This window comes from Anas acuta, chromosome 1, assembly GCF_963932015.1.
Source record: "Anas acuta chromosome 1, bAnaAcu1.1, whole genome shotgun sequence".
In the NCBI taxonomy this organism is placed as follows: Eukaryota; Metazoa; Chordata; class Aves; order Anseriformes; family Anatidae; genus Anas; species Anas acuta.
The window spans coordinates 64,094,265-64,225,687 of record NC_088979.1 but is presented as its reverse complement, the minus strand read 5'-3'; the positions used below and the strand labels follow the sequence as shown (position 1 = coordinate 64,225,687).

Genomic DNA, 131,423 nt, shown 5'->3' with positions numbered 1-131,423 from the left:
ATTCAATAAGCTGGGAGAATGCAGGAAGGGCTCATTGATGGTTTGCCCAGTGAAGGGGCTCGTATTTAGCGATCGGGGCAGCAGGTCTTGCGGGGCCTGGGGCTTTGGTCCTGGAGAGGAGTGACTGGGGGATCCTGACATAGAAAAGGGGATATAAATCCTGATGCTTCACCAACACGTAGCGTTTGATAAGGCACGATTGCAGATGTGGAGGGAACCATTAGAAAGCTCAGCACAGTCTTGGTAAAAGGAAGTAGATTGTTTACAGAGCCACTGCACGTTGGATAAAATCCACTTTTGTGCAGGGGACTAGCGCAGATAACATCTCGGCTTTGAATGAGATTTTCATCTTAGGCTGCCTCTCAGTGCAGGGGTGGAGTTTATCCTTTGAGCCTGTGTGTGTAATGGTGCTACAGCAGGATTTCAACTCTGTATTTGCTGTTTTCCTGGCAAACATTTAGGTAAATGTTGCATTAAGTAGACGTTTATTTTTAATAACATCGACATTTATCTTGCTTCTCTCCTGACATTTTTAGCATCTTCCCAGATATCTGCATAGCTATTTCTGTTCTAAAATTTGCACTAATTAATTGCTTTTCTGTGTATCTAAGGGAACAGCTATCAGCAAAGAGAAAGGAAAGCACTACAGTTACGCATTTTGATTAAAGATAAATTGAAATACTTAAAGACGTGGTATTTAACCTAGATGCTTCAGGGCTGAAAACCTACATCCTGGTACCTGTTAAGAAATACCTCGCTCCCTAAATGATCTCTATTCCAGGCATTTCTGACATGACTAAGGACAGTCGTGGAATGTGGCCCGCGGTAATTACTGTTTTGAGACAAGGGGGATGCTTTCTGCTCACCCAGAAATAAATCATTTTGATCACTCTTCTCCTGTTGCAGAGCTCTGTTTGTATAATTTAAGATGCACAGCACAGTAGGGAAGCCTTTTAGGGTTGGACCATGCCAACAGCCAGCAGCAAGACAGCTAATGCGAGCGATGGGCGATCAGAGCAGCAGCGATGGCTTCTGGAGCCGACTAGCCTTGGGGATGCTGCACGGTGCCGCACGCCCTGCATTGTTCAGGAACCAGCACTGATCCTTCTGGAGGTGAGAGCCACCTTGCCCCCATGTGAGTGGGTTCCTGAAGCATCTCAGGATCGTGGCCCCTGGAGTGGTCTGGGAGCATTGAGAGGAACCACGGTCACGTCGAGAGAAACCGCCTGTTGTGTCAAGTGCCAATAACGGGAATTAAGTCATTCTGCGAGCACAGTTTTGAAGTATGAACATGTGTAATCGGTTCGGTGTCTCTTAACAGGCCTGTATGCCATGACTGAGTGCTGCTGGAGAGGCTTTTGGAGAGGAAGGAGAGAATGCCCCCTTTGAGAGCACATTTGCTGAAAGCTGTGGATGGATCCGCTCCATACACCCATGGGGTAGGCTCACGAGCAGAGAGCTTCTTGCTGAGGTATTAACCACCCCCTTGGGAAGGGTTTCTAAAAACAGCTTTTTTTTTTTTTATTACACAGAGAGCATTTGAAACAAACCGTTTAAGGCAAAAATTGCTGATGTGCTTGTATCGATTCCCTTTCTGGGGCTGTTTCTTCTTTCATTAGTCTTGAAACTGAAATGCTCTGGGAAATCTGAGGGCTTTTTCCTTCCTGCCTCGATACAAAGGAGTCAAGTGGGCACCCAGCATCTGCCACAGGCAGGATTACTTCATCCTCTTCTCTGTGTCCATTTGAAAAAGCAAACGTGTTTTGTAGGTAGTTTGCATGTCTAATGCAACTAAAGCAGGCAGAAAGAAAAGATCAAAAAAGGTGTCTTTCATTTCTGTTTCATTTCTGGAGCTAGTCTGCTATTGTGTAAAATTGTGTGATTGAGGCATTCTTATTGTAATTTTGCAGATACGTGTCTGTAATGTGAGGCATTCTACACCTTTTTTTTTTTTCTTCCTCTTATAAAATTTTTTGCTTTCAGTTCTGAAGTAAATTAAAGGTTTCAGATTGACAGTTCCCGATTTAGATGCTGTCTGTTTGTAACACAGGCGCTGTACAGTAGCAGAATTGAGCTGCCAGTTTAATTTCACTTGAGCATCTCTCCCCTGATCCAAAGAAACCTTCATGTCAGCAGAGGATGTTAGCAATTGTGCTTTCAGCGTGAGCATGAACTTTTATGAAGCAGAAGTTGTGCAGCTGACTGAAGCGAACTAACTGGTAGCATTGCTCTCCTTCCATCACTTGCTGGTCATAAAAACCTGCTTCTTACCCCTCTTCATAGCAGTTTTCCAAATTTCTCGATCTGGCTTCAGTAACACATGAAAGTCTGAAAATTTTGTGTTGTCTAATTCTTAAGGCTCATGCGTTTTATGCATTTTTTGGTTTTGGCATTAAAAAAGAGGACAGGGAAAAAGAAGAAGAGAAGAAGAAGGAAGAAGGAGGAGAAGGAGAAGGAAAATCATCATCATCATCATCTTGGATCCTAACAGAAAGGTTTAAGCTGTGAGTGTAACTTGGGGGCTAAACCAAACCTTTTGCTTTTGAACCATTCCATGGGTGGTGCTGCTTCCGTTCAAGCACATTCTGCTTTAAGTACACTTATAATGCAAAATTATTTCTAGCAAGAAGAGTGCAAATAGGGCCAATAATCAGTGCTCGTTTCTAGGCTCTTTCTGTCTTCCCATGGGGGAAAAGTAAATCTTTCCAAAGTCCATTGGAAGCTGAGCATGATGGAAAAATCAGGCAGACCTTTTGTCTTCTTTCTGTCCTGACGCTGGCCATCTTCTGTGCTGGAGCATGGGGACAGTGGCACGTGTCCAGCATGCGGACCAAGGTTTCTACATGCAGGGCCTCAAGTCCTGCCATCCCTGGGTACCAGCTGGCACCGGGTCACATGCAGAAATCTTGATCTAGACCAGAGGAGAGAAAAAAAAATGCCTCCTTTAAGGAAACCTGGAGCTAGAAGAGACCAGCATGGTCTCTCTGCTCCCCATCCTGAGGCTGGCTAGCCACCAGGCAGGCTTGCTGCATGGGGTCCCCCTGACTCCTTGCCGGGTCACTGGCAGCACCCCTGTGCCACCCACTGGAAATGTACTGGGTCACGAGCAGAAATAACAACTTTTGAGTTTAAAAAAAAAAAAAAAAAGCATGTGTTCGATTAGGCAGGAACCATGCGCTGTCTTCAGAGTCATTTAAAACCGAATTAATGGAGTGCACTTGTAAGCTGAGGCTCAGGGAGGCAAGAAAATCCTTTTTCCCCAGTCTCAGAGGAGCTGCTGTTTCCCTGAAGCATGTAGTGCCTCGTGCGTGCCTAAAATGTCCTGGATCAGTCACAGAGCTGCTGTTCAGATGGCACCATGGTAAGCGTACGGGTTTCATCCCTCTTTACCTAGTGATGTGTGCTCCCTGTCATTGTCACATCCATTTTGGTTTAATAGGGACTAGGTTACGCCAGCAGCATGATAATTTGTTTCACAGAGGTTTCCACTTATCTGATGAAGACATTTAGAAAAAAACTGGGGTTGGATTGACAGAGGAGAAACTACTAGAGGAGGGTCTGGCCTAGCCCATCTAGCCATCAACACTAGTGCTGCTGCTGCTTTTTAGGATCAATATCTGGCAGATGCTGCAGGCTGGAATGGAAAGAGAGCGAATGGAAATGAGGTATAGGGGGTTCCAAGGGAAGGCAAAAATAAAAGCAATTTCATTGTGAAGTGAACGTTTGTGTTGCAGAAGTAACTAACATGTTTCAAGCAACTGTGCTTTTAGGATATAAACTGGAAGAATGAACTGTTTTATGGAATGAAAAGATTTTTGATAGATTCTGAGTGTGAGACTTTATGCTAGAATAAATTTGTACCATCTGTTTTGTTCAGAAAATGAGATTTTTGTGAAGGAACCAATAGCAGGACATTGTCTCTTAGAGACCGTGATGAAGGAGGGACTTTCTCTCACCCTGGGTTTACATCCAGATATTATTTTTTTTTCCCCAGCAAGTATCTTGACTGAAAACCAAAACATTTTTAAGCCATGCTCTGCACACTGCTCTGCAGTATGCTGCACGGAGTAGGGGTAGCTGACTGAAGTAGACCGATGGGGAAAGCATAAAAGTTATTGTACAAAGAGAGACTGTTTAGATATCTTTATTTAGCAAGTGGAGGACGTTGCCAATAGGAAGGAGAAAAGTGGAGACTCAGCTGTGTTTACAAAGGCGAAAGAAATTTTCCTGAAGCGAGGCCAACTCTGATATGAGCTATTAAGTTTTCTTGATTCTGTGGGGCTAATTCAGAATAGGATCCCGACGTTGTGTTTTTGAGCAAGGGCATAACCGACAGACCTGCGGCTCGTGTTGGCTTTGCACCCGGGCTTCTAAGAAACTCCTCTTGGTTTGGTACCTGCGGGGCGGCCCCGATGACTGCAGTACAACCCAAGACAGGTCGCTCCCTGCATGGGATGCACCCATTCTGCGTGCTTTGGGGAAAAGCTGAGGTTGTGTGGCTGCAAAACATGCTCGGTGCTAACCCTGCAAGTGCCAAATGCCTCGCTTTGATCACCTGCTTTTCCTCCTTCTCCTCTCCCATCCCAACGAATGCTTTCCTTGTGGCCTCGATCCAACAAACCGTTTAAGTGCACGCAGGTGCAAGTACAAGATGGGATTACTAGCACATCTTACTGTGTAATAAACTGTATTTCCAACGAAGAACAACCTACAAAACAATCCCTGTGCCCACCTGCCCCTGCCATCCCCATCCTTTTTTAGTGCTGAGCTGTGAACACCTTCCCAAAGCACCACGCTCAAAGAGGCAAACGAGGAAATACTAATTTAAGGTACAAGTCCCTACAGTGCTACCTCTGACATCTGAAGGTGGTTATGGCTGTTGGGAATCACCTGCAGCACTTTGGCTTTCTCCATGAGGACAGCTTTACCAGGTGCTAGAGGAGGCAGACCTGTTCCTGGGCCTCATCGTGCCATGAGCACGGCTTTCCAAGCACAGTTGGGCTGGTCATGCAAGGCCACCTGCAATGCTTGCACCATCGGTGATCTGCATTGTGGAGGTTGTCAACAGCAGGCACAGGTGGTGGGGACTTGGAGATTGCCATCCATGAAAAGCTAGATGAGGGTGAGTAATTTTTTTCACAGGGTTTCCTATTAATCACATTTCTTTTTCCTGTTACCTAGGATCATGTAGGCTGTTGCTGACCTTATGTAGGTGTGTGCGTGAGATACTGCAGCGGTATGGTGGAGATAAAGGATGCCACGTGTTTCTGAGTGAATTTTAACACTGGTTGTGCTCAGCCTTCTAAATGTTTTGAGTATGCAGCGTCTGATAAAGAATTCATCTGCCATGTTATCTGCCATGAAAACCTGGCAAGCTGTTACCCAATGGCTTAGATATCTTCAAACCCATAGGAGAGACCAAATCTATTTTTGCCTCCAGCCTGCCTCAGGTAAGTGCCAGACATGAGCATCCTAATCTTGTCACTCACACTTTTGACCCATTTGCTATTAGCTTGGGAGCCTCGTTCTTTGGCCTCTTTCCTACTGCAGATGCAGGTGAGGAGCAGCAGTGGTTCTGAGGGGTCTCCTCTGTCTCACACCCTCTCTAATCATAGCACCATAGAAAGGTTTGGGTTGAAAGGCACCTTAGGGATAGCTAATTACTATCCCTTTCCTTAAACATGAGCCCTTGGCCTTCTTGTTTCTCATACTGATTCCTTTCCTAATAATTTCACCCTCCGTATTATTCCCTCATTTCTCCTTATTCCAAAATTTTCTGCCAGGGAAAATTTATTTAGCTTCAAGAGCTTTTTGGATCTCTTGCAGTACTCAAATTACAGCTCCTTGAAGTAAGCCCTGCCCCTCCTCACCACCTTTGCAGTAGTGCCAGACTGTAAGAGCACGCTATTAATTTTTTTACTTCCTTCCACTCCCTGCTTGAACACGCAGCAAATATTGTTTAGGTTTCAGGGCTATTGAACCCTTCCAATGAAAGAAAAAAGCGGAAGGCTTCTCATGATGTGCTCGAGTACATGTACTGTGGCCTGTTTGGTTGAATGTCTTCCACGTATGACTGCCCTGGAGTGCTGTGAGCTATAACCCAGATCAAGAAGATATCAGGGGGAAATATTTTTGCAGCCTCCCTCTTCAGCCCTGACCCAACTGGACTTCCAGGATTTGTCCCTCTCCTAACCCTAAATGCTGGCCTAGCCTTGAATGTCATCGAGGAAGACAAGCCACAGCAGAGATGACAGAGTTGCCAGTGGCAAAATCCTAATGAAGCCAGTCCCTCCCCCTGAGGGAGTGCCTTGGCACCCCACATCACATGTAGCTTTAGGCTTTCGCCTGGTCCCGAAATTAACCCCAAATCTGAGCATTTGCCTAGGAGAATAAGCCATTGCCAGGATAAAGAAGTCATCAGGAGAGAAAGCTCTTTGCAGCCTCCCCCTTCCTTCTGAAGTGCATTGACAATCCCATGCCAGCTGGAGCTGTAGATCTTGTAGGTGTCCCAACTCCAACCTTAAGCTGAGGTTTGGGCTGCCCTGTAGACGTGAATACTCAGACATAACAGACAAAAATTTACCAAGCGAGTAAGTTCCTCACTGTTTAGTCCAGTCTTTTTCCAAACTGTTTGCAGACCCATGCCAGCTGGAGCTCTAGACTTCATCCCTCCTCCATCCCTAGCCCCATTCTAGCCCTAAAGCCTGAGCAAGGCTGATCCATAGCCAGGCACCCTGAGGCAAAGTTCCAGATGAAAAAGCAATCAGAGGATGTCTTTTTGCTCTTGCTTTCAAAAGCCTTTTAGCCTTTCTGAGCTAAATGGAGCTTTAAACTTTGCCCCTTTCCCTACCTTTATCCCAACTCTAATGCTGTGGGGATGAGCCCTTTACCAAGGACCCAAACCAAGAAGCTGTCAAAGGAATGGAAAAACCTTTTGGAAGAACATCACTTCTTCAGCAGCCTGTGAGAAACCCAACATCAACTGAAGTTTTAGGGTTTCCCTCTCCTAAAGCAAAAGCCCGACTGTGATTTAACTGTAGCTAGGACAACCAGCCACGGTCATGATGAAGGTGTCAGATGCACAGTCTTTTAGAAGTCTAACTCATACCTTAACCCTAACACCAGACATGGAATGAGCCCTGGGCCAAGACCCTCAGCCATCATTTAAAGGAACAAAAATTCAGGACAGAAATATTTTTGTTGCCTGCTCTTTACTTTAGAAGACCCATGGCAGCCCCGTGCCTACTGGAGCTCCTCTCCCAAACCTACTCCTACCTCATGGTCTTACCGGAGCTTATCTACAGCCAAAGGTCTGCATCTGTGGCCCATATGAAAAAGTTGTCGGCAGATACATTTTTTTTTCAGCCTACACATTGCTTTGACAGTCCAATGCCAACTGGATCTGTAGGCTTTGTCCCTCTCCAAATTGTTAGTGTTACAGTAACCCAAATTTTGACTTTAACCCTATTCTAGTGCTGAGATATTGACAATTTCTAGCCTTCATACTAGTTATGAGGTGACACCCTTTTACGTTTTAAGGCCCGTCTTCCTTTTGACTCTGTTTTAGTACCTTAGCTATGCTATAAAAGTTATAGGTTATTAACAGAGCTGGGTGTTGGCAGTGTTTTTGTGACTGCTGTTTATGGTTCATTCTCTCTAATTAAAAAAAAAAAAAAAAAAAAGAAAGCCATCTGCCAGGTAGCACTGTTGTGTCTGTGATTAATTGTAGGGAGGATGAGAGACCGGGTAGCAAGGATCATCCTGCCTTTTCGGGTGTGGGGCGAGCATCACTCACCCCCTCTTGAAGACCCTCTCCTGGCATTCAACTGGGCAGAACAGAAGGATCTAACCAGCTTCGTGTCGTTTTTTATCAATCTCTCGTTTTTCCTACTGTTAGAGCCAAGAGGAACAGCCTGTTTATTTACACGTGGTGTCTCCCACCCATCAGCTGGAGCAAGCCACGGATCCCTGCCATCTGAATCCTGAGAGCAATTTCCCTTTCTCCCTCTTGGACTCTGTGTGCCCGTGTTGGAAAGTAACTTAAAAATAATAATAATAAAAGAGAAGGCTTCCCATATTTGGAGAGAATAATTATTCTCTGCAGCTCCTGGTACAACATGTTCCAACAGACCGAAGGCACAGGAGTTCAACAGGGGGCCTCTAGATTGAGCTCACTATTTCCTCTGCTGTGTTTTAGTGCTGGGAAAGCCAGGGCATCCATCCCAGTGTGAGGTACTGAAGCCTCAGCACCCGTCTGCCCTGGGTGGTAGCCACACAGGAGGGCTAGCAGGAGGTGACACCAGTGAGTCATCCATGAACGAACACCCAAATCTCCCCCCTGCCCATCAGGAACAGGGCTGTGGAGAAGTTTGGGCCTTTTTGAGGTCTACTTATGACCTGTGATCCCTATCACCAGATGAGACGGCTGCTTTCCTCCACAACCACAGAGGTCTTCTCTCCTGTGCAAGCAAATCACCAAATCCTATGTACTTCTGCAAGCAAAGTCATTCATTCCCAGGATGAAACTTGTAGGGCCATGAGTTACCTGTTATTCTGAAAAAAGGGAACCCAGGAGATGGTGTTGGGCAGCCAGAAGGTAAAAGTAAGCATTAAGAGAAGTAGTTTCCAGCAGGAAAATGAATGCATCACATGTAGAAAGTGGAACAGCAAATGTTAACAAACCCTTGCCCTGTTGGTGTGCCCGGTGGAGATTATTGTTTCATGTTTCTCCAAGTAAGGGTTATCTCCTGTGGCTTCTCAGATCCTTATCAAAACAAGGAAACCTGGTTCTCCAGATCCACCCAGCTGTATTTAAAGCTCTGAGTCCCTAAATCTGAGCCATGACGCAAGGCTTGAGGACTGAACCTAGACCAACACAATGGAAATCAGCATAAGCCTGCAGCAAATGCAACTGCTTTTTCAGAAAGCTTGAGGGTGTGAGGCTAGGAAGGGAAAATGAATCTGGAAGCTGGAGGAAAAATGGAAAAATTCATTGTCATGAAAGAAAAGTGCTTCATCAAGGGTTCCTGTAGGCAAATGCCAAGTCAAGTAGTGATGAACGGTAACTGCCCACACCTCACTCACGGGCTGTGGTGGGATGGAAATTAATAGACTACACGGAGCGCCCTCATTCAGCAGGGAGAGCCCTGCTGCACTTCCACTAGGCACACAAGGGCTTGCCTGAGTGGTTTCGGTGGTGCCTTACATACATCTGTGATAAGTGAAGCAGGATAGCCCTCTGGCACGGGTGCAGTCACACTGGCAGCACCCAATTCCCATATGCCTAGCAGAGAAAGCTACACGGACACAAACAGCTCCCAGCTGATTCAGCTACAACCCGCACGAAGGCTCGTACCGCGGCGGTGACACCGGCAGTAAATCACTGCTCCCTACCCAAAGGTAGTAAAACTGTTCAAACAACAAAGCAAACACAAACAACCCATGTATCACGGTTTGAAAAAAAAAAAGGGAAAAAAAGCAATCCTTGTTTTGTTGCATTTTTTTATCTTTTCAGCTCCTCGGAGCCAAGAGCCAGACTGATGCATGGATCCACACATGCCGTGGGAGAAGCGTAGGGTGCGAGGCAGGGTTGGAAGAGGCTGGAGGTGCCGCAGGGCTGGCTGTAAGAGTCAGCGATGGGAAAGGCAGGGAGGGGAGTGATGTGTGATGGAGCGGGCATGCAGGTAGAGCAGCCGGCAGGGTATTGGAAAGCAGTAAATCTTCAGCCCCGGCACGTGTCTGACTGTTTCATTTGCTTGCTAGGTCGATGGCGAAAGGCTTATTCATCAGGCGGTTGCATCCTGAAATGTGCTGCGTTTTAATAGAAATAAGACTTTGGAGCAAGATACATTATTTACTCCCAGTCCTTTCACCACAGCCAGAACAATTTTTTGTATGATGGAAGTGAATTAACAAGCAGGCTGTGATCTGGTGAAGCGGTGATTGCATCCAGGGACGAGGTTCTCCTGTCCCAGGGCAGCTTGACACCACCTCTGTTGTGCTGACCCCACTGCTGGGGATGGGGCTGTGCTTTGAGGGTCAGAGAGGGAAGGGAAGGGAAGGGAAGGGAAGGGAAGGGAAGGGAAGGGAAGGGAAGGGAAGGGAAGGGAAGGGAAGGGAAGGGAAGGGAAGGGAAGGGAAGGGAAGGGAAGGGAAGGGAAGGGAAGGGAAGGGAAGGGAAGGGAAGGGAAGGGAAGGGAAGGGAAGGGAAGGGAAGGGAAGGGAAGTTTCTTTTATGGGTGTTGAGATGGTGTGAATGGGCAGGCTGGGGTGGGAGCTTTAGCTGGTATTGCCAGGAAGCCCATGACATTGTCAAAACTGAGTAAGCAATCACACGGAGGAGAGAGAAATAGATGAGGCCACAGCAGGAATAACATTTTGCTAATAGCTGGCACGACAGATTTCAGTTGTCAGCACTTGCAAATGCTCACAAAAGATCACAGCCTACTCATCAGACCAAATCAGCTGAGGAACATTTTGTCTAGAAGAGCAGAAAGGCTGAGGGGAGTGGCTGATAAACCCACAGCAAGCAACACGCCTGTTGTCAGTGCAGAGGTCAGGTGTATGTCCGGAGGTCCTGCTGTATTACTTTTAATTGTTAAAAAGTTTATGAATTGCACGAAGGACTGATGACCACCACTGATAGTACAAGTTGAAAATGTGGTAACCATCGGCTTTCCACAGCCTGTTGAAATGGGCCTTGCACTTCATGCTGCGGCAGCACCACAGTGCATGCCCTGCTCCCCAGCGGGGTATTCAGGGTCCCCCCTGCAACACAGAGAGCAAGGAGCCCCCAGAATGAGATTTGCTGGAGGATGGGGCACAGTTTACATCCTGCTGCCTCCACCCAGGCTACAAGAAAGTGTCATGCTCTGCCTCACAGCCCTGGCTCTGGATCGAAAGCATTTGCCCAGCCGCCCTGCTGGGAAGGTGGGCTCCCTTCCTCCTCCCTCCCTGTCAAAGCTGCTCCACTTTTGGCTTCACAGCAGCAGCATTGCAACCACCGACAGCTGCAGGGGTCACGCTGTCATCCGACTGCTTTTCTGATGTTTTTTCTTTTCTCTGAGGGAGAAGGAGATTTGACAGTCCAACAGCGATGGGTCCCCCAACTCCCTTCTTCCTTTCCATCAGAAATAGAAATGAATGGGGAGAGCCTGTCCAGCCCTGCCTGGGAGAGACCAAAGCCGATGCTCACAGAATCACAGCATCAGCGAGGCTGGAAAAGACCTCTGGGATCACCCAGCCCAACCATCACCCTGACCAAGTTAGTGCCAACTCTAAGCCATGTCCATTAGTGCTATGTCCACATGTCTCTTAAATACCTCCAGGGATGGGGACTCCGACAAAAATTTCAAATGCAGTGAAATAAGCAGAAGGGAATAATATGGAAAGGTGCTGGAAATGATCAGCGTTTTCAGGCACAGAAGTTTCCTGGAAGGTAAATGGTTGGGCTAAGAAGGACGCTGAGCTGACACAGCACTGGGAGTGAATGTTTTTCCAGCTTCGCACGCCACCACCCTGGATTTGAGGAGGGAGCAGATGGGGAACATTGGCAGCAGTGGCTCTTACAGCCAAAAGCAAAACCAAAAGAAACCTCTTACAGAAGCCGAATCCTGGTCCTGCTCTCCCCCTGCCCTCGCTGCGAGATCGCTAACCATCGGTCTCGGCCGCTCGATGTTCAAAGGGGAAAACGCTGAACTCAGGCGACTCTTGTCCCTGGAGATTTATTAAAATAACATCTCTATCATTCAAAATATTTGAACAAGTGGCAGGGTGGTTACCTCCCTCTCTCGGAGGCCTGCTGGTGCCAGCCATAACACACGAGAACAAAGCAGAGGCTTTCACCCAGCACAACATTTCTTCCCTCTGGTGTTTCCTCCTGTGAGAAACGACCTCCGATCAAGGGCAGGTGAAGGCCGGAGCTTCAAAATAGATTATTTTGTTCGCCGCTGGAATTGAAAGCAAACACTCCTGATTCCCCTTTGATGCCAGCTGACCTGAATCAAAGCCCGGAGACCTCTAGCTGATAATGTTTACCAGATGCCGCAGCGAAGGAGGATTTCCAATTTGGCTTCTGGCTCGCTGGACACCCCTGCTGAAAAGCCAAGCGCCCAAGGACACGGGTGGGAGTTCGGCGTTTGGCTGCTGCCACGCGAAATTCGCACGGGAGAGAGAGCAAGTGCAAAACGAAGCGCTGATCCTTCTGCACAGCCCAGCACCTCTGGGTACCTGGTTAATCCCTGCAATAGTGGGGGAGAGTGCAAAAGTCCTTGTGATGGATTTTGTAGCAATCGAGTTTACACTAAAATGTAGTTTGCCATTTTGGGGAGGGGGGAGCTCTGTGCAGCAAACAGGAATCGGCAAGAAAGGCAGAGCTGAGTGAGGGAAAGGAACAGCAAGAGCAGCACGAATGTTTCTGCTGATGGCAGCACAAGGAAATGGGAAGCAGCACCTGCGGGATGCTCAGGCACGGGCAGGGCAGGCCCTGGAGGAGCTGGGGTATCGACATCTCCATCTTCTGCTGCAGGGAGCAGGTGGTGACAGCCCCACGACTGCCACCGCCTGCTGAACAAAGCCACCCGGGGCAGAGGTGGCTTCACAGCCAGCAGCTGCCTTCCCTGCTGCTGGGAGGAACAGCAAGACGGAGATTTTGGGGTAGCAGGAGAAAGCTGAGCGCTGCACAAGGGGATGCGGCTGCTGCCAGGAGGGCTTCTTGTGGAAAAAGGTTTCACACAAGCAAAACACCCACGCCCCTCTCCTCCCGTGTGTCCATGTCCCCTGAGGCTGTGCCTGTGCCCCAGGACATGAGGACTTGGCATCCCCCCAGCCACCTCTGTCCCCAGGTTCTTGGGGCAGAGGTGCTTGGCCCCAAAACTGCCCTCCCCCAAAAAGCAGCCATGTGAGGGCTGCTTGTCATCCTGTGCTGCTGGATGTCACACAGATGGGGACAGGGAGTGTGGCTCAGGGCTGATGCCCTCCCATCCTCCTCCTCCCTGGGGCTTTTTTCCTTTTTTTTTTTTTTTTTTTTTCAGTGCGTGTGCACCAATTACAGATTAATTGTCATTCCCCAGAGAGCGTGTCAGGCTAGTTTGACCCAGGATACGACCTCTCATCTATCTTAGCTTTTTAAAGATTCGTCGCCTAACCAGCTCATGCAGCCGGAGGGCTTTACGCTGCCCTCCTTTCCCCTGCGCTTTGCTGTTTGGAAAATCATTAACTCGCTACAGCTGCTGGGGCACCCCATATCCCCTCTTGCACCACTGATATGCAGGAGCTCGTATCAGTGTCCTCGTCCCCCGCGCTGCTCCCAGGTGGGTCCTGGTGCCACCTCCCCACAGAGGTGCTTTTCCCTCATGCCATCCCTTTGCCTGAGCAGGATCCTGATGTTTTGGGATTGAAGCAAAAATGGCACATCAGTTAGAAACCACACACCACCTTGTCCATCGCAGGCTGTAAATCCAGTCCTTACAAGTGCCAGGTGGCCAGACCCACTTCTCCTCTCCCAGGAGCGCACTCCTCTCACCCTCTGCAGTGAGTGTACTTCGTGATCCCTAGCATGCCGGTGGAAGGCAGAGGCTCTCCCCGATCCTGGAGACCTAAACCAAATCACAGATGAAAGGAAGAGCCAGGTGTCCTCGCCACCAGTGAGCAGTAGCACATCTGCTTTGACAGGGACTCTTAAAGGCCCCCAGTGAGCACACCCTTGCTCAAATTCCGATCAAAGGGAAATTTGGTGTCAGGAGGATTTTTTTTTTTCCCAAGAATTTTTCCAGCCATATGTTTCAAGTCTCAAAAATTCAGGTCTGAATCATTTATTTTTAATAGGCAAATATCTTCCTTCTGCCTCTCCTTCACTCACGCTTCCTCAGAGGGAGCAGAACAAAATGATAATACAATTTTCTTTCTGGAGCAGGAAAGACAGTGAGCCTCCCTCCCTGCCCCCTGCGGATGTGTGGATGGTTTCCACGAACATCTCCCCAGAGGGGGAAGGCGGCCGTGCTCTTCCCATCCCCGGGTGCTGCTGGAGGAAGCTGCTCCTGGCCGCCCTGGTGTGGAGGAAATCAGAAGTGGTGAGGGGTCGGGGGAGTGCAGGAGAAGCGATCTGGGGCTGCCAACCATGGTGCCCCACTCCTTCGAGATAAGCAAGGAGAACAGCAGGCCCACATGTTGTTTTTCCCCTCTTTCCTCAGCTCACTTTTGTCCTACATCATTCCTGAGTGTGGGGTAAGTCCCTCAAAAATTACATTTAAGTAATAACATACTTATGCCACAATATATATCATTGCACTGTGTCCAGCTCGTGCAAAGTTTGGTGTGATTTCTGCTGGCTGTGTTGCAGCACCTTTGGCAAACATGGTGTATCCCTTTGGGAAGCGTGCTTCATCACTCCAGCGAGCCTATCTGTTCTCAAAGTTGTCTGCAATCATCCCTTGCTAGCTGGATGTGAAACTGTGCTTTCTATCTCTCCATTTATCTCATGGAAGCCAATAATGCAGACGTGTATGTGCTGGATGGGTGTGGTGGTGTAAAATGCATTGCTTCTGAAGCAGCTGAGCAAGGCAACCAGCACCGTGGCTGTCCTGCCCCTGCCCTTCTAACCAGGCTCTGACATTTGGCCCTAAAACACCCTCCTGTTGGGGGATTGATGGGAAAGAGCTGTTCATTCAGCTTCGCGCATTTCATCCAAGGCTGACAAGCTCCGTGGAGTTTCGTACAGTGCCCACTTGTGAGAACAAATCACCTAAACTGCATGTGTATCCGAATAACGTGCTGGAATTGGGTCGTCCTCTGCAGCAATTAGGTGTGCAGCAGCATGTGTAAGCAAGCGGATGCGTCCAACCTCGGAAAAGATTTTTAATAGGCAGTTGAGGCAAAGTTCTCTGGCTTTCTCTCGACATCAGGATTTTCTGCTTTACTGGTTTATTTTTAGAAATGCACACTGCAGAAAAGGGAATTTTGCTAATAGTGGCTTGCGGTCTCATTTGTGAAAGTAACTTTTCAGAAGTATGAGAGAAGATTGTGCAGTTATATTTAAATCCATACATGTTTTGCTGACTTGGAAGTTGGTACCATTTTTTTCAAAGACTTGCTCACTAAGCCTGATTTGTGCCCTTTATCTTTTGATGTTTAAGAAGCTTTTCTTCCCAAAGTCTCCTTTTCTTTCAAGGCACTTCAATGAAAGTCTTCTTTTGCCCACCTTCAGAACTCCACACAGGATCTTTCTATCCTCCCTGATTTATCTTATGTATTCTCTTGACTAGAGGCAAATCATAAATTTGTCCTCATTTCATAGCTTGTGTTCTTCTTTTTCTTTTTTTTTTTTTTTTCCCTAGTTCTTCCATTTTCTGAGACATATGTTTCACACTAATGAAATACTTGGCTGTAATCATTGCTCTGAAAGCAAACTACGGTGGTCTTTCTGCTACAGTAAGGACATTAAATCATTAAATGCATCAACATGAATCAGAATCAATGGATTCCTTGCTTTTTTTTTTTTTTTCTCTTTTCTTTAAACTATTACAACTTACATGTTCAAATGAAAAAAAGGGTGTTTAAAAATAAAGTGAAGGGTCAGACTGTGACCTTGTCTTCTGTGGGAACTGTACTGATGTGGTGTTTCAGTCCATGGGCTGCTCAGAATTCCACAGTAGAGAGCGGAATATTAATTGTTTTGGTGTGTTTTTGTTGTTGCTGGTGGTGTTTTGTTTTTGTTGTTGTTGCTGTTATTTTTTTTGGAAGAGGTTGAGGCAGTGATAGCTGCAGGGTAAAAGACCCACTTATGTCTTCTTTGGAGGCTTTAAAACAAACCAAGTGTTCAGTGACAGTTCTGGGACTTGTATATTGTTTCATTTCTCTATTTCTCTTCTAGCTTTTTGTTAGCAGAGGTATTTTCAGGAAAGGAGATTTTATCATTATTATTATGAATTATTAATTATTATTTTAAAGAGAGAATCTGATCCTGATTCATCTTTGTCTTTCTCCTGAAATCATTATTTTCTCTTTGTGACATCAAAATCATTGCTTTGGAAGTGCTTATCATCTCAAAAATAGAAGAATATGACATCATTCACGAAAATAACAACAGGAACTGAGAAACTTTTAAAGGTGCCCTGATTTTAAAATCTGATGTAAACTGTTCTCCTCTCAATCAATTAATTTGGTGGGCAATAGGCCTCCTACCTACTCTGTCTCTTGCTAATGTGTATGACCTCTTAAAGCTTCCATGGTTAAAACTTTAGATGATCATTAATGACTTAAGACTTAAACTTCCAAATCAGGGTTAATTACAAAAATGCAACTAGATCCTCAGCAACAAATTCCCTGGTAAAAAAAAAAAAAAAAAAATGTTCCTTTGATTATGACTCCTGCCAAGTTGGAATAAAGATGAATTTACTTCCTGCTCCTTATGGTCCTTTGTGGGACCCAGGGCACATCGTGGCTTCCCTTGACACTCGATTTATCTGGGGGGAATAAGAAAGGTTTGGACAAAAGGCCATATTCAATGTTTCTCCTCATTCTGGAGGTCAGAGACTGGCTACAGCAGGAGGGGATGAGGGGGGTGGAAGGCAAACTTCACCATGCAGGACCAAGCAGTCTCTTGAGTGGCTGGGTCACCTCTCTGGTCCTCAGACTCAGATCTGAGATGATCACAAGGTAAGAAACGGAAATCAAATGGAAAAACAGTGGGGCTTTTGCTTACAAAGGTAATATAAAATACAGTCCGCCTTGGACCATCATCTGGTTTTGTTTTGTTTTGTTTTCCCCCTGACAGACTTCATCTGGGATGGTCCTAGAACATTAAGACTCTTTTTTTCTCTCCTCCTCCCTCTTGGTGGTAGTTCAAATTGGCTGTCATATGTTTTATTTTTGCACCAAATATCCTAAGTTTTTCATGGATTCATGAAATGTTTTGCGGCAAAGCACAAAAGGGGTGTGGATCCTTTCATTATATGGTTGCCTGTGACTGGCAAAGACTGGATTTAGTGTCTTCTTCCAGTTGCGTTGCTGATACTGGTTGTTCAGGGCAACCCTGTAAAATAATCTGGAATATTGCTCTGACAATGTTTTACTTGCATTTAGGTCTGGGTTCAGTAGGGCTCTTGTAATGAGCTCTGAAAGTTGAGAGTTGGCCCAGGTAAAGTAGCTGAGGAGAGCATTCTACTTTCTGAAGTCAGCAGCCTTAATTTATTTGAAGACTCTTGACTTTAAATCTGGTGTTCTTCTTCTGAATTTGCTTTTTTAGAGAAAAGCTTTATCATTCTCCATGCATCAATGGAGTCAGTCCTTTTGCATATCACAGTCCTAAAATTGCCTGAGGCCTTTGGATGCTTTAACGATCAAGCAATAGTTCAAGATCCAACAGGAAAGGCTCTTGGCAGCCACCACAACCCTGCAGACCAGGTCCTCTCCTCATTTGGTGTACCTGCTTGCTTCAGAGTTTGGCTGAAATTGTTGTAGGACAACTCTGTCATGCCTGTTTTCCTTCTGGGGTTTTGGAGGCCTGCACAGAGTTCGTGTCTCAACTCCACCTCGAGCTTGGCTCATCTGTTCCACCAGGTGGGATCTTGTGGTCTCTAAGGCAATGGACGTGCAGGAGCTGTGTGAGAAGCAAGATGCTTACGTCCTCACCCAACAGGCTTTTAATGAACCTGCATGGCTGCATCACTCTCGTGACTAAGCTATCAGAAAATTCATACCTGGTCACCTGGGCTCCGTGGCCTTTCTAACACCAAAAGCACAGGGGATCATGGTGCAGACTTCTCACAGCAGAGAGTTTCCATAGATGGCCTAAGGGAGACAGAAAAACCCACTCTGGTCCCGCAGCAAACAGCCTTACTTGGCTTCTTGAATGATTTATAAGCAAGGAAGCCAGCCCTGCCTACCAAACAAGAGAAGAAAATACAAGGTAAAATGTTGTCACAGCAGTTTTAGGGGGCTGCCTTACAGAAATCTTGATAGAAAAAGCAGTAAATAAATACACACAGGATAAGGGGAAATAGAAGATTTAGAAAATAACCACTGTTATGAAGAGATAAGGAGATGCCAGCAGACATGATTTAACAATAGGAACTTTATCCTCATCTTTTTATTTAATAGAAAGCTGATTACCTTTTCTTACGTATGAGAAATAAAACAAACAACTGAATAGGAGCGAGCAGTAAATTGTTAGCTGCCTATTTAAAATCACGAGAGCTGCAAAGAGGTTTTCCAAACACATTTTCTTTGTGTGGCTCACTAACCCAACTCAAGAGGAATAGCTAATGAATTTGAGGCATTCTGAAATGTGCAAGCACGCTTCACAGCATCTCTTATAATTGACCGCTCTATAGGGATATGATTAATTTATCAAAATTAGAAGTTCTTGATAGGGCTGTTTCACATTTCCTCTACCTGTAGAGAGAAAAATAAAACAATGAATTTAACAAAAAAGAGAGTTTTTTTGTTTTTGTTTTTGTTTTTGGTTTGTTTTTTTTTTTTTTAAGAAGACTCCCCAGCCAAGTAAGATTGAACCCATCATAATAATGAATTTATCTTGGCATTGGTAAGGAAGCTGGTGAGCTCAGAAGTAAAGCACCATACGTAAACACCAGTGTCTAGAAAGTCTTAGGCTACACTGGTATTACACTGCTGATGCTAGGTCTCAGCATTTCACCTCAAGCCATCCAGCAGCACTTTGAAGCACCTGCTCACTTCTAAACGTATCAACTCCCTGATTAACCACTGAGGTGGATCTGCACAGAACTTGTGGCCACAGGTACTGGAAATGTGACCATCCGACCACTTTGCAGGTTGGCATTCCCCCCAGGATGTCCTGGTGGTCCCAGTCCCTGCAGCAACCCCTGTGGCTTTCCTCCTTGCCCCAGTGGAGTGGGAGCCACCAGGTCCAAGGCCACTCACATGTGGCTGGAGCATCACACCCAACATTTTGGAGACTCCTGCAACCAGTAGGTGATTGTTTGCTGACAAAACCTGATGTCTTCGTGCATGCTTGTACTGAGTTAAGCATGGTGGGATCCTGATCTGGAGGCTTCTGAGTGTTACTACAGCTCAAACTCAGAATAATAATTCCTAAAAGTAAGAATAGGAAAATGAGCTAAACAAAAGCTTGGTTCAAACTGTTGACATCAGTAGGGCCTTTCTGTTGAACCCAGTAGGACTTCAGTCTGTCTCTTTAGAAAAATTATACTTTCGCATGAAAGAAAAACTGTAAGTATATTTTTTGTGGTCAGACTATGGGACTACCCCATGTTTTCTCTGCATAATGAAGAATTACAGACTTATTCCTTATGAGTTAACAGCAAAGAGTAAAGCAGAGATTCTACTCACTAGATATTATCAGAGAGATAATGAAACCCAGGTGACATTTCAGGAAGAACTTTGAAATCCCATTTCCTTAGATAAACTATCTGCTCTGTAAGCAAAACTGTTGTGATTGTTTTTTCCCCTTTGGTTTTCATCAACAGAGCCATTTGCATAAAAACCAAGACTCTTATTTCTGAAAAGTTCATATTCTCTTGCTGTTGTTCCCCCCTCCCCAAAGTTTTCATTCTCTGTTAACAACCTGATAAATCACTCCCACTAAACTCAATTACGGTATCACCAACGAGACTTTATCAGTTTGGGTGATAAAGAATAAGCAGCAAGCACAGCCACAAAACCTGCAAGAATACAGATTATGTTTCCATGTCATTTGTTCCATTAACAGCTTGTATGGCATGTTTAAAAAACAGGAACAAAAAAGAAGACATGATAGAAAGAGATTATATTCTTTACATATCTCAGATGCTTGCAGCCGAGGTAATGCATAGATTATGAGCCTCAAGTTAGGCCTTCTGAGACCAGTGGAAGGCCTTTCATCAGCTTCAGTGAGTTTCAAATACGGCTCTGCATTTAGAGTGAGGCAGAGTGCCACTGTGTAATCAACACTGACAAAAATTGAAAAGGAAAAAAAAAAAAGGCAAGCAAGAATAGAAAAGAAAAAAAGGCTGCAGGCACTTTTGCTGACTTGGATATGAAAGTTCACAGTGGAATCCATTGAAGCCTAAATAGATCTATATCTAAATGGAAATAAGGAAACCACTACTTCTGAATGAGATTTTGCTGATCCTGTCTAATTAACCTGGTAAATGTTCAGGTACTTCGGTAATTAAACTTTAACTTTAGAAGCTAAATTGCTTCTAAATAAGCTACTAGGATTTACCTTTGGCAGGGAGATCAACAGTCTTCTCGTCTTCCACACTACAAGAGCCTGGAGCATCATTATGACAGCCAGCATTATAAACCGAGCCACCACCAAAAACAGATTTTAAGGAGACAAGGCTCATATTAACTACAGTCAAGAAGGCCTGTGAAATAAAAATCAAGAAGTTTAATCAGCAAAATTTCATCTAAGATTCAAATCATAGAGTGTTACAATCAACCATGCTGCAAAATGAAACGTGCTGTGGGAAAGTTAGTGGACGAAACTGTGATGATAATGACAGGTTAGGGAGAAAGAATGATGTCTGGTTAAATAATCACCATCCAAAACATGTTTAAATATTTCTAAAACAGAGGCAAAATGCAGACTGATAAAATATAAGGAATACAAGTAAGAGAGGAGAAAGGCTGCCAGCATCGTTATGAATAACCTTCTTGACACGACTTCCTGAGGTGAGGCTGTGGAAAGCCCCCGCTGCATGGAAGGGGTGCATCACACAGCCACAGCCACATCACCCTGCCTCTGTACAGCACTGGCAAAACCCTTCAGGAGTCAGACACTCAGTCTGGGGGCCCACACTGCATAGCGGATGAGGAAACACCAGGCAGGGTCTGCAGGAGGGCGGCCAGAGTGAGACACCAGGCCTTTACAGGTGTGACTTCAGGTACACGGACTGGCTTTTCTATTGAGGAGGCAGCTGAGAGGTGACTTATGTTCCTAATATACATATAACATATATCTGTACATATTCTTTCATACACTCTATATAAAGTATGAGTCTAAACTTGCAGACAAGGGCATAAGAGGAGCTGGTGAGTAGAAGCTGAAGTCAGAATAATTCAACCTTGACAAAAGATGTAATTTCCTACTGCTAAAGTTGATGGGATGTCAAAGGACCTGAGGAGGGGAGGGGGGAGTTTAGTAAGTTTAGGATAACACGTGCCCCCTCCAAAACACTGCTCTTCTGAAATCAGCACCAGTTAATCTGCACAAAGTCATTGAGGGGCAAAAGAGGCAAGAGGGAGCAAGCTGCAAGGAATCAGGTGCAGAGAAGGAATTGGGGCAGAGGAGGTCCTGGCACTGACATGTGCATACGATTTGCACTGCTGTGGATGGCTGCAGCCACAAAACCGTGACATTTCCCCTCTTTTCTCTCTCCCTCTTGCTCCACAGAGGGGCTGGGATGAGCTCCCATGCTCTCAAGCCATCAGCACCAGGAACTCCCCTGCCTCCTGGCTTCACACAGTTGCCTGAGGGGCTCTGGAGGGGTATTATTTTTCCTGACAACATGTGACTACGAGATATAGAGTTCACGTGAAGGCAGAAAGAAGAAATATAACTGTAAGTGGGCGCAGGGAAGGACGACAGCACACCAAAGCCAGGAGGTGGTATGGAGAACAGCTTTTGCACCGGCGGCAGTTCATCTGAATTAAACCAGGAGAAACCTTTGGGCAGCTTCTGCACCCCACCTGCCTCCTGCTGCCCACCCCAGGGGGCCTGGGCTTTGTTCACGGCTCAAAACAGGGGATGGAAGAGGCTATTCAGTGCCCTGAAGGGTCGCACCAGGCCTGATACCTTCAGCTGCCTGAAAGCTGAACCGAAATGAAAAGCTGCTGGTTAAGGACAGAGCTCCTCGGGCTTCCTGCTGAGCCTGGTTGCAGCCCTTTAATTAGAGTAGGCTAATTACGCTTGACGGAGGAAAAGAGGCTGTCAAGTAGCATGGGAGGAATGCTTTCTGATTTGGCAGAAAACATTTTAACCGGAGGTGTCCTGCAGGCCGATGGGAAGCCGCCGGGTCTGGGATGCGTTGTCTCCTCAAGAACATTTCCTCCCCGCTGGGGACACGTTGGGCAGTGGCCGAAGGACAGATGAAAGTCTGGTCAGGCCGAGGGCTCAGACCAACCTCTTCCCAGCTCCTCAGTTCCTCGGGCATCCTTGGCAATCCCGAACCTCCTCACCCCTCCTGCAGCTGGGGAACGGGGGCTGGCTCTGGCTACCTGCTCGTGAATTATTTCCTAGCACGGTTAAATAGTTGTGGCGCCGCAGAAACCCCCTCAAAGCCCAACGATGCGGGATCTGAAGGGCTGGCGATCATAAATGGTTAACTAACGAGTGTTTACAGTTCCTGATGATAGTTGCTGGCACTAGGACAAGGGCAGTAAAAAGTGGATTAGATGAAGATAAATGTGAGACACAGGCAGAAACAAGTACTCCAGCAGATGTGTGTGGAAATTAATGGGGTGGTGATAATAACAAATTCTGATTCGCCACACAGTAAATGTGTCTCCTGATGATCAGTTTCCAGTACAATACCAAGTGGGTATGCATGGAACAGGAATCCGAGCGGGATGACATCTCAGCATTGCAAATGCATGGGGTAGACGCTGAGGAGCTTAACGAAGACAGCTGGGAAAGTGGTGCTTATTTCGTCCCCTGCAGTCTTTTCCCCCCTCAGCATTTTATCTTTGATGAGAGTAGATCCATGATCCGGCCTCCTCACAAACAGATCGGCTGGGCCGTAAGGAAAGACACCTCCCCACTCCAGCAGAAGGCTGGTGGTCAGGAGATCTTGGTCATGCTCCAAGTGCTGCCAAAGAGAGCCCATCTCAAGTCCTTACTGTCCCCACGTGCTTGCTCATCCACCAAACTGGGACGGGAAAGCTCCCTCACGGCACAACGCTTTGCCAGATGTGTTGTTGAACTTAATATGTTTATGTTTGCAAAGAGAAAATAGGATGAAAGGCATGACAGAAATGCAAGGGATGATTTGTTATGATTTAAAAGCCATTTCTTTTTAGCAGTGCTACTTTAAAATATTTGCACCCTGGAGGCATTTCCAGATAAGGACGGGAACCCATCTTCTCCTTTCCAGTCCCATTTTTTAAAGAAACAGAGAGGTTTGCAACCCTTGGAAAGTGGCTCTTTGCCTGCTGCAGCCCATGGGACAGTGCAGCACAGGCTGTGGCCCCAAGCCATGATGTGCACTCCAACGAGGTCAATGCCAGAGGACATTTCCCATCGGTCAGGGAAAATGACCCAGGACTGAAAAGATTGCTGGCCTTTCTGCTTGTTTTTAATCCAGACCCTTTTACTTGTCCCACACTAAGAGCATAAGCTGCACGCCTGCAGTGCAGTGTGAGGATGTAGGTCTGTGATGCAGTTTTCTTGGCAAGGAAACCATTCAAAACAGACCCATTGGTCCATCTTTCATGTCTTGCTCACTGTTATCGTGCCCTGAATCACAGCTGCTACTGCCTGCACTGTGGGGATGAAAAGTGGGCCTGTGCACCAAGACCTTGAGAAGCTCTATCATTGCAATAGAAAATGGAGGGTTTTTTTGCTTGCTTTGTTTGAGGAAGACTTATTTTCCTTCTTTTGTTTGTTTGTTTGTTTTCTTTTTTTTTTCTTTTTTTCTTTTTTTATGTTATTGTTGGAGTCATGTGGGTGAAGCTGTTCACAGAACTCTAAACACCTTTCCCAGTGGTGCAGCGGAGGCTGGGGAGATGAAATTCAGCTTCCAAAGGCCACCAGGGCTGCCCATATGCTCATTTTGCCAATTTGTCTGGAGCTCAGGCTGTATTTGGACAGGGACAGGAGGACAGGAAGATTTGAGACCAGTGTTACCACTGAGGTAGCCATGAGAAGGACCAACCTCATCACCTGTGTTTGGTATTTCTGCCCTGGTCCCCAGAGTGAGATTGGGTGGGTTGAGAATAACCCCCACAGGCATCACTGAGCGCCTGCTAGAAGCCAGTGATTTGGAAAAGCAGGGGGCTCTAGAGACATTTATGAATTAAGAATTAATTAATTTTAGAATTTATGGACTTCTGTCTTCTGTCCTGAAAGAAACATGATGCTTTCAGACCCCAGAGGTGTCCAGCAGATGCCCCACTCTTCCCTGCTAGCCCTCAGGCCAGGTGGGACGGTGCTGCTCAGATGCTCTGTGCCCTGGCCCCTCTCCATCTCTCCACCCTCAACTCTCCAGCCCAGCTCCCTTGCCTCTCCCCATTCCAGAGGCAGTTAGACCCCAGGATCAGGCATCGAGGATGATTTTTCCTCCAGGACATGGCTCTAGAAGAGGGCAGAGGGTATCTCCCGCGGAGCCCCCGAAAGCAGCAAGCAGGGACCTGCCAGGGCCGGGTGAGGGACGACTGAGCCCAGCTGAACGTGTCTAATTTCTCAGTCCCCGCTTCATGTGCACATGACCTGTTAAAAGGATTAAATTAAAGGAATTCCCAGAGCTAATCTAGTGATGATATTATGAGAGACAGGAGCTCAAGTGCGTCCCGGGGATGGCTGATCGGGTTGCCTGGGATGTATTATTTATGGGGCCATCTGTTTTAGACAAAGATTGAAGTCTGAAGGGGAGGAAGGTTTTGATGGAATTCAGGCATTTAATTGAGGCAGGGGGGTAGCAGCTCCCCCCAAATAAATAAATAAATAAATAAATAAAATAGATCTGATGTAGTTACTTAGGGAATAAAGCTGGCAGCAGTGTACCTGTGTGCTGATCTCTTCCCAAAAAAATACTTCTTGGCTCTGAGAGCCCTCAAGTGTCTCCACAGAAGGGGCATTCACAGTATGGTGTGTCAGTGCAGGGGAGAGAGGTGTGTAAAGGGGCTCCAGCCTGAGTTCCTGGTACACAGGCTGTGAAAGGCAGAGGTAGAAACAGATCTGCAACTGGAATGTGAGGAGGCAGCAGGGGGGCAGCCAAAAGAGGCAGTGGCTGCAGGCAAACAGGAAGAATTTCCCCAAAATAGCCAGTTCAGTTACTGGATAGCTCTGTAAACGTAGGATCTGTGCCCAGCTATTAGGGGCAACACAAAGCCAAATCACAACTGTGAGAAATAAAACGTCTCTCTTTCTGATTTAGGGTGACATGTTATTTAAATAATATGGGTCAGGAAATATGAAATAAAATATCTCAATGAACAGGTTTCGTGTCCTTTCCCTTCTTGCCCATCTCCCATGGTGCCAGAAGCAGACACGTTCATCTGAGTTTTCCCCATTGCAGTTGCCTTGTCAGATTTCTAAATATCAGCATTTCCTCGGGCTAATGTCTAAGCCCATCCTAGCGATCAGGAATGAAACTCATCTCAAAACTTTGTTTGGAAAGGATCTGCTAAACCTTTCCGTGGAAATTTGCTGGAAGCTACCTGTCAGTTTTCTGCCTGTTTTCCAGTAATTCAGACTAATGACTCGTCAGCCTCTTTTTTTGCTTCCTTCTGAATCTGTCTAGAAGGAGGTTTCTGCTCCAGTTACTGGTTTAATAACACAATGCTATACACCGAGGCAAAATTCTCACCCAGTCTTACTCGATTTGTCTCATGGCTGTGTTCATAATCCTTATTTTATTAGTTATTACAAAAATAAATAAATAAATCTATCTGAGGAACTGGTTTTAGAGCTCAAAAATGTGTGCCTCTGAGCTGGAACAATGCTTAAGACTTGTTGTTCTGCACAGGAAACTTTGCTTATGAAAACACAGAAGCTGGTCACAGACTGTAAGAAAGACTGACGAGTACAAAATCATAAATCCTTTCATACACAGTTTCATTTAGCTGAAATTTCAGTTTCTGTATTACAGAAGATACTGTCTGTGTTTTATCGTTCAGGGGAGGGATTAGGTTTCTGTCTGAGGTGTGACTTGTCCCATGACCCACATGCCAAAAGTTCAGGCATCAGGCAGGGAGACCCATCCCACAGGAGGAGACCAACTGGGAGGATGTGCCAGGACTGCTTGCACTCACCAGCTGCACAGTGCAGTGCAGCAAGCTGTGTGCAGTGCAGACCAGATGCAAACCTGCACGAAGATTAGTGCCTGGGGACACAAAGGGGCACGCACCATCTTCTTATCTGAGTTAGCATGGTGATAAAAAGCAACCGAGCCACCAGAGTGCCTTTTTGTCCACTTTGCTGAAAGGCTGACAGCAGCAGCAGGTTTGCCTCTCCTCCTGTCAGCCCCAGAGCCTCCTGAGGACTGGATCAACTCTCCTGGGACAGCTCTGGTTGACAGCTCTTGTCTTGCTGCAGGGAAATGACTGGCTTGCCAGGAACAAGACCTTTGGGCAAGAAAAAGGCCAGAGATTTCCAAGTCCTTGCAGGACAAAATGCTGAAGAGGATGAAATCAAGTGGCTTTTGAGTAGGTGTCTCTGCAGAGGCTTCTTCATTTTTCCTGCTAGCAAAGCAGAAGAGTCATGAGAGCCTCTTACCTACAAGCCAGAAGAGTCGCGTCTCCTTATGTGTTGTACAGCCCTTATCACAAAGCGTCTGGCTGCTGCCACCCTACAATTACATGTAGCTCAAGGATGGGAGCAGCCTGCTGACTACGCTGTCATTAGCTGCTGCTGCTGTGGCTACATGGCTACATGGGGTGGCAACACTTCTCAAGTTGCCTCTCCTGCTCAGGACAATGTCCTACCAGGCAGTTGACACAATCTAGAATAGCCCCATTGCTCAAGTTCAGCTCCTCTTTTCCATGTCCTCCCTTGTTCCGTGTCTTTTGCATGTTGGGTGCACCACTGAGTTCACCTCACAAAGCTAGTGCATAGTGACAGCAGCTCCCAGAAGGGCAGAGGGAGGTGTCTGTGGTGGTGGTGAACCATCAAGGTCTCATCTAACCGCATCCCCATTCCTGCTCGGTGCCCTCTGGTCCCCTCTGCTGGTGGAGTGGATCAGGAGGTGGATCCAGGTGAAGTGCTGGTGGGGTTGTTTGCCTTTTATCCCTTGGGGCACTTTGAGCTAAAGCCCCTTTCTGGGTACAGGTCGCTGTGTGGCTCCACGGAGAGCTGTGTGGGCAGACACAACATGAGGGGAAAAAGCTGGGCAGGGACTGCTTAGCTCATCACGCTGTTAAAAGGTATTCACTCAATCAGAGCCTCACTTGAATCCCAATTTTAGTTATATGAGAGAGTAGATCTCTTAAAATATGTGCTGACGTTTATTGTGGAGTCAGCAAAGAACCACCACCACCACCACCACATCCTTTGGAGGCTTCCAGGTCCCGTTCCTTTAGTTTTAGAAGCCTGCCCTCGGTGGACTGGGCTTTGCACAGTACACGAGCTGCAGCAGTGGCATTGCTGAGGTCTGCACGATTGTGTTACTTGCTGGTGGCTGCAGTAAGTACAGCCTCGCATCTCAGCACTCCTGCATGAACGTGGATGCCACGGGCTGCCTTCAGGTGAGCCACGTGCAGGGTACCCAGGCTCTTATGGACTGCAAACAGACACCGTATGTACAGACACGGGCCATGGCTGCAAACATACAGCCTCATGTGGCCAGGCATCCTGAGGTGTGATCCAAGGGGCTACATCCATCAAACCCCAGGGCACATGTCTTGTCCTAGCTGTTCTGCATCACCAACCTCCAAAGCACAGCTGTAGCTGCATCAAGAGCTTCTTTAAACTGACTGTGATTTCCTTGGGCTGTTTGCAGTGCCACTGGGATGTCCCATTATAAGCCAGATTTTTTGAACACGTAGATATTATGAGCCATGCTCATTGCCTGTCCCTGATTTTTTATGGATTCAGAGAAATTATATTGAAGCTATTATTTCAATCCTGTTTATTCCTCTTGGATTTCCATAACAAGAAGTAAGAAACTGTGCATAAGATAAAACACAGTTCTGCTGCTGCAGCCTTTGTGATGTTTGGAGTCCATCTGGTATAAACCAAGAGCATGAGCTACAGAGCCACAGAATGAGTGAGGCTGGAAAAAACCTTCAAGATCACCAAGTCCAACCACCAACCTGACCAACAGCGTCCCACCACTAAGCCACATCCCTTAGTGCCACGTCCTCACGTCTTTATAAGACAGAGCCCTCCATAACCAAGCCTGCCTAGCCCTGCAAGCCTTTTCTTCTCCCTCTGCCCTCCTGCTCGCCCTCACCATGCAGCTCCTCCACGCAGACCCTGGATGGCGAGGCTCAGCTCTGCAGCCCTGTGATACACCAGCCTCCAACACCTGCAAGGAATTAAGGGAGGCCGAAATACTCCTGGGAGCCCATGGCGCATCGCGCAGCCTCCACAAAAGACCGAATTCCTTTTGCATGAGAACACGGGTACATCTGCTTGCGATCATCCTTCTCCAGCCAGCCGGCCTGCTGAAGCAGAAATGTGATTCTCCACACTTCGGTTGATGTTTGCAGCCGAGAGCTTGGGATTTGGGAGGAGCAGAATAAGCCTGCCTTTCACCCGCGGCTTCCCCAGCAGCCTGCCCGCCCTGCCGCTCACCGTCCTGGGCGCCTCTTGCCCTACTTTCAGGAGTTGAGAAATGATTAAATAAAGAGAAACTTGTTCTGTGGCAGAAAAAAATAAAAGGTCTGTTTTTCTGGCCAGGCACTTGGGATGGAGACAGGAAGAATATTATTTTCAAGGTAAAATGATAAAATATTTGTTTGCTGAAGGAATGGCACGAATGTCAAAAACATATCTTTAGATATTACCATACAAAAAGTTATTCGAGGACTGTACAATTCTGCCCTGACAACAGCTGTGGGGTGTCATGAAGAAATGTTTTAGCCTTCAGTTGTCTGCAGACTCATACAGGGTGTTTTCCTTGCCGTAAGAAGGCTCTTTGTCAGTGTGCGCATGCACGTGTGTGTGTGCATGGGTGTGTGAATGCACGCTCTGTAGCCAAGGAAATGGCTAAAAATAATGCAAGTAAAGGGCAGTGAGTAGACACAGAGGAATACCATCAGAGTCTCTGGTGATGCTACTGTTTATTTCTTAATATTTTCTCCATTTCAGCTGACCAACGAGGAAGCAACTCAAATTCCCTACTGTAATGAAAGCTCCATATTCCATCCCACTCCAGGCTGTAGCACAGATGCACCATGGTTTAGGTACTTCTATAGATCTGTCAGATTAGATTTAAAAGTTTGCCTTGCATGCTGCTACACAAAAGGACCAAAAAAAAAAAAGTAATTTATAAGTGCAATTAAGAATGTCATGCCTAGGGAATAAAGGAAAGGTATTTTTAACAAAAGAAAGCTCAACTGTTGAGTAGCTCAGCTTTAGAATGATAGAATCATAGAACCATTTAGGTTGGAAAAGACCTTTAAGATCAGCTGGTCCAACCTTTTATCTAACATTGCCTGGTCCTCCATTAAACCATGTCACTAGGCACTACATCTGCACATTCCTTGAAGTCCTCCAGGGATGGTGACTCAACCACTTCCCTGGCAGCCTGTTCCAATGCACCACAAACCTATCAGTGAAGAAATATTTCCTAATACCCAACCCAGAACTCCCCTGGTGCTTCTTAAGGCCATTTCCCCTCATCACTTGGGAGAAGAGGCCGATCCCCACCTCCCTACAACCTCCTTTCAGGTGGTTGTAGAGGGCAATAAGTTCTCCCCTGAGCCTCCTTTTTTTTCCAGTCTAAACAACTCCAGCTCCCCCAGCTGCCCCTCATAAGACTTGTTCTCTAGACCTTTCATCAGCTTTGCATCCCTTCTCTGGACATGCTCCAGCACCTCAATGTCCCTTTTGTATTGAGGGGCCCAAAACTGGGCACAGTATTTAAGATGTAGTCTCACCAGATCTGAGTACAGAGGGACAATCACTTCCCTAGTCCTGCTGGCCACACTATTCCTGACACAGCTGTATGGGAGAATGCTGTGGTGGGCATGGTCTTGGCTCTCCACGACTTCTTCATGCCCAATGCTCATCAGGCTCTTAGCCCTGTGCTTGCTAAGGGACAGAGCCTGCTCTTCCACCCTGCCCTTACACGACTTTCAGAGCTCTATCTCTCCGAGAGAAATACTGCTGTGAAACCCATCAGAAAGCGATTCTGATAAAGAGGAAGATCCTGGTCTCCTTTCACAGCTCTGCTAGCTGTAGTCACTGAAACACAGATAGATAATCAGGTATTTAAAATTTCAACACATTTGAAAAAATTGGAAATCTTTTTGTAGCATTTTCTGGTGGGGGAATACCCACATACACACAGCTCTATGGCAGGCCTCTAACATCTCGTACTTTAGTCATGACTTAGCTGAAGGGAAGATGAGGTGCAAGAATATAAGTGAGAGCACGTCCCTGCAGTCTGGCAGGAAAGCTTTGCATATGGGGCAGGTGTTATTCCTAATTCCCTCTTCAGGAGCCTGTCACTGCAAATATCTGTTTTGTGCGGCACTTGTTCAGCTCTCCAACTTGACTTCCTTATAAGAACCATCCCCAGTCAGTGGGGATGGTGGTGGACAGGCACCATTTAAAAAAATGTGCAATGCACGTACTTATTCACTGGTATGCATATTTAAACATTGCCATTTATCCACATGCACTCACAAACACACAGGCAGAACTTTTACCCACCAGCAGAACAATCTATGTTAGTGCATGAAGATCCAAAGGGAAACATCTGTCGTTAAAAAAACATTAGGAAGAAACATTTATTTAGCACAGGCTGAAATGCAGAAATGTTTTCATGCTGTGTTTGGCTTCACTTACTGCAGGCAAGATGTAATGATGTACAGAAGGGTTGTCTGAAAGAAACTGTGGGATCTAATGTTTTCTGGGGCTTCTCCCTATTGTCTGTTCCTAAACGTTCATTCAGATGTTGCAGACCACTGGCACTCTGTAATAAATCCATTCTGGTCCTATTTAGAGATCTCATACTTTTATTTTAATACAGCTTCATGCCTTGTGAATGCTAATGCCAGCCTTCTTGACCGACCTCTTCCTAATGATGATAGATAGAGATGAGGACCTCTCCTGTGACAGACACAGATGGGATTCCTTTAGCTGTGTCAATAGCCTCTGAAAGCATTGATCACACACTGTGGAACTGCCTGTGGAAGTGATCAGTTAACAGAGCGTGGATTTTCAGTTACGGGAAGGAACAGCCCTCATGTCAGTGCATCTCCATGTCAGACAGCCAGAGTGATGCTTGAATCTCAGTGTAACAAAGGGAAAACTCACCTCCATTTTTCTCTTCTTATTAAAGGCTGTTCTTGTAGAGGCTCTTCTAACCACTTGCCATGCAGTGTTCATCCTCAGCAGGCGGCACAAGCACAAGTGTTTTACTTCTGGGAATAAATGTGCTTTGTCAAGACCTTATGCAATTGTGTCTTACTCCCGCCTCTCGGTCTTCATGATCTGCTATGCCCGTTTCCTTGCTCTGCTGCTTACCTACAGGCCCTCAGTTCCGTGTAGCCCTGTAATCAGCCATTTGTCCTTTTCCAGATAATGCCTGAAGCCACTGCTGTGCAATCGATGGGAAAATGGTAACAGCTAGGTGGAAGAAAAGTTGGTTTCAGCTGACATTTCTGTGTAAATTTGGAACAAAGAGTTTCTATAGGTGATTTGTAAATGTACAGAGTCTTGGCTACCACCTGGCTTTTCCTTCCTTTCACATCAGAGAGAGGTGCATTGATTTTAAGGCTGGAAGACATAAATCTGGTCTGACCACCTGCATAATTCAGATCCTCTGACATCCCTGTATAAACACATCTTTCAGGATCATGAAGAGTACTTCTGACAGAGATTGTCTTTTAGAAAGAAAAATAATCTCCCATTGATTAAGAAAGACCTACCTACTCCAACACTATCCCTCTTAATTTCTTCCTGTGTTGTCCAAGAAAAACACCTTATACTTTCCACGTGCTTGTTAATCCTCATCTGATATTTTTTAAGCTGAAGTTAGACTCCAAAGCTATTAAACAGCCACTTAAATTGTATCTTCTTCTCCGTCTGCACATACCTCACCAGTGCACAGAATTCTAATATCAGTGAAAAAAAAAATATCTGACACATTTCATAACTGTCATTGTTCTTGTCACAAACTAATCCTTAGATAATTTTAGATAATTTATTCCTAAAGCTGTTCACATATTCTGGGAAGGGAAAAGACAGATATATTTTCCCATATAATGCTATGAAGAGAATATGCTAGACCTTTGAATAATATTTCTATTTTGTATTTATATATATATATATATATATATATGAGAGTTTAGTCCTCTGTATGTGACAGCCTACTTTTAAATGAAAATACATGACATTTCAATGGAAACCAGAGATAAATATGGGAAAAAAAAACTCTGATGAAACATGAGGAGATTAAATTTGTCCATAACGAATCCAAAACGTAAGTGTTCTGTTGGCCTTTACTTTTTTCTCTTTTTGCCTAGTCTAGAGCTGTCTGTGCTCTTACAGGTAAATTAATCTGTGCCTTGGGCAGCAAGGACTTTCCATGGCTAGAGGAGGCTGATTGATTGTCTCAGATATTGAGACTGTGGGTTTGATGGGAACTGCACAGCAAAGCTGACAGTAGTGGAGATTTGTGGATTTTGTCTTCTTTACTAAAATGTATACCTTACAACAAACACTTTTTTTTTTTTTTTTTTTCAGGTAAAAAGAAAAGACATCTCCCTGTTATGTATTTCTCTCCTTCCTCTACAAAAGTTTCAGTATGATTTGTCTTAAGCACAAATAATAAGGCAAGAAAGATTACTGCTATGGAAAATTTTTCCATATTTTTTTTATTTAGTGGCTTTGTAATGATTCAGTGATTTGTTTATATTGTGTTGTGGTTTTCTTTTTTATTTTCTAAAGTGTAGAAGAATTTCTCATGAAAGGTCTAACCCAAACCACACAATAAAATTTTCATGTAAAATTGTCAAGGATAAAATGTTGACCTTATTAAAACCAAGGGCATTTAAATCAGAAGGACCTGGATTCTTTTCCAGGTGCCTAGAATTTTCTCAGCAGAGTGTCAGGCAGGGAAAACCGTGCTCCCACATTGGGTGCTTCTCACCTCAAAGGATGAACCGCCTGTGTACCCCTGTTTTTCTTGTCACTGAGAAAAGACATTGAGCATCCTATCTTCCTGTCTCCTATAAACATGTGATTACCAGCAACAAGTTGCATTGCATCTAACTTGCTGTCACTGCTTCTGCATTAATCAGTAGCAAAAATAAAATTTTAACTGACCACCTTTGAGAAGATGTTCCCATCCCAGTTACAACTTGAACGAAAATAATCTGGGATTAGATGACCTTCAATGTTCCCTCCAACCCAAGTCTTTCTATGATGCCATGAATCTCATCCTACTGCACAGCCTTTCCGGCACCAGTGTACAAATATCCTGCTCAAGTCCTCCCTAGCTTCCAGGAAATTCCAATGTGTGTTAGAGCTTTCAAAGCCTCCAAAGTAGTAATTACCAGGTGCAAGGACCTTTCTGTTGCCACCATTAGATGGTAACATTATCTAATAGAAAGACAGTATTTGTATTCAGAGGAAGGTATGGGGCATTAGAGGCTGGGTATTGCTGAAAAATGAAGCCACTCTCATTTGTCTAGGAAGGGTATTACAGATATGCAGTGCAGGATGTGCAACAAAAAGATATATTTAAGGAGGAAGATGTTTTCTAAGAAACTATTATTGCGGTTTCATGGAAAAGGCAGTTTTTATTGAGGGGGAATAAGGAAGTGAAAGGGAACACAAAGGTTTATAGTAGCAGATCTGAAGAAAGGAGGAAGCAAAATATTTTGGTCTTGGTTTTGGTAACTGTAAGCTATTGAATTACTCACCCCAGAATTCCCATTTCTGAAGCAGATTAGCTTTCTGGTTAAACTGTATTTGATCTGGCCCAAAGTTGAATGATCAAGACCCAAATTGGTTTGTTTCCCAAGGGGGCATTTTTGGTCAAGAAGGAACATGTTGATGATAGATGGTAGCTCTTCAGTGCAGCAGCCATCCCCGAGGGCAATAGCTCCAGCACATAAGAGCAATTATGTCCGTGCTTAGAGGAGCTAGCAGGGACTTTAGAGGCTTGTCTAGACGAACAAATATGGGCAGGTTCTTCTGCCTGGGTGAATGAGAGCCAGCTTTAGTCCAGAAGGTGTGCGGCCCTATTAGCACACATTCATTCACCCAGTGCAACCTCAGGAGAACAAAGAGCCGGGGATGAAATGCGTGCCTTCACATGGCAACTACATTTCTGTACAACAGCATTTCACAAGACGCAGGCATAGCAGCAGCAGACTGGAATTTAATCGCTCTGAGATGAATGGGATGCCACATTGCTCTTATGATTCAAATTGAATATCTGCGTGGCTATTTGCAGGACAAGCACTTAAATGATCACAACAGGCAAAAATGCCCCCTCAAACGCTCATAGTCGGTGGCGGCGCAGCATTGCGCTGCCAGCTTGGTTAAGATTGCCTTTGAAGCCGCTGGCATCCAAGCGTGGCTTGCTGCAGCAGGATTTCATGCTGGAAGATTAAAGATGCCATGATCTCTTACTCAGCAGCAGCACGCAAGGAGTACAAAAGGTGCACTCTCCTGGAAACAAACCGAACTGTAAATCAGAAATGTAATCCAGCTTCAAACGGGCAGAGGCACAGCCTCCATCACAGGGAGGGCTTGGGCAGGGCGCTGGTGGAACTGGAAAGCACAGACACAAAGCAGAGCTGGTGAAAGTGGCTGCACAGCAAATCAAGGGGGGCATTAGGTCACACCTGATAATATCAGAAAGACAAGAGCAGCTTCCACTCTGATAACCTCGGAGTTGTACTCAGAGCTGAGATGCTCCAGCTGCTGTTAAGGCTCCCAAAGCCTCGTGCTCAAAGCCAGGGGACAGAAACCACCTGTTCTCAGTGTCGGGTGACTTTGCCTTATTTCTACTCTTTGGGCAGAAATTTTCCATGCCAGGCTCCTGCCTCAGACAGGCCTCTCCACACTGTCTGGCTGCTGGCTGCCTATGGAGGAGGCCTGACCCTCGACTGTTCCTTGGGGTGGGGTGGACTTCATATGCTTCCCCAGCAAGATGGAGAAGTTCGGTTTGACCAGTTTCACCCCATTCTCTCTTCTGGACATACCGAGGAGAGTATACTGAGGACAGGCCGTGCAAAAGTAAACCTGAGCACAGCCCTGCAGGTTTAGCAAACACCAAATTGGATCCAACAAGTAACAGAGACAGTGCTAGTAAGAGAGAGGAGAGCCAAATAACATGGCAGGAGAAAGGGGGAAAAATATCTTGGTGGTAGCAAGCCACCACATGGACTTCAGCTCTTAAGGATAGGGCAGCTGCCTGGAGAAGCACAACCCAGCCTCCATCCATCCTCCAGTTTGTGCCAGATTCATCATAACATGCTTAACTGTGTGCTGGAAAGGCTGACTCCTCGTATTCTGTTTTTTGGAGGGGGAAGGACACATGTGCTGCTCTGCAAAGAGTTGTAGGGGGGCCAGTAGCAAGTGGAGGAAGGCTCCTTCATCATGAGGAACCTGCCCCAGGGGCCTAAAGGTGCCTGGAGCACATTCTGCTGCTTCCCCTGATCTAGATGTTGCTGATGTGATGGTGTTGTGCCCCCAGACCAGCTTTCTGGTGAAGCATGAAGGAGGAAATAATGATCTCATGATGAGAATTTGGTTGGGGGCCTGGGAGGACAGGAAGACCATGGCAGGTGGGACAGAGCAGCTGTGTGGGGAATGGTTTGGTCACCATGAACAGTGAACTGGCAACAAATCACAGCACAACATCAAATAGCTGTTTTATTATATATATATATTATTATTATATGAGTACCACCCACCCCATGAGTAGGTCCAGAGTTTTGGGGAAAGAGCAGAAGGGTGTACAAACCATTAAGACAGCAATATAGTGTGGGAAGGGGATGCTAAAGGCAAACTGCTAAAATTAAGACTTCTAATACTTCGCATTTACTAATCTTTGAGGATTTGCAGTGTCTCTTCTTTTAACAGTATACGTGCATTCTGGATGGGTATAATAAAAGAAGGGAATGAATATAAGTCAAAAATAGCTCAGAAATATGAGTTCAGAAAAAAAAAGAAAAAAGTTCTAAAGCATTAAGAGAAGAGCCCTTGGAGACAGCAGTAAAAGAAAGAATGATTTGAAAGAGATCAGTCTGTGGTAAAAAGGCACATTTAAGTGTACTACAGTCTCTCTCCTTTCCTGTTAGACCCAACTTGCAGACTTGCTATATGCTTGCAAAAATGTACTGGAGGCAGTGGAAGAGAAAAAGGAGAATGATTTCTTAGGGAGAACATTTTTTGTATCTCTCTATTGTGTGTCACCTAACGAAAGGAGGCAGTTGTGGCCAGATAACATTGCTGAACTAACCTGTTTCTCACTGTGCTCATCATGAGAGCAATAAGGTTAATTCTATAGTGAGGGCAGCAAATTACTGTCAGTAAAGGGGGAAAGACAAACAGACTGACAGACACAACCTCATATCTGACAGAGTCAGCCAGAAGGTGCAGAAAATACCAGCAGTAGCCAAGGTCGGGGAGGATGGGGGGGAGGAATGAAATACTTTATTTTAATCTATTTTCTATAGAAAATATAAAGGTTAATGTTTATTAATAACATTGATCAAAGTACTGCTGCTACCAAGCAAGTTGCAATAGATCAAATGCTCTTGTTCCTATCAGTCACAGACCACGCATCAAGGCCAACAAAACTCGTAGCCAGTGAAAAATAAAATTTCCCTAAAGCAAAAGGGTTTGTCCTGGGACTTGGGGCTGGCTCTGTCACTGTTGGGAAGACCCTGGAGCAGGAAACGATTTAGTGTGAACCTCAAAATATTTTGGGAGTAACTGGATGATGACTTAAATGTTCTTCCTTCTGTTTGGCAGAAAAACACGACTCCTGTGGTTTTCTTGGAACAGGCTCCAGAAACAATTTGGAGTGCCAAGTGCCTTCATCCTAAGGCTAGCTACCGGGGCAAGATGGTTGGGATGTTTTGTAAAAAACTCATTAACAGGAAACAACAATTTTCTCAGTGTTGGAAAACTTTGGCTCTGCCATGTTCTCAATCCAACAGGTCTTGTCAGTGGACCATCAAAATTTTCGTGGTGCTTCTCTGCATGAGAAGTGTTGCCTCTTGCAGTCCTTGGCCAGTGTCCACCCTGTCTATTTACCTACTTAGTTATGCTGAAGCCAGGTCTCACCATTTTATCATGTCTCATTATATTTGTTGTTTTTCCTCCTTGAAAATCCAGGACTCAGGAGTCCTTTGATTATAAAAGAATACACTATATTTAAAAATGTAACTGTGTTGAAAATCTGGAAAACTTGAAGCCTAATAAAGGAAAAAGGAAGGAAACCAAGATCAACCTTTTCACATTTTTTTTTTGTGCATTGTATTTCTGGATATCCTTGAATGGCGATACTGATGATCTCTCGTACATTTTAATGAACATAACGAGTTCTATCAACAGCTGCTGTGATGAGATACAAAAGCAGGGGTGTCTCTCTGTTATTCATGAATCTGTCTATACTTAATTTTAGTACAAATGTACAATAATAATAAAGGAATGTAGATGCTTTAAAACCCAATGATGCTTCATGACAGAGATATGTCCATGTCACGTTAGGTAGAAGCCACTGGGTATAAAAACATTAAGCATAAATGTAGAGGTCACACAGATGAAACAAGGTCACTCAGACTGGTAGCAGACTTGTAGTGAGCTGCAGAACCATTATAAAAATAAACAGAAAAAAATCAGATGGGATCTTATTTGCTTACCTCCTGAAAAGGTACACGGTGTGCCACAGGCTCTGAAGAGAAGGCAAGCTGGCAGGAGGCAATTGGCAGGAGTTCCTCAGACTCCAAACCATAAGCTGGGCTGAAGAAAAGGGTAATTTAAAGAGAGCAGTGCTGTTGTTAATGAAGAGAACCCTGAAGAACATTGCACTGTCAAGGCAGCATGCAGGGTGATTGTGTTTTTAAATGGCAAATACCAGAAAGGGGCACCACAGGTGCATCAATAAACATGAGTACTCATCTGAAGGTACACAATTCCGGTAATGTTGCAGTAGTCACAAGCTCAGCAGAAAAGTGTGTCTTACTGCAACGCCAAGACAACAATGTGTTAGTCCTTAAAACAACCTGGGAAAGAAATAAGGATTGCTACTGGAAAAAATAGTGGTCACCTTTCAGCACTGGCTTTGAAAAGAAACTGTGTTATATTTTTAACAACTTTTTTTTTTTTTTTTTTTTTTTTTTTTTTAATGTTGAAAACTTCTATCCCCCGAACTGAGAAAGTGACTTTTTCTGGAAAGAGGCAGCATTCAGTTTAACCTTGAGCATTATATTCTCCTGTCAATCATTTCTTCCACCAATGGAGCAATGATTTTCTACAATAACCTTGTACTCAAGTCAATGCATTCTCTGAGTTTCACAAGATAGCATTTCATCTGGGCAGTTTCTTGAGCCATGGTGATATATCCAGTGCACTGATGAGATTCACTGCGTTGTATTCCCTTGCTCTGGATGCACCAAGTACCTGAAATTCTGCAGAGAATCAGCTCACACGCAAGACTTGTTGTGAACTGACCAGCTGGACAAAATAGTGGTTTGCCATTATCAAATATAGCAGTGGGATGTAAATGATGGTGAGTTATTGCCCAGTTTTTATAAATTATCTACTTCATGTGTATTTCATGCAGCCCTGCATATGTACTCTGCTTGTTGTGCTCCTAGCTATTTTCTGCAGCCAGCTTTCCAAGAAAAGCCAAACGGTTTTAGTAAAGAGACCATCAAAGTTAAGCTACTGAAAGAGCACATTGATGCTGAAGAACAGGCGCTTGCTGCAACACGGCCTTACGCGCTGAGAGCACTGAGGCTCAAAACATGGAGCAATAGGGAAGAAACACTCAAAGGCAGTGATAAAATGGACAATAATTTTGGTTCTCAGCTACACAGGAGGTGGCCCAGGGGACCTGGCTCCTGTGTCAGCACCTCGGTCACTGGGATCACTGCTCGGAGGAAAAGCTTTAGCCCTGCTCTTCTTGCCCGCCCTCTCCTTTAAAACCTCCTGTATTCCTCCCTGTACCCTGGCCCGGCTTCAGCAGGCAGTGAGAAGACCGTGACCATCTCCTGAGAGCTGTGGGTCTCTGCTGCAAGTCGAGAGGTTTCTGTCCGGGGCAGACAAGGATTTCACCGCGGTTAATCTGGCGTGTTTTGGACGTTTGTAGAGGAAGATGCTGAGAGAAGCTGAATTCACTGAGGGGAACTTAAGTCTGAAATGGGAAAATGCACAGTAAGCTTAGGAGCCATTACAGATCTGGTCCTGCTGAGCAGGGACTTCTGGTTAGTGAGTTTGGATTTTGGACCCCCAGTTCTTATTACACGCTAAACCTGTCTATCTGAAGAAAAATAAACCTGAATGGTTTTTAAAGCAGTTCAGTTTAAATGAACTGCAGTCTTCCATGGGCCTGGGAGGAGGAAGGAAAGGAGGACAGGAGAGGACAGAAAGCAGAAAAAAAACTTAACCTTTGGTTAATTCTGATTTATTTTCCCACCAAGCTCTCAGTTTCATCCAGTATTACAGGCAAAGGACAAACTGACTTAACACGTAGAGAAATATTAAATGACATGTTACGGCCATTTTTTTTTCATTTCCGCTGTAACAAAAAACCTGTATGAATAGCTGAGAAGTCTTTGTCTGCTAATACTGGATTACATGTAACCACAAAAATAAATGCGGCTGGAAACTGGCAAGCTGTGCAAAGCTAAACAGAAGAGTGCATGCCTTGTGCTACTGAAACACAGTTAACTACACGTTCAAGCACAAAAGACACAAAATCACGTAAGCCCTCAATTACGGCTAGCAGCTGCTCGCACAGGCTGGAACAGAGCCTGCTGCACACAGAGCAGGCAGCTCGGTATGGGTGAGGGGGGACTTGGAGTATGGCGAGGAGAGGATGTCCTAAGTGTTGCAGTGAGAGTAGCTTTGGTTAACAACTCATTGTTTTTAAATTAACCTTCCCTTCCCTTCCCTTCCCTTCCCTTCCCTTCCCTTCCCTTCCCTTCCCTTCCCTTCCCTTCCCTTCCCTTCCCTTCCCTTCCCTTCCCTTCCCTTCCCTTCCCTTCCCTTCCCTTCCCTTCCCTTCCCTTCCCTTCCCTTCCCTTCCCTTCCCTTCCCTTCCCTTCCCTTCCCTTCCCTTCCCTTCCCTTCCCTTCCCTTCCCTTCCCTTCCCTTCCCTTCCCTTCCCTTCCCTTCCCTTCCCTTCCCTTCCCCTCTTTCTTCCCTCTCTTTCTCTCTTTCTCTTGCTCTTTCTCTTTATTTCTCTCTCTCCTTCTCTCTCTTTCTCTCTTTTCCTCTTTCCTTTTTTCTTTTTAATTTTTTCTTCTCTTCTCTTCTCTTCTCTTCTCTTCTCTTCTCTTCTCTTCTCTTCTCTTCTCTTCTCTTCTCTTCTCTTCTCTTCTCTTCTCTTCTCTTCTCTTCTCTTCTCTTCTCTTCTCTTCTCTTCCTTTTTTTCTTTTTCTTTTTTTTTCTTTTTTTCTTTTTTTTAATTTTTTTTTCTTTTTTTCTTTCTTTTAAATTTTTTTTTTCTTTTTTTTCTTTCTATTTCTTTTTCTTTTTTTTTCTTTTCTCTCTTTTTTTTTTTTCTTTCTTTTTCTTTTTCTTTTTCTTTTTCTTTTTCTTTTTCTTTTTCTTTTTCTTTTTCTTTTTCTTTTTCTTTTTCTTTTTCTTCTTTTCTTTATTATTTTTTTCTTTCTTTCCATTTATTATTTTTTCCCCCGATTCCTTTTCCTCCTCAGCCGGCGGCGGGGCCCCGTGCTGGGGCGTGGGCGTGGGCGCGGCGTGTGCCGGGCGCTGCCTCCCCTCGCTGCCTCCCCCCCTCTCCCCGCTCTCCCCTCGCTCGGCTCCGTCTCGTCCCGGCCCGGCGGGGACTCCTCTCTCCGCTATGCCTCCGCCGTGTCCCCGCGGGGCCCTGCCCGGGGCCTTCCTCCTCTTCCTCCTCCTCCTCCTCCTCCCGCTGCTCTGCGCGGCCCCCGGTGAGTGAGCGCAGCCCCCCCAGCTTCGTGCGGGACGAGCATCTCCCACCAGCGCCTCGCTTTTGGGGCTCATTGAGGGTTTTGGGGCTGGCCATGGGGACACGCTCTGTGACAATTCCCCAGGCTGGTCGTCCCAGCCCAGGTGTTGTCACTGCTGGAGACCTTCTGCTGGAAAAGCCAAACTTTGTGGCAGGCGGACGAGGTATTGGGGCTCCCTCCCCAAAACTGCTGGGGAAAGGGTGTCGGAGGGTTGGAGGCTCCCCTGTAGCTCGCGTTGCACCAAGGCACGTAAACGGGGGCACTGGTGGAAACTTTCTCCAGCCTTTCCCTTGGTGGAGGGGAGTTACGGCATCTCTCTGTGTGCTCGCTGAGATCCGACTGTTTTGTTGTTGTTATTTCATTGCTAAATAGAGTGGGTAGCTGAAACGTGTTTTATTTTTGCTTCTCCAGACGTTTCGAGAGGAAATAAGCTTAAACTGATGCTTCAAAAACGAGAAGGTAAAGAGACAGCAAATTGCTTTCCCTCTTGTATTTATTATTTTTTTCCCCCTCTGATTCAGCTGTCATCAATCACAGCTCTAAAAGTCTCCTCTGACTGCTCTAAGAGAGCAGGCAGAGGAGCTCTGTATGAGCACCTAGCCCAAAGCTGGCTGTGCACAAGTGTGTGTGATGTGACCCTGCGAGCACAGCGCCAGCTCTGTGGTGCCTGTGCCCACAGGTCCCTGTGGGTCCTGCTGCTGTCCCCTTGGGACACCTTCCCTAGGTGTAGGTCCTTGTGTGTTATCTGTGAATAAGTGACCGCTTGCAGCAGCAGCCATTCCTGCACTCCGGCATCGTTTGGCTTTTCTTCTGTCTGCCAGTGAGAGGGACAGCCCAGGGGGAAGCTCCTTGCAGGCGAGATGTTCCTCCTACCCCTATGCAGGCTCCGGGTTTCTCGGGAAGCCCACCCAGCCATCACATGGCACCGTGCCACTTTGATGAGAGCATCATCACTGTGCTTAGCAGGGGAGGGGCTGTCCAGCCCTCACCAATGCGCGTTTTGGATATACTTGCGCTCCTCCAGCAGCAGCAAACCCCTTATTTGTGAGCCTGGCATGCTGAGAGCATTCCCCCACGTCCCCTGAGCTATGCATTTCTCCAGCTGCTCCTGGCTCTGTAACTTCACCTCCTGTCTTCCTTCCCTCTCCTGTGGCTGCAGCACACAGAGGCCAGTCTCCTGTTCTCTGTTTGGGTTATGGAGTTAAATTCCACCCTTAACATGTCTTCGGGCTCAGAATAGCTGTTACAAAGTCCAAGAGAATAGGAATAGCTGTGAAACTGTACTGTATCGCCAGTCCCTGTTTTTATTACCGCTACATACTCCGCACTGCCAAGGACGGAGGTAATGAGCACAACGAAATGTTTACAGTGGGGTACATTTCAGGCTGATTACAAATTTTCCTGGCGTGTCTTTTGGGGGGGAATTAATTCCAGCCCCCGCTGCCGCGAAGCCTGAGGTGTCGGTGAAAGAGAAGGCGGCCAAGGAGTTCCTGAGCAGCCTGAGACGCCACAAGCGGCAGCTGTGGGACCGCAGCCAGCCCGACGTGCAGCAGTGGTACCAGCAGTTCCTCTACCTGGGCTTCGACGAGGCGGTGAGTGAGGCACCCCAGAAACGTCAGGCACCCCAGAAATGTCAGGGCTCGGGGTGAGCTGTTCCAGGGGCTGCCCTGCTCCTGGTCACGAGTTGGATGCTGAGATTTTGTTCATCTGGTTTAAATAGCAAACACTGCACAGAAATACAAGCTCGGTATTTGTTAGAGACTTCCACGTAGTTTTATTAACAGACAAAACAGTGTTAAAATCCTGGCAGGAATTCTTGCCTTCTACCGAACTTAAGCTTAACAGGTTACAGACAAAGTTTGCCTCGAGAAATAGACGGCCAGACGGGGTAATCAATTGTGTCTCAGGAAATGAGTTTGGCAGGCTCGACTCAATCAATTTGCTTCTAAACACGCTGAGAAAGCCACACCAGGCTGGTCCTGGGTGGCATTCTTCAATGAAATTGCACCACCATCACCTACCTCGCATGGCTCCCGGCCCCTGCCAGCACTGGCAGCTGTGCCTTGACTCTAAATGCGAAAGGAAACCTGCCTGGCAATGTGCTCCCTTCAAATGATAAGGATAGATTTCCCTACAACAGTTAATTTGTATAAACACTGGAGTGGAAGCAAGAGTTCCCAGCTGATATGCGCGCTGCACAAAGCCCCGCTCAACAGACACTGCAAGAGAGTGGAAAACGTGCATTTACTTGCAGTCCCATGTGTGGAGTAATTTGTACATAAATAAGAGGTAAAAATAGATATAGACTTTGAATTCCTGGCTTCTGTCAGCTGCATGAATGTGTTTAATGAGACTGCAGGGGCACAGGCAAGCTGAAGTACATTTTAGACCTTTGTGTTACGTGGATCGCTTAGAAGATGAATGCACTCATTTTCAAAGCTGGAACAATTAAAAACAATCCTTTGCTTGGACTGCAGTAATGAAGGCTACGTTTCTTTGTTGCTCCTGGACAATATGCAGATACAAGTTACTTTTTAACAGCATGGCCATACCCCTGACACAATAGGAAAAATAACAAGCACAGCATTGTGGATCCCCAACTGGAGACTGGGTGCAAATCCCAAGAGGTTAAGTAGCAAGGACAAGCCACGCAGATAAGATGTATTCCTCGCTGCACGTTGCTGTGTGCATTGATGAAAATGAAACGAGGCCTGTTGTGGGACACAATGAATCCACTTAGGAGCTTTTCTGGAGTATTAAGACACAGTTTTAACAATGAAATAACTGTTTGTTCCAGCCATGCTTTAGCAAGGACTTAGGCCATACTTACCCATTGTGTATTTTGCAAAACTTTTTTTTTTCAAATCTTGGCCAAAAATATTTCCAAAGAGTCATTCATATGGAAAGGCTTTGGCTTGGCAAGAATTTGATATCCTTGCATACTGTTTTTCCACTGCTGTCGTGTACAGAATTGAACTGCCTACTGCCTATAGCTGTATGTTTGATTAAAAATGGAACGTGAAAAATAAAATAAGTGAGACGACAGAGCCAAAAAGTGAAGGGTTCTCTCACTCATTTTGTAACTGGAGGCCTTGTAACTAAAGACATAGGGGAGCAGAAAAATACATTTTCACATTTTTAAGTGCAAAACATTGAAAAGTTTCCATAGTCTGCTGTTGAAAAGGTAGCAGAAATATTAATGGTGCTCAGCGTGTGTTCCACTGGAAGATGCTCTCAGTTTAAGCACTGCATAGAGGGCAGGGCTGTGGGGTGGTGGGTCCCAGGCGGGGCTGGTCAGGACATTAGGACCACATCAGGGCCTGAATATGTCCCATAGACAAAGTTGGTGCAGTCATAAAACCTCTTGGACACAGGGATTTAGTTTTGTCAGATATGTGATGGATCTGAATTTCTGGAGGAACAAAAGAAAAAAGGAATCTGTCATCTTTTTGTTTCCTTTTATTCTCTTCCTTGTTAAGTTTTATTCTTGGACAACAAGTATTTATATTTATTTCTTTTTTTTATTTTTTCTGGCAGAAATTTGAAGATGACATGTCCTACTGGACGAGCTTAGGGCGCGGTGGCAATGAGTACTACGGTGGGTACTACCAGCACCACTACGATGAGGATTCACCAATTGGCCCGCGGAACCCCCACACCTTCAGGCATGGGGCAGGCGTCAACTACGATGATTACTGATGCCATTTCTCCTCCCTCAGCTGGTATCTATAGGGCTGTGATGGGCAAGCTGGGTCTAAGTGGCCCTGCTTCCCCTGCTGTTTGTGTAGAACAGCAAGAGTAAAGGAGCCGCCAGATTTTGAAAAGAGAAATACGACTTTTTAAAACTATTGTTACTTAGTAGTACACTATATATATAAAGTGTTATAGAAATAAAGCTTTTTTTTTTTTTGATAAAATAAACAAATTTCCATTATTTAGTAGAGCTGAGTAGAGTGAGTTTCATTGACCCGTATTACTAGAGATTAATTTTTAAAAGGCTTTTTCATTTGCTTTCCTACACCCAAATGTAAAATTACATTATGTCATCTAGCTTGGCATATAGAGCATATAATATATGCCAATACGTATCAGATGTGCTTGCTGATTCACATTTGTGTGAACAAATACATCAAATTATTCCTGGGGGAAAAGAAAAAAGAAAGCCTCTCAAATGAAAGCTGCCATGTTGCCTCCTCTGATATTTCCATACCTACTGCACACAGCCTTACAAACTTGTGTGGTACGGCACCCTTACAGCTCCTGTTGGGGCAAGGAGAAAGACGTTCACAAAAGCTAAATAGAGCATAGAGAAGCTTGCTTGCCTCCAAAGCTTGTGCAAGGAAAGGATTCTCCAGGACAAAGGCTCCAAGGAGGAACCCGGCTTCAGCCCTAGCCTAACGTGCTCCAGAAACTCCACATTCCCCTAGATCTTGGAAGACTTAGCAGACTCCTGGCCAGTTTAATCGGTTTGAACTGGTTTGTTTCCTAGGGTAGAAGACCCTTTACTCCCAATAGGGAACAATCCTGTTCTGAGCCAGGCACTCCTTCGCCCAGTTGGAAAACACCTATTCCTGGAAGAACGCTTCCACTTTGTGTCCTATCAAAAAAGTGCAAAGGAGCTGGCAAAGTTTGAACCCTGCTGATGATTTCCATCATTTCCCAGAATTTAAAACAACTGGGAATTCAGACCTGCCGAGTAAGAAGAATTAAAGAAAGTGCTGTAAATAAATACCATCCCTCCCTAGGCCTTTGCAAGCCGTGTCAATTCCTGCAGGCTGACTCAGTCCAGCAGCTTTCCGTGTCTTGAATGCTCCCAGTAGAGTCAGCAAGATCTGCATTCTCTAGACAAAAAATAAAATAATCTTTTCCATTACATTGTGCCCGTACTGGGCAGGCTGGAGCGGGCTGAACCATGTCCCTAAGCGCATCTTCCAGAGTAGCTGGGCTTCAGTTGACTTCTTAGAAATGGTGCACAGTTTTTGCTTAAGATTTTTTATTTTTTTTTCCCCGAGCAACAGCTCTGAGGGGAGGACACTCTCCTTCTTGCAGAGAGGTCCACCTGATGTAAAGTCCCAGTGATGCAAAAGCGCATACAATAAAATAAACAGCAAAGCAGGCGTGAGCCATCACAAGTTTAGGCAAAAGGAGGAAAAATATTAATAACAGTTTGTCAACAATGCATGGAGTGCTTCACAGTTAAGTACATTAGTAAAGTTAATTGTTTCCTTTGAATATTTCTGTCCCCAAACCCAGACAAAAGTCTCCACCCTGTCCCAGATTTCCTATTCCACTGCACAGACAGCGCAGGGTGCGCATCACTTCACTGGGACAGAAGAGAAAAAAAAAAAAAGTGGGAAAAAAAATATGAAATTTGCTATTATGGGTAGGTAAGTAAGAGAAGGCAAGGGGCTGTGAAGAGGAGCAGGGAACCAGAGTTTGATTTTTGCAAGAAATATGAATTGTTATTTCAGAAAAACCTCTGTGTTGATGCAGCACCACATTCAGGAGCCCCCTGCCATACAGAAAAAGCTCTGCTTAGGTCCAGAGCTTTTGCTGCCGTTCGTTGTAGCTCTAGGGAGTCAGAGCTGCCAATAAGAACTTTGACATGTGAGATTTTTTCATGAACATGGCATAAAAACAGGGTCTCGAGGCCACTAAAGGGATTCAGGTGGAGACAGGGAAATCTTGGTCACCCTGGCGCACGTGAATAGTGTCTGCATGCCAAGCCCTATCACAGTCCCGATCTTTTCCATGCCATACTCTTCTCCCACCACTTGTGATCCCAGTACTGGGAAATATTTAGAACAAAGCCACTATGGATTTGTGCTGGCTGCATTTCCACTGATTTCAGGGGCAGGATGTATGGATGTTAGGAACCAGCAGTGCTGAGTACACGCTTCCCTTACTGGTAACAAAGCATCCTTTTTCTGTGGACAAGTCTTCTCTGATCAGCCTCTAACAACCTACAGGGACTTCTTGGCCTCGAGTAGCATTAAACTCAATACTAATGAAGGCCTGGGGAGCAGCTCAATCCATCAGACTAATCAAAGCCCTGTTTTGCCCTCTTTAGCCTGTTCTCTAAGGGTAAAAAAATGTATGCAATTGCATTTGTGTCTTCCCTCCTCCCCTGCTTAAACTCTGAAAGACAATCCCAAACGTATTCAACAAAAGTGAACTTTAAAAAATATATGTTTCTAAAAATTTATGGGGAAAAAAAGGGTAACAAAGACATACGTAGATGACCAGAGGTGAGTTCAATGGTTGCTAAACCAGAATCTTAGAGGAGCTGCAAACACCTCAGACACAAAAAAGGAGTTAGATGACTCTCCCCAGAGCAGAAAATCCAACCTAAAGACGCGAAGCTTCTCTAGACTGTATGTTCACAGAACTACTTACTTAAAACAACCATCTGCAAGGCTCTCTGTAGCTGTTTGTGGACCAATAATGTGGTTTACAGAACTTCTGAGCAGCCCTGTGTGTACAAATAGGTGTAGTCCATGAGGGAAAAAAAGTCCTACTGTGGACCTCACACTGTGATAACTTCCAGGCAGCAAGGGTGGTCCTCCCGGTGAGATTCAAGGAGCCCATGACCCTGGATGCCTTCTCCTTCTCCTTCTGTAAAACTGACCTCACTTGCCAGCACCGAGCTATCCAGTTCACCACACACCTCTGCTAGCGCTGCATGTTCCCTACTGAGCCAGGAGGACTCGCACCTAATGCCAGTGAACTGTCCTCTTGTGCAGCTCACTGTGACTAAATAGGAACCACGTAACACAGGTCATGTTAGTTTAACGTTGCCTGCTTGCCTGGGTGCCAGCAGGAAATCCCAACTCCCAAATTTCCTATTAAAAAAAAAAAAAAAAAAGCAACACATTGTGCTTGGGCATTGAGATGAGAACATGGCTTGGCTTACTGCTGTACTCCACCGTTCTCTGTCAAAAGTGGCTCTGCTCAAGTGGCAGCAGCTGTTTCGTACCTGTGGTTCCCTGCACACCCGATGCCTTCCTCCTCCTCGGATGTGTAGCACCAGGTGGGGACAGAGAGCACCAACACGCAAACCTACGTGGCTTTCTTGAAGTCTCAGACCAAACAAAACTTGAAATTATCTTAGATTTTCAGTGTTCAGCACCAGCGGACTCTGTTTTAACACCCACGATTCATGCTTTTCAAACTGTCTAGAAAGCCAGCTTCAAACACAAAGGGCAACACCACCTCGGCTGCTGTTTCTAGAAGACAGCATACAGAAAGAATATGGGAACTGAACCAGGAACCACTGCAACAAAAGCTAGAAATGGCACAAGAAAAGTGACAGATCAATACAGCCTGTCACTCAGTCCCAGCGGGAGGCATACCACATACTGACAAATGGGTTGTATCAGCACCAGGCATTTGCCCTCTGACCAATTTGCCCCTTCTGTGAGGGAGGTCAGGCTGTGAAGTAAAGAGCTTTTAAATTCAGATCTGTAGCATCCAAACATTCAGACTTCCTGAGGGATTTTTTGAAAATGCACATTTTATGCCAGTCTCCAGATGCATGTTTGTTCCAGTGCAGTGTATGTATTTCACACTAAAGCCATTGAATAAAATGAAAAGCAGTCCTGGAAATAGCAGCTGGTACCCAACAGTTCCTGTTTCTTGCTCAGTGGCTGCTCTAAATGCTGGATGCAGGGTTGCAACTTTTGTGCACCACCTCTTCATAGATGCTTTGGCATCCAACAGAGCAATTTGAATGAGAAGTAAATATGAGGAGAAAGAATACCTTTGCCCCAAATTGTTTGTGGAGTCCTGGGGAGCTTTGTCAGACAGCCTGGGTGACCCTCCAAGCCTTGCAAGTACCAGGAGGTTCAGACAGCTTTGGTGGATGGCATGCTCAGACGGGGGGACCTAACTACCACACTGCCCCCCCAGAGCCCTCCCTGGGTCCGGGCACCAGGTCAGCCCAGCAGGTAGCTCCCACCTTGACCATCAGTCGGCAGACCTCAAAAACGTAAAGGAGCTGTTCCTCAAAAGCTAACAAAACATCAAGCTTTAACGAGATAAAGTCAAGTCACTTTGCTTGATGAGATTTAGGATTTTCGATTTTGAGTGGCGCTAAGCCAAAATACCTTTTAAAAGCCCTCTGCCAGTTCTTCATTCTAGGTATTCAGTCTTTGGTGTGTTGCGCTGCGGAACTGGACAATTTAATTATAGTTTATTTCTTTAGGATGACAGGCATAGTTATTGAAGTTGTAAGCATTTACTGGCAATTCAATAAATGCTTAAAATAGAAACATTTCCTCAATTAGGGAGGGTGAAGTTAGCAGCCATGGCTTAAAGAAAATCTTATACTACTGCATCACTATCAACTGCCTGAATTGAAATAAATCAGGATGTTTTTTCCTATCCATTTCAACATCCCACATCCCCTCCTGTGTAGCTATTAAGAGATGAGCAATGCAAGACAAAATGCTATTAACCTTGAGCCAATTATTTGCAATTATTTATGTTACTTCCTAATTAATTACACATCTGTGCATATATTGTGTATGCCAGAGATGTGGCCACAGTGAAACACAAACTAGTAAATAGAAGTTTCAATATTTTATTAAAATAGCATATTCAACCACTGTAACCAATAATACATTAACTTTATTCCCAGAGTACGCACAACACAGTAGTGATTCAAAATATCCTTATCCATGGTAATCAATGAAAATATCTCAAATTCAAGTGTACAACTAAAACTAAACCTTTGAAAAAATCTCTCATTTAAAGAATACATAAAGCTCTCATACAGAATTCTCTTAAACTCCTCTATACTAGGCGTCAGTGTCTCTCATCTGACAATACCACTAGCTTTTTTCTTATGCATAGTAACATCTCATATTTTATAGTACCCATTTTATAAATAAATTGGTATTTTCCATCCCGTTTGTGTTTATCTTCAGCTTCACAAAGAAACCAGTAAATAAAACTGTCAAGGACAGTCACAACAAAATGATCTCACAGCAAGATATAAAACTTGAAGATACTAAAAGATGTTTCTACTCTATTTTACATAAAAAGACAGATTTAAAAAGTGCAAGGCAAGATTTGCAGGGGAAGGGGAATATTTGTTTGTTATTTTTAGGCACATCCACTTCTTTAAAGCAAGCTTCAGAATGAAATTCCAGTTTGTTCTTCATGATACCTGTTTCAAAGTCTCTTTCAAAAAAAAAAAAAAGAAAAGAAAATTACATCCGTCAAATGTCAAGCAGGGCATTTCCTGTTCAACCAACAGTCTTCAATTATGTCTTGTTCTTCCTTTTTTCATCCTTGCAGGTTTTGGTTTGGGAATATACTGATTGTTCGCCTGATATTCAAGTTCTTTACGGAAGTAATGAATTGCTTTATTCAAACCTTCTTCCAATGGGACCTGTTCCCAAAAAATGAGAGAATCATTATTACTCTGAGTTCACAACAGCACCTTCTTTAATACAGCTATTCAAGACCACTAGAGAGTCCTTTAAATCTTTGCCAATATAAGTATTAACAGCACCACATACTGGTTACATCTCTGCACTGCTAATGCATCTGTTAGCTTTCAAACATTAGATGTATTTTCTAATGTTGTAAGGCAAAAAAAATAACAAACTTAAATCATATCAGACAGTTATGTATTGACAGATTTACAAAATTTGAGCATTATACATTAAAAAAGAGAAGTACACAGAAACCTAAGTCCTTTCTGTTTTTAATAATTAAGGACCACCTTTTGCAGAATCTCACAGAATGGTATATACCCTAGAAAGGCATAAAGGTGGTAGGATTTGTTGTTTGCATCCATATAAAGAAAGAAGGGATACAAATTAGCATCCAGTGTCATTTGATATCCTTAAATCCCATTAAAATAATTATATTTTTTGTATTCTATGCCTGTATTTAAACACTGTGCTCTGTAGACCAGAACAACAGAAATATTATCCACTTTTCTCAGGAGTCATATGCTCTGACATGCTTGCTGATACCATCTTCGATACAGGAGGATAGAAAAGCAGCACAAAAACTATGTGCCTGAAACTCAATGTACCAATACTGTGCTGCTACTTCAGAGTCAATGTTGGTACTCACGGCACCGAAAACAGCTCAGAGGTATAAAAGTCAACTGCTTTAAGCCTTTTATAACACCTTCCACCCTCCTTGTGCTTTGAGGCACGGTCTGTTAATATCTGGTGTCTCTGAATAATTTCAGAAGGGTCCAGAGCTTTTTCTATTAATAGCCTTGTATTTACTAAATGGGTTCACAGGTTTCCTGTAAAGATTTTTGTCTGAAAAAAAATCCAAAAAAGCTTACAAATCATTATGCTAGCTAGAATGGGGAGCTGGCTAAGAAAGTCATGCTCTTTCTATGGATTAGAAAGAGCCTTACCTCACCACCAAAACAGCTCTTATCATCAACTCTGCTTTGCTATAGATTTGGACAATTAACTTCACCAGAAAGGTTGAGAAGGAAAGTAACAGTGATCATGGGAATTTTGCAATTCTCACATATCAGCTGTGCAGAATAATCACTATCTTAGCCACCTCAGATAACTAATAATCAAGTTTCAGAAGTGGACAGACAAACTTTATTGTGGATGGTAAGACAAGTTCAACTAGCCTCGAGCGTGTTCCAAGCTTATCTACACTGAGAACAAGCCTTGAACATCTCTACATATGATACCTGTAGCCCAAAATGAGAGCTGTTTATTCTGGTTTAAGTTCTGTCCACCAGAACTTAAAACAATAAGGAAGAAAAGAAAAAAAGAGCATCAGCTCTCTCTGATTAGGTTCATATTTTGCTTTGCCCGAGTTTCACATAGTTCCCTTTAAATGAACTCAAAACTAAACAGAACATCCAATTCTCGTATTTCTCCCCACTAATCCAAACAAATGTTTTGGTTGCAATGTTGTTACCAATCATCTTAAAAAGAGTCTTACACTGTAGATTTTCTAAAAATATTCTAATGAAGTTAAAAGCAATCTTTTCCTTCCATAATGCATGTTACTCCAGGAAAACAGGAATGAGGGCAGCAACAGCAAACTCGTTAGGCTCTCATAACTATGTACAATATATTTCAAAGAATATGTCAGGCTTACAGGAGGCAACCACTTTAGAATATACATATTAAACAGTTAAAATGCCTATATTTTGTTCCTACTGAAATTTGTTAAAAATGCCAGTACTAATATGCTCTTCTGCATGGCAAAGAGCATGCAATCTTACCCAGCAGTTCATCAGTCATGAGCAAGGTCAACTTATGACAGACTGTAGGCACCGTACAGCCTTTAAAGAACTGTCCTGGAGATTGCATTAAGCAAATATTCTGCAAACTGAAAGATATCCTTATCACATGGTACGCCTCCTTGTGTTTTCGCACACAAAGACAGTAACGCAGCTGTACATACCACAGGTTCCCAGCCAAGCAATAACTTTGCTTTTCTGATGTCAGGTTTTCGTTTCTGAGGATCATCCTGTGCTTCTGAGAGAAACTGGATTTCACTCTCACTGCCTATCAAACAAGAGACTGCGTATTATCATCTGCAATTCACGATGCTTTGCATTTATCTTTTCTACCTACTGAAGCATTAGGTCTTTCTGTTGTTTTCTGCTTCGTAATTGTACCACTGAAACGCCTTCCACAGACACAGCTGCATTGTATGCAACAGCTGGGTAAGCCAGCTGCCCTACAACAGCACGGATTCACAAAAACATTTCACAAAGATTTCAGCATGGATTCACAAAAGGGAAGTCATGCTCCATCACTTGAATAACCTTCTTTGATGAAATAACTGCCTCTGTAGTTAAGGGGAGAGCATCCACTTTGACCTCAGTGAGGCTTTTGCTGTTGTATCCTGTAAGATCCTTCTAGACAGGCTGTTGATGTACAGCTAAGTGGCCAGATCCAAAGGGTGCTGGTGAGTGACACAAAGTCTAGCTGGAGGCCCGTAACTACTGCTGTACCCCAGGGGTCAACACCGAGTGGCTGGTACACCAATACCGGGACTGTGCTGTTGTCCAGCATTCTTGACACACTAAAAACAGGCTGACAGAAACCTCACAAAGCTCATCAAAGGGATGTGTAGAGTCCTGTATGGGGGAGGATCTGATCAATGTGGTTAAGTATCTGAATGGAGGGTGTCAAGAGGATGGAGCCAGATCCTTCTCAGCTGTGCTGAGAGATAGGACAAGAGGCAGCAGGCACAAACTGAAAACACGGGTGGTTCCTTCTGAGAATAAGGAAAAACTTTTACTGTGAGGGTAACTGATGAATGGAACAGCTTTCCCCAAGAGGCTGTGGAGTCTCACTCCTTGGAAGACTTCAAAACCACCTGGACACACCAAAACCACCTGAGCCTGCTCTAGGTGGCTCTGCTTGAGGAGGGGGGTTGGACCAGGTGGTCTCCAGAGGTCCCCTCCCACACCTCAACTGTTCTGTGATGCTGTGAGTGCTTTTGCCTTGCGAAAAGACTTCACTTGTTCTTTGCCCATACTTCTCAGTCTGATTGTTAAATACCCACAGCACTTGTCTTACCTCATGACACCACGCATATAGGACAATTTATACAATGAAATCTAGCAAACAGTTTACATGCCACTTTACTGTGAGGTTTTATGGATGTAGAATTAAATTGCCTCTCCAGGCAGATTGAAACAAGTCAAGCTGTTTGTGAACAGACAAGGTAAAGATTATTTCATCTGCCAGGTGGGTTTGGTGCTGTGATTTTCAATTTCCCTCCCTGATCTGTAGACTCAAGCATTTTCCAGTGGGGATAGTCCTCTATTAGAAACATCACATGCATCAGCTTCTGTACTGCATGTTTGAACCAGTCTTTTTCAGGCATCTCTAATAGATCCCTCAGAAGCACTGGTAGAGTCTACAGATAAAAACCCCTTGGCTAATGGCACCAGCATGCTTCATCTCACGAGGAAGCCACATTAGAGGACTGCGCACAGCCATTTGCTTCCATTCTTGAGAGCTCTGATTTGCTACAGATATCAGAGCAAGTCTGAAGGGAAAGCCACAGTATTTTCTTCCAAGCCACAAACAAGGGAGGAGCTGGCAGTGCTTGCACAAGTCACTGGTAGATCAAAGAAAAGTAGAGAAAGACTGTCACCACAGCATGAAGCTTTTTAATGGTAATTGAAGGAGAACAGCCTGCATGATTGTGAAGAACCACCTTGCTGAAGTATCCATATTTCAGCTAGGATGTAAGATGTTTTCACAGCATGCAGTGAGGAAGACTTCACTTTTGGGTAATTATCTAGTAACTTGCATAAACATTATGTAAAATTACTGGTATAGATCATACAGATACACAAAGAATGTGTTCATTCAACTATTCATGCAGTCTTTTACATTCAGTTGAGAGGATCTGGATTACCTAGTTAGTATTTAATTATATGGTCAGGATACGATTGACTTTGATAAAGTTATTAAGAAATCCAAAGCCCAATTAAATTATCCATATATTACATATACTAATCAAGAAATAATAATGTTAACAATGAGTACTTCATGAGCTTCATTGAAGAATTACTCATACTCACCAACAAGTTTTTTAATTAACTGGGCAAACTCTAGGATAGTGTGCTCTTCTGGGTTTCCCTAGAAAGGGAAGGAATATTCATTACAACAGCAAGTGAACACCTTAAGACACGTTAGCTTTCTGATATTACACATTTCTAAAACAGGTTGTGTTAAAATGGAAAAGCTCAACATTATAACTCATTTCTATTCTAACCTTGACCAGCTGAATATTCATTAGAAAAGCTGCCCTCCATCACATTTGCCTTGGTAATTCAACGTGTGAATGGAGGTACCCAAAAATCAATACGTAATGAAAGGGCAAATGCACCTCTTAATCAGAGTAAAGCCATGTGCCCCAATTCTGGAGCCCACAGAACCACATCATTGTTTCAAAGTATGGACTCAAGAACTTTGCAGAGTTGAGGACAGACAATATAATGAAGACTTCATTTAAAGAAGAATACCAAGTTCTCAGTTCACCCAAATTGGAAAAACAACCGATTTCACTGAAAACAATTGTTTCTTAATTCACTGCATCTTGCATAAAAATAATTATATGATCTACCTGCTTTCCTATACAACGCTGCCCTTCTTAACTCTCACATTTTTTTCAACAAACCTGCACATAAGAAACATCTCAACATTTCAGAATAAAACGCTGAAAGCTTCCTACAGGCATTAGCTCATCTTCATCAGACTCAACTCCTTCCATTTCTAGCATTCCTTGCTTTACCACTCCTTTATTACATATTGTTTGATTGACAGCTGAACATTTAGCTACACAGATCTAAATGTTGAGATTTCTGGAGACAAAACTTATGATGGGGCGAAAGAATATAAAAATTTGGATAGAAACACAGAAATGAACCTAAAGCCACAATTAAAAATAAAAAGAAAAAAAAAGAGAAAAAAAATCAAGTGAAAAACTGTCCTGTAGAGTTGAGTACTTGATTTGGCAAAAATTGATAAATGTAGAAGTGATCTGGCATATGCATCCTTTTTCTACTGTTATATCCACTGCTGAGGATAAGGTGATAACAATGGCACAAAGCAAACATCCTATTTAAAAAAAATTAATTACTAAGTGACCTTAACAATATTAGAAAATTACACAATCAAATACTATCCCATTTTCCTCCAATCAAGGCTAGTATGAAGCGATTTCCATTTGTTCAGAGATAAGAGCTTCAATGCTTTAGAGTTCAATTATTTTCTTGGTTGTATTTGGCATCCTGCTCTATTTTTTTCTTTCATATTCTAATTATGTGAATTTTCTTGCTAAACCAAAAGACAATATAGCAAATTTCTCATCTTCTTGAAACTATCACACCTCAACACCTAGGTGCTCATTCTTTGTATTTATAAAGCAAACACAGGGTTTATTCATAACGGAAAGAGATTTTTTGCTTTGTTTATTTGTTCTAGAAATCAGCAGCAGTAACAAGGAGGAAAACAGAGGATGTTGGCTCCTGTACAGTAAACACAGAAGAGTGGAGATCTCATACTCACCAAGTTGACAGGACTGCTGACATTGCTGTTCATCAAGGCCACCAACCCATTCACAAGATCACTATAAAAAGGGAAGAACAGATTGAGGCAATTTCCACTTCCCTATAAATAATATTCTTGTCTAAAAAGAGAGCTGCCTCCACAGAGCTCCAGTAAAGCAGATCAGTCAGCTGAGAAATGCTGAAATCAGATTTACAGCATGTATTTCAAGGGGTGCATGTTTCCTTAGTTATTTATTCCACAGCCCCTGTTGTAAGATACACTGAATTACAGGTTATTTTCAAAAGGTGATTATGTCTCGGATATAATGGCTACAATTCCTCTGAGCACACGAAAGAAAATCAAGAAAAACTACGTTACTCAGAAACAATTAATACCTTCTCTTTGCTCCAGTACCCAAACTTATTAGAAGCCCATTTCAAACAGAGCGAGTTGTTAGACAGCGGCACATGACAGCACCGCTACCTGCTTTGCAGTTTGTTTTTTGAATTGTCTTTTCACTTCCATAAAATTTTAAGACAATTTTATTAAAAAGAGTATTTTGATGTTACCTTCCCCCAGAAAAATAACCCAATGTAATTTTGGATTATCAGCTATTTATCAGCTTGTTCCTTACAGCTTATAATCATGAAAGGAGTGGACGCTTTGAACTGATACGGGTTTCCATAGCTTCTATCAACACTGTTACTACTTTCAGCAGAGGTAAAGAACAACATTTCCACTGAGTGCAGCATGATGAAAGCAACCCAGAAGCCTGACCCTGAAATTTAGCTAGCAAGACAAAGATTCTAAGGCCTAGATTCACTTTTCATTAGTTCAAGTACATTCTGGCCTTGCTTATGCTACAAACGTTATCTACAGCAATATCTCCTCAGCCTGTTCCTTCCCACAGAAGGGAATAAATAATAAAGCATATGTAACACACATATAGCACGCAGAAAAACACAAGGTGGCAGTATTGCATTAAAACCCAAGGATTTGCAAACTGCTCAGACTTAAAGTAGCATCAAAAACCTACCTACCAAGTACTTGCTCTCCCTCTATGGGAAGAACACATTAATATTTTAACTCAAAGCTCTGAACCAACTGATGTGTTATTTCCTGATAGTTTAAAAAACTTTAGTGTCTCCCTTCTAAAAAGTAAAGCTTGCCTAAAACTGAAAATAATTTCTTTTGTCGATTTAAAAGAAGTACAAACTATGCAGCCAAGCTGAAAGAATCATCAAGTGAAGCAAATAAATACCAGACAGCATAAACAAGGCTTACCTGACGTACTGGAAAGCCCTTGTCTGAGTTCCAGGTCCATAGACCTAAAGCCAGATGAAAATTAGAGAAGTTACAGAAGTATAAAAGTCCCTCTAGCACAATTATTTTTTCCTGACTATCCTAGTAAGAAGTCCAAAGGAAAAGCACCTGAGACACAAGCTTTGTGTTTCAGAAATGGAAAAAGATGTGTTTGCAGAGTTTTGGCAAAGCATCAATTCTTTGAAGGTCTTTTTGTTCTTGGAAGCGTCTCCAATAAATATAACCTTCTGCATCTCATTAATGCAGACTTCTGCATGTAGGAAACATTCTTAGCAGTTGAGGACAGAGTGATGCTTTGTCCTCTGCTGGAACGCTGAAAGAGGCTGTAGCATGCACTCAACCAGAAAAGAGCACCAAATATTTAAAGCAAACCTCAGAATACTAAGATGTGGTTATGACAAGAAATTTATTTGCTCTTTAACAACGGCCAACTTCAAAGAGACCACTAAAACATTTGTGGTCTTAAAAAAAAAATAGTAAAGAAAAAAATAGCAGTAAGTGTTTCAAGGAATCAGGACACCACCAAAAAAAATATCATGCAACTCTCTAAATATTACTATCTGGGGGAATGAGAGGTGGAATAATTTCTAGTGAATATGACTCCCCAAATCATCTGTACCAATTTTTTTTCCCCCAAAATCATGGTGGGTGTGTGTGTGTTCTCTGGTTATGTGTTAACACTTTGGAGCAAGAAGGTTGTTTAAGTTTGAAATAGACATTAAAGCATACTTAAAATGCGTATAATAGTATCAGACTTTTTTTTTTTGTTTACAGCTTAATTGTGTGCTGTACTAAACATAAATAACAAACATACTTAAATTCTGAAAGCTATGTGCAGGCATACATAAATGGCGAAAACACTTAATTTTAAGTGAGGACACATACATCTCACCACCAAACTGCTACAACAGAAAAGCTTTTTGGAAGGACAGAATTGAAAGCATGTTTGTTTTCTTAGGGGACAGGAAAGGCAGTTCAATTGGTATACAAGCCATCATTTGTTGCTTGTTAAGCCCACTGTCTGAGGCAGATTCAAAGTCCAAAGAATTCACATTTCGGTAGGCACTGGGTAAGATCCTGAGGACTTGGGGGTTTAAGCATTTACTTAATAATCCATTGAGAGAAATATAGCAAGAGAACACACCAACAGCTTGGTAGCCTCTCAAAGCAAACAGGAATTACATTTTGTGTACATATAAAGCTTCCTGTTTGCCTTGTTTTGGCTCATGGGGTAAGTTTTATACAACTAAGTCATTTGTGCATGATTTGTGCAAAGTCACCCAATGTGGCTACCTCTCCTACATGCAGGAAATGGCTGGAAAATACGATGCAGTTTTCCCCTGTTAGTTTCTCATAATAAATCCTTCCTTCACAACAAGAAAATGCAATGATGGGCATGTCTGCATAGGCTGTAATTTCTTAAAGGCAGGTAGTTAAAAAGACGAAGTTAAAAAGACTCACTTTGTGAGATCAATTTACTCCACTTGAACAACTGCTTTGAACCAAGAGATTGAGTACATGTGGTTTCTGAAAAGGTCAATACTAGATACTCCTGTCAGCCAAATTCTGTGATAATACAAGGGTATACATATTTTTTGGTCTCAACTACTGCTCCTTGATAATAATTCATTTTACTTGACCTGGTTAGCTAAACAACTCTCCTCTTCTCATGTACAGTCATTTTTAATGGCAGATAGTTACTCCCTATTGAACAGTGATCCTAGGCAAAGTCCTCTATTTTATCCTCTGTTACCTTCTTGATAAAGTCTAGACAGTTTTGCAGTTACAACAGAAAAAAAAAAAAGCCTCCCAAAGAACAGCACCGACTCTGTCTGGACTTCATATTTAGTAATGGAGTAAATTTCTAAAAAAACAAAAAACAAAAAACAAAAACCCTTCCAGGTAGTGTTTTCACTCAGTTCTAGTTACAGTAGCTCAAACTTTATGCCCCAGGGTGTTATCCTGGCGGCATACAGTACTGGCAAATAAGTATATGGTTACACACACATATTTTGATACAACCAAGTCAGGAGTTGGACTCGATGATCCTTATGGGTCCCTTCCAATTCGGGATATTTTATGAGTCTATGATTCTAAGTCCTTCAACGATCAAAAGTCTCAAAGCACAAAAGCTCCATCTTCTTGTCTGCTTCCATTTCCTTGCTGTCTTGCAACAAAGAGAACCACCCTCAACCTGCAGCTTTTTGGAGATGCCTGAGTGGGTAAGAAAATTAAACTCTCTACAGGAATTTTTTGGATGTTTTGAGAGGGAAAATAATCCCATGTGGATATTTGTACTGTGCACTTGCTTTGGTTTAAGTTACTGTGATAGATGTGGGCAGTTTGATATGAAGTCTGATGGACTGCCTGCTGCACTGTAACGTCAGAAGGATCACATCAAGAAAGGAATGGTTCATGGACTTGCTTTTTACATACATTTCTCCTATCCCACAAATCAGTCCCAAATCTAGGGCACCATCAAACAGATGGAAAGAACAAAACAGTTTTCAGGCAACTAATTACCCTGGTGGTATGGTAGCTGGCACAACATTCATGTTTGAAAAATGTATTTCTGTCAAAGCCTTGCATTTTTCATCAATAACTAGTTGTTCCTGAGACACAAGGAATGAAATTTTGAATGCTGCAAGCAAAAACAAAAAGGAAGCATCCCTTTAATTTCTTCCAGACAGACAGCCTTGCTAACGGATCCTCCAATCCCAAAGCTTACTAATTAATACATACCCTCAGTCTAGGCAAATTTACTGCCTGGAAAAACATTTATTCCCAAATAAATTACAGCAGCTGTGCTAATGTACAGACAGGAAATAGAGTCTCACTATATCATAATTCACTTCATTCTTGCCATGATCTGAGGTGTGTGCGGGGGATCAGAATTTATTGTTGCTGTACAACACCCACATATTTCAGATCATATTTTAGTGCAGTTTTGCCACAAAAAGAGCCCATGGGGTTGCTCTCTTGACATGAGCTTTCAGTAGTATAACATGTAAAATTCCAGCCAAACAAAATAATAAATAAGAGTTGACTACTTATTTTTGATGATTATTAGCAAATAACATCTCCTTCTTGATTGCTTAAGATCACTGTCCCAGCACATAAACAGCAGAAATTATGTTGGCAAATGCTTATTTCCAAATAGGTAGGGCATAAATTTATGTGGCAGACTCATTTCCCCAGCACCCATACTAAACGTGGTTGTGCAATTAGCCTATTCAGTGCTGAAAAGACTCCTGTCAGTACAAGCTAGGCATGCTGGCTCACAGGTTTGTCACCTACCCCAGACTGAGCCCTGGCATCCGCAGTCTCAGTCCTGGCTTATATGATGGTTTCAGGTTTTGCTCTACAAGAACCAAAGTAGCAGGAGTTGCCACAGAATTTTCATCCTTTCCCTCCTTGATTGTCTTCAACTTCCTAGAGGAAGTCCTGGTTGAACTGTGGATTTTATAGACTCCAACAGAAGGAATGCTATCTCAATCTCAAGACAGTTGTCTGGTGTGTGTGTATGTGTATAACTTTTTAGTTATTTATCAGACATTTATCAGTTAGCAGGTATTTTCAGTGATTAATCAGAACAAGAGTTCAGAAGCCTTTGACTGGTGTCCTGGCACTTCACTCTTCTAATCTAGGCAGCATTAAGAAATGAGTATGAAATTCTGTTGTATGTCTCACACACTGCAAATGTTTCCCTGAGTTCACAGCCTATCTCAGATTCCAAATTACTTCTCCCTATTTCAGGATGCCTCCTCACATTTATTTTACACATATTCAATACTTTATAATAACAAACTAAACAGGATTAAGACAAAGAATCATTTAGGTGGGAAAAATGTTCTAAAATCATCAAGTCCAACTGTTAACTTAGCACTGTTAAGTCTACCACTGAACCATGTCCTGACAGAGGTCAGGCACTGTCCGTATTGCTAAAGTACCAGCAGCATCTTTGGCAGAGTTCTGGCCCATGCCAGCTCTTACTCTCCCAAACAACGCTGTGACATAGTTTCAATATTATCAAGAGCCAAGAACCATTCATTGTAAACAGTCTGAATGTGGCAACTTGTTTTAAAGGCATGAAAATTCAGCTCTATATATGCAGGCCATCTATACCACACCAGTTGTCAATAGTAACAAAACCCAGTTCTGGCCTGCTTTCGTGATGATGTTGCTTGAAGGCCTTCAATATTATGTTACTCATAGAAAATTTAGGCTGATATCCGAGCTTCCAGAAAGACATTTTGATGCCTAACTTCCAGAAATGGTTCGGATACAGTTCTTCAAAAGGAAAAAAAAATATAAAACCATGACTCTTTAAACCTGACCACATGGAAGAGTTGTGACAGACAAGAGATTCAAGTTCAGGATGACTAAAATACTTTCTCAGATTGCATATGGTAGCCTTGTTTCTTCCTGGGAAAGCAATATCAATACAGAGCACACCCTTGCACGTCCAATTCTATATGCTTGAGCTTGATATATTGAAAATTTGTATATTTGGGGGTGGGGTAACCTCCATGTTTTCTAAAATCCAGACTCCCTCACAGCATACCAGCTTACGATACACAGATACAGGACTCTTCACATCACTGACAGGTCATTACTTACTGTTAGTGCTTCTCCCTGGAGGGCCTGTAGGATAAAATTACTGACGACTCTACCATCATTCATATGCATTCGAGGGCCAAAGGTATTGAATATTCTGGCAACCCTGACTTCAACTCCTTCCTGTGGGCAAAGAAAAAAGAAAATTTAACTACCTTCGTAAGAGTCTCTTTCTTCCTAAAAGTGCAAATTTACTCTCCCCTATCCAAAAGATTTCCTAGAACCTTCCTACAGTTTTAAAACCCATTGTTTTCTCATAATGAAAGACTTCTAACATCTCATCAAGGCTACTGGAAACTGCAGTGCATACAACAAGACAATTTATGCTAGTTCTCGGTATTTGTAATGCAAATTTTAAATCAGTGTTAGAACAGCTGATGATTTCAGCACAGGCATTTTCTTCTAACAAGAACTTTATGATTTTCATTAGTACCCGTCCAACAAATTGTTCCACCTGGGGCTTATGTAGTTTTTTTTTTCCCTCAGGTAAGTGAAATCTCACAATCATCAGATTATAATACCAGGGTAGCATTTCCAAAGATTAGAAAAATTGTGTGCTTCAGGTTAAGTATCCTTACCAATACTATACAGTGGCTTTGTAACCACAACCATAATGTTGCTTAACTCCCTGCTACTTATTAAGCTGTGTAAATACATGCATTATAATCCAGGTCTCTTCGATACCTTAGTTGTGTTTTTTTTTTTTTCCTCCTCCAAAACACATTTCTATCATTCCCAGAACACCTTTCTGGAGGATATTGGAGGATATTTCGCAAAGCTTCAAAGCAAAATGCAATAAACATGAAATTGGAAACCGTCTGGACAATGTGTTTTAACAACAGGAGACTGCAGGTGAGAAGTAATCTCTCTCCAAGTATTTTCTGTTTATTGACACTTACTCACTTGGACAAGACACGGTTCATGATAAAGCCTACAGGAAGGATGCTTGGCCTTTGTGAGCTAAAGCAAACTTTCTGCTGCTGATTCAACCAAACCAGTTGCACTCAAAAGCACAAACTTCTGAGTTACAAACACTCAGTTTTTCCCTCGGATGATACACACATTTTGTATTATCTTTCGGAGTTTCAAGTGATTCATAACCAAATTAATACTCAAAACAATTCTGTGAAAGCAGCAGCATTAACATTTTACAAATAGGAGAGTCAGAGGGGCAAAGAAACGTTCAATGCTTTAGATATTAGTTGGTGTTGACAAATGGGAAACACCAAGTAGTAAAGGTAAAGCCCAGCATCCCTGGTATGGAGAACGCCAAGCACCATCAAGCTCTGCTTACCTGCAAGTAAGGTTTCATGAGCAAATGTTATTTATATTTGCAGGCATATTGTAATCTAACACTAACCAAGCAGGTAACTTGTGCCATATGAAAGGCTGCAGTCTTGGGTCTTGTTACGTGTCAAGCTTGCATCCACAACAGAGCCAAAAAAAATAGCCTCACGACACGCACTTCACCCTGCTGAGATACCCTGGGAAGAGCAGAGTCCCTTTCCACACAAAATGCATCTGCTGGGAACGTGCTCTTCATTTACAATAAAAAAAAAAAAAAAAAAAAAAAAAAAGTCAAAAATATACCTTCAGCAGCATGTTACAAAGCCATTGCCTTCACTGTATCTGAAAATATACTCTGATGGAGTGAGTTTCTTGTTCTTCTGCTTTCCCCAGCACTCAGTATTAAAAGGAGACCGACTCCTCCAGGGAGGGATTGTATTTCACGTAGGTTTTCCAGATATTGCCATTACTACCGAGTACTGAAAATGAGACACTTGGAAGCTAGTACTCAAGATAAAAATAACTCATTAAACAATGCTGCCCAAAAAGCCTCTCTTGTACAGCACAAGCTACAGAAGCAGCCTTGTTTTCCAGTATTGGCTGGTAGCTAGTGAGGGATCTAGAAAATGAAAACAACACATGCCGTATAGGCACTTACTCATAGTCAAAGCAAATCCAGTACTTCCTCTCCCTTCTATTTATTTTTTTCTCCACAAAAAACTGTAATGTCTTTTAAAGTGAGTAACTTTTTATTTATAGTGTCATCTCATAAAGCTTTTCTCAGCAGCATACGGCTCTGAAAATCTCTTTTCTATGCGGCAGAACATTCATTTGTGCCTGTAAAACTGATCCATCTTCTCAAAAGAAACTCTTCCACAAATAGATTTTGGAGTCAATACCTTAATAATTGTCCTAATTTTTCTTTTCTCCTTTGACATGATCCTTTATTCATGTCGAGTACTTTTTAACCCCTTTTTGTACTAATTGCCTACAAATACTCGTGGTACTCTTACCTATGTGCTGTTACTTCAAATAGAAACAACATAGTAATTTCAACTGACTACCTCCCACAGTATTCCCACCACCGAAGTCAATCACTTCCCTGGAGTTCTGGCAGTAAGTCAGGTATAATTTTTTATTACAGCCTAGAGAAAGGAGAAAACTTCTTTGTCCCGTGTTTATACTGCTCAACAAAAGAGAGCTTGAGACTAATCCCTGACACCGAAATCAAATGTGGTCAATTGGCTTCTGTCCTCAGTGCTTAAGACCATGTCTTCTGCCAGGAGATTATTCAGAGAGCAAGTTCCCTGAGCAATCTGAAAAGAGCCTGGGAGCAAACTTATCAAATGTAGCATTGGGGACTATCAAGACACTTCAGTTCACTGTATTATTTACCATCACAGATGCAATCACAGAGACCACACCTCTAACAAAGGCAAGAGAAGACAGAAAAAATGCAGTAAAGACTGTTTTGGCTGACAGAAATTTCTCCATTGAATTGATGTAAAAGCAGTGGAATACAGAAAACCATGTGGGTACAAGCTAATCATACTGAAGGACCCACCCCGAACCAAACCTCAGACTGTTTTACAGCTGTCAGTCAAAAAGCAGCATTAGTTATGCAGTTCCCCCCAGACACGAACAAGCTTTTTCACAGTCTTCAGCATGAGTCTTTGCCAGTTAGTTCTGGAGAACATTGCCTCAGAAAGTTTCAAGGTATCAAGGATGCTATGGTAACAATTTAAAGAGGCCTATTTTAGTTTTACAAGCCTTTTAAGAAAAGTTATCTCCCTGCGTTGACTGTCTCAGAAAACAGATCAATACAGAATGTAACTGAAATGCCAAGAGGTTCTGTTAACTGAAACAAATGCTGTGCCCAAGTTCATAACAGGAAAACTTCTCCCACTAAAAATGTCTAACACTTTCTTCTTTGTGAAGTCTTTGAATGTATCTGAACAGCAAGCATTAATTAGAACTCCCTGCATATTAAACCAGGGGAAGGAAAGCTGAAATTGTCTTCTCTCCATCAGACAATGAGATTCACTGACAAAAAACTCTCTCAGGGAAGCCTGGACGGTTGCACAAACACTACTGTGACCTGACAGAAGTCTTTACCAATATTTCAGTTAAAATTACTAAAATTGCTGCCTGCATCCCTTGTTTTATTAGTCGCTTTCTTAGCGATTCTTTTTCTCTCTCGTATGTTTCAGAGATCATTAAACAACTCTGACTTTTTTTTCCCCAAGACCTGAACTGTAATCACAGCACAGTAACTAAGAGAGTTCACCACAGTTCATCCAGGATGTGTTTTTTTAACTTCTAAGCTACCTTACATATACATATCTACACGTATTGCCTACCACATAAAAAAAATGAGAATTGTTCCTGGGTAACAGCAAGATTTTTGAACTGTTTTGCAAACGTATCCTGATGCTGATACCTGAATTTAATAAATGGTAAGCTCCTAGATGAGCTACGAAGGGCAATCACAATCATCTGACTTGAACACAACCAGGGCACACCTTCGGTATGGTTGAATATTATCATGTTTATAGATCACTTCCCATACTAGAGAAGCTACTGCATCACTTCAAGGTCTCTTCATACCGTTATTTTTTTTTTATTTCCCTGATACATTTTAGCATTAACCTCAGCTTGCATACCTTTTGTATGTAGTGTACATGGCCAGTGTAGACACAGGTCTGTTCTAACAACATTTGGATGGGAGATATTGCCACTGAGAAGAGATGTGTACCCACCGAAGTGCATTTATTTATTTAGCATATTTCCTTCAGACAAGGGTTTTAACTTTAATATTCTGCTGAACAGCGTGGCTTTGGAATGTAAGGAAACAGTTAACATAAACAGTGAAGTAAAATCCAGTGAATGTGAGCTTGAACACAGCTGCCAATAAGGGTCAGAAATACCTGCAAACAAGTAACACTACACATTCCAAACAACTTAATTTTAGTTTTCTGCTTGATGGAGAGTTTTGCAGAGCTATGTTCATGAATGAGTACAACAAGGACAGTTAACAGGTAAAAGGCTTGTCCGTGGCTTCAGAACAATGGTGACTGAAAGAGAAAGATGCATCTTATTGGAAAAAAAAAAGAAAAAAAAGATGTGTACCAAATTGATAAAAAAACACATCAGAAACAACACAGTTTGCATCAAAAGATGAATGCTGCCACGGATTTATTCTTATTCAAACGTTCACTAAACCTATCGATGTGAATAGATCTATAAAAATAAATAATAAGAAAAAGCTTAAGGTTTTCCTGACTTCAAAGTTCAGTTTGCACAACAGTGCAACAATAGCAGGAACAAAGGACTAAGTTCTCCAATTACCTGAAGGAAATCAGAAAATGGGACTTCTTACAGCACAGCAGGGAAGGGAAAGGAAAGAAAAAAGAAAACAAACACAAACTTTGAGCACAGAGACCACAAAAAGCGTTCAGACTTTTCTTAGGAAACTGCTTTGTATTTGTTTAGTCCATGGCTTTGACCTTGTCTATGGCACAAAGTTATTTTGTAAGTTTTACCAGCAAAGAGCACATACAAACAATAAGGATACCACAGCACTACTGAAGCCATTTTATGTGAACAGGAGCAAGAAGACCAGACAGTTTTTTCCTGCTTTATTTTCATGTAATCTGGAAAAATGGTGTTGTTGCACTGACAGAAAAAAACTCCTATTGTATACATGCTGCCTGTATAACAAAGTTCTGACAACTCAGATGGACTAATACAATTTAGAAACATATTCTATGAAACTCTGCACTTACAGAAGAGTTCCCTACTACTAATGATCCCATGAGAGGCCAGGCTGCATCTTTATGAGACTGCTTGAGCCATGATATGGTTCTCCTCTTTTCACCTCACTTCCCCTCAACGGATGGCCAGAAGGAATGTAAGACGGTGACATTAACAAACAACAAAATCTTAGCATTATTTAATCTCTAAAGTATTACTTTCCAGTACTTGTCTTTATTGGAGCATAAGAAAGTTATGATTATTTGTGGTTTCTCTTTTGCAAAGTAGAAAAGCCTATTTGTGAATCACTCAGTTACAATGGTTGAAAGCAGCACTGTTTCCTCTTTCACAATGTAGTCAGCTAATAAAGAAGATAGAAGCAACCAACTAACAATACTTGAAAAAAAGGAACTGCTGCGCTTATTGAGAATATTAATACAACCGTGAGTGTGTGACCTCTCAAACTTTGCAAAGGAAAGGAATTGGGGATTTTTTCCTTTTTGAATTTCACTGACTTGGTATAGAATATCAGGACGGTAGCTGTAGTGATGACACTTGCACTTTGGGGGGTCTATCAGCAGTGAGAATAGCTGTAGCATTTCACCTCTTCTTTCCTATATTTCCTTCTTTCCTAGAGGCAGTGCCTGAGGTGGCTGATTGCCTGTATCACCTTATAGACTGCTGTGCCAACCTTTGCCTCACTAGTGTTCCTGCATGCGAAACCCTTCTGCACGGCTTCTAAAAACGTAAAGAGATCCATGATATTATTTATCAATTCAGTTCAGTATTGGCCTAGCGTACAACCACCAGTAACCATCATCAGTGGTATTAAAGGACTATTCTCTGGGCTTTTAACTGTTGACCTGATGATATGCAATGATTTCTCTTTCTGTGGCCGAGGGGAAGCCTTTCTCTTAGGCAAGCCGTAAGTCCTGAGGAAGACAGCCCTAGAAAAGAGGCCCTCAGACCCCCCAACCCTCCTGCTTTTACCACATCAGGGCAACAGATGACAATGTGGAACCCATGGATGGAAATCAACAGGAAAGTGGCATGGGACCTGGAAGGGGAACTGGACGACCCACTGGCTTGGCACCTTGGCCGGAAAACATCCCAGATGGAAGGCATCCCGTGTGGGCAGTCCTGGGCAAGGACTGGCTTGTCCTTCTGCCAGACACCGTGGAGCACATGGAGATGGATCCACCAGCAGATGTGGACGAACCAATGAAAGTGGATTCACCACGGCCAGAGCAGACCTGGAGCTACCCTGGCACGTCTTTGCTCCCTGACATCTGAGGGCACCAGCAGTGTCGAGGCAGAGCCTGGGCAGCTCCCTACTTGTTGCGCAGGCTCCATCACAAGCACTAGCGTGGAGCCGCCAAACACCATGGACATCCCGCAGGCTCACCTGCAGGATGTCCTGGCAATAAACAACTCTTGACAATTCTCAGGGGTTATGAGTGTGCTTCTTTCCCAGCCCCCAGCCCTTGGGTGACACGTGGCATTCCTCCTCTGTTCAAGGCAAGGTTGGATGTGGTGCTTATGGACATGGTTTAGTGGGGTGATGGTTCAACCAGAGAATCTTGAAGGTCTTTTCCAACCTTAATGATTCTATATCCCTATGGTTCTCTTTTGCCCTCAAGCTGGCAGAACCACAATTTCCTGTAAATCCAACTCCATCCTTCCACAGAAAGCATTTTTTTTTTAAGCAAACTGCTAGCAAACTTCATATGGCAACATAAAAAAAAGAATACTGAATGCTTTAAAAAAACTATAATGAGTATCAAGGAAAGAAAACAGCCAGCAATAATTAGAAAATGTAGGATAAACTCCCAGAATACATTTAGAAGAGAACTTCTTTATTCTAACATAGCTACGTGTTTTCTATCTAATTACTCAATAACTACATGGTTATTCACTATTGATTGCCTTTTCAGTTGCAATTCAATCAACAGTTTTCATTACCCCTACATTTCACATCAAGGCTTTTTATGATTACTAAAACCAACTCATTTTGTGAATTAAAGATTAGAGAAAAAAGTGCAACTCAATATACAACAGGAAATCACCCTAGAGTTGCAATTGCAATGCACTTCTATAATTGATTTCAACATCCATTTGTGTGCATTATCCTCTCACATTACTAAAACAAACTTTACCTCTAGTTTGCCTTTTTCTTCTTGAATCTTCACAGTCCTGACTAGAGTATTATATCAAGTAGACCACAGCCCTCAACCACTTAAAGAAGGTAATACTTAATATTTGGTTACCATAACTCAGTTCACTCTATACTCTGAGGAGGGCGTTTGACGGAATTCTTAATTGGAATTCTAAGTTATTCTAAGGCAATTTGGAAACTATCATCATATCTTGTAAGCTAAGTCCACTTGCTACCACTGAAGCTTGTAAAGTTGCAGTCAATATGCAAAAAAAAATTAAAAAAAATGGAATGAAACAAGTGGAAGATGATTAAAATTTTCCTGCATCACTCCACAGTGAGCTGAAGTAAAGCTTCAGATCTGGAGAATTTCCTACCATATGAGTAGTATAAGAAGAGGTATTAAATTTAGTTCACAAAACACCCTTAATATGTTAAGCATTTAAAATGGTACGTGTTTGTATTTACATGTTTAAGTAAATGTACCAGATTCCTGCCATGCAAATAGTGTCTGATTCTGACTAGTATTTAAGTCACAGAGTTGGAGCTTTCACAAATTTAGGAATTCTAGGCAGATCCGTAATTCTAACCGTATTTTTATAAAAAAGTTAAATGCACACTGAATGACAACTCCTGAACAAAGCACAAAATTTACACTGCAATATTATGTGCTTAAACTACCCCCTGGCCTCTTCTCCATCCATATTTCATCCTGAAATCCTGTAAATACGATTATTTTGTGCTAGGACACTCCTACCTGACACCCTTCCCCACAAAAAGCAGAATGCTCATTTTCATAGTAGAAGTCAGACCTTTCCACTAGCGAAGGATAGTATTTCCAAAACTAGTAACAGTGTATTATCTAAAAAAAAAAATAATCAAAAATACTTCAGAATATTCAGCAGGTGTGACATGCTTGGGCAGAGTGCTAATCTATAATAGAGTACAAGCTATATCTCACAGAGCTAGCCACAGGGTAGAGAACCTAGGTCATGAGTTTTCAATTCGTGTCTGTGCGCACTGCAGTTCCACTTTACAAACCTTCATAACTCTTTATAAATCCTGCAAAGATTTTTTGGGATAGTATTATTACTTATCCTGTGGCTTTAAGATGCAAGACCCATGGTTTTATAAATGACCGACAGTCTTGCCCTTTGAAAAAGAATACTGCAGTGTGTACCACAAACTCACAGAAAATTCAGTACCTTACAGAACAAGAATTTCTCGTTAAAAACTGTAATATTCATCATTTCCAAGCCCACGAGGAACATTTTTTACAGTGAAATATAGATTCTGAACACAAGCAGTACAACCACACTGTACTTTGATTTAATATTTTAAAATGTTTAATGATTTAAAAGAGAGCAAAGTAGACGTGAACCTTAAGAATTTCCTTTTGTCTGGATTAAGAGTTAAGTGAAAATTGCTATATCCTCTGTATCACCTTTAAATTCTTAGCTTTTAAGTTTAATCCTGTTTTCAAGGTGTGTGTGTGTTTTTTGGTTTTTGTTTTTTTTTTAAACAGCACTTAGAATTTTCTTAATTAAAGGTTTAGGACTCTAAAGAATATACTCTGATTGATTTTTACCTTTGTATTTTAAAGCTGCAAACACCATGAAACTGGGGTACGGTTTTCTTTAATGTGCCACATTTTCTAATTGAATAATCTCCCAGAGAGCAGTAGAATAGCAATTAAATAAGATTCAGATGCATGTAAAGAGCCAATGCTGGGTTGGTTAGGAGTTTCTACTCATTGAGTATGAAACCTAGGGAAATTGCCACGTGTCATTTCAAAAATATATTTTAAACTCCATTTTAATCCTCACGTTACTGTATTTGGCTGAAATAAGGTCTTACATAACTGAGTATTCATATATTTCATTAAGGGCTATATTAATACCTACCTATTTTTAAGGCATTTCTAAAGCAATTTAGAATATACTGCTCTTCTATGTGTACCCATTAAAGAACTTCCTAATGTTTACCCATATATTCTGATCTCAATTATGCTCACTAAACGTCCCACGTTTATCAGTAATTGCCCCATTCAGCAAAACATTTCAGCACAAGATCAACTTAGAGCCACTCTTATCTGGCTCCCAAATTAGTAAGGTCATCTTAGTTTAATCTGTCTAAAAACTATTATACTGAGAGACATAATAAGTCTATCAAAAAGACTAAAGCACATTTTCTTGAAGAACACTGCTCATCTGAAATAATAGAATATGGAAACAATAAAGCTTCTGTGTTAAAGAAAAAACAGATTTTGTAGCCACACGATGAACATTCCTGCTCAAGACATTTTCTTTTGCGCTCCTACACCTAAATACACATACTGGAGTTTTGCCATACATTTGGTCTTCATTATTATAGAAAGTCCACCAAATCTGATACAAATTTAATACCTGCTTCATGTACGCATAGCACATGGTCTCTGCAACACGCTTTCCTTCATCGTAGCAGGCTCTTGGACCTATTGGATTCACATGGCCCCAGTAATCCTCATTTTGAGGGTGAACTTCAGGATCTATGGAGGAAGAAACACCTTAAGTTATCTTCTACCAAAAAGGTGATTATACGTAACAAAACTTCTGGTGGATCACTGATGTTAGAGAGTTTAACAGATTCTCTCTGAACTATGCATTAAAAAATATTAAGCTTCAACTAAAATACACTCATTAAAAGTATATTCACTAGAACCATGAAAGATGACAATTACAGAACATGCAAGACTCTAGTAAGATAACCAAGCATAAGCAAACAACAGCCCTGTGCTTTTCGATAGAAGAATGAGAACAGAGGGTTAAATTTAACTTTTCTGTGCAAAGATTACCCACCTCAAAGGCACAAATAAGACTGTAGAGAATTCCATGAAAACCTTATAGGTTATACAGAGAGAATTTTTTACTGAATTTTCAAATAAATAAAGCAAAGCAACTTCAAGTTTTATAAAATTAGAGAAAACACAAGAAACAAAAAATTGGCAAGATGGAGAAATATTACATTTTCTAAAGAAAGAGTAGAGTAATATATCACAGGGTACATGCTACGTTTCTTCTAATTTATCCTAAGCACTTTTTTTTTTTTTTTTACTAGCCAATGGTCACAATCAGGCTAGACAATCCTCTGGTTAGATCCAGTGTAGGAGTCAATTACAAAAAAAAACAAAAAACAAACAACCAGAGTGCCCTGGGAGGCTCCCAGTGTGTGTCTGCCTGTAGGCTCTATATATTTGAAACAATCCAATCACTTTGTTCCACTTCCCCACTTTGCTATCTATTACTGACTTACCCTTTTGACTGGGTTTGAAGTTTGCATGCATTACTACTGAACTTTCAAGTGTCATAAGCCATTTTGCCAAAAAGAAAACTCAAACAATGATGGTCAGTTCTGATTCTCTTCAGTTCTGATCTCTTGCTTAGGTATATGCTTTGATTCTTCTTGACTGAAGTTATTCCACCCAAAGCGTACACCTTGAGGTATGTTCTTTGTCCTGCTGGTTTTCCCCCCAAAATCTGCACTTCATCATTGCATCTTGTTACAGAGATGAGTACTTTTTGTTTGCTTGGCTATTTTTTAAAGTCATAACTGCTAATGTTCAGCAGGTGCCTGTGCTTGGTATGTCCATTACCCTTGCAACACTGCTATTAGCCATTAAGCAGGAGTTCACAACAGCAGGAAGTTTCTCTGTTAGGCATACAGTCTGTTGTACAGTGCAAGAAATTAAAGATTTTTGTTGCATCCAACTAGCAGTTCTATCAGTAATTCTCTTACTACTTTACTTCTTAGTGACAGCAAAAGGAAGAAGAGAGATGATACCATTGCTGAATATTTTAGGAAACACTGCAAGAGCATGTGTGCACAATCATTGTTTTCTCAAATTGGAGTTTATACCCTTGTCTTTTGTACTAGGGCAATTGCTGAATCCTAAGAATATAATTTGTACGTACACTGGGAAAAGAAATGCAGGTTTGCTACTGAAATGATCTTTCTTCACAAGTTTTCACTATGGCATCTGGATCTTAATTAGGGTTCAACATTCAAAATTCTCCTACAAGCCCCTTTGAAAAAGAGCCATAAACAAAAACATAGGAAAATTGCAAACAGCAGTCCAAGCCTTCCTCCACTGCTCTTACTAGAGATATTTAAAGCAAGTACTAATACATTTTAAACTGGTAAGTACATCTGATGAAGAATTCAAGCTAAGACAGTGATAAATATCTATAATTCATCAAAAGATCTGTAAATACTCTTCAGTATTTGCATCTCAAGAGCTCTGATTTTTTTTTTTCTTTCTTACCTCCATACACCTCTGATGTAGAGGCCAGTAGCAGCCGTGCTCCAACACGTTTGGCTAATCCTAGATTTTGGGAAACAGAGAAAGAAGAATGTAATTTGAGCAAGCACGGGAATCTTTCAGTCATGTTAACTGCTTTATTGTGATCCCAATTTGCATTGTTTTTAAATAGAATTCAATTTCTCTCACTAGGTAAGTCTAGCTGTAAAACACATTTACAGCTCCTGATCTCAAGCTAGGAGACTTGAGAAACAGCAAAACATCCGCATGTGATGGGTTCAATTCTGGTTAACTAAAGGTTACACCAAGCTAAGATTCAAGAACTTAGTATATCACACCTAAATAAAGGCCAAGGAAGCATAAACCATTCCAAATATGAAATCAGAATCTAGAAATATAACATGACTAATGAAATTGAAAGTTAGGCTACATAAAGAATCTTATACAGAATAACGTTATAGAACAAAAACTATCAGTTTCCTTCTTCCTTTTTTTTTTTTTTTTTAATATAATTACTGCTCCATTAAACAGCCTGGGTGACCTTACCCAGCTATTCAGATTACTCTGCATTCCATTTCAATGGCCTTATGGCCTTCAACTTGGCATGGTCAATCAAAGATATCTTTCATCTATGCTGTACAACTATCCAATACCACATAGCATCTAAATCATTTAATTATCTTAATTGTACCCACTAGCATATCAAATGTGAGATGGGCTAGGACCCAGCAGTCTTTTTTGTCTCACTCTCAGGATCACTGACAGCCAGTTCAAGTTGCAGCACATGCCAAATGGACGAAATATGGGAGGAAAAAGTAGCAAAGGCTTGATGCCTTCTTTTTACAGGCCCATCCCCAGCATCAAAACCAACAGAGAAAGCTGAAAATGTTGCCTTGCAGTTATCTAGTATGAAGCTAGACATTAAATGTCCTTTCAGTATTTGCTAGCCAAGATGTGCAGCGCTCTTGAAATTTAGGGCTTACAGAGCAAGTGCAGTTCCACCTACTTCAACCTCTGCTGTGGTGGAAAGGTCCAGTCACTTGTGGCCAACGTGGGACTGCTCTGTAATCACCAAGGTGAGAACTGCAGTCACTGGCACAACTTCACTACAAAAATCCCATGCTCTTAACTGCACTTTTTGCAATTACGGCACAGGTATTACTCCATAGCCAAGTTACAGGCATGAAGCTCTGTTGCTTTGCCAGCTGAGCTTGCTTGTTGTCAGGGTTCATAGAATCGTAGAAAATCCTGAGTTAGAAGAGACCCATAAGGATCATCAAGTCCGACTCCTGGCACGCACAGGTCTACCCAAAAATTCAGACCATGAATTCATTTGCAGATTCATTTAAAGGAAAAGCACAAAAGTCATGTTTGACTCAAGTGTTTCATCCTCCCCCTAATACCGATGTAAAGGTTATATTAATGCAATAATCTTAAGTAAGAAGAAAAAAGATTTCCACTTACCCAGCATGTTTAATGTCCCAATAGTGTTGGTCTTTAATGTCTTTATAGGATTATACATGTAATTTGGAGGAGAAGCAGGAGACGCTAGATGATAGATCTGGTCCACTACAGAAAGAGAGAGGAGAAAATATTATTATTTTTCTGTGTGATATATTAAATGAGAAAGCATTAGAGTTGAAATACAAGTACTTCTTTCTGCATTTCCTTACATTGGAACTCACTGTTTCATATGTTGCTACCTACAGATGATGCGTTTGCAAACCTGTTGTACCACATCAAGACTTAAGTTTTAGTAAAACAATAACATATAATGCATACCAACATTGTTGACACAAAAAAACATAAATCTGTTGAGATTTTTCACTTCACAATTTTAGCAATGAGTACTTAGTAACGTTTAATAGCTGCAGAAGTGAATGCATTATTTTCTTATTCTCAAGTTTTTAAGTGACTACCAACTTCAGATTATTTTTTTTTTCCATATGGAATCCCAAACAAAGATGGCAGAAACATTTTTTAATACTATGAGGAAATTCTGGGGAAAAAAATATATTTTTTGTAAGCCACTTGTCAGTGAAATATTATCGGAATTAGTATCACATTTGTATTTTAATAGTTACACAGTGAGGAACATGCCTAGATATGGGCATTTATTTTTTTTTCCATTTTCCACTATCCACTGCATTTGTTCCACAAGCGTTCTATGCTGTACTATGGATAACATAGGATTTTAGATTACATTACATTTAGATTACATTAGTATGTGATTAACATAGATAATGATGGAAGTCTTAGCCAAATCTCCTAAACCTGAGACCAGCTTCACCACACCAGGCTGCAAATTTCACTGCTGAAAATAAGAACACAAGGTTGGAGATATTACAGGGGTGAGAGGTCAATTATAATAAAAACAGAGAAATAAAAACTGGACTTGTTCATACAAACAGTACCCCATAGTCAATAAACCTCAGTCAGCAAGCTTTTCACAACACAGCTAATGTAAATAAAAAGTGTCTTTCTGTCCTCTATGTAACATGAATCACAGTTAGTTAGTGCTACTTAAAAGAGAGAACATGGATAAGCAAATGCAAACAATATTATGATCAAGTGAGAGATAGTGATGCTTAAGAAAGAAAAGTAAGTCCCCTATACCAAGCTCATCCAAGTAGTGAAGAAATGAAGTAAGAATTAGAACGGAGGATGGAAAAAAAAGGTAAATAACCCCTTTTGTGTTACAAAAGGAAAGGTTTGTTTGTTTGTTTAAAGAGGAGCCAGCAGTAAAGCGCTCATTTTTTTCAAGCAGGTACCACAAAATATAATCAGTTCTTATAGAATTGTAGAGTGGTTTGGGTTGGAAGGGACCTTAAAGATCATCTAACTCCAACCCCCAAATATGGTTATGTTGCCACGTTTTGATTTTTTTTTTTTTTTTGCTACAGACTTTAATATTTACAGGTGATCAGCTGCCTACAAGATGGCAAAACAGACCAGAGAACTAGAAGGATGGTATTTTGGCAGACGTAGTCACAATGGTGACTCATTCTCACAATGGAGGACTTATTCTCACATTAAGAAGTGGAGAAAAATACAACTTCATGTAGCAGAGCTATTTGCTGTCCTGTCAATAAGAAGTATTTCCATTCACTAGCAAATCCAGTGCAGTACCAAAAGAACTTTCCACAGCATGCAGCCTCCAGCAGCAACAAGAATAATAACCAAAGATGGCCTGACACAGCAAGTGCTGGGGGACAGCGAGCTCCCACTTCAAGCTTGATTCAAAGCCCTACCTGTGCTGCTAATGCTACTGGTGTTTTTTGGATGCTGCCTGCCACATGCATTACTCCCTGAATACAAACAAAATCCACGAATGTCTCAGAACATAAGCATCCCCTCCATGCAGCGCAGTACCACTGCAATACCAAACAAGTGTAGACTGAAAGCTTATGAAAGAAACACCCAGAGAAGCCGTTCACTGCTGCTCTCAGCAGCATGCACATTGCTTCCAACAAGGTGGCTTGGAGAAATGAAACCAAGTGACAACTAAAGTCGCCACGAGACTTGACCTCTCACCTGAGTTTGCTATTTCTCTCCACCTTATTCCTTCACAACCCTTTCTAAATCTTTTCAACAGGTTTGGTGATATTGTTGTGGAGGGAAAATAATTTCAAAAGCATGGAAGTTCCATAACTTACTGCCCATAACTTACTGTTCCATAACTTTCCTGCCTCCCTACCTCCATACCGGTAAATGCTTTACAACATCCAACTGTGTGGCTACAAAGCCTCGAGATGACTTGGCAATTAATTCAGTGCAATTAATTGAATATGACTGGGTGAAAGAATATGCAAAGCTTTACCTAAATGGGTATGGACTGAAAAAAAAAAAGAACAAAAAAAAGTTAAGTTTTGCAAGTTTTTTGTAACTCACATCAGGCGTTAGAACTCCATCAGCAACTATGAGCACAGCAGCAAGAACTATTTTGGCAAGCACTTTACCCAACCAGTGATAAAATAAAGAAACATTGACCAGGAAAGGCTTAAACGGGAGAAGGTATGTTTACAAGGTCTGAGTTAGTTTGAGTTACTTTGTGACACATGAATTCTAAAGGGCAAGTTTCGAATTTCTAAAGACCAGATTCTTTTCAATCAAAGCAAGATATTGAAAAATAGAAATGCCTTAGTCACAAGTGTGTCAACTGAATAAAAGCTTCACAAAACAGAAATCTGTTGTGAACAGGAACTGCACCTACTCCAATTAAAGTATCTAGAAACTTAAGCTCTTTCAGTTCAACTATATGCTTGAATTTGTGTCAATTTTTAATTCTCATTGATTTTAATATTTATATAACACACATTTGGGGAGACAGTGTTGGATTTAGCCTCAAAGTGTCATTTTTTTTTTGCCTTGCCTCTTCAGGGCGAGGCAGAATATGTTGGTGGTCACTAAACAGAGGACAGTGTTGGAGACAGTGTAGGAATGACAACCCCAGACAGCACAAAATATTCTGCAGCAAAAATATGTTGGTGGCACTGGTTTAATAATGTGGGCTAAGATCAGAGCCCCACAAACTCATTTTGCATCTATCTGATGCTTGTACAGTAAACACATGGCTCTAACCAGACCTGCCTGATTCATTGTCAACATTAAGAGTTTGTATTTATAGCCATTTATAGTTAGCTGTAGGAAGTTGTTTGTATGCTTGTTTTAAGGCTTCCAAAGGCTGCTGAGGAAACAGGAAGAAGAAAAGCCAGTGGGAGAAGGATACAGGTTATGCATTCCTGTCCGATGTTTTCTTATTCAACCCCTATAGCTACTGTCTACAATGTGTGTGTACCTAAAGGCAGCTGATAATCAGACCTTAATCATGAGGATGGAAATATCAATTGCTTAGGTGCCCAGTTTGTGGTGAGACTACCATCTTTTAACTTCACGTTGAAATCAGCTGCCTCTGCCCCATTTACGCAAGTAAAATGATATTTCACAGCAGAAATACATACTTGAGAGGACGAGTGAAATCATTTAAAAATTAAGATCTTTCTTATTTCCCTGCAGACCCACAGTCAACCCTAGTGCAAAGATGAGTATAAACAAGACAGCACTAATCCTCAAATCCCTATGTAAACTAATTAAGTACATTATTTCTGTCCTATAAACAATTGATCTAAAATTTCATTTGGTGGTTTTAAATGCAATTCTATCTGTTACTAGAAAGTGGGATAGATCACAGTAATATCAGCTCATGCATTCCTTCTGTTTTGTTCTCCAACTAACAGTTAACTTTACACTAAAGTTCACAGGAACGTGATCCACAGTGCTCTCAAGTAAACATCTTACAGAGCCTGTAATATTAATGAATGTAAAGCATAAGAGGCAAAAAATTAAACAAAGATGAATTTCTATATATTTTTTTCATATAACGGAAAATATTCCTTTCTTTATACATAACCCTTTAGAAAAGGCAGTTGTCATCTTTGACTAAAAAAAACACGTTTACCAGTGGATTAAACCTTGTTATAACAGTTCGGCTGAAAAGATTTATAATTCCCAGGTACTTCATGAGCACACAACTCAAGTACAATAAAAAGTGTTCACACAGTTATTATGCAAAGCTTTACAAGTTTTCTTTTCAGATTTTGTTTTTGGTTATTTCTTGCCGTTCAAGATTCTTAAACTACCTTCGTTACGAAATTCAGCACCTTTGATTTTCTCCTTGAAAAGGTCAAGTGAAAGCTACATGGTCCTTGTGAGTTCTCTGCTGACACCTTTCCCAAACACTACAGCAACAAAAATTCTACTGGAGGAATACAAAGTCATTCAGCACTACAGTTAACAACAGTTATCACAGGGCTATGAAATGAAACATGTATCTTGGTGGTTTACCACTTTGGCCAGCCCAGATCAAGATCCAAGAACACTAACTGCCACCTCATGTGTCATGGATCAAAAATAATGACTTACAGGTACTAAGTAAGCATCACTATGAAGCTAAATAATTCATCAAGATATTTAATGAAAGCTACGCATCTTGAAACTAAATTCACTTTCCATGTCAACAGCACAGACATTGTTCTTTCTAGATCTGAAATGAGGTCTCTTTCCAAAATAAAGTACCGATTACTTTTTCTGGAATTCAAGTGTTAAACATCCTTATATAAACTTGTTCAAACAGGACAGTTTGAAAAATAGGAGTTTGAAAAATAGTTTGAAAAATAGTTCAAAATAGGAGTTCTTTAGCTGAAAACCTTCAAGACTTCTCATTCATTCCAATTTCTATTTCCAAGTGAAAAGGACTACCAAGGACTAAAATAAGAGGTATTTATCCATATGTCAGAATAAAAAGAGGCGACTTTTTAATCTGTGACAATAACTATTCCTCATTGCCTCAACTTGTTTTTTCCCCTCCCTTCCTATGCTGGACACCAAACCCTGAACTGTTTTTAAACTTGAACAAAAATTTATCAAGTTGCTATACTGATATATTGATGTTAACTTTATCTTATTTTTTAGCCAATTTTAAATTAATAGTTAGCCACACCAGGTTTAATTTATGTTGTTGGAGGATAAGAAGAAATTCAATAAACTGCCTACTGAATAACGTTGTAACTTGTTATCACTGTAACATGAAGAATTAATACTTCTTTATTGCACAAAGAATGGGACATGTAGCAAAAGGATCGCAGAACTCACACTCAGTGCCCAGTAACTGAGCGTCTGATAACTGATAGTTTTCTGAAAAGTTCTTGAGTGTAATCAGTTATAAAGAAGGTAACATAGGGGAATTAGGAAAGCCATCTGGCTGAGGTATAAACCACAGTGCCTTCAGCCAATAATATCCTAGTCCCATTATCCCACCAGTGGAAACAAAACTTTGAAATAAAGTAACAGACAGTAACTGAACCAATGTGTTATCAGAACAGAGAAGGAACACATTTGCACAACTGTTTCAGTAGTGTTGTCAAGAATTCATCACTAGCAGTAGTACAAGAGATGCAGTTACTAGAGGTTTTTCCTGTGAAATTTGACCCATTAGACTACAGCATGAGTAATAAGTGGGGAAAAAAAAACAGCCTCAGATCCATTGTTTTAACAAATGAAACAATTACATTGCTACAGAAGTCTAAAGGAAGGGAAAAAAAAAATCAACAGATCTCCAGCAGAATTACAGTAACTTTCTCGTTAACTCACTATACATTGATATATTCCCAAAGAAGACTACTAACACATATCTTTTAAATACTGCTGTGTTAGTGTCATCTTACAATTTGGCATAATAGTTTGTGGCTTATAACAAGTTTAGGTGTTGAGTTACTTCTACATCTTTGAAGCATCACATTTTTACATTTTTTGTTGAAAATTGCAGAAATTCAGAGCTGTCATTTTCCTATTCCACAAGCTGTGGAATGCTCATACCTATACTAGGAGCACTACTTTCCACAGAAAAAGCGTAAGGCAACTAATAAAAACAAGTTGACTTGCTCTGTGAAAGAGCTTATGTTCCTCTTAACTGACCATTCACAGTTGCAGATATATGCAGTCTACAGTAACTACACTCCTGAATTAAGCTTCTCAGCTCATGAGACACAGACCCCAGGTTCTGTGTAAGCGTGTGCATGCACACAGGGACATGGGGCAACAGATAGGAGAGACAGACTGACCTAATGGCATCTTGTCTTCTCACAAAATCAGTCACACAAAGGAGATACTAAAAACTTCCTCCTCTCATCCAATTAGAAAGGAAGGATTGATTTCACAGACAAGTGTTCTTAACCTCTAACCCCACACTGGCCACAAAAATCAGGCTAATAATAAAGTTTACAGGTAACAGATAATCCAGAAGTCAGTGCCCAAATTTAATTTCTTTACAGACATGCTTATCAGTGTAAAGCACATCTAAGAGCAAATACCAATGCAGAAACTACTCACCTTCAATGTACAGGGGCTCAACGACATCGTGATTTATCAGTTCGAAGTTCTCATGACCAATCCAGTGCTCCACATTTCTTTTCCTGCCCGTAAAGAAGTTGTCCACAACTGTAACCTCATGGCCATCCATCATTAGTTTGTCAGTAAGATGAGAACCCACAAACCCTGCTCCTCCAGTTATCTGCGTTAGGACAGTTGGTATAAATTTCTTTTTCTTTTTACAGAAACACCAGACAAAGTCTACAGCATGAAAACAAAAGAACAGTAGCTTTCAGATCCTTGCTTACTCCAGGGGAAACAACTCCATTTCCATGTTCCTTTTTTTTTTTTTTTTTTTTTTTAACCCAACAGTTAGGGCATCTAGAATTTGAAGAGATGCTTGACATGCTTCATCACTGTCAGCCTACAAGTTCAGCTAACTATTCATATCAACAAAATCACTTTTTTGTCAGATTAGAACCTTTTCCTTTTTTTTTCCTTCAAAATGGATTGTGCCCTTTTTACGTGAGAAAGAGATCTAAAAAGACACAAAAAGCTAAGAGAATTCTTTACTATTCCTATTTCTGAGAAAAAAGAAAGCCCATGCTATTTTTGTTAAAGATTTACAATATTACAAACATCAAATCCAGCTTCTGTCTGCTTTAAATGGAAGGCATGTTGGGTGTTTTAAGTACTATAAATTCTTCCACCTCTCAGAGGCGTAAAAGAAAAAAAAAAAAACAAAAACTATTCCTTTTCTGTTTTAATGCATCCACGACCCTATTATGACAGGATGTGTATGCACATCCTATTATTCTGTTTGCAGCCTCTCATACCACTTAGTCCAACATAAAGCACTTGCCTGTCTTGTATGATGTTTTACTGTAAAGAAATAAGCAGAAATAAAATGTTTTAAATATAGCGCTCTTGTTCCATACTAGAGCTAAAGTAATCAAGTTCTTTATGTTTTCCCCCTTTCTGTATTAAAAGTAAACAGCAACAAAATCACTAACAGAGTAATCAAGCCATCAACACTGCAAGTAGTAGGACTCCATGTTGCATGACACATCCCAACAGACATAGAAGCAATCACTTTCTCTGCACTTCATAAACTGTTTTTAAGAATACAGAGATAACAGACAAACACTTTCAAAGAATGAAGGTAAAAGCTCAATGTAGTATCAGCTATATTATATGACTACATGGTCAAATTTGCATTTTGAAAAGGTGATTCAGCTGTTCATTTCCACTCTTCAGTTGCAGTGACAACTAGCCAAACAAAAGGACATGGTGAAACTGTCAAATGGGTATCTAATGCACAAATGGTGTGCTACAACAACCAAGCCCTGTGCACATGATTATATAATGCCTTAAGTTCTTAAGCTTTGACTATTGCAAAGTGAAAATGTTTATCCTGCCCACTGCCCCCGTCCACTGCTGAAAGCCAGATGAGCAAAATTTTTTTAATTTTATAATCAGGAAAGAAAAAAAAGGCAGATAGAAAAGTAACAAAATTTGAAAAGGAAAAAAAGAGATTGGCATCTGTTTTCTTCTCTAAAACTCAGCCTTCTACTAGTTTTTCCACACTTGTTTTTTCATATTGACACCAATAGCCCTGAGTTTTTAAAGACATTGTAAGTACCCATTAATAAAAGAACCACTTAATTGGCCTATTTGGTATTCTTTTGGGTTTGTCAGTGCTTCCAGATTCAGTATGTGATTTCAGTTCCTTAACAAACCTGAAGGAGAAAGCAGATTCAGGAGAAATCCTCCTTAAAACAAAGCAACAATCTCAGAGCTCCCACAATCCCATAACAGGGATGAACAGGTTTCTGGTAGAATGCTATAAGCACAGAAGGGGCTGTAACTGACGGAGAACAGCCCTTTGCCAGGTACTACCACTTACACTTACTAAGGGAAAATGCACAGAAAACCTACTGCCATAAGCTTGTTGAACATTTCAAGGGGTTTGGCTTTTTGTGGTGACCAGGACCAAAGTTTCTTGTAGAGTTTATGAACCTATTCCTTCAATGGAGACCAAACAAAATTCCCTGCTGCACTTCTATTTCCAGCATTCCAGAGAAGACAAATTTAATGTTTGCTATATACCTTCAGTGTAGCAAAACATGCTGAAGGTGTCTTCTTCCCTGTCTCCTAACCCAACCAAACACTGCATGTAGCAGCACTCTTCTGTTATATTCAAGCAAAAAAAAAAAAAAGAAAAAAAGAAAAAAAGCACAAACCAATTTTGTTCGGAAAGAAGTTTACAATTATTTTAAATCTGTAAGTCGTTTTTATGATAAATTTGTATTAGCTTTATTAACATGCCAATTCCATAGCTATTGGTAATGAACTACCTGGAAAAGGAGCTGAATTTCCCCTGGAAAAGTAAACAACTTCACAGATTAATTTTTATCGTTACTTGAGGCTATGTTAAAAAGATGACTTTTCACTGAAGTTCTCAGCATAACCTTCCTGTAATTGCTTATAAAAGCAAGGTCAATGTACTTCATTTCTAAATATGACTTCCTGGAAATTACAATGACATTAATCTCCAAAATCATATACTGTACATGAATCATTTCCATATCAGAATTGAAATAGCAGCACCTAGGGCTTAAATGAACATTCTTCAACAAAACTTTATACAAAAATATAATTATTCAATAGTGCCAATATGCTTTTTAACTTCAGCATCTGTGGAAGGGCACAAACATTACTAATGATTTCCTGCAGTAGACGTGTTTAAATACTTGTCTATTTCCTAGACAGGTTTATTTTTGCTCTCCGCAATCAGATTTAAAACATGTAGTGTCCCATATGGAAATTGCATTAATTCTGTTGTTGTTTTGTGTTTCTACTGGTCTACCATATTCAATTCAGAAAAACAAGAAAACAACACACTGAGCCTACACCAATGCTTTCATCCATAATATTACCAGAAATCTTCTCTTGCATAGGAAAGCCTGTTGCCTAGTCACTTCAGAGAAGTGAGCAAGCACAATAATCACACACCCCAGGACAAAGTTCAATGAACTTTCTTTCTTTTGAAAGAAAGTGCTGGAGTACCCAGTCTTAGCTGAGATACCACTACTACTAGCAATCATCTGCAAATAGATTCAGAATAAGCAAAGAACTCCTAGAACTGCTCACATCAGTGTTGTGGGTATCTGCAGGTTTGCAGCTGGAGACTGCATTCAGGGAAAATAAGAATTTAGGATAGTTTAGAAGAAAAAAAAACAGCATCAACAAAATATGAAACAAAATGTCACTTGGCTCACCGGTTCTTTCTGTTTACTCCTGACTAAGTTTGAAGTGCCATGCAAGGTCTACACAAGTCTTCTATATGCCAAATTCAACTATTCAAAATTTTTCCTACATGATGACACGAACATTATAAATGAAAGAAACTGCCCACTGGAGCAGGAGGTTTGTGAATGCCAATGAGCGTGCATTGAACTAATTCCCAACTGCAATACATAAGAAATGACTATGCAACTCACTCATCCTTCTGGCCAGCTCTCTCTTTAATAATTTAATCTCTACAGAATGCAAACATCAAAAAGCTGTTCACCTCCAGGTCTGCAGAAAACACTCCTGTTCCAACTACTTGCCATCTCTGTTGAATCAATGAACTTCAGCAAAATATCCAATATCTTCAAGTGGCAAAGTTAAAAAATAGTAAAGAGCTCTGTAATCCATTAACAGCTTGCACTGATAATTTTCTTGTGAACACCTTATCATACCAAAAACAGGACGTTGAGGTAACATTGTTACAGTTGTATGCATAAGCACACTATTTAGGACTTCTCAGAATTAACGCTGTTACTTTCCTCATTGCACCTTCCAATTTCAACAAGGAACTGGGGAGCCTGAAAAATCTATCCCCTTCAGGCAGCCACAACAAATGAAATTAAACTAAACTAATGAAATGTAGTAACACATTCTTTACAAAGTTTTTCAATAGCAATGAAGTCATTTGTTTTTACTTATTATTTACTTGTCAGTATTCTGTCAAATTTTTGAAGAGTAAAGGCAAAAGAGAACATCACAAAACTTAAGCACTTTTGTGGGGATTTGTCGTAGATTCTGCTCTCTACTATAGAGGCAGAAGCTCTTAATACATATCTTAGGTAGCTATACTCCCACTACCTCTCAGAAATGAGGACATTCTTTTTTTGCCCAGGACAGACGAAAACAAGAAAAATTTTAGGATGCTGCTAACTTCAAAAGCGTTTGTAGACAAAACTGCAAAGCTGATGTCACAGCAGTTTACTGAATTTAAAGATGCATTGTCCTGTCTTAAAGGATGCCTTAAAGATTCCTTGTCCTGACTAAACCTGTCCTCCTCTCCAACCTCCTAAAATGTCTGCGATGATTCAAAATACCAGAAATAGGGAAGATAAGAGATCTCCCTCAGTCTAACTGCTTCTTCTTAACAGTACTGCAGAGCAGCTACTCTTCTAGCCTTATGACTTGTTCAATTCAACCATACAAACTCTCTGCCAAGATGTGCCTGAAGTTTCCTAGTCTGCAAGTTTAAGCAACCTGGGAACAATAGCAATGCAGGTTTAAGTTGCTAGAAGCAGAGAACAGTAGCTTAATCAGCAAGTCAAACCCCTAAACCACAGCCCAAGTCTAAAATCTATATGCTGTGCTTGAGAACATCAGCACAGGGTAAGTGAAGCACTAGCCTATACCCTGTGCAGCACACACAACATCCAAAGTAATTTACTTTAACCCTGCTCATGGTTTTAATTACTTCTGTAAGACTGTATGCAAATACCACCAAATGCTTATTTCCCAAGCACAACCCTTGAAAAAGTTCAAACTTACCAGGATTCTTTTACGATCTTTTTCTGATAAAAATTTCACCGGTGGGTATTTCTGGGTGAAACTAAGAAAAAAACAATTCAAAACAAAGAAAAATTATGTAAGTTTCAGCGTTGCTTCTTTGAATTATGAAACATTATTCTGACAACCCCCAATACTCAAGGTAAGGTGATGCTTACTCCTTTTATTTAAGGAAGAATCTAGACCAACATGAGAAATTACCTATGTTTTGTTAAAGCACCATGAAAAGATATAAAAACTGATCTGCAAGAAGTGCCTTTAAACTTATGCTTAAGCGATTTTTGAGTATGAATCACTCAGCTTCTTCTATCTGTTGAGAACAGGACTAGAGCCAAGCATGACATCATAAGAGAATACAACCATAAAATGTAAACAATTTTTATATTTTTAAGTTTTAAGAAGCAAGTAACTAAAAAAAATGGAAAATAAAGTAAATTCTATTAATTTACCACATTGATTACACAGAAACTTTAAGAAGAGTTAAGTCAACGTAATGTTTACAAGCAGAACACTGATAAAACTCTTTAAAATACTTCAACTTTTGTTTCCAAATGAGTCTGAAATTTTCTTCTCAAAAATTACTAGACTGATGTTGTTTTAATGGTCTACAAGCTATTTTCACTTTTTTTTCCACAATCTGTAGAATAATTCAATCAAAACTAAAATATTCTAAAATAAAATTATGCGACCTATGAATCACAGGTGCTCTTTTAATTTCAAAATGGATGCTCAGAACCTTAAATGATTTTACGGACACAGTAACAGAATTATGTTCTCCCACGCCCCGGTGTTAAAAAAAGTTAAGTAAATTAAAGTTAAGTAACATTTTAGTCCCAGCAATATTTTAATAGCTCATGTTATTCTTACTAAATACCAGTGTGACACCTGATAGAAATCAAACTGTGGTTACTCTTCTCCAGGAAGCCCACGTGCTAGAGATACAATCAGATGTAGCAAGCAGGAGCCACTTACATCAGAAGTTCACACTGAGATTATATTTGCATGCCCTCACAAAGACTCTGATTGAATTGACTCTACGCTTTCTGATTCTGAAGCATCTCCTCTGGTTCTAGCTTGCAGCATTGACCCGATGGAGATTCTACAGTGAGAGCACAGATGCTTCGGTATTTGTGACAACTTTTCATCCCAGAGTTAAAGCCATTTTCAGTTTTGTGAGTAGGTGAAATATGCAGCAGAATCTTCCAACATTACCCATGCAGGAAAACTGAAAGAAGAAACTACCTACGCTTGCCTTGTACTGTATCACTACAGAGGTCAGTAACAGCAACCTTATTTTCTTTATTTAAGGAAAAACAATGTATTATGCTTATGAACTGCTGTTTCTCAGACATGTAAAACAGCCTCCCAGTGAGAGAAGGGCAAATCCACCAGTAATGAGAGTTGAAAACACCTTGAAAATTAATTTTTTTTAAAAAGTTAAGTGTCAAGTTAACTGGATGTGAGGTACAAGTCGGTCCCCTCCATTTTTAAGGCCAAGGTTACATTAGTCTGGCGTGAAGTCACACTGCTGCCAAAGGAATATCCCAACCATTCTTGCACCTTCTGTTACACCAGGAATGGCTCAGGGGCAGCGTGCAGGAGTCTGGAACTGATCCAGCAGAATGCTCATCTTTTGGCAACAGCTTAGGTGTAAGATTTGCTCTGATGAATACACTAGGCCTAGCAATGCTTTTTGCTGTGCAAATTATTACTAAAAGCTTTCCAACTTTAGCTTGTTAAACAACCTTTTGTCATGAGACTAGCATTAAGGAATTCTTGACTTTCCTGCTTCCCAAATGCATGAAGACGGCTTGCTTTCAGATTCTAATCAGCTTATGAGGTAAAAAAAAACATTGACACTAGAGAATAAGTTCTGCAAGCAGGATCAGCCTTCGGGCATCTATTAGTGAATAGCTGCATATCACCTCTTTATGTAGATACAAAATTTGAAAATTAGTACCAGCAACATCTTACATGCTGAAGAACCAGCAGATAACTTAATTATATAAAAATAATTGTTTATTATTATAATTCCCAGATAGTTCCTGCAGAGGTAAAATACATTTTCATTCTTTCTGTTCATTGCTAGTGACTTGCTAGACATTTGAAATAAGAATCATTAATGCACTGCACACGCTACTCAAAGTGAAAAGAGCATTAAGATGGCTCCTGACAAAAGCTTGAACTTAATGGTTTTACCCATTGCTCACTTGGAAAAATGCAACAATTACAAAATCAAAAAAAAAAGCCAACCAGGATATCCCTACCACAACGGCAGAAGGAAATACCTGAATTACTAACAACTGAAACTGAAGATATACTGGGCTGTCAGTAAAGATTAACCAAGTCAACTGAACAGAGACACTGCATCAAAAACTTAATCTGAACACAAAATCATTTCTCTCTAATTTCATCACTCACTGCATGAATTGTTTTGTTTGACCCATAAAATCCATGCTTATATAAAGAGATCAATGATCAGGTGTTCTTACTGAAATGAAACAGCAGATAACCACCAGTACGCCATACGTAACCATCCAGGCTTACTGGCACTGGTTTAGATAAGGCCAGACCTGGCTCTTTGCAATGCAGCATTTTCAGCCAGCTGGTCGTTTGGGATATGGAGGGTGCCACCCGAGAAACAGTATCACTGTCAAAAACACCAGTGTCCTGCTGCCAACAACTGCCAGTTTTCCCAGACTGGAGAACTCATCTGGCTGAAAGGCAAACAGGTTGGAGTGTGAGGGATCTACTTGTGAAGAGACACTGAAATGCCTAGTTTCCCCATCCAGTTTACTAACAGCATTCAAATGGCTCTGGTGCCACAAGAGGGAGGAAATGGTATTGCAGAGTGGACACAAAAAGCACAAGAAGTGGTGGAACTAGAGCATAGAAATCTACCACATTTACCATCTGTGGTTCACCAAAAAGCTTGTCTGCATTTCTCAATTGTATTATCTAATTTAATTCAAGATATCACATTCCTTTACAAATCCTAAAAGAAGTCAGTATGTTAGGCTCATCCAAAACACATGCACAGAACAAGATTCAAAAGCAAATAGTTTTACATTAGCTGAACCATGGTAAGTGATCACAAGCAAGGGAAATGTAAGGTAAAGCATCTCCAGTTCTTGTAGTTGAAACCAACGTATTTCAGCACATACCTGTACAAGACTTACTAAACCATGGTAAACTGTTCACCAGCAGCACTAAAACTTGCGAATTCCTTCACAGGATTTGACCTTGACAAGAATTTAGTACTCACAGCTGCTTTGATGGGATTATTCAGCCCTCACTACCCAAAGCATTAATGCCCTTTGGCATTCAAGGGCCCATCCTAACGTAGATATGACAAAAATCCGAAAGTATTGAGGGCATATGCAAAATATATATCTCAAACCTACAAGGTACCAAATTCAATCGTACAAAGCAGAAATTATGCTTTTAAACTGATTCCCAAACCAAGAAAAGACCACATACCTTTTTTCTAGATCTCGGATTTTCTCCCTTAGAGGTGCAACAGCCTAAAAATAAAGGAATAGTATTTAAACTTCAAAGAACAGGTAAGATTTCTATCACAAAACGTTAATATAGGAAGTTACTTTAGAGCAAAAACCATGGCAGTCTTTTACAGAGAGCTTCACAGAAGATAATCCAATGAACTTGAATCTTAAAGCATTCTTTATGTCAAAAAATCCTTAGACAGTTTTCACCAAAAATCAAATCACTTAATACCTTTAGCTTACCACTAAAAGCAAAGCATCTTCAAAGCTAATGTAGCTGCTCAAAAGAACATCTAGAGCTATGAGTACCATAGCCTTGTGATATGAACATCCAACATTATGATTCCTAGTTAAGTGGATGTAAACACAGAAGCAGAGACATTAGCATCATTGCAAAGGTTACAATTCTCTCGGAGCATGCGAATTTAAAGAAATATCATGTTTTACATTACAACTTGAGGAAATGTTTTTAGTTTATTAGTCATTTAAAAAATGTTAATAAATGGAAATTCATTAGAAAAAATAAAATTCACCTACCAATACTTCTGTTTGTATTTTCATTGCTTTGAAAAAGGGAATCATTTAAGTCAGCATCAGTTTCAGGTTCCTTAGTACAGGACCTGAATTTCTAACATTCCTGCCAAATATCAGGAAGTCCCTGTACTGTCATTATAAAGCTTACTAGAAGTTTGTCACAAAATTTACTGTGTAGGGACATATGTAAATTGATAGCTATCAGAGAATTATCATTCAAAAAGATATTAAATAGAAACGTATCATCCAACAACCATTAGTTTTCCACAAATACTGATGGTTAGAGCTAGACAACTCAGGAAATTCATGGACTGAAATAATCTGCATATTCATGTTAAGAGGAAATACTGCACTGTGATTTAAGCTCCTTAAGCATCTGGCTCTGTGGAGCAGCAAATAGCTCCTGAAACAGCCATACTTATTTTGACAGTTTAAAGTACTGTGCACAACTACAGCTTTAAAAACAAGATCCAGACAAGCCTGACTTCTCAGAGAAGTAACTCTGATCCTCAAAAATTTCACCCACTAAATTTCAAGCATTTCACTATTGTCAAACAACTGAGGTTTTCAGAATGTTTGTTGTAATATTTACCAGAATTAAAAACAAATAAAAAAAAAAAGGAATGCAATAGACATGACTTAAGAAAACAGTCCTTCCCCAAATTCTAAGCAATTTCATTAGGCTTCTTTCTGTATTCAGAGGAACAATTGCTATATAAAGCTGTAGGAATACAAGACACTACACAGACCAGACCAGATAAGCATGGTCACACCCACACACGCAAAAGGGGTGGCAAGTACTAACCTCAAGGTGAGTATCATTAAGATGTATTAAACAGATATAACTATCTGTTATATATTTTGTTTTGTTATTATATTGGAAGCCTAAACTCACCTGGAGAAAGATCTGTTTGTGAACTTTCATAGTATTTCACTGCAAACTGAGGTTGAAATAGAACTTCAGAGATGCTGATGAAGAAGTTCAGAACCACCAGCATGCTCAATACCCATGCCTATTTTAGTACTTGTATTGCCAGTACTTGTCCTTAAAGCATTGTCAGTGCAAACTAGTCCCAAACACAAATACAGCCACATTTGTTCATGAGTTGACAACAAAGCAACGTATGTTTGTAAGGTTTCAAATTTTGACTTAAACTTACGTATAGTTAATATTTTGGAAGGGTGATAGAGGAAAGAATCTCTGCATGTCCTATACTCAAGAAATTCAGTTCTCAGGAGGTCTCTATGAAGTCTCTGCAGCACACAAGACTACCTCTAGAGCTATAACTTCCAGAAAGATTTAGAGGGACCCTTTTTATTTCCAGGAAGTCATAACTACATGAATCTGTAAGAGTTCAAAAGCTGTTATGTATAAATCTAATGCTTTGATTGGTTTTAATGGAATGGAAAGTAATGACAGAAATAGTCTTTTTCAATATGACATGAGAAATTGAGTCTTCAAAAGAGAACAAAAAAAATATTAGAAAACTAACCTCCTCTATCTTACTTTCCACTTTCTGATCCCCATTTTCTTGGAGAGACCTGTTAGCAAGAAAACAAAAAAACATAATTCATACCAAAGCAAAGTTAGCTCCACTGCACCAGCATCAAGCTTTTCCTGTTAAAACAGTATCTTCAGAGCATCCTAAGTTAGTATTATTTTATAGGCATACTCAGAGTAAATGGAAGTGCTTGGTCCAATTCCCACTGAAAACAGCTACAGTCTTGTCACAAAATTTGGCAGAAACAGAACCAAGCCCGCAGGAAAAAGTAATAAAAATAAAGATGACATTCATTTTACAGAGAAAATTAAACTAGAAAAGTGTCTAATCATTGCACCAAGGTAGCGTCAGCAGAAATGTTTTCGTGTAGTTTTACAATCTGAATGCCTAAGATGTTTTCTTGAGGGTCCAAGTTTACTGTACGCTAACAGAACATTTCCTCTCAATGCCACAACTGCAATTTCAATCTAAAAGAGAGAAGGGGACATGTGCCTAGCTTTGACTGAATCTTCACAAAACAAAAAACCTATTGTTTAGGTTTTTCCTATAGGAAAAAACCTATACTGAAGCTTACCTTAAGTGACTATTTGATGGGCAATACTAACTTTTTGCACATGCCACTCATCTGAAATGAATCCAAGCTTATACCTTGACATCCTTCAGTGTAAGTTGTGAAAACAGAGGATTGCCTAAGAAGTTGATGTCTTGCATAAAATTATGTGGTCTTATTTAGCACATAATTGTGTAAAATATCTTAATTAGTGTATCCATTCTTCAGGTAAACTTCAACAACTGTAGAATATTTTACTTCTTGCATCTAATCTATATAATTTTCCTTAAGTTTGCATATTTCCTTTTTTTTTCCTCCCCCAAACTAAACTTTCTGTAAGGGGAATTATTTATCAAGCCTTACAGTAGTAATTTTTTGCATACTAGAGGATTCATGGGCATCCAACATAAAATGGAGTTCTTTCAAATAAAACAGAGCTCCTTTACTTGGGACCTGCAGTCATAACACCTAAGGAAACAGAAGGCCCTTTGTTAGGCAGATATATATATATGCCACACCATTAGAAGTCGGAGCAATGATTCCCTTCATACCCTTCGTTAAAACTCTGTTACTAAAGTCAGTTCAGGCTATTACTAAGGCAAAAACCTCACTGAATAGATGTCGTATCAGCAGAGTGCATTAGCAGGCTGAGACACAGTCCCTGAATCATATTTTCAAGATGTTTTTTTTTTAATAGCAGCAAATAATATATTCGTACTGTGTTACCTGGAGTGTTTTTATAAATTCATGTGAATGCTTCAAATGTTTTCCCAACCAAAAAAAAGGTACCCAGTATTTTTTATTCAGAAATCCTGTAGCTTAAGGATTGGCACTCCAGTTTAGTTTTTAATAAGCTTTTCCCCCCATAACAAAGGCAATGTTATTGACTGAGTCCCAACATTAAATCTTATAGAAATTTTTCTATAAGGGACTCCTCAAATAAGAAGGCATATGCAGATAACTGCAGGATTTCTGAGGACAGCTTGTCAGGGAATCAACACACTGGATCTCATGGCAGCCTGTCCTCCTCAAACCGCAGAGGTTTTGTCCTTCCTTCAGAAATGCTCAGCTGTTCACCTAACAGCTGCTAAGCTGCCATAGTTGGGTGATCATGAGTTAACATGGTAGTCTAAATGATATCTCCATCTGCAAGCCACAGCAGCTCAGCAGCTGTTTGACTAACAGCTGAACACTTCTTGTAGCAAGGGTGGGAAACTGCAAGGAAAGTAAAGTTGACAGCCTAGGACAAGAACAAATCCCACAGCAAGCTTTCCTGGGTAAAGCAGAGTCCACAGAAAACTCACTGAGTTTCTTAATTCACCTCAAACTTCCTTTATTCTCTGCCACTAAGCACAGTAACTGAATAACTAAGCCTTTTAGTAGCAGAAAAGCGCATTGAAATATTCTGCCCCCTGTGAGCAAAACTTTGCTGTAGGGAATGCAGTGTCCTCATATCCTCTTCACCTTTTCCTTTTGCATCTTCCAAGAGGACACTTGCATTCAAGCAGCAATACTGTGAAATCTGCATGATTTGCATTTGTATGTTATGCCTTCCTATATCTAAGGGCATAAATTCTGAGGGACATAGAACAGGATTTTTTGTTTTTCAGCAGTTAAACCACCAGCTTCTCTCCCCAATAATTATGGAGGGGAGAAAATCCTCAAAACTTAATTTCCAATTCTAGGCACAGAATTATGGTAAACAGTGGATGACCTGCTACTTTTCCATGCTTAAGCCTGTATTGTCACTAAGGTATCAGGTCTATGATGAAGGAAAGCAGAATCCCAGCCTATGTGCCTAGCTACGCTCATCAACTTGCCTGAAAACATCTCCCGGTTCAGAAAATGATCTCATGCAAAGGAAGATGTTGAAATGTGAGAAGACCCTCGGTGAGGTTTTCAGCAGACACGCACTGCACCCCTTTCTGAGACTGAACACCCTGTATTTAAGAAATGGTATCAGCTGCTTAGCAACCATCCAACAACAGCCTGAGCTGCTCTTCTGTTTTCTCCCTGCTTGACATTAAGTGATGCATTTTGATGGGAATGGTACCCGTTTTATTTCAGTTAGGTATATTAAATACAAAAATAATAGACATTACCTCATATTGACAAAGTTTCCCCACACAGCTGGAAAATAAAAAGAGGGAGAACATTAGTGTCATGTAACAGTATAAGGTAGTTTTTTCCTATCATCATCAGAAGGAATTTAAAACAATATTAAGTGTGTTCACCACATCATCTAAGTAAGTTACATACATATGCAAACCAAGTGACCAGAACACAATTTAGGGGTATGGGAGGAATTCTGATGATTACATGAGACTACAAAGAAGGAAAATGACTACAAAGAAGGAAAATAGAATATAATTTAAGAGGACTCGTCTATTCCAGTGCACACCTGGAACTGTCTGGCCTACAAATCAGCAGATACACTTATCTGATAGTTTTCCCCATACTGTATTAAGTAGACAAAATATACAAGAATTCTCTAATTTGTCACTGCAAATGACAAATATGTTTATTACATATATTGAAAGAATGGCAACAGCAAGAAAGAAGTCCCATAAACGTGAACCACGAGAACTAGAAACTGCAGAATGACAAGGATAAAAGGACTGGGCACTACAGGCAATAGCTGAACCAGTTCAAAGAAGTAGCACAACAGTCCTGCACTAAAAGTAGTTACAAGTGCTAATTTTGTATGCTCATTCACTTTCAAAAAACATCTAATAGTCATGAAAACTCAAAAGGGACATAACCAAATGCCTCACTATGCAGCAATGCTTTTATTACATTTTTTGTATGGAAATGTCTTAAGAAAGACAAATCACAGTATAAAATGATGCAACAAACAAGTATCAGCTGTTTCTCCGTGTTCGTGAAAAGATTCATTTGCTGAATCTACTCCCTACTAGAAAACATCTTCTGAAACTATTCAGGGTTTAAGCGATTACATGACCACTATCAAAACACAGATTTTCCTTTTTCACTTCCAACTAGGACACAGAATGTAGCTTAAAGTGGGAGAAAAAAAAAAAAAAGCTATAAAGCAGGCTACAGAGCTGCCAACTTCAGAATGTCAAGACAAATAAGGTTAACGTGGGACAGTTACATAAGGGACTCTGCAACAATAAACAACACAGAAAACACACCCCAAATATCTTCAGAAATTCATTTCACAATTGTTGCAGCCTACATGCGGTTACGGTATTAACATACATATGGAAAGCTTCTGAACTGACTTCAGTTTTCACAAGCTGTGCTTCAGGCCTCAAATAGCAGCTCAGCGAAGTACTTTGCCTAGATTGTGGCCTTACAGATACACTTCCATGGTCATTATTTAGTGATCTCAAGCAAAGAGGTGTTACAGAGATAAGAACAAAAATACACCTACAGTCAGAGGCACATTCTGGGCAACAGAAGGAACAAAATATACTTGGGAAAGAGGCACAGGGTAGGACAAGTGAGAATTCAATAATGCAATTACTGTTTCACCCTTCATGGGATGGCGAAGCTACTGGACTACGTTAAACTGCTGGGTGCTGCTGAGTAATTCAAAGTGAAAATCAAACGAATTCTTGACCATCAAACTATAGAAGGGCACTATTATATCAGTGGTGGTATCATATCCCTCCTATCGTCTTTGGGGGAAGAGAGAAGGAAGCTTCATATTGGAACAGGTGATCAATACAAATAAAAAGCACTGTGGATTTTACATTGATTAGATAGAGTAAATTCTCAGTGGGAAAAGAGACAGTTTTGGGCACTAATGTTAAATTCAAGTTATTTACCGTGTGGCTAGGATTTTACAATTATTCCTGATAATATTAAAGGCAAAGCTTTTTTTTTTTAATTATTTATAGTGAATGATGATAACTCTAATAACTATAGGTACAGAATTCTCAAGCTACACATCACTCAAATATACTTACAGTTGGTTATTTTTCTGGGCTACCAAAACCCATACAAGTAATATAAGGTATTGTTTGTGCAATGGCAGGAAACACCTGGGCTTAGTTGGTGAGGCAGGAATTGACAAAAAAAAAGTCACCAGCTGCACCACAAATACCATCCTGCTGGTTTTGTTGCAGCAAAAACAGTGCAGCTACACTGCATACAAGAAACTGGCTTCATAAAGAAGCCATGTTAACTGTGCGTGCTCGGTTTCCACAGCAGGGAATGGGAACTCAGAAAAGCATCCACCTACTTCCAAAAATACTACGCTTGATATCACAACTCCGTAGGACTAAGTGACCTTCTTACAAAAATAATCAAACTTCCTGGAAGTTTTAACACTGAAACAAAAATAAAAAATACAAAATGAACCACATAAAGGAAATTCCACGCAGAGGGATCTGAAGAACACTGAAGCATCTCTCATGCACAGAGCTGCCACAGAAGTTTGTGTGGCCCTACTGTCCTCACAAAGGATTCTCAATGTACGGCTCTACAGAGATTTTCTTTCGCTGCTGGGCATTCACATCTAGCTTATGTCAAGTTTGAAGAGAACACAGGTATGGTTTTGCAGCATGGATTTATTTATTTTTAAATGCACATCACAGATGTTTATATATCAGTCTTTTACAGCTGCAGAACCAGCAGTATGGTTATGGCTTCCAGAGGATTTCCTGGACTTGTCACTTCCTTGCCCTAAAGGTTACTCCAAGGCAGGTCTGACATTCAGCAAGGAACGTATTCTGAATGAGGAAAATATAATAAGACTATGGGGCCCAAATCCACGATGCAGAATTACAAGCCTAAATCTGAAACAAAAATCAAAGTCACCAGAAAACCCATGCCAACCAGGTTCAGGCACCAAAAGCTGCAGATGTGGATCGTTAAAAATGCTTCCATACCAGGTCATGAATCAGACAATATGCACAAACCTAGCTTTCAGAAGCATCAGACTCCTAAGGGACATAATCTGAGCAAAATCTAATGTAACTGAGCACTTCAACGTAAAAGCCAGCCTAAAACAAAACAAAAATGAACCAACACCACCACACCACAACAAGAAAAATCTAAAGCTAGATCTCTTAATTCAGGATGTACTTATCCAGGATAACAGATGCCAATTCTCGAGCCGTAGAGATTTAATATCCTCTCCCTCAACAGCCATGCACTCTGTGAAGAACTTCCCATTCATCCAGCCAGAGAGCATTCATAGTCTTCCTGCCACCCTCTGAAACTCTGACAGAGACGAATTCATGATTCACTGGACTAGACAGACAGGTGCATGACTTGTAATCAGTGTCTTAATTGCTTGGTTACAAGAGAGAAGAAAAAAAGTTCCGCTTATTTTCTCAAAAGTCCATTTTTAAACCTCGCCCAACAACTGATTAAGGCAATAATAAGCAGCCATTAGGCAAGAGATCCAAGTATTTGTATTGCTCAGAGATGCATGAAAGCTTGGTTTAATGGTCTGTAGGAGAAAGGTGCAGTCCTATCCTACAACAATCACTCTTATTGTAGAGGTTTTGCAAGGATTAATTACACGTACCACGAAAATTAAAAATACGTTGGAGGCATTAATCACCCCCACAGATATTACACTTTTAAGTCACAGCTTCCAGAGAAGAATGTCATGACTTGGATGCGATAAAGAGTTATAGTTTTAGAAAAATGGGATTTGTGTTTTAAAGCCTTAATCACCGTATTGTTACTAAAGAGGTCAGCTAGATTTAAATATTAAACATTAATCACTTGTGGTCCCCCCCTCCAGCCCCTTTTTTCTCATCCTGCCGCTGAGAGATAAAGCTGCAACTATTTGGCAAGCTTAGCCTTATGGTAAAAAGTGTTGAATATCTCCAAGGCTTCTTGAAACTACCTTAAACAAAAGGCAGTCAGTTACAGATGAATAAAGAATGGCTTTCTTCCTACTGTGTACAAGTGTATTCCTGGAAATTTAACAATTTGTTTAGTTTTCCTGAAGAAGACCATTTCTGAACCTACACTGGATGCAGAGCAGTGCAATGATTGGGCTGCTTTCACCAAAGGAACATTTCAAGAGCCATTCTTCAGATACATTATGCAGGCAGGGTTAGCTGGAATTGAAAAAACAAAAACCTAGCAAATCAGGCACAAAAAAAGTACAACAAATGCCAAGCATTTTATGTACAGCATCCAACACTAAATGGACGCTTCCCTGCCTATCATAGCCTTTTGGCTCTAACCAGTTGTTTCCCACAGCTGGCAGAAGTCATTCTTTTAGATCCTGAGAATATGGGAACAGGATGCACATTATGATTTGATTGTCCTTTGAGTCTGTCAATTGCAGTAATACTTACTGTATACATTTTAATAAAACACAGATTACTACCCTGAGAACTTTCCATGCCTTAATTAACTCATGGACAACAGGCTGAAGAGCCAGAAGAGTAGCACTAACACAGTCTGAAGGCAGGAAAAAAATCTCAAAGGAAATTTGTGCCTTCACCCCAGGATGATCTTTCTTCCTTGGGTCTCTTTAAGTGACATTAAAATCAAGTCATAGTCTATCACAAGGCACCAACAGTAATTAACACTCATAATCTTAAATTATTAGTGACAGCTTTATTTCAGCATCGTGTGCATTTTAAAATAAATATATTTAAAAGCAGGGGCCATAATGCCTGTGAAGATCCATTTGCACTACAGGAAACAACACATGCAACCCTTTTAAAACCACTTTCTTCATACTGCATTTTCAAGACACTTCTCTAAATAAACTTTTATATGAGCTTTAGCCCAAGTAGATTTAGCTGAAAACATGAGAATTTTCCCCGTATTACCCTCCTTACATCCTCTGTTCTTCAGAATAGGAGAGTACAAGAGGATGTTGGTTACAAAGGGATTCTGCAATCAACAGAATCAACATGTGGGAACACTATGAATTGATACTCAGTCGTTCCTTGAATTTCTAGAGGAAAATCTCAACCTTTGAATGTCCAGAGTGAATTGCTTCAGCCAAATTTATTTCAGAGAGATGCAATGATGTTAAAAACAGGATTTTTTCTGAAATCATTCTCCATAGTTACTCAGCAGCTTCAGTCTCCTGGTAGAAACAAGCTTTTTCTTTATAGAGGAATACTAGACAGAATGGAAAAGTATGCACAGAGCTCATGAAATGTTGATTGTTGCAGATGCTTTGAAAAAAAAAATCTTAATTATTCTGCAGATCTCAGTTACATGTGGAATGATATTAATGGATACAATTATTTGGCTAATGTATTTTGAACTGCATTTTAGAGTCAATATTCTGTAACAATAAAAAATTGCAGTCATATCCTTACTGCAATTCCAGTAGTTTTTAATTTGCTGTAGGAAAGTATCATATTGATGAGAATATGTTGCAATATTAGTAGATATAACACCACACAATTACTAATCACAGCTTTGTATTAGGAAATGTCACTGGAATGAAATTTAGGATTATGCTTTTGGGGAATGTATGATGTATTTTTTTTTTTTTAGATTCAAACTATTTTAAAAATCTACAACTCTAGTATGTCTATACAGATTTCTGTACAGCAAGAAATTTCTGTACTTTGCGTTAGATTCCCTGAACCAAGGTCTTGTCCAACATCAAAGTCCCTGCCCCATATCAAAGAGGGCAGTTAGGAACTTAGCTTTCCCAACATGGGAAGTTCCCAAGACAACAGGATAGAGCATACCGCTCTTCAGGGACTTTACCTTCACTTGCGTAAAAACATCATTCTATGCCATTCCTCAGCTATTCATCCCCTAGCAAAAGAACTCATCACAGTTACAAGGTTTCCATCAGGATCTTCCATTTCAATCACTATATATATTTGAGTGTACCTGGACACCACAAACTTTTCCAGATCTGAAGTTGTTAAAAAAATAAAAAAAAGTGGTTTACAAATACGTTGGTTGCCTACAGAAGGTAGAATTCCCCAGGGAGCCAACAGAAGGACTTTCACCTATACCTAACTGGGTGCAGTAATTACATTCCAAGTAAGGTCAGGATTGTTTTGACAATATGAAATTTCAGTGATCTAAACTGCTAGTGCTCCTGTGCCCCCTTTTCATCTAATACTAGAGAAAGAAATGAAAACCCGTCTTTCCTCAAACAGCAGCTGCTGCTCAAAAAAAAAAAAATCCCTATGAAATGACATTTACCTCTAGATAAATCTGATCTACACAATTCAAAGGCTTTTTTTTTTTTTTTTTTTTTTGAGAAAAAACAGTTTCTCCCTTTGCTTTAAAGCAATATGTCTTAACTGCAGGTTAAAAGCAAAACAAAACACCATCAAAATCACCAGAAAGGATAAAGGCTAGCTGTCTGTTCCCACAGCACTCTACCTGATACACTTTCGAATTTGATGAAATGCTTCCTAAACTGTGGCAATAGTTTTTATGAACTGTACTCGAGTAGGATCATTGTCTTCCTTGGTAAAGCTTGGCAGATCTAGGAATAACTGTTTTATACACCTGAAATATGCTTAAATAAATGAAATTACAGCACATCTAATATAAATGTGTGCACATGTATTCAGTGCATTTTAGCAACTTGTTCCAGTTATTTGAAACTGCCTTCCATCTGCTTTCCCCCCTGAATTTCTGTGAAGGAGAAATGCTTGCTTCTTTTTAACGTTGCTCATTTTCCTTCTTAAAGGCTGATTGACCAAGCTAAGCATAGTTTAGCTTAAATTGGTGGTTTTCAACTTCTGGTCTCCCCTATGGAAGAAGAGGTGGGGGTCACTGTGTCAGCTTACCTTAACTTACAAACCAAATTCTGCTTTGGTCAACCAACCTTCAAGAAAAGAGATAAGCAACATAAATGACAGGGAAACACTTTCCCTTTGAAAAACACAGAGAGAAAAGAAGATGAAATCCCTAAGAGTGTTTGTCCTGGTGTAGAATAATGACAGCATCACTCCTGCACGTGCCACGTAAAGACAAATACTAAATGGAGATATGCGGGGAACTATATAGGTAAGTTTCTCTGAGATACCAAAAAAACACAAAAAACACAACACGCTAAAACCATCACGGCTAGCAAAGCAGAATAGAAATCTGTCTATTCCTGACTTAAACTCACAATTACTACTGGACTACAAATACATTTTTGTAAGGTACATGGCTACAGCTTGCTGGAAGCCTGACGAGCAGGGAACTGGAAGCTGTTGAAGACAGTAAACTGATTTGCATAAACCCATAGATGAAAGGCCGCTCTGCCGGTCATAAAGCCAGAAAGCAAATGTTTATGGTTTGTTTCCATTTGCTGGAGAATCCGTGGCATGCTGACACAAAAAGCAGGCGAGCCTGATGTCACATCAGACCACTCCTGAATCATCCTCGGCCTGTCAATCCTGCTGCCTTGTAAAACAGCTGGGGGAAGAAGAATGGCTCCTGTTATTCTCAAAAGCAACGCTAAATAACTTTCAGACAGCTAGCCAGAAACAGTAAAACAGGACCAAATTCACAGCTATTCTTCTATCATGAGAAGCGAAAGTAACAGCTTATCAGAATAGAACATTAAGTGGCATTTCAACTTCATTTTGAACAAATTCTATACACACAGCACGCAAGAACCCAGTAAGATTTAAACCTAGAAGCTTCCCCACCCCTTGATATTCTGAGAAGGGGACATTACGCTCTTCCTAACTGATGGATATCTGACAGAAACAAATGGCTAACCTTATAAAACAAAGCGTAACAATCGTGGAAGAACACAATGATGGAAGAAATTAAGCTACTACACCACAAGATGCACTTTACAATATTTTGACATTTTGTTTTCAAGTTGTTTTAGTAGCTGTTCTTTGATTTATTTTATAAAAGTAGCGAGGTCTTAATCTCAGATCTCATGACAGCACCCTACTATTCATTTTTTTCCCTTGAAAAATGAGCAAGGCTACTGACACACTTCCAAAGAACTATTTGATCTGTGAACATGCAAAGAAAACCTGCTCTACTTTAACAGAGCTCTTCCTTTATTTTCAGCAAGAACATGCAACTCCCTTGTTATACCAAGACATCAGTAGACTATTTACAGTAGCATCAAGATTAAAGCAAACCATGTAGATTGACAAACTCTGGTCTTTAAATCCTGGCTACAAGATTTTAGAGTCTACATCCAATGGTTAAATAAGGGTCTGATTCTATAGACAGCCTTACTGAAGCACCTCAGCATGCCTGTATAAAGCTGAATGACCATTTAAAACTTCAAAGGAAATGAATTTAAGGTATCTATGTATTGACATACCAACCCACAAAAAGGTGGGCCTTTTTATTTTATTTTTAAATTCAGTCTGCATGTAAATAAATTGCTCGGTGGTTACACTGGATATTTTTCCAGTACCTTTTTAATTGCTTGCTGTTTTATGATGTGTACAATTCTCTTGCTATGGACAATAAAAATCAATTAAATCCATTTCACTTGCATTTACAATTACCTCATGTTCTTAAGCTGTGGTTTCACAATGGCTTCAAGATGATACAAGTGCAGCCTGTGACTGAAAGGATTCATTCTGGGGCCACCCCCACATTCCCCCCCCTTCCTCTCTCCTGGCTGGCACTAGCACTCCTCCAGTACCTTACAGGGGATCAAATAGGAGCAAAGATGTAGCAATAAAACTGTTCCTTTAAAAGGGCAAAGACAATTCAATCTTCAGGCAGGGCTTCCCATTATATCTAGCACAGTATAGCAACACTGTTCACAGAAGGAGACAGCAGTGCAAGTGATTCAAATAAGCTAATTCTGAAATAAATAAATAATAATAAAAAAAGAGCAACATTCTACCAGATTCCAGAGTGATTCGGACAGCTCTGTAACTATAGGATCTCCAGATTTATCACTTGTGTGATAGGGAACAAAAATCACTTCTTTCACTAAGGACCTACAGATGAGATAAGGTAACAGCAGTGTTAAGCTAAACTCTGTTCACTTCAGTTTTGCCAGAGAACACTTGCTTAAGCTACAGGTTTTTAATGCCTGCTGCTTAGGAATGCTCCATTTGGGTTCTGTTTTTATTTATACACAAAAACTGTGTACAGCAGGCTGTTTCAAATGAACAATGATTTTATAAATTAAAAGAAATTAGACTTCCAAAAATGAGACATCAAACATGACTAATTCAAACCCAGATGGAAAGCAAAGACCGTTCTTGCTTAAGTGGCATTAGAGAAATCACTGCAGTCTGTAAGAACCCAAGGTAACATTGGCCTGACTGTGCACCTCACATCAAGGTAGTACTTTAACCAAATTCAACCAGACTCCTTCGATAAGACACTAGTTGTAGAACCTGCAAGGTGTGTGATGGCAACACTGTCTATCACTGCTCCCAGCTCCCCATTTCCCCACTGCACCACCTCACAGCTGGGCCAAAACATCTGTCTGAACATCCACTGGGAGCTGGTTATAACATAAAAGGGAAGGCAACACTGACAGGTGACATAACCCAGACTGGTTCCTTTACTTGATGCACAGGACAGGAGTTTTAAGCCCTTGTACATGAAGGAGACTGGAGGGAAGTGAGAGATGTGGAGCAGGGACACCTAAGCCAGCCCAGGCATCCAACACCACAAGCTGTGAACCTACCAAGAAAGCCACCCGACTCTTGACAGCGAGAGAGCTGAGAGCCTTTCAATCACTTGTAATAAGCTCTTGCCATAATTTGCTAGCTCCCATGAAGAAGTTCTTCAAGCACATTTTTAACAAATTTGCATTCAAAGCAGAAGCTTTATATGAAATAAGGCGCTCTTCCAAAATACATTCTCCAAACACTCTCCCAGGTTTTCACACACAAACTAACCAAATGGCACTATCAGAGAACTACCTCCTAGTTCATAAAAAATTAAGGTACTTCCAAGTATTTAATTCCCTGAAACATAATGTGCTCCAAATCTGATTCCCCATGCGCTAACACTGAATGGAAAATCATTGGAAGGATGTGCACAGCCTGAAAACACTTAGTCATTTGGAGAGCACTTGAGAAAAGAAGGAATGTATAAGTGCCAGCACATACACCTACACCACGAGCTCAGTTTTCTCAAATTCTATGCTATTTTAGCCTCGCGTTATCTGACAGCATGCAGAGAACAGTGATGATTCAGTAAGATTGCCAGGAGTACACTGTCAGGATAGGGGGTTGGGATCCCACTCATTCCCACAGGAAAGATAACAGAAAATAGTCTCTCTACAATCTATTAGATCAGTCGCATCTCTGCCAGCATAACATACTATGCTGAAGGCACCAGAGCCGTAACTAATGATTTTACTACACTGCTAGTGAAAAGATGGAAAAGCACAGCAACTACACGGTAGATTTGCAAAAGCAGATTCCAGCCAGACACCAATCTACTCCCCTTTTTAAGCTACTCATTGCCACACTGATCTGCAGTCCCTCTCCTGATTTTTAACCCCTAAGAATCACCAGAAATGTGCACTGAGAAGACTTCTATGACGTACAGCAAAAATCAAATGGCAGTGTTTCCCTTCCTTAAGGCTAGCTTTTCCCCAGAAAGCAAACGTTGTTACTGTCCACAGATCTAATCAACAGCCAGGTCCCAGTGGCCATGCCAATTGCCACTGATCCCCGGTATTTTCAGAGCAGCCTAGTGACTTTGTTTTCATATTAAGTTTCATTTCTGGCAAGATATCAAACCTTTTCAAAATAAGAACAGACACTGAGCCGTTCCGGCTTTAGTATGCAGGGAACCTGAAGTCACTCGGACAAGCTGTCCTAACAGTCAGGTCTGGCGTATAATTGCAACAATTACAGCTGTAGGTAAATAACGAGGTCTGGCAAACAACGGCAACATATGGCAGCAAAGGGAATTCCCGTCTTGTGTTTGTGGGGTAGAAACAGCACCTTTTTTTCCGAAATGCTGGAAGTTGTAGCTCTCCGTGCTCCCAAACGTGCAGAGAGGGTCCTAAAAACACCTCGCAGGCACCCACCCCTGCTCCATTGCACGTGTTTGAGAGCATCGGGCGAGCTGCTTGGCTCCAGCCACGCTGCCAAAGCTCCCCAGCTCCCTCCCCACAAGGCGCTGCCTACCCCAACCGCCCGAAAACACCCGGGCCAGCCCCAAACACGCCGCAAACGCCACGAACCCGGGCGGAGGGCGAGAGAGCCCGAAGCCTGACTCCTGCCTCACAGCCCCCACCACCAGCAGCCCTGTCAGCGCTGCCCCCAGCCCCTTCCCCAGCACTTTCTGCGCCTCCCCTCGGCCTCCGCAGCCAGGCAGCCACCGGCCAAGCCCCCCGGGAGGGACAGGACGCGAGGCACGACCCCGCCGCCTCCCCTCAGCCCCGCGGCGGACAAAGGGCGACCCCCCCCCACCCCACGGCCGCGCTCCCCTCAGTAACGGCTCCCCCCAGTAACGGCCGCCCCCAACGGTCGCCCCCAACGGCCGCCCGCTCGCCCTCCCGCTCACTCACAGGCGACGTACGCGACGAAGGCGAGCCCCGTGAGCAGCTTCATCCTCCTGCGGTTGATGGCGGTCAGCAGGCGCAGCAGCGGCCCCTTGCTCACCATGCCCGGCGGCGCGCAGCCTGCTCGGCCCGGCTCGGCTCCGCTGCCCGGGAACCGCCCGCGCAGGCGCAGCGGCGCCCCCCCCCGCCCGCCTTCCCCTTCCCCCTCCCCCGCTCTGGCGGCCAACGGCTGTCATGGCGCATGCGCCGCGGGGCTGAGGGGAAGGAAGGGGGGGAGCGCCCGGGTGCCTCATGGTGGCCCCGTGTGGGTGGCTTCGCGGCCCTGTGGGTGACCTGGTGGTCGCTGACAGGCCTGGATGTGCACAAGCATGGCCCAGCTGTGTGGCACTCTGTTCCCTGCAGTGCATTCTGAAAGCTTCTTCATGTCTCCTTATCATGTTCTTTTCCTATCTCCACACATCTCTCATCTGCGGTACACGTAAAGCACTCTGCATTTGCTTTCCCCGAACAAACAGTTAATATTGAGTTGCGTTTGTTCAGGATAATGAGATTTAAACTACCCTAAAACAGCCTACATGTCCCCCTCAACTTCCACCTTGCAGCCTGTTGCAAAGTGCTGATCTATATTTGTCTGTAATGGCAGGCACCTTTCTCACGTCAAAATATGTTCTCTCAATAAAATACACTGAAAAATCTGAAAAAGAAATCTGACAAAAAACAGCCTCCCCACTCAGTGCTATGACCTTCAAGCAGTTACTAAAGGATATTCTTTCTCACGTTCATCACCCACAGGAGAAAACTACGAGAATGAGTGTTCTTGAATTCAGTGATTAGTTTCAATCATTTACTGTTTCTACATTGCATGTAGAAATGCAGCTGTTTGCACCAAAGGAACTATGACCTCTGTCAAGCAAAAACCCACCCACTGAACGAGAGTTTAACCCCTCCTTGTTATGAAGGGTAAAAAGTGTGAGAAGTTGAGCAGATGTGTAAGACTTTGAAGGATAAGCGCAGTACGATGCTGTTCAAGGTGACAAAGAATATCACCCTGTACCACAGCGAGGCAGTGACTTTATTCAGGAAGCCTCAAGAATCAAAATTTCCTAACTCCTAACCCTGGTTGCTGTTAGTATAAAGCCACTCCTTTCCTCTTGGCTTTTGTCTCCTCTGATTTCTATTTGAAATACTTTACTTGCATGCTTATTCCACTGCTTATATCTATGTGGAGAAAAGGGTGTAAAAATAAAAATCACCTAAAACACAATCTAGGGCTGAATTTATCCGCAGAGCAATCACTCAGATAATAACGCAGCTTTATACCAGGAGTAAATTTGGCCATCAAAAAGCTGTAGCTGAACAGTGCTGCATGAAAGCTAGAGAATATTACAGGAGTATGACTGCATCCATTTTATGAGGTGAGCCCGGCAGCTCAGACTCACTTTGTTTTCAGACAGAATTTTGAATAATGGCATCCACATGCACAGCTCCTATTCCACATACCTTTAGGGATAGGCGAGACGTTTTTAAGTGCCTTGCCTGAAGCTCAGCTGCACAATCCATGACTCTATCAGACTGCCTGCGTAAGGCACCTTGTTTGGCACCATGTGCAGCGTTCAGGCTAATTCTGCTGCAGAAGCATGTTGAGACTGGCTGCAGTCCGTGAAGACGGGAAAAGGAGAGTAAGGGAACAGAATGTGTTCCGTGGAAGCTCCTGATGGAGGAGACTCGAACCCCATGGGAGGCAACCTGACCGTGCTCTCTAAAGGACAAGCTTTTTGTCATGCAATGCACCAGGGCCAGCTGTGTCCTTGTCATTCCCAGAGTGAGACAGAGCATGTCTAACTTAACATAGGCTGCAGGAGAGTATGCTTAAATCCCTCTTACCTCAACTATAACTATAGGCACGTGTATTATTAAAGCTATAAAGTTCTCCATCCACACAATAGACAGCAGCAGAGATGCTTATTTCAGGATACAGCTGGTCACAGTCCCAACCTTGTGGTAAAAACTGGCACCGATAGCAGAGGTCTTGGTATATAGCAGCTGCTAACTGTGCCAAGACAAAAACTGAGGGATGATACTCTTTTAGGTGCTGACTCTTATGAGTGTGCTGTGCATCATGAAGCAGGCATCCTTCTGCCTTAAGTTATTATCTTTGCCAGGCTGACAGCATGACCTCAGCTAATGGCAATCCTCTCTTGGCTAGTGTGCAAGCAATAAACCCTGTCTCCTACACTGCAGCTTTCATCTTTAGTTCTTAAAATGCTTTATGAGAGCATTTTGATTTTGCACTAAACCGCAGTCTATAAGAAGATGGTCTTTAAAAAGAAAGAAAAAAAAAGTCTTTCTTAATAATTAAAAATGTGAAGGAACAGTTAAATCGATGTCAACGACTGGTGAAAACTTAAAATTAACAGCACCCCTGCAACATACTTTCATGCCTGACACAACCAGAACTGTTCGATTTCCCAGCTGCTGTTTCACAATCAGGGAAAAAAGGGCTGCCATCATATGTACAATTTCAACATGATGCTACATGAGGGAGACTGTTCTGCCATGTGTAATATAACGAAGATCATGTGTTTCTGTCCCAGTCACGATTCTGCAAGAGATAGCATTTGACAATATGACCCGGCAAACAGAAATGAACCCTGGGCAGTGAGATCCAAGCAGAAAGACCTACTGTGTGTGAGAGCAGGAAATGAGTTGCAAAGCACTGCAAAAATAAAAAAACGATCCATTCCCACTACACTGCTATCATCTCTGGTAAATTTGTACTCTAATTAAGGCTGAATGTAGCCAAGAAAGTAAGACTGAGTTGCACATTATGATGTGCCTCCCAGTCTGGCTGCATCCCACAGCTAGTGGTGCATACCTGGAAGGAATTATTCTGGTACTTTTATCCTCCAGGAAATCTACACATTATTCTATGGAGTGACACTATTGTACTGCACAGGCACAACAGTCCAGTTATATAAACTCCTAGATAAATGTGGAAAAAAAAGAGGCATTAATCCATGTACAGATAGTAAAAATACAGAAATATTTTTTTTTTACAGAAAAGAAAAAAAAAGTTTTAAATAGAAAGCGTTTTTTATTATTATCATTTTTAAATTTAACTGTGTTTTTAACAACAGATCACAGCGAGGAGGGAACTGAAACAAAAAGGAATAAGGTATTACAAGGTAGTAGATAAAAATAGCAGCGCTTCTTTGGAGATGAAGTTTGAAGTTTAAGAGTTTGTGGGACTTTTTTTTTTTTTTTTTCCCTAAGACTAATGAAAAAAGAATATGGTTCTGGGAATGATGTCAATTCTTTTAACATTAGCATCTCAAGAGAGAGAAAAAACAAACAAACAAAAAACAAACAAACAAAAAAAAAACCCTGCTAACTGCTTCAGTGAGTTATTATTTAATATTTGGGTAGTGATGGCAATAAATAAATTAAAATGTGACTGGATCACAACTCCTCTAGTATTTAGTATGAATACAGAATTGAGTCAGTCCCAGGCCTTGAAAACATACAAAGTAGGAGGCTGATCATACTTCAAATATGAACAAACAAGCAAGCAGGTGTCAAAGCAGAGTATGGAAATGACTACTTAAATACAGATTTGCTGAAATTAGATGAATCATTTCATGATTTAATCAGTTATTTATAAAGAACGAATTATAAGATAAAAGCAAATAATCATATGTCAAAAATCTTAGTGATCCATCTATTTTGTTAATCAGTTTCCTTATGCATCATGTTAGTCTCAAGATTTCGTTCTGTAAAAGCTGAGATTCCTTTTTACATCCAGAACATAGAAACCAAACTCTCACAGACACCCAGAAATGTTGCCTCCAGATTCAGTTTTGAAATTGGTTTGGTGACTAGACAGAAAAATAAGTCAAGTAGCCATGACTGGTTGCAATACTTACATAATGGACTTGTTCTCCATGACACATTTTTCCTCTGAGGTAACCAAAGACAGCCCTGAACATTTTCAAAGTTGGAAACAGATTTTGAGGTACTGCTACCTCTTCTGAAAGTGCAGAAGGTCATGTGCAAAGTTCTCTGGCAATTGGGTAAGAATGAAATAGCAGAGAGTGGCTAAATTGTAGGAACTTGTGAGCAGTTGAAGCTGATGCTCCTGAAAGGCCTTTTATCACCCGTCAAAGAGGCTATTTCATTAGGCTAGGTTAGCAAGTATGTTAATCATTCACCACTCTTTCATATTTCATAATTTACCCAAGTCCTTTGGAGATTTTTAATTGGCATAGTTCTACCCTACAGCATTTGGGAAGTAGTGACTTTGAATGGCTTTATTTCGGGCTGGATTCAGTTCAGATCATGCTGGAATTAGTACCTGGCCCATGGCATCTTTGCATGAGGGTATGGAGTAGTCACAACTCTGTGCTTTTATTCCCCAGTGTATCACTGGCCCAGAAAGTGAACAAAACCAAACCTGTTTTTGTGGTGGGAAGAGGATGTATGTGCATGTGAAATGCACTTGATGTAGTCGCTGAGGACTGCTTTTTCTTAAGGTAACCCCCTTGGGATTTATACTGGGAGGCTGTGCTGGCCACTGCAATACTAGGCAGAGGAAAGCTGGTTTTCTTCTGCTGCTTTACTTGCAATGATGCTAGTTGGATGTGACTTTAACCATTTTAGCTGCATACTATATAAAAGGCCTGCTTCTCCTTTCCTCACACAAGCCCCAGGCAAAAGATTTACAGGTCACCTCAGTGATAGTGGTTCTGCGTTACACGAATGTGAGGATTATCAGCTGAAGTGCCAGTAAGGGGCTGACATTGAGTAACTGGAGAAGCAGGACTGAAAGATGTTGGAGAGCACATCTGATTTGCAGGCTAGATTTATCTACTAGTATCTTTTTTTTTTTTTCCCTCTGAGGAAGAAAATCTTAGTGGTGTTCAACTACTCTAAAGCTGTCGATAAAGCAGGAAGTAAACAAGGTCATTAAAGGTGTTAGAGAACTTGTAAGGTTGATGGAAAGGCACTAGTCAGAAGAGTCTGTGTCACAGCCCAGTTGAAATGTATTGGGAGTGCACAAATTCACACTCCGTTTTGATATTATTCCTCTTCCACAAATTTCCCCATCCCTAGTGTCAGACAGGTAGGGTGACTGACAGAGAGAGCACACACGCTCACACATTCTGGAAATGTAATGTAAAAGCATTATTAAGTTTCTGTAGTCCTCAGCTATGAAAGCCCATGGACTTATGAAGTAAGATCTCTGACAGCTGCAAACAAAGGAGCCTCCTGTTGCAGGCTCATCAAGGTCCCATCAGCAGAGGGCCATGTGAGCTGGGGAAGCACAGGCCCTGTGCACAGACGTGCCTGTGTGCTTCAGTTCTAGGATTTCATCAGGACCAAATGATTCATTAGGACCAGCCTGATTCATTGCCATGGGAAGAAACCAGGCTAACTCTGAACAAGCTGATTTAAGCATGGGAAACAGAGCAAGCATGCTATTGGAGTGCACCATCTAGGTTCATCAGTTATGTTCAAACACATAAGGCATTGCTGCACATTGCTGACATTAAATTTGCCATGACTATGTATATATACGTGTGTATGTGTGTGTTTTCATATGTGTGTGTATAAGATTTAACCCAAGTGCCAGATGTCTGTCTGTCTCTCATTGTGCAAGCTTGACTGCTTTGTTCTCTGTAATGACATAATTGTAATATAATTCGTGAAGAGTGCTTTTCTGGGAAAATAAGAGAGAAAGAGAAAGAGAAAGAAAGAGAAAGGGAAAGGGAAAGGGAAAGGGAAAGGGAAAGGGAAAGGGAAAGGGAAAGGGAAAGGGAAAGGGAAAGGGAAAGGGAAAGGGAAAGGGAAAGGGAAAGGGAAAGGGAAAGGGAAAGGGAAAGGGAAAGGGAAAGGGAAAGGGAAAGGGAAAGGAAGAAAGAAAGAAAGAAAGAAAGAAAGAAAGAAAGAAAGAAAGAAAGAAAGAAAGAAAGAAAGAAAGAAAGAAAGAAAGAAAGAAAGAAAGAAAGAAAGAAAGAAAGAAAGATTGATTAGAAGAGCTTAACTTCTAATATCAAATTAATTAGAAGCATTTGTGTATTATTACCCTTGGTGGAAGAGAATCAGAATAGGGAATATCTAAGCAAACTGGACATACATAAGTCGATGAGCCTTCATGAGATGCACCCATGAGTGCTGAGGAACCCAGCAGATGTCATTGTGAGGCCATTTTTAATTATTTTTGAATGATCATGATGGCTGAGAGTGGTGCCTGAAAATTGGAGGATGGCAAAAGCCACTCTTGTTTTCAAAAAGGGCTAGACAGAAGACCAAGGGAAATTCAGGCCAGTCAGCCTCATAGAATAGAGACACAGAATGCCCTGAGAGGGAGGGATCATCAAGTCACTCCTGGATCTGATCAAGATTGCCCCAAAATCAAACCATATGTCTGAGAACAATGTCCAAAAGCTTCTTGAACTCCATCAGGCTTGGTTCACCTCAGTCTGTGGGAAAGAAATGGAACAACTAATCCTGCAAACCATTTCCAAGCACATGAAGAACGAGGGGATCAGAAGTAGTCAGAATGGATTCACAAACAGGAAAGGATGTGCAGACTCCTGCACATGGGGAGGAACAACCCCAGGCACCAGGACAGGCTGGGGGCCACCTAGCTGGAAAGCAGCTTGGCAGGGAAGGATTTGGGGGTCCTGGTGGACATCAGGTTGAACATGAGACAGCAATGTGCCCTTGCCCAAATGAAGTGTCCAATTCTGGGCTCCCTGGTACAAGAGAGACCTGGACATACTAGAGAGAGCGCAACAATGGACTAGAAAAATGATGAAGGGACTGGAGTGTCTCTCACATGAGGAAAGGCTGAGAGAGCTGGGGCTGCTTAGCCTAGAGAAGAAAAGGTTCAGGGGAGGGTGCCTGAAGGGAGGGTGCAGAGGAGACAGAGCCAATGGTGCCTAGTGCCAGGACAAGGGACAATGGGCACAAACGGGATCAGAGGAGGTGTCCCTACTAGAGTCAGGGTTGGACCAAATGACCTCCAGAAGTCCCTTTCAACCTTAACCATTCTTTGATTCTGTGTTTACAAAGCAAGCAAAAGCGGTGTTCCAAATATGTTCCTTTGCTTTGTGTCATTGTGTTACTCTTGTTCTGTTCCTGGATACCACTGAATAGATACAAAACCATGCAAATGAAAGTACCTTTGTATGAACTGGCATTAGTCATCTCAATAGAAATATTCATGTGAGTAAAGACACTAATGAACAGCCTTCTATGTAACCTTATTCTCTTTTGCAATTTCCACATTTAGAAATATAGCCTATGGTCAAGGTAATTTTAGTATCAAATTTCGTTTTTGAAGTAAGGAGGATTATTAATTTCCAGATAAGTTTTCCAGTAGCTAATGAGATTTAACCAAATAAACTTTCATTGCTGCCTTACAAAGTTAAATTATGGTCTTACATAAGTAATACATTCCTTCCATGAATACCTGTTAAATGAATTTGCAAATTGTGTTTCATCCCAACAAACATACGAACAAACAAACCTAACAAATGAACCCTTGGATTGTCTTGTTATACACAGTATAAATTCATTCCTGGTAAAAGCAATATGTCCATAGATTTCCAAGTCATGTACAAGCAGTGTGAGCTTTTGGGCATGAAACCGATTCATAGAAAAAATGTGGTAATTCTCGTGTGCATATTTTTACCTTGTGCCTGTCATTGGAACTGAAGATTTATTGCTACAGTGCTTATTAAAAGCAACCAACAAAAGACAAAAGGTCCAAGGCATACAGTGTTTGCCTCATTAGATCAAAAATAATTACCAGAAATTTATCTTTTCCTGTTATGCCAGTGCTTCCATGGGAAGGTTTTATAAATGAGCGAGTTTACATTTATCATGGGCTTCCAACTTGGCAGTCAAGCTAAGTTGATTAGGCCAGTCCTGGACAATAGTGTTTGACCTTACAGGCTCATGCAACCATCTCTTTTTCCTGTGAAAACAATACGGTGAGGCGAATGGTGAGTTGAGGAAGGAATGTGATGAAGACAAAGCCAAAACATACACCTGAACTACTTCTTGGAAGTACTCCTAGATCCTGAGGTTTCAGCATCCCGAGGGCTGTTTTGAAGGATTCTGCAAAAGGTTCTGAGAAAAGTAAACCTTTCATCAGAGACTTGTATCTGAGGTGTGGGGGTCTCTAGATCAAAAAGTATTGGAAACTTTTCTTCTACACAAAAGAGGTAGGCTGACCAGGTAGGAACAGAATCTTGAACTCCAGCACCTGTTAAAACGAAAATCATTATGCCTATTCAAATTATTAGTGATTTTAGCAAATGCATGGCTCAGGAGCTTGCCTACTGTACATACAGAAGGATTTCTCAGCCAAGCTGTACTGGATTCACTTCCAGACAGCACAAATGTGCCCACAGAGATTATATTGGAAAAAGACATCTCTTGCCAGGATAGCTGGCATAGCTCAGTATGATGAGCTGTTAATAGACATTTTGCCTTAATCTCTGTGCTGGTGATGGCTGTGAATTTTTTACCCTGTGTGCATGCATATCCATGTCTCTTGATGTCTCTCTCCGTGCTCCCCTGTCTCTCTGGTCCCTCAGTAATTTTTTAATCACTAGTTTGTTTCATCTGAGATAGCACATTTCTCAAAGATATTAAGTTTACTACACATTTATTGGTGGTAGCTGGATAGAAAAGATATAGGTTATGCTCAAGTCTTATTAAAGAATCCATGCCAGACTTAGAAACACTGTGCCTGAGAACTTTAATCATAGCTCGTCATTTATTAGGTATGAAACAATCCAATCACAAGACACAGATTCTTTGGCAACTAGACTTCACTAGCTCTTCTGTTTCTGGAGCTATTAATTGTTGCAAAACTTAAGAGTAAAGCCCACAGTATCAACTTTCTGGGGAAAAAAAAAAAAATAAAAAAAATGGATGTGGCCCCAGAAGCAGAGCAATCTACAGGAGAAGGAAGACAGTAACCTGGGAAGGGAAAGGGAAAAGAAAGCACTCTTGAAATTAAGAATCTATCTATCCAAATATCTTGAACTACCTATGTTTCTCCCCAAAAGATTGAGGACAATACCAGGCAATAGATCTACAGTACAGTTCTGAACCCTTTTTATCCCAACACCCGGTACTCCATGGCATTTACAAAAGGAAGAGGTTGTTTGTATGAGGAGAGAAGGAAGGAAGGGTGTCATCCACACAAATGGCACTCTGGTAGTGTACACTTGCTAGGCCCACCCACTCTCACCCAAAATGAACTTGGCTGTAGGCTCAAATTACTCATGCATGTCATGAAGCCTTCATTCGCTAAATCCAGCCAACTGGAGAGCAAGTACAAGTAAAACCTGTTTTATACTCCATCTGTCAGGCCATTCTTTGTCTTCTGTGTGGTTTTGTCACATGTCATTGGACATTTCAAAAGAAAAAGCAATTGAAATACATAGTTTCCCATTTTATATATATATTTTTTTACAAGAAAATGACCAAACTGAAAGGCAATATCAGCAAGCTCTGTAGAGAGATTAAATATTAGGGTGTTGTTCTACAGAGATTCCATCAAGAAATTCCTGACTGCCTGTATTATTTATTTCAATCTTTAGAGCCAAGTAGACTTAGTGTTCATAGCATCAAAATTAATCCTGTGTGACTCTAAAACTTGTAATACTCTTACAGGTAGCACCCTTCACATTCATCTAGCTTCAATAAAGGCTGTACTTGTACAGTTATGGGCCATGGAAATCTTTGTGGTCTCTGAATGGAAATAACTACGGCTAAACAAAAACCATATTAAAAACCTAGCTATTAAGGACTTTTAAATGATGCCCTTCAACATGGTCATGCACTTTGGGAAGTAATTACAGTTTACTACCAGGGACAAAGAAATCTCTCTTTTTTAACAGTAGTTGCAGTCTATCTTGCATCCTGCAATTAGGTAAGATGCTATCTATGGGACTATTGTCCTTCACTGGCAGCTGAAGGACTCCCTAATACCAAATTACTGACCGTTCTCACTGTTTTGGTCTCAGACCACACATAAAATCATTGATAGAGTGCAATAACTAATACAACAACTCAAAAATCTTTGTATTTCCTAGCTTTTACTAGCCATTAGTACATCCACCTGACAGTCTTGATGACTGGTAAGGGGTTCAAGCACTCACAGCTCCAGCTCAGGGTTGCTAAATGCAAGTCCTGGGGATGCCATAGTCAAACAGCAGGGAATGCAAATAGTCCAGGGATTTGTGTTTGCACCTGAGAGAAATTTTCTTCTTTCCCACGTATAGCTAGGTTAAGGTTTGGGGCAAAGATGGGGAGAAAAGCAGGGCTCTTTAAGTAAAAGTGAAACGAGGAGCTGGCATGTGCACACAAATGAGGGCAGGAGGGTGCTGGAAAGGTGTGGGGTATGGTTTGGGTTTGTAGCATAGGCATCGTAGCCCAGAATGTTCCAGACTGTGTGTGGGTATGATGAGAACACTCAGAGGAAGGAGCTGTAAAAACATGCATGACCTTTCAGTTGGCATTTACAGGCTTACATGCAACAGGGACGTGGATGCAATGTCTGGCTAGAGCTGGGGGTCTGGTCAGGCTTTCTGCACACCTGTGTGAAATGGCTCATTGCTCTTATAAGTGCTTCTTTCCCATCTATTTCTCCACTTGGCTTGAAAGCTCACAAGTCCATGGATATTCATTAGTTAAATAGGAAAAAAAGAAGGCAGAGCGGAGAGGTAGAGGGTGCCAGGGGCTGTGCTTGGTGTAAAAACCCATTATACTGTCCAACTTGTGTTTTCAATAGCTTTGTTTGCGAATTTCTACTGGCAGCACTGAGCCTGTCTGTGAGTGTTGCTTCTGCTTGAGATGATTTTTATTTTTTATCGGCTTTTATTTTATTCTTCAGTTTTTCAAGAGTTACTTTTCCCCCAAAGGCACAGATGCTTTCTTCCTCAAACACCTTTCCTTTTTATAACCCTAGACAGCATGGAAAGGTAGAGCTCTGAATATAGTGAAGCAACCAGAGCAGAATTTATGCATCCCTCCAGCAAAGCCAGAGCAAATACTCAATCTACAGCTCTGATCTTTGATTTGGCCATTGAAACACTTTGCCTTGAACTGTCTCAGGTATATTATTTGAAATCATTCACTAGAAGAGAGGCAGTTAGGGAATTTTTTTCATCCTTTTAATGTGTATGGTGCTCCCATTACCACCACATGAAAGATCTTCCCAGTGTACAGATCAGACAATTTCAAGAAGGTGAGTAAAACCTTCAGAACAATTAATGCAAGTCACTGAAAAAGTGTTCTTGCCTGAGTTTTTAGACTTCAGTAGTTTAATTGCCTCTTGAGCTTGATGAGGTGTTGATCTGTACTAGATTGCAATAGCTGAGCCTCCTCTTGTAATAACTTAGAGATGGAAATAGGGTAATTATCTTCTGGCCATCCAGTTTTCCAAGTAAAAGTGGGAGAAATGTTATTTAAAAACTCTTCCATCAGCAGAAGGGATCATATAGTTTATATAATTCTATTTCAATCTGATAGAATTAGGAAAGGTCTGTTTATAATCTGCTTATTCACTGCCTGCTCTGGATACAGAAATCATTTTTTATTTATGATAGTACCGTCTTCCTCCAATCCTGCAAGAGCAGGGTAACTCAGGGAGAGGGAAGACAGTAGCTAAGGGGCTGCTATTCAGTCAGACACATCAATATTTAATGTTTCCCCTCCTCCAGAATACACTTCTTAACAGTCTTGCTACTCCCCGTGAATTTAATGGGATCTGCACATACAAAACACTCCTTTTATGAGTATGGATGAGTGCCAAGTTAGTGAAGAGCCTCATACAAGAAATGAAGTGAATTCCTTGAGGTACAAGTTAAAAGCAGGGAAAAAGTGGAAAGTAAATTGCAAAAGATCCACCCACTAAGAGTGATTGTTAAAAAGGCAGCTTTAAACCACATCTTTAATGATCAGATGAGCTGGTGTAGGTCCCAAACTCTACTCTGGATTGGACGTTAAGACCAAAGGGTCCATGGATGTTGAAGAAGAGTCTTTTCTGGCTGTTCTGAGGGAAACTGCACCACTTCTGTTCAGACTTCTTCCTGTTGTTTACAATACACATTAGAAAACCCAAACACTAGTTCCAGAAACTCCTAGTCCCCTGTACTTTCTACTGAAAAATGGAGTTTCTGAATGCTAGTTGTATCCCATTTGCTAACAGCTATAGCTGCAATTCATATCTAAGCAAGTCTTGAGACTGTTTTATATTTTGTGGCACAACTTCAGCTATAACCATTTGTGTTGCAGCATTGATTGGAATCTAGTAAATTGAAAAATGTGAGTGGAATCTTCATCCACTTTACAGCATTACATCAAATAAGTGTGGTATAGGGGCACCTCTAGAAAGTCCTGAATATAGTGGGAAAATGACTTACCCGATTCTAAGACCACAGAAGACAAATTATAGTTTACTGTACGAATGGATTTTACTCAGAGTAAGCTGATTATCTCATATATTATATAAAGAACTGAAGGCACAGGACTGTAGGTTCAACGCTAGGGTCAGACATCTAAGTGTTAGACTCTCTAGGGTTCAGCTTTTAAGTGATTAAGTCTGTTATCAGCTCTAGCTCAAAATACCTATCAGGTTCCCAGAGGAATTGGTTCTTTCCTGGACATCCTTACTTCTACCTGTGCCTTCCTTCTCTGGCACCAATTATTGTTATACGACTAGATCAAAACTATCTTCACCCTTGTTTCACGAAAAAGAAGAAAACAATGGGGCAACCTAAAGTACCCTAGTGTTGCAGGTTGAAGTGGTTGCACAATGGCTAGCAAAATTAGTGTTTCAAGACTGAAATACCAAAGGTGGCGTCTGTAAGTCAGGTGGAATGACTAATTTATACGTTCATGGAGATTTTATAATGAACTTCATAACAAGGCTATTATTTTGGTCTTTCACTAATTTTGTATATGAATTAATTTGGTGGTTTAACTTTTATTCTCCATTTCTAGAAAGTAAAGCTAGCTAGCTAGCTAACTATACATCACATCCCAATCCAAAGTTTTTAATTGACAAGGGATCAGTTTAGTTTCAACACCAAAAATAGAGACTTGTCTGTTTTAGATAGTGTGAATGAATATTGTTTCCATCTGCCGCTGATAAATAGGATGGGTATCAACTAAACAGTAACGATCTCTATCCGCTTTTAAAGACAACCATATGGCAGTTTGTTTTCCTGTTTTTTTTTTTTTTTTTTTTTTTTTTTTTTATTATAGAGCAAAGGAAACACGCAGAATCAACATTCAACATTGCTCTTAAAGTACATTACAGCCTTCCTGAAGAGGTGTGATTCCACTTGTAAGTACAGCTCTATTCTCATTTCTTCTAAGAGTTCGTCAGCCTTTAGAAGGAGAATCCATGTTGAATGCTGATGTTGGAAGTCCAGAGTGTGTCAGTGAATCCCCCCTCTCCTGCAAGGATTTTGCTGGTCTGGGCTTAGGGCCAAGAGCATTCAAGGTGGGCTCACTGAGCAGAACTCTTCTGAGGAAAGAGCTGGAAGATGCCTTGGCTAGAGGTTCTTACTGCTTCTATTCAGAGCTACTTTTAATCTGAGGCTCTTGCCTTTGTCTCACCCTCAAGCTACCTTGCAGTTTTGCCCATCCCTGGCCATGGGCACTGCTGACCCAAACCTTGATCATGAATCATTGGCTTGACTCCAAGGTTTGGTCCCAGTCCTGCTTTATCTCTATGGCCTTATGTGGTTATATGGACTCTCAGCCTAAGCTGATGCCATCACTGGACTTCCTCTTGTTGCCTCACTCAGTTACTGTGGAACTCAGTCCTTGCTGTCCTGTATCTGCCAACTGTTTCATTATGCTTGGCTCCCCAATGCCTTTTCCTTATGGATCAGCTGGACATTGCTTCTCCCTGACAGGGAGATTCATTAGTAGTAGCCTTGGTATTGCACTGTGCAATGACTGCTTGAAGAAAGAAAAGCAGTTGAATTGCTTGAAAAGCTTGAAGAAAGAAAAGAGGTGAATAGGGTCATCTTGTGGGGTGAGGTACAGTCACACTATATACCTGACAACTAATATTCTTGTAATTATTATCTTCCCTGCTGATGCGTACTCTTGGGCTTATTTTGAAAAGCTGTGTTCTGGATGTGTTCTGGGCTGTATGAAATGTGTGGCACCTATAACTAACATAGCAATAAATAAATAAATAAAAAGTCATCCAACCTCTCACCACCATGATTAAAATTGAAAAAAATATATTTTTCTAGGCTCCAATTTGTAATTTTGATGTAGTTTTGCTGCAATTTTAGTTTCCAGAACTATATTATTGTATTATTCATATCCTGAGAAGTGTGAAAGCTTGCCAATAAAGTATATAAAGATGTTTGCAGGTATGTGCAGGATCTCTCTTTTTGTCTTTCTCTAAGCAGTTTTCAGCCATGCCTGTCTTTATGCTGCAGGAATACGTGACATGCAGGTGGTACAATGACACTGAAGACAATGTGCCGGAGGGGCCCAAAAGTAGGTTGCACAGATGGGGATAATTCAGGACTAGTGGTTTTACTGCAGCCAGCATGGCTCTTTTCTACCCTTTTGCACAATTCTGTATGACATTGACCAGCCTGTTGGGACTGACATTTTCTCCTTTTAGAGGTTTGTAGGTTTCTCACGGAGCTTTTCTCCCTTTTAAATTCTCATTACCACTACATGGTTCTTCCACTTTTTTAAAACTTGTATCTCGGTAATACCTTGTTACAGCTGAGAAGGACTTTAATATCTCCTGTGCAGTGTTCACGCTTAAAGGACAAGATTGCCATTTTCAAAACCAATTTAGCTGCCTAGGGCTAAATATGTTTCTGACCTTATCTGGAAAAGGCACATTAGTGATCCGTCAACAGTTACTGGATTATGCTTCCACAGAAGATCATTCACATAGAGAGAGTTTTGATGATAGCAGCTTTCCAGCAATAGCCAGAACTCACACAGACCAAATCATCACAGTAACAAATTGCAAGAAAATCAGTACCATGGCAGAAATTTCCCTGTCTCACACTCTCTCTGAATTATGTATTCTTTATATGTTCTACGTACAGAGCTGATATGGAGCAGGAAGAAATAAAAGCAGCAATACATTTGAGACAAAAGCAGAAAGAAACTGCAGTGAGTGGAAAAAAAAAAAAAAAGAGTCATTTTCCTTTGTTTTATTTGTTCTGGTAACTGTAATTTTTGGAAGATTTTACAGGGCTACCCAGAAACCTCATCTATGTGTTGCAAGCCATACCTGTCTTCCAAGAGGCTTCTACCTCTGGGACCATATCACATGAGGGTATTGGCTGGCTCAGTGAGTTGTGCCCACATTTGCCTGGAGGGTTCTCCCCTGACTATCTCAGCTCACTGCTCTCATAACTACTGCTAATAGCCTGTATTCACAGCTAACTCAATTGCAGACAGGATGAAAGTATGATATCAGACAATTCAGATAAAGAGTGCATTAGGCCTAGAGATGCTGCAGGTCAGCCCGATGGGATTGTGCCCATAGAAATGTTGTCCCAGCCTAAGTGTTTTAAGAAAGATTGTTCAATGAACACATTCACAAGGTGCTCTCTCATCTGCCCAGGGATGCTGTCTATGGCAGTGATGAGAAAACAATGCTTGATGTTAGTAGCTTCCATGCATTTTATCATTATTAATGCAGACAGTTCTGACAGCAAAAGCAAACAATATTTGGCAGCAAGAACGCAGTAAGGATGCCATTAAGGAACAGAGTCTGCCAACCAGCAAGTGCTTTGTAGTACAGTGAGCTGATTTCCCTGCCTCTTTTTTGGCTGCTAAACATAAAAATGTCATTGTAAGTATATTTGCCCTCTTGATATGCTTTACTGGTACCATACCACAGCTTACCAGAAGATTGATGTCAGCTCCTGGAAATGTGTTTTCTGTGGGAGTCACAGAGATGGAACAGAAGTACATGAAAAATCCATAGCATAGAAGAAATTCAACAAATAATTGCAAGCCTGGTAATAAATGTGTTTGAACTGGAGGACTAGCAGTACCAAAATTTAGTTTCCCCACGTTTATTGAATGTAAATGGATTGCTAGAATCAGCAAGAAGGCCCAACTTTTCAAAGCCTGTTCTCTCCAACATGTCTTATAACACTCATCTGAATGGGTTAAGAAGCTTTTCTGTGTGGGCTGAACTGGCACAGTTCTGACTTAGTTCTTTTATCTCCCATCCCCTGTCTTGCTGAAGCTGCTGCATAAAACCAGAAAGTGGAGGCTTTGGAAGATGCCTCTGTACATTTTGACTCAAGTTGCTATATATCATTTACATGGAGAATCTAAGTAAACTCTCTTTCTTTCAGAACAATGTTGAAAAGAGAGATCTTGCTTCCTTGCCCAGGAACATCTGACATAGAAATGTGCTTGATTTTCGTTGAGAGATTATTAATTATGATTCCCCCATTAGAGATTCTCTTAAAATTAGCTGTTCTTCTGCACTACGCTGAAGTGAGTAGAAGTGACTTATAGCCATGTCATGCACTTTACAACAGCAAAAATAAGTTTCTTCCTGTTTGCAAACAACGAGGTCATCAGTGGCACAGGTACTTTTGGATATATTAACATGTGGGGAAAAAATAACCTATAAGCATGATCTCCTGTTATTTCCTTTATTCACACTTATTCCCTGTCACAGAAATGAAATATGCTTAAGATTAAGGGAATTAAGTAATTTTTAAAACTCTGGACACAGTAAAACATTTTCATCAAATGGATGGAAGAAATTGGTGTAACAATTACTTTGGAAAGATTAATCAACAAAATAACATTGTCTTGTGGTACCCAGTCTTGGCATGCAGAATGCCATGCCATGTGGCCATATATATAAAGAGAAAACAATGTAGTGCTCTGCTCTTGATCTAGATTCATCTGATTTTGAGCCAGCAAGTCAGCATGTATCTGCTAGTCCACTACAGCTGTTCTACAAAAGAGAATAATGTTTATCAGTTCTCATTAAAAGAAAACAAACAAACAAACAAAACCACAACCAACTAACCTACAAAAAAAAAAATTGAAAATAAATCACAGTAGAACAAAGTGCAGAACCATAAAAGGCCTGGAGAATGAGAGACACTTCCCATATTTTCTTCCTGCTTCACTTTCTAATGATTGAAATATCAGGAATTGAAATCTTGTCTCTTACAGCTGTGCTGAAAGATTGATTCAACATTTAGTTGAAAGAGCAGATGTGTTGAATGATTCACATGGATTATGTTTCTGAGGGATAATTTAATTAAATAAATGTAAACTAACTCTAATTAAACAACAAATTGCACAACTGAAGTGTTTCAAGCAGTACAAGTCTCATTTGCTTTACTTCATCAACCTATTTCTTGTTTTTCGTCATATCGTAGGCCTTCTATTTCTCCAGCTCAAGATATATGTCAGAATATGACTTGTCCTGCCTGAAGATGCTTTTAAACAAGCACAAAATCTGTCTTTTATTTATTTATTTATTTATTTATTTATTTATTTATTTATTTATCTATTTCCCAAGCAGTTACTATCTGTAAAGATCACAGAATTACAGAACCACAGGATGGCTGAGGCCAGAGGTCACCCTGTCCAATGCCCTGCTCAGGCAGGGCCACCCAGAGTAGGCTGCCCAGGACCATGTCCAGATCTCTACCAAGATCAAGAATGCACAGGAATATTATTAGTGGATGCTTTTGAATTAATTGTGGTGTGAAAGAGTTTCTCTTAAAACAATATCCAAAACTCTGCTCAGGTTTGTCCTCTGTACGTCCTTTTATCAGGCCAATAGGCCTGACAGCCTCACAGACACCACTAATCTACAGTAACCCCCACAGAGTATGAAGGTGCTCTTATTCCAATTTTACAACTAGGGGACTGAAACAAGAAGGAGAAAAAAGGCTATAGTTTTGGAGAGCTGAGCTCTTTTACTTTTGTTGTATGCTCTTGGGTAGCATTTGCTGAAAGAAACAATCCTGCCTTTCATGCAGCTGCAGTGAACCAGACTGGGAAATGACTCGGTTGAAAAAGCACTTTTAAATAGTGTGTTATAATATCTGAGAATTAGCAGACAGCTTTCATTTATTTATTATTTATTATTTTTATTTTTTTCCTTCACTGAATGAAACTCGACTTTGGAGTTATGAGTAGTTTGAAGAATTGGTGTTTACTAACCCAGTTCCAATCCCACCAAAGGACAGGGTGACTCTGTAGGAAAGCAATGTTTTCTGTCTTAATAAGTACTGAATGATGCTCAGGGAGCTAGGCCTTCTGAGTAGCCTCTGCCTAATGTCAGTTATCTCTACCATTCATGAAAAGGTTGATGACCTTGCTCCATCTCACAACTGTTGCAGGAAAGGCTGCAAGGCTATTAAGTTAGGAACACAAATGAAGGACTTTAATACTAACTGAGCAATCTGATTCCTCTTGTAACCATGATGCTGCTGGTTTGATAAAGACACCTCTTCAGACAGATGAAAATTTTGGGCTAGCAGCAATATTTGAAGTAATGTTAATGATAGCACTGACAGTTCTAGTCAACCAGAGAACAGTCTGCTGAAAGTGACCAAAACCTTCAAGCCTGCTCACCAGTATAGAGAGTTGGATTGCCATTGTATTAACACAGTAAACTGGGTTGGAAGAAGCCTCAAGGATTTGCCTACCTGGTTCTCCTACCTGTCATTCCTGGGGATTATTTACCTAAAATCTGGTGGATCTGATGGATCTTTGAGCTATTAGGCAATTTACTGAAGTGCTTTACTAGTCTTAGTATGAGACATTGTTTCCTGCTCTCTCAGTGAATCTTCCTTTGGTTACAACTTAATCGCATTGTTCATTATTTCATTCAGTAGAGATGTGGAGAGAGGATTTTTATTATTTTTTTTTTCCCCAACAGTCTTTCATATTATGTGTGGACAATTATGCCTTCAATCTTCTCTGCTGCAGATAATAATTTTTTATTTTTTTCAGTCTTTTTTTTTTTTATAGGTCTTGTATTCTAAATATATGGTTCTTATTGTCTTCCCTTCCTGTTCCTCCACCCATGAAGTTCGCATGATTTCATGCAAAGAGGGCCCAAAATGACAGACAGAAATCATTGTTTTTTATCTAGGGGGTTCATATTGCCACATCACAGGCATATCTAAACATCTTCCATGTGCACAGACTCTATTTCAAACTTGGAAGATGTTTTGGAGTCTATGAAACTTCTGTCTTATAGGGAAGAATTTTTTACTATTGTACTTGGTTTGGCTAGGATGGAATTATTCTTCATAGCAGCCTGTATGGTGATGTGTTTTGGATTTGTGACTAAAACCATGCTGATAACACACCAATGTTTTACCTACTGCTGAACAGGGCTTTCACACCATTGAGGCCTTGTTTGTCTCTCACTCTGCCCCTATGGTATAGGCTCGGGGTGGTCAAGAGGTTGGGAGGGGATGCAGACAGGACAGCTGACCTGAAAAGACCAAAAGAGACCAAAGAGAAGTTCCCTACCATCATCATCACTGAGCATCATGTTCAGCTATAAAACTCGGGGTGGTGGTTGTTTTCTAAGGTAGCTGTTTTTTGGAGACTGGCTGGGCACAGATCTATTGGTGGGAAGTGGGGAGTGAGTTCCTTTGCATCTTTTTATTGTTTCTGCTGATTGGGGTCAGTACACCACAAATATTTAGGTTTATTAATTTTTATAGGCTATGTGTCTCTGTACATAAAGCATATTTACAGTATAAATTTATTTTCTGACAGAAATTCCTACAGATAGACATATTTAACCGGAAGGAGACTCTGCTAGCCCTTGGTGGGAAGACAGCACTATTTCCAAATTTTATTCCTAATCCAGATTATCCCAGGATGACTGTTGTTTCCCTTGAACCAGCTGCTTTCCATCCAGGATTGCTTTCTGTGGAGGGAGCATTCAGAAACTCCAGTAGTGAGAGCCATTCCATCAGCACAGAATGACCCACACTGCAGCAGCATGGCTAAAATCACAGTTTCTTATTATTTATACTGTGGGAAAGAAGTGAAAACAACAAACCCTGTAAATCCCTAGTGGCAAGAATTTCAGAGAGGAGGCAATGTTTTCTTGCAAACCTATTTGAGTTCTGTTGCAGAGAAAGAATTGAAAGCTGTTGCCAGGTCCTCTCCTCTTACTCTATTTTATGGGCAAATTAGAAATACCTGACTGGTGACAAATACCCAGTTGCTGAGAAGCTCAGCAAGGTGGACACAGAGATCTCCAGGACCAACAGAAAAGTGTTTTAGTGCACTAAGACTGCTTTCTCCTCTGTACCTTCACTTGAGCTCTCTCTTCAAGACACTCAGAGCACAGGCAGTTATTACATATAATCGCAGCTTGGCAATTATTTCTTATTTATTTATTTAGTCCAGACATTGGATTCTGAAAAAGTTCTTGTGGCTGAGTAGCACTTAACTAAATCTTGTCTTTTTCAGAATGAGGTGATGTACAGAATTTTTTAAAGAGCTTGGTATTGGAATTGCAAAGGGCACTTGCATTTTCTTGGAAAATAAATAATAATAAAAGAGATGGTACCCACAGAAACTGTTGTTTGTTTCCTCATGGCATGTTTTCCTCTACAGTTAAGTCTCCTTGATTCCAATATAGCCCCAACTGTGTTTTATGGTCTCTTATCTTGATCAACCATCTGAATAAATGCTGGGTGTACCCACATGAAATACATATTGGAAAATAGAGTCATGGTTGGGATTCTGACGCAAGAAAAATAAGAACACAGTGACTTTCCATGAGGCTTTACATTCTGTTTTCTTGATTGCTAAAATATTTCATTTCTTGAAAGATAACACAAACAAACAAATAAAACATGTATTTTGCTTTTCAGGACTTCTTCCTCCCCCTTCTTCATACAGTTCTTTTCAGTCAGCAGGAAGCAGCTGTGAAGATCAGTAGCACTTAGCTTTTGATGTTTCCTAGAATATTTTCTTCCCAGCTTCTATGCGAATTAGCTTGTATTTCTTCATAGAAGGGTGCCTCTATGTAGTCAGTTAGTTAAACTGAAAGGTTATCTTATGTTCATAGATAGTTGGAGAATGGATTGACCAAGTATAAGCTTGACACAATGATAACACCTCATTTTTCATATGGTAAGTGATAAGAAGAAAATAATATAGAAGAAAAGACTTGCTGCTTAGTCATTACTTTCCACTTTCCATCTTGGCCTTGTTTGATTTGGCATCGGTTTCTCAGCACATTTGGCCATGCTGAAACAGAAAGGAAACAGAAAGCAACGAAGTCCACTTGCTGATGCAGGAAACTATTTTGCCCAGTTTCCCAGATTCTGCTGCTCACAAAGCAATTTTATTCTGGGGCTTTGCAGATAATGGCAAAGCAAGTTTGAACATGTATTTCAAACTGTAGTTATGTGGGACTGATTATCCAAATTAAAGCAGAAATTATGAAACTAGGTATATGTATATTAGAGTCTTAATTGTAGAATAGCACTATCAACTGGTTAAGACCAAAATGAATGTATTTTTTTATATAACCTAAAAAAAAAAAAAAAAAAAGTTGTATATTGAATATGAAAGGAAACATGACTCTACAAATCTAATAGTACAATCTGATCCTGGACTCATACACAAGAAAAGAGAGCTTGCAAATTTGGGTTTTGAGATGCTGTCTTGAAGAAAGAAATTGAAATTCTGCAAGCTCTACTTAGAATTTGAGAATTTTTATTTTATTCATTCATGCAGCTTTCCAGGTGTATCCCAGGAGAAGAGAAATAGAAATATGTTTTGTGGAATCAGTAAAAGGAAGAGTGGACCACAGTTTGGATTTTGTTTCCAAACTGAGAAAATTTTGTGAAGACAGAAAGTTCTTGTGGATGAGAAGGTATGTATTTACTTTTTAATGTGACAGATGGAACTAACATGCACAGGAAATAACAGCTAAATCTTTTCAACAGAAGACTGACTAAAGAATTATGCAGTTCCTCAGAGATTCTGTTCATTCTGATTCTAAAGAAATTTCCTGGCAAGCTGAGTCTCCTCCTCCCCTCAAAAATTTTGCATTCTCATATGAATATTTTTAAATTCCTGTCAAATATGGAAAGTACATTCACAACAAAAAGTTATGTTTCTCAATGGTTCTGTACTAACCATCCTGATTTAAAGACAAGTAGATCATACAAGACAATACTTGATATTTGCTAAAGTGTGGTATGGGGATCTATGGCTGCATCTATATTGGACTTTGCCTTCATACATTATTGAGGCTTTGTAGGGAATTTCTCCAACTGTACTCAGCTGTGCATTTACCAGTTTGACCTTTGGAATTGTTGGCTGTGTGCAAAATAGGTTCATTTTGAAGAATATTAAATCAGAAGCTGTGCTCCTGTTGTGTTTTGATCAAGTGCATCTCAGCCCGTAGAAGACTTCAGGGTCTGAACCAATGCTGGTCCTTTGGACGACTTTGGTCCACAGCCAGGGGAGCAGCTAAAATCTGATCTGAAGAGCCCTGCACCACCTCAGATAGCTATATAAGACAAGCATTGATTGCTTTCATGCTGAGCTGCTTCTCTTACAACAAGTACTTGCTAAAGCTGGCATTGCTTCTGATTCTTCACTTTTGATGACATATTTTAATCTCCTTTCATTTTCATCTCTTACATACCACTTTATTACCTTTTTCTTCTTATATAAACCAGTCCCTTGGCATAATAACACATATTTTTTCATTTTTGTTCTTGGAAACAAACCAGTGGTCTGAACAAGTCCTACAGTTTCAATTTTATTTGTGCTGTCTAAACATAATTTATCAATTTCCATTTTCTCTATTTATCCTTCCTGGAAGGTTTTCCTTAATACTTTTGTGCCTTTGAAATGCCCATCCTCCTGTTAAGTGAGGTGGCATGAAGATGGGGAAGCTGCTTGCTTATAAATTAGTTTTTTTCCCTTGACTTACATTTCTAACACATTTTTCAATAGCTAGTGTTCCGAAGTTCTCTGGGAACATTATTACAAGGACTCTCAGTGGATTACTCATGGAGCTTAACACATTGCATATTCCAGTAAAGCAAAAGCATAACAAAGACATAATTCAGTAAATGTTATTCAATGTTAATATGCTTGAAGTGAAGCTGCAGCTAGCCTTCATCTATGCCCCTGGCTGGTTTTTGTTTATATGTCACTCTGGCATGGTTATGGTCTGGGTAAGATGTTTGTTCTCATGCCTATTGTACTTCTGCTCTAGTTTCTTTCCCACAGTATTCCTTTAAGATTATCAGTGTCATTAAGTGTTAGAGTTTTACTTGGGCTCAAGGGAGGGCTGGATTTATTACCAGATGACAAATGCAAAATATGGGATGGGGCGTGATAACTGGGAGAGATATTAACACCTGCTCAGCCTGCTCTTATGCACTCTCTGGCATCTGTTTCTCATCAGCCAGGACCATTTCAGCCAACTTCACTGTTCTGTGGATGTCCGAGGTCCCATGACAGTGCTGGGCTCTGCCAGTGGCTTTCAGCTGAAGCTCCATCCCTCTAAGTTTGTACTTCCTCACAAACAACTTTTTCACTCCATTTCCTTTTTTTCAGAGTATCTTTAAGGATGCCCTTCTACCCTTCCCCCCCCCCACCCCACATCTTCAGAAGCAGAAAAATAAAATCCTTGTAGGAAAGAGATGTTCCTTGGATAGGATGAGGTTGACTTCATTTAGCAGTGAATCCCATTAAATATACATATATATATTTATATATATGCTGTGTGGCTAAGTTTTAAGTTCTTGTGACTGTTTTCCCCACAGATGCTCTGGAGCTTTCATATATTGTAAATATGCAAAAGTTCCAGTTTTGTATGTAGTGTTTGTATAGTGATAACCAGCCACAGCACATTCAGGCACTGAAACAGCCCCATGTCAGACAGGTTGTCCCTGATAGTTAAACTTGCTCTGCAGGTCTTAGATTGATCTCGCAGCAATATCAAATATTTGTATTTTCAGGTATGCTGGGACCTCCCTGTTCTAGGATTTTAGAAATGTGCTGAAAAGAGAAAAAACTCTTTCTTCCTCGCTGCTGTGTTGGAATGCACAGTAAACAAATGATCAAACAAAACTAGCCAAACAACTAAACAAACAACATACAAGCCCCACCACACTATTTTTAGTGCAGATCCAAGCTCAAAATGCTGGCTAAAAATCCATAAATCATATGTGCAGAACTTTTGATGGAGAGCTTATGGCCTTTCCATTGTTTGGTCCTTGGGGTTTTTCTTATGGGAAAATAGGAACCCTCAAGTCCCGAGTGCAGATGCTGAGACAGCAGCAGTAAACAGTTGTTTTACTAAGTGCCTGCTGTCTCACTGAACACCAACAAGGAACAGGAACTCCCTGAGAGCACTGCACTGCCTCTGCCAAGTACACTGACCTGACAGCAGTCTTCCCATAATATGATTTAGAAGAATGACATTATGATGGCAATGTGGAGAAACAGGGCTCTGTTCAGATCCTCTAGTACAGGTGCCAACTTTGGACACTGATTTGGTACAGCCTCTATTCACACGAGTGGTGATGGTCAATCCAGATGGTCTGTTGCTCAGGGCCTATGCTCCACATGAAGAGAAATCACTGCATAGCTGAATGTAGACCCACAATATGGTACTTTTCTCAGCTAACTTCAGCTATCCCCATGTGAAATGTCTTTTTTATTTTTTATTAAGTCCCCCCTGTAGTCCAAGGAATGAGACAGTGACCTCCTGTTGTATTGCACACTCACACAAACCTCTGCAAGTGCCTCCTTCCCTCTGTTTGCAGTAAGGGGAACCAGAAGGACTACCTTTGATACTTAAGGAATTCCCACTAATTCGCACTAATGAGAAAAATGCTCACCCTCATAAAGATGGGGGGATAATAATATGTGAACTTTAGCATGGAAGTCTCTAGCAGAACCCTTTTGTTACTGGGATGGCAGCTGTGCACCTGCTGTCACATCCCCTCATTTAAGGTGCTCAATTTAGACACAGCAGCCAGCATGGTGCCAGTTCAAGAGGCATAGACCCGGTCACATCCCTGCACTGGCAGGCCCTGCCTTTGTGGGAAGAGAAACAGCTACTAATGTGAGTATTGGGAAACAGCATTTTCTGTCATCTCAGCAACATCACGGACAATTCCAGGATTTCTTTGAAAAAATAGTTGGGATTAGTAATGCAACATTCACATCCAAATTAAATACTGCCAAAAGTTTTGAGGATCAATGCTGCAACAGATTGAGTAACTCGTCCTCATGTGGTGTGAGCAAAATGCTTCAGAAAGAACTTAAACCCCATAAGATTTCCTAACCTAGTAACCGGTTTGCTGAATCAGCGCACCACCTGCTTTGACACCTTGTTGAGATATTTAGTGTTCCAGTTATCTTGAATAAGATTGCCATAATCTCTGTGACAGAAGCAGATAATTTCATTATAGGTAGTGTTTTAAGAACCTGCTTTCAATAACCAGACTGATAGAGAGTGAGTGCAACAATTTATGGTTTACTTAGTGAGTTTTTGTTGAGCCAAGTACAATGTGGCATATGTGTTCCCTTTAATCATGTCAGTGATATGTTGACAGTTAACCTTTGATAATTCAAAAGCCCTTTCAAATAGCTAGTGTGCACTATCAGTCTATATTTAGATCAAATTAAAACTTTTGTTCTGAACATGATTTTCCCGTTAATGTCAACTGTATTACTGTATATGTTACTCATGCAATCA

At 41.2% G+C, this 131,423-nt stretch overlaps 2 protein-coding genes and 1 long non-coding RNA gene across 9 annotated transcripts in view; 2 read left to right on the top strand and 1 right to left on the bottom strand.

Annotated features, from left to right (window-relative positions):
* LOC137855502 (uncharacterized) overlaps positions 1-10,042 on the top strand; it is a 17,682-nt gene extending 7,640 nt beyond the window's left edge. The window contains exons 1-3 of one of the 4 annotated variants that reach the window (XR_011095773.1): positions 1-1,113; positions 1,322-2,504; positions 5,182-10,042. The exon at positions 1-1,113 is cut by the window's left edge and continues 1,439 nt beyond it. This is a non-coding gene — a long non-coding RNA (uncharacterized lncRNA). Of the gene's footprint in view, positions 1,114-1,321 lie in introns of all 4 variants that reach the window. The other 3 variants (XR_011095775.1, XR_011095776.1, XR_011095767.1) reach the window with 3 other exon arrangements.
* A 29,804-nt stretch (positions 10,043-39,846) lies between these two features.
* On the top strand, positions 39,847-44,933 carry ECRG4 (ECRG4 augurin precursor). Of its 2 annotated transcripts, XM_068679637.1 has the most exons (5): positions 39,847-39,892; positions 40,717-40,953; positions 41,404-41,451; positions 42,427-42,584; positions 44,530-44,933. In XM_068679637.1, the coding sequence occupies exons 1-5, from the start codon at positions 39,862-39,864 to the stop codon at positions 44,689-44,691; spliced, it is 636 nt and encodes a 211-aa protein (XP_068535738.1). In that variant the 5' UTR covers positions 39,847-39,861; the 3' UTR covers positions 44,692-44,933. The 2 variants fall into 2 exon arrangements, with proteins under 2 accessions (XP_068535738.1, XP_068535741.1); XM_068679640.1 differs by lacking the exons at positions 39,847-39,892; positions 40,717-40,953 and adding an exon at positions 41,015-41,155.
* Positions 44,934-49,557: 4,624 nt separating this feature from the next.
* UXS1 (UDP-glucuronate decarboxylase 1) lies at positions 49,558-105,826 on the bottom strand. 3 transcript variants are annotated; one of them, XM_068679610.1, is made up of 15 exons: positions 105,644-105,826; positions 94,356-94,383; positions 91,695-91,743; positions 89,645-89,688; positions 86,147-86,207; positions 81,332-81,512; positions 74,909-75,013; positions 73,448-73,507; positions 71,553-71,674; positions 61,956-62,075; positions 57,297-57,340; positions 56,031-56,091; positions 54,542-54,599; positions 52,399-52,502; positions 49,558-50,386 (listed from the first exon to the last, which is right to left on the bottom strand). In XM_068679610.1, exons 1-15 carry the CDS (start codon positions 105,738-105,740, stop codon positions 50,255-50,257), a joined length of 1,266 nt encoding a protein of 421 aa, XP_068535711.1. In that variant the 5' UTR covers positions 105,741-105,826; the 3' UTR covers positions 49,558-50,254. The 3 variants fall into 3 exon arrangements, with proteins under 3 accessions (XP_068535711.1, XP_068535720.1, XP_068535730.1); XM_068679619.1 differs by having other exon boundaries at positions 105,655-105,779; XM_068679629.1 differs by lacking the exons at positions 81,332-81,512; positions 89,645-89,688; positions 91,695-91,743; positions 94,356-94,383; positions 105,644-105,826 and having other exon boundaries at positions 86,147-86,180.
* Positions 105,827-131,423: the final 25,597 nt, after the last annotated feature.

Bases quoted from the DNA above. Each gene is read 5' to 3' on its own strand.
- ECRG4 (XM_068679637.1), top strand. From the start codon at position 39,862: ATGGCGAGGAGAGGATGTCCTAAGTGTTGCA. The intron at 40,954-41,403 runs GTGAGTGAGCGC...TTGCTTCTCCAG, and splicing joins GCTGCTCTGCGCGGCCCCCG to ACGTTTCGAGAGGAAATAAG. The intron at 42,585-44,529 runs GTGAGTGAGGCA...TTTTTCTGGCAG, and splicing joins ACCTGGGCTTCGACGAGGCG to AAATTTGAAGATGACATGTC.
- UXS1 (XM_068679610.1), bottom strand. From the start codon at position 105,740: ATGGTGAGCAAGGGGCCGCTGCTGCGCCTGCTGACCGCCATCAACCGC. The intron at 71,675-73,447 runs GTAAGAAAGAAA...CTTCCTCCATAG, and splicing joins TACATCAGAGGTGTATGGAG to ATCCTGAAGTTCACCCTCAA. The intron at 52,503-54,541 runs GTGAGTATGAGT...CTTGTTTGATAG, and splicing joins GTTAATTAAAAAACTTGTTG to GCAGTGAGAGTGAAATCCAG.